A 116,650-nucleotide genomic window follows, 5' to 3' on the forward strand; every position below is an offset into this window, starting at 1 on the left:
TCTTAAAGAACAAAATCACTTGTATCCCCAGTACTGACCCAATGTATTGTTATTGTAAGGCAACTTGAATATGTACAAACAGACAATTAGTTAGGAAAATAAGCTTAAAATATGGAAATGTATGTTGACTATGGAAAACATAAATACCAATAAAATCCAAATTACTCTATTGCTTTAATGTGACAAATTGAACTGCTTTGCTGAAGTTAATTCACCGCACACCACAGGAATGCAGGGCTGATCACTGCAGCACAGTTATCACGCTGGAGAAACGTGAACACGTGGTGGTCCGACACCTTCTACCTGAAACACCACAAAGCCTCCACTGTACCAGCTACTGGCCAATCCGGCCTTCTCTTGGCTCCAACATGTCGCTTACATATTCCATCTCCCTCCATCCTTTTTCTATCAGATGATTAAAGATATTCTTACCAACCGGACACAGATGCCATTATAAGCATCATTAACAAAACCCTGACACTGAGAAGGGATGGTCATAAGTTCAGTAACAAGGCAATTAACCCCATCACCAAGGAGATGTTAGATTATCACAAATGAAAGCACGTATTTTAAAATTCTCACTGATAACTCTGTTGGATCTTCAGTTTGAGAAACTCTTATTCAGTTTATTCAGCACTACTATACAGAGAAAATAAACTCAAGTGGAGAACAAAGTTGGAGGATACTTTAAAAAGAAAGCAGCAAAAGACTATGATTGGGCGCCTCAAGAAGTTCAAAAAGAGCAGAAGGAATTGAAAGAAGTTGGGGGATGTAAATGGAGAGAAAAAACAAACAAAAGTTATCTAGTTTGATTATTGAAGATGATGATAGTTTGGGGTTTGGTTTTGGCTACGACTACCTCTGGATTTATCCTAACCATCTTATTATAAAGTAGTAGTTAAAACATGTGGTTGAATCAGACACCCCTGAGACAGCTTCCAGTTCCATAACTTCCCACGTAAACGCAGGAAGTAGGTTGGCCTCTCTAAATCTCAGCTTCTATCTCTGCAAATGGGAACAATAATTTTACCTTCCTCAAAGGATTGTTTTGAGGATTCATTTAAATAACCCATGTTAAAAAAATCACTAATACACTGCATGGCACACAGTAAGTGCTCCGTTAGTAACTGCTTTTCACGTCAGATTTATTTTAGCCACATTGACCGTAAGACTAGGCAAAGGACTTTAGAATACCTAACTAAATAGCAGATAAACATGCATTTGATCTTAGATTTTAAAGTATTTTTCTTCGGGGCGCCTGGGTGGCACAGCGGTTAAGCGCCTGCCTTCAGCTCAGGGCGTGATCCTGGCGTTATGGGATCGAGCCCCACATCAGGCTCCTCTGCTATGAGCCTGCTTCTTCCTCTCCCACTCCCCCTGCTTGTGTTCCCTCTCTCACTGGCTGTCTCTATCTCTGTTGAATAAATAAATAAAATCTTTAAAAAAATAAAATAAAAAAATAAAGTATTTTTCTTCATACATATTCATAACATTTTATAAAACATGCTGACATTATTTATTAAAGTTTATGTCAACAAACACTTACTATCAAACAGTATCCAAAAGATCTATCTAAATCTGTACCATTTGCCGATGATTGGCTTCTCACAGATCAAGTCACCAGACCAGGTCTCCTTAAAACCACGTTTCAGAATTGTGTGGAATTTTTATCTTTAAATTACTTCGCTTTGTTAAATGCATTTTAAATATTCAGCAGGGGGGAAAGATAAAACTTGTTTTACATGTTTTAAAGAATTGGGTAATTGCTGGGTTACTTAAGCACATGATTTGATACAAAACAACTCTTACAGGAAACAGATGCCAAAATTAGTAGAAACATGATTTCCAAGGAAATAATTTTTGGCTGGGAAAAAAAAAGAGTCACCGGAACCAAGTCAAGAGATAGGCTCCTGTGTGTGTGTGTGTGTGTGTGTGTGTGTGTGTGTGTCTTCTCCTCCAGAAGAGGAAATGTGAAATAGTACTACATCTAGGAAAAGAGAATGTAAGGGCTTCCTTGAGATGAGCAGGTTAGTTTTACCAAGAGCAGCATTAGGGGGTTGGGAGGAAGCGAAATCCCAAGTGCAGTTACGAAGAAGGACGACCACCACCAATTCCCAAGGAGAGCAACACAAAGGCTAAAATCCATGTGACTTGCAAGAGTTCGCAGGCAGCCAGTGGCCCAGGCCTTACAGGAAATGAGAGAAATCGCAGCTTGGAAGTAAAAGGGAACACAAAAGTAAATTAAAATTATATAAACTTTGAAATATGTATTTTAATGGATAACTTGAATTTATTATATGAGTGGCCCTATATATTAATTCTACTCCAAAGTAAAATTCTTTTTTTGAAAGTAGTTAATTACCGTGTATATTCAAGCAAAATAAGAAAAATAATTTATTTATATGGATTATCTGAAGATTGAAAACAAAGTCATTCTTGGTACATACTTATGTAGTTTGATCAGTTACTTAGTCATATCTTTCTTACTGAAATATTTTGAAGAGTGTATTTTTTATTACACTCATACGTTTTAATTAGTTTATGGAGTTCCCTCAATTTTCTGCAAAGTTATATCTTATGATTAATAAATTTTAAATGGTGTACATCTTCAATTGATTCCTCTGTGGACAACAATATTTTTAGTTAGGAAATACTCTCTACAGGTGCCAAAGTACCTGGTACACTGAGAACAAATTCTGCTAAATATAAAGAGTCATAGTTCTAATTTTTTCTACATTGAAATGTGTAAATAATTCAGACCAAATATTTTTGTGGAATTATCATTTTTCATAAGGTCAAAATACATTTCTTTAACAAATATTTTTATAAATGCTGCAAAATTATCAGCCTTCTAGTTGTCATTCTATTCCACTTCAGAATCTAAGTTCATTCAATAAAAAGTAGGGGTTTGTCAAAGACCCCACAAGTCAAAATCCTCCAAGGCACAAACACAATTATAGATTTTTTAAATTAAAACTTTTACAACACTTAAGCTCTCTGTGTTTAACTGTTCGATTGCTTCTTTGCCTTGTAAGGGTAAATTTCACTATCTTCCTGTTTGCGACTTTGTTTTCAATAGCTGCAATTTGTTAAAATTTTCCAATACTGAAGTTCTTTGGTCCTTCATTGAATACCTTGATTAAACATTTAAAACTGGTTTTAATCTAAATGCAGGACTTACTTACCAAAAAACGTTTCTTCTGCTACTAATGAAGCCACTACATTAATATCAGTGGTTTCACTTTTTGACTATATACAAGAAAACCTGAAATTAAAAGTGAGTGAAATTCATCTAGAAGAAATGGCATTTGATCTAATGAAAAGTCACGCTTCACTGAATGATACATACCTGTATCTTCGGCAGCTGTACCATCCTTCTGCCCAGTCTTATTAAAATTAAAACAAACTTTTGGGGTACCTGGGTGGCTCAGTCTGTTGAGCTTCAGACTCTTGGCTTCTGCTCCGTTCACGATCTCGGGGGTCATGGGATCAAGCTGTGGGTGGGGCTCTGTGCTCCGAGGAGTCTATTCCGCTCCCCTTCACCCTCTGCCTCTCCCCTCCACTTGCACACACTCTCTCTCTAAAATAAATAAATAAATCTTTAAAAAAGCTAAAACAGGGGCGCCTGGGTGGCACAGCGGTTAAGTGTCTGCCTTCGGCTCAGGGCATGATCCCGGCGTTATGGGATTGAGCCCCACATCAGGCTCCTCCGCTATGAGCCTGCTTCTTCCTCTCCCACTCCCCCTGCTTGTGTTCCCTCTCTCGCTGACTGTCTCTATCTCTGTCGAATAAATAAATAAAATATTTTAAAATAAAATAAAATAAAAAAATAAAAATAAATAAAAATAAAAAAGCTAAAACAAACTTTGGAGGTAGATGCTGATGTATTCTCAGCAAACGTGTATCTTCTGCTTTCCCTGTGGCCACAAATGGCCCTCCGCTGGGGACAACAAATGCCAACAAACACTTTGCTCAAGTTACATGTTCATTATCAGTTACCTTGAGACACAGAAATCTGAGTATCTAATTTTTCATTAAACATGAACTTTTCATTTTCTTAGTTGATTGTTAGCAGAAAGATTTATTGCAAAAGCAGCAGGAAAAGACAAAAAGCAGTCTAAGTGTATTAGTTTCCCAAGGCTGCTGTAACAAATTACCACAAACTGGTGGCTTAAAACAACACACATTTATTATCCTGCAGTTCTGCAGGTCAGAAGCCCAAAATCAGTCTCTGGGCAAAAGTCAAAACGTTGGTTAAACCGGTTTCTTCTATCCAGTTAAAAAATGGGCAGAAGACACGAACAGACATTTCTCCAAAGAAGACACCCAGATGGCCAACAGACACATGAATAAATGCTCAACATCACTCGTCATCAGGGAAATACAAATCAAAACCCCACTGAGGTATCGTCTCACACCTGTCAGAAGGGCTAAAATAAAAAACACAAGAAACAACAAGTGTTGGCAAAGATGTGGAGAAAAAGGAGCACTCGTGCACTGCAGGTGGGAATGCAAACTGGTGCAGCTACTGTGGAAAACAATATGGAGGTTCTTCAAAAAATTAAAAATAGAACTACCATATGATCCAATAATTCTACTGGGTATCTACCCAAAGACCATGAACTAATGCAAAAAGACATATGCACCCTTATGTTTATAGCAGCATTATCTAAAATAGCCAAATTATGGATACAGCCCAAGTATCCATCAACAGATGAATGGATAAAGACAATGTGGTTATATATACAATGGAATATTACTGAGCCACAAAAAGAATGAAAGCTTGCCATGTACGACAACACAGATGAATCTAGAGAATATAAAGCTAAGTGAAATAAGTCAGAGAAAGACAAATAGCATATGACTTCACTCATATGTGGAATTTAAGAAACAAAAGAAACGAACAAAGGAAAAAAAAGAGACAAACCAAAAAAACCCAGACTTAATTACAGAAAACAAACTGATGGTTACCAGAGGGGAGGTAGGGGGGCAATGGGTGAACAGGTGACGGGGATTAAGAGTGCAGTTATCATAATGAGCACGGAGTCATGCATAGAATTGTTGAATCACTATACCATACACCTGAAACCAATATAATACTGTATGTTAACTGTACTGGAATTAAAATTTTTTTAAAAAGTTTAAAAACTGGTTCTTCCTGGAGGCTCTGAGGGGAGAATCATTTTTTTTTTTACATTTTTCTATTTCTGGAGTCCACTTGAATTCCTTGGCTCACGATCCCTTCCTGACACCACTCCAACCTCTTGTTTTGGTGGTAACACCAGCTACTGACTCGGAGCTCCTGCCTCCCTCATCGAAGGATCGTTGAGTACATCAGGCCCACCTGGATAATCCAGAATAATCTTCCCATCTCCTGATTTAGTCACATCTGCAAAATTCCTTTTGACCTGTGAGGTAATATACTCGCAGGTTCCAGCGTTTAGGACATCTTCAGGAGAAGGAGGGCATTACTCGGCCTACCACACTAAGCGATGTAAAAGCTAAACGTAGATTTACGCAGTGCAATCCACGTCACAGCCAACGCGGCTGGGGCTTCCAGATACCCCCCATACTCTCTGAGGAGAACTTCTGAGCCCCGATTTCCTGAACGTGTCTCAAGTCCACCTGCATTAGCCTATATTTTCCCACATTTCACATTGACTATCAGCCTGGTCCTTTGAGCCTATGGCAACCCAGAGGCCAAAACGTGGGTACCCCGCGCAACTGACCGGTACCCCAAGTCAACAACAGTGATCAGCGGCTGGTACACAGCAACTACCACCACCTGCGAGGAGGGGGCGCTCGTGATCCCTAGCTGCCGCCGTCCAAGAACACTTCATTTTATCAGCAAACATCCTGCACGCTCTCCTCGCAAAGGAGCTGCTGGTCGTGCTGCATCTGGAAAACTTCAAGAAAAGCGACTGGTGTGCCTCACTGTCTTTCAGGTGGAACCATGCGCTGAAGGAAGAACTCTGGCTGCCGCGCAGTATCTCACACACTGCTGGCCAAGACCAGAAGCCAGCAGTGGAAGCTACCAGACCCATCCCTGCTTGTCTCGGTACTGGCAATATTACTACCTCCTTTTTAAAAAGGAAAATTGGGGGCAAATGCTAATCCAAACAGGATGCCGGAATAAGGTATCATAAAGACTGTTCCAAGCCAACCTGGACCTGTGGTTTTACTCTACTAAGTGAAAGAAAAGTTAACATTTCCTTTAAATTAGAAAAAAAGAAAAAGCAAGCCAAGATTGACCTAATCAGCTGCTAATAATTAATAATCGAGGTTTATGACAATGGAATTTAACCTGTATTTACTTACTCTAGATTATGTATCTCTTTCTTTATGAGAATTCATGGGGCGCCTGGGTGGCTCAGTGGGGTTAAGTGTCTGACTCTTGATGGCGGCTCAGTTCATGATCTCAGGGTCCGGAGATTGAGCCTCGAGCCAGGCTCTCAGGCTCTGTGCTGGGCGTGGATTAAGATTCTCTCTCTCCCCCTCTCTCTGCCCCCCCTTCCAGGTCCTCTCTCTCTCAAAAAAGAATATATTCGTAATACCTTATTTTACAAAGGAGATATACATTTTCAAGGAAAATGTTAAGAGTGGATTGTAGAGTCATCTATGATTTCTTGGTTATTCACGAACCAGTTAAACCTAAGCAGGGCAACACCTACTGGCAACTATCCAAATTGCAGTCACTACACCAAAAACCAGCCTGGCAATTTAAAGTGATCACAAATGCTGACTCCCCTCAGGCCAAAACTGACCCTGTTTATGTTCCACACCTGCTTCTGCTTGGAACCCTCGTGATCACACATTCCCTTTCTCCAGACTCCGCCTTCTAGGCTTCCTTGGCCAATCTCCCCTGGGTTCTCCTCATCTCCTTATGTTCTCTTCCTCAGTTTCCCGGCTGGTTTCTCCTCCTGCCCCCATGCTGTAACTGTAGGTGTCCCCCCAGACCGAGGCCTCAGCCTTTGTTCTTCCTGCTTTACAATAACCCCCATGGAGCATTACCTACAAGCCCTGTAACTGAAGGTCCATCTCCTTTCCTGATACCCACCAGCTCCAGGCCCCCCCAATTCTTACACTTTCTTCAAGTCTGGCTCCAGACCTCACCTATTTTCTTCCTATATTCTTCTCTACACATTTCATATATGTACATTTGCTCCTTCCCATCCAGAGTACAAGCTCTTCAAGCAGAGGTGAGGTCTTTCCTGCATTCATTCAACAAACATTGAGAGCCAGCTATATGCAAATACTGTTTTAGATACATAAACAGAGAAAACAAAGATCCCAGACTTCATGGAGCTAATATTTTAGTGGGATGGGGTGGGGAGATGCAGGGGACAAGGAGAGACAATGAACAATAAACTAATAACCAAGTAAACTGTATATAGCATATGAGTAGGTCGTAAATGCTCAACAGCTATATGTGGCTTGTAACTGTCGTATTGGACAGGGTAGGTCTAATGTCTAATTCCCTGGATTTCATTTAATTTCATCGGGAAAAATGTCAGAAACAAATCAAGCTGCGATATTAGTATTCATTTTCTCAAATGCAAAGCAGCCCACTGCATCTACAAATACCACGGTGCAGGTGGTGGAGATAAACTGGGGCTGTTGGCTTGTCTGCTTCTCCTGTTATAGAAAAAGCGAACAACAGAGTGACTACATCGGCAAATTCAGGTGCACAGGCGGCTCCACCAGGGACCCCAGGCTCACACCCTCAGGGTTCAGGCACCAGATGATCCCTTTTCTTGCTATAAAAAAAAATACAAGAAAACAAATTGTCCCACAGGCTCTGAAGGGCAATTACAAAGGAGATATTCCAAAAATATTTGGGAGATGACATCACCAGGATCAATGAGAGCTTGCCAAGGTTTTGTTCTTTGCCAAGAGCAGCCCTCATTAGAATGTCCAGCTTTCATATGGCCGCCATATTCCTGTGTGATCGGAGGCGGAAGCACACTGCTTGCATGCAGATTTTGTGAGGCAGCTATTTTGACAGGACAACTATTTCACAAAGCTGCATCGAAACCATCCCATCACCAAACCCAGTATGCACCCTTGACACTTGCCCTGACCCTGTCACCACCATTTATGGAGGATTTTTGCTTATTCTATTGCTTTCTGATATGTATTAGTCTTATAATTTATTTCTTCTTAATGAAAAATTATATATAACATGCAACATTTGTATAAAAAATGTATAGGCAATTACATTTAGATGTGCTTGTACTTGGACAGCGTATCTCTGGAGGGATATTTTTTAAAGGGGCAATGATCCATTACCTCTGGGGTGGGATGTAGGTCACTGAGGATCAAGCACTGGGAGAACCTCTCTCCTCACAAGATATCCTTTTGAACTCTGAGTATTTTTTTTACTATATGCATCTTTTACTTCATCTTTAAAAACCCTTTTCTGTATTTTTTTAGCACTTTTAGTTTCACAGAAAAAAAATAGGCAGAAAGTACAGAGAATTTTCACATATTCCCTCAACCCTTCACACTCTATTCTTAATACCTTGCACTGGTATGGCACATTCCTTACAATTGAGAAGCCAATATTTGTAAATTACTAAAGTCTACAGTTTACATTAGGGTTCACTCGTATTGTACATTCAGCTACAATAGGTCCAGCACCTGTTCTCACAAACGGGTACTCTCAGATAGTCCTCCCAGCAATCTCACTTTCTAAATGAGGAAGCACAGGCTCAGACAGGTTCAGTGACTTGCCCAAGGTCACACAGCCCCGAAGTGTGTTTGTGTCTGCCTCCATCCTAGACTGGCCCATTACCCCACAGCTGTATTGTATCTGAAGCACTAGACAAGCCCGCATGAAATCGCTTGTCTTTAAATTTAATAGAAGAAAAAAATCTCTTGAAAATGTTTTCAAATGATGGCTCCATGAACATGAGCAACAATAACTCCCCTTGAAAGGGGAAATAATTTGGCCACTTGTGGTTAAGAAATATTGCCCCACCCTCAGTGTCATGGCTACCAAGTCAGTGAGCTCCCTACTCACTGTGCCCTCCACTTGAGTCATATGAACGTACCAGGGACGGGAAAGAGGGGAAATTCCACTCGACACCGGAAGTCCTATTTCGGGAATGAGTGACTCAGATGCCCTGACAGACTCCCTGCCCAACCAATCAGCCTTGTTAAGGAGGCACCTGCTTTCAGGGCACGATTAATGGGACATAGGCTTCTAGAGCCCCAATTTTTAGCATATGGCTAAATTCTGGGCCCCAAATCTGCAGACAAAATCCTCAGAAAGTTTCAATGATTTAGTTTCCCTGTTGACTTCATTTCTTCAACAACCATGAGTTGAGTGCCCACTGGCTGCTGAAGATGCCAAGGAGAAGGCAGGTGGGACAGACGAAGCACTCCGTCGATAACGCAATGGGGTAAACACATGAACAGATGAGGAGCAAAGGGGGGTAGGGGTTGGAGAGGAGGACTTACTAGTATTTTCTGGGGCTTCTGTCTTCAGGAAGATTTCTTTTGATGTATACCATAGCTACAGTCAAATGCAATCTGCTACATGTGCCTTAAGAATGGCACAAAGTAATATAACAAAATAAAAATGATTTTAAAAAAAGAATGGCACAAAGAAGATATTGTGGGGATTCAAAGTGAACAAAGTGATTTGAGAAACTTAGTTACTGCGCACAATTTGAAAATTATGTGTAGATCCTCGTTTCTAGAGGCGTGGTCCACACCAACGGAGCATAGATGTCACCCAGGAGCTTTTAAGAAATGCCGAATTCTAGACTCCACCCAGGCTCGGCATTTGAGTGAAATCCTCTGGTGGTGTGTCCGCCCAGTCAGGCTTGAGAAGCACTGGTTTAGAGCCCAAGTGGCTCTAAAGCTTGCTTTAAATATGGTTTGGGGTTTTGTGTGGTTTTTTTTAAAGGTAAACAATACGCAGAACTGAACTCCCTGTATTGTGAGATTAGCCTCACCACACATAATCTTTCAGAATTCATACTTCTTTTACTTAAGTGCATCTCGTATTTCCAATTCCTCCTTTATTCAATCTGAGAGGGATGCAGGTGTGTGGGGCTTCAAACAGAAAAGAGAAGGAGAAAAAATAGATCCTCTCTGGGAGGCAGGCAGGGCTGGCAAGCTCCCAGTAGATTCAGTTCTAGAAAATAAAGCCTTTGTGCTTTGCAGTGGTCTGGGGCCATTGCTCCCGTTCGCCCGGTTTCACCTGGCCTGGCAGCTGTCCTGGGGAGTGGCTACTACAGCACCAATGCATGCACGTCTGTGTGGATCTCACTTTGTACGTGGACCCAGAAGCATTTGCAGAGCGCCTAGGAAGCGCATAACAGGGGCTAAGTGCTCTCAAGTAGTTAAAGGCATGGTCAACGATGTGTGGAAATAATTATAAGAATAGGTAGAAAGCGAGTTGTACCAAAAGAGAGATACAAACCAAAGAGGATGAATGTTTGGATAAAGGAGAGAAAATTCCTGGCTCAGGAAATCCAGGAAGGCTTCGGGAAGGAGGCCGCAGAACCAGCTGGGCCTTAAATGATGGTTAGGATTTCAAGAGGCACACACGGAATGAGAGCGTTTTAGAAAGAACATCTAGCTCAGAAAAAAGGTGGGGGTGCAAAGATGAGGGTTTTCTCCCAAGGAGATGAGAGACCCTGACTGAGGGGTGGGAGGCAGCAAGCAGGAAAGGAAGGCCTGGAGTCCGGTCATAGACGGTCCCAAATGCCAAGTGTGGTTGCAGGAAGTCGCTGAAGACTTCTGAGCCGAGCAATCACGTGACCATATCTGTGCTTTGGCGTTTTTAGACACCAGGGCATCCTTTGCAGGTGAGGGAGTGAGTGCAGAAGGGTAAGATTTTAGGGACGTTCTACTGCTTCCTATGAGTCCCAGCTGAAGACGTAGATATTATCCCCTTCCTTTACGTTCTTCCCTCTCCCCACACCCCTGCTGCCCGCCAACCGTACAGTCCACAGATGCTCAGCATCTCAATGTTAACAGGGCCTGGAGAGGAGTCCAGCCCCCACGGAGGCTTTCCTGAAGACTGGGAAGTGGCATGAGCCCTGCTGCCAGGAAGATAGCCACAGAGCACAGGTGTGCAACGATAGGAAGTATTAGAGCTGCCGATTTATCAAAGTCTGGGGTGGCGATGATTATCACTGGGCATGTTCACCATCAGAAAGGAGAAGACGATCAGATAAGAAAACCCACTTGACAACAATCTCCTTTCACCTGTACTTGTTTCTGGGTATGTGCCGTTCTAAGAAGAACATTTGGTCCCTTTTTCGGTGAACTTGATTCCCCTGAGCCAGCTGTTTCTTCTTTCTCATATCATACCACGTGGGAGCTGGATAGAACTGAAGAGCCGTTTTGCCAATTCCCTCATTTAATGGAGAAGCGGAATGACTTGTCCAACTGTAATCAGCCAAGTTAGAACACAACCTTTTAAAAACATATAAAATATAAAAGCTGGAGGAGGGTCCCTACCATTCCCTCTATACACTCGGAAGCGGGGGTGGGGAGGCTTCCCTGTCACCCATGTCCACAAGCCTGTTGGGTACCCAGGAGGGACCAGCTCCGGCCTCAGTGTGGGCTGCGGGCCAGTGGCAGAGCCCCTCTACACCAGGTGAAAAGTCGACAATACCTCTGACTGTGGCAGCAGGTGACCTTCCCACAGGGCCTGGCCTAGATGTCCCCACCCCTGGCCTGACTCCCATTTTCACTCCTCTTAAAAACAGAAACGTAACGGAATTTTAAACTGTTTAGAAGGGAATTTAACATTAAGAAAATGCAACTTATTCTGCTTGGCCTATACCAAAATACAAAGAGATTGGTGTGAAATCACTTCCTCAATGAGAACTAAGTGAGACACGCTCAGTGGCTTCCCGGCGGGGGTGAGAAGGAGTTCTTCCTCTCCCTCTCTCTCTCTCTCTCTCTCTCTCTCCCTCCCTGAGTCCTTGTGAAGAACCACCACACGTCGGGTAAAGTCCCTGCTGATGAAGTGTTCAGGGCTTATCGCTGCGCCAAGACACCTTTTCCAACTGAGGGCCGCAGGGCTCACCGTTTCAAAATATCCCCTCAGGACTTAACTGTCTTGTGCTTCGAGTTAAACTTATAAAGGAGAAAAGATAAATAAGGCAAGGAACACTGGAAGTTCTGGGCAGATTTTCCTTGGACTTGGGCTTTGTCTAATCACCTGTGGTAAAGCTCCAGACTTTGGAACCAGAACTTCTATTTCCAGAACAGTGTCCGTCAGCCCGAGGGCAGAGCCTTGCTTTGGCTCCTGGTTTATAGAAGCAAGGCAAGATTCCCAGCCTCAAAACAACCTCGTGTTAGAAAACACTGAAGCCTGAAGGACTGGGCTTCCTGAGAGTAAGATAAAGACAGAGCAGAGAACTATGTCACCCAAGCAGCCCGCTTTATGCGAGAGGATGAGGGCTGGACAGTAGGAAAGTAGTCTTCTGCCTAATACTGATGTCAGCTGTGGCTAATTGGATATAATGCATTCCTCATAAGGAATTTTAATTTTTCTAAAAGCCCCATTTTAAAAAGCAAAAAGAAACAGAGAAATTAATTTTAATATTTTCACTGTATCCAAAAAATGATCATTTCAATATGTCGCCATGATAAAAACAGGGAGAGATTTTACATTCTATTTTGTCCTAAGTCTTCAAAATCTGGTGTGTATTTTACACTTGGAGCACATCTCATTTCAAACGAGCCACATTTCAAGGGATGAACAGCCACATGTGATTAATGGCCACTGTGTGGAACCCTTATAATCCTAGGACAGCAGTGTTCTGCAGAGGCTGCCTGCCTACTGAGGTAGGGGCAAAGGTTCGGTTCTCTGGGAAGATGCCACCTCACGGTCTCCACGGGGTTTGTTTCATCTTCTCCCTGACCCTGTGAACTGGAGATTACTCTCTCCTGATTAACAATAAGGAAGCAGAATCAGTAGTCTAAAGGCTGGGCCAAAGTCACACGATGAAGGAGTGGATATGAGATTCAAGCCCAGGCCTCCTGACTCCTCATGCTGGCCATGCAGTGTTCTGGGAGAGCCCCACTTCCAGGAGACAGTTTTTTGAAGCTCCAGAGGACTCTCGGTGACATCATTCTGTCTGGTCCCACACAGATTTCACCCTCTTTTTAGAAGATCAATGACACGTCAACCCAACAGAGATGCACATCTTTGCATATTACCCAGTATGGTTTTTAGAAATGTGAGGTTAGTGGGGCACCTGGGAGGCTCAGTCAGTTAAGCATCTGCCTTCGGCGCAGGTCATGATCCCAAGGTTCTGGGATCAAGCCCCACATCGGGCTCCCTGCTCAGCAGGGAGCCTGCTTCTCCCTCTGCCTGCTGCTCCCCTTGCTTGTGTGCTCGCTCGCTCACTCACTCTCTCTCTCTCGAATAAATAAAATCTTTAAAAAAAAATAGAAATGTGGGATTAGGTGGGAAGGTGGATTCAAGCAGGCTGGTTTTGCAGTCCCTCTGGAGCGCCTTCTCACTTCACCCCTCTGCTGGGCTCTTATCCTGGACTCACTCACTACAGACCTCTCCCAGCTCCTCACGTCCCCCTGGTACCTTTGGGCTGAGGGTCATTACTGCATGCACCGCTCTCTGCTTACGTGATGAGGTGTGCTCATCTGTTAGACTCGGGGTCCCTGCAGCAGATGTAACAGCGGCCTTCTGGAGAGAACGCCTAGACCTGAAGAGGGCAAGTAAGTGGAGCAGCTGTTCAGAAGATAGAGAGGGACTTTCATATCATTTCCCTTCACGTCTACTGTCCAGGTCAGTAGTGTTCTGGAAATGCATCCTGCATTCAAATCTAAACAACAGGGCATTTACCATTTCATCTAAATAGTGCCCAAGCCTCAGGCCTGGGTAAGTCCTGTTTACCATAATCAGTTCTGCTGCAGCCTCAGAGATAGGATCCCCCAGGTGGCAGGGCCATGGGGCATGTGGCATGTGGCTGCAGATAGAGTAAGGCTCTGTCCACTTATTTCCTGTCTACCTCCCCGCTACTCCCCATCCCCTTCCCTCCCACAAACACTCTACAAATCAACACCTGGCCACATCCCCTACCTGCCAAGTCTTGCTCTGCCCTGAACACTGGGCTAAGATATCAGTTGGGGGACTCTCTCTCTGGGAGGTCCCAGTGTTCCTCCCTCTTCCCCATCACCCTCTGACTCTGCACGTGCACACAGCCTGGACCCAGCACAAACTCATCCCTTACGGAGGTCCTTTGCCTTCAAAGAGTTCTCTGAACAATGGCCAGCCTGCGCTCACCAGAGTGCAAACATCGCTTCCCTCCCTGCTCCCTGAAAGGCCATATGGAAACTCCCCCTCATTTGTTGGCCCACATCTGACGGAGCAAAGGGCTTTTATCTCAGAAGGAAAGAGCCCAGTTCTGAGCAGCAACCACGCCCCTAAGCACACACAAAGTCAAAAAGACATTTGTCCAAAAGGCCTGTCACAGAGAAGTTTTGTGTGTGCGTGTGTGTTTTTAAAAGAATTTTCTCTTCCCGCCAAAATGTCTGTACCAGCAGCAGCAGGTCCGTGGAGAGCCTGCCATCTGACCTGCTCGGCAGGTCCCTAATTGCTTCCCATCTGGTGTCTGGCACAGACAAAGGCCACCGGCGCAGCTCCGCCCCCAGCCTTTCTCCTGGCCGTTTTGTGCGTTCATGCAGCTTGCGCTGGGCCGCACCCCCCCTTCGCCCCCGCCTCAGGCCCAACGGGGCGCACTGCTAGCGGGCACCAGGCCCACGGGCCTCCCAGGCACTCAGACCTGGCGCACAGCACAGCTCGGGGGAGGAGGACAAAGGCCTCGCCTGGTGCCCACGGCCTGCACTTCCAGACGGGCACTGTGCACATTTTGTGAGCCAAATTCTGACAGGTGACGGCGGGGGGACTGGCTCTCAGCCAGAGAAAGTGGACGGACCAGCCCTAGGACCCCATCAAGCGTTGGCAGTATGCATTAAAATGCGCTTGCCTCTGACTCAGCAATTCCCAGCTCCTAGGAACATCCCAGACTGCAACTCAGAAGGGCCCAGAAACAAAGCTGCTAAAGGTTCCCAGCACCCCCTCCCCCCCGGCCTTTTGGCAAAACAGCAAAAGCTTGGAAGCAACTCTAACAATTAAGAATGGGCTGGGCTGCAGAAATTGTGGAATGTACACACTATAAAATACTGGGTAGTGATGAAAATTGATTCTGGAGGCCTGTGTGTGTTGGCATCAAAGGATAGCCACAAAAACATTCTTAAATGTAAAAAGCCAGTAACAAAATAATATATATAATATCATCCTCTTTCCTTATAAAATATTGTGTAAATTTATATATACATGCACGAATGTGTGTATCTCTGCACGTAGAAAAAAATATACGTACCTGTTAACCGCTTATTTCTGGATTTTGAGTTTATGGCTGATTTTTCTTCTTATTTTTGATTATCTGTATTTTCTGACTTTTACACATTTTCGGTAATTGTATAATAAAGAAATTTTTAAAATGAATGCCAGAGTCAGCTCTCTCATTTACTTATAAGTATTATCTAAAGCCATGGACTCGATGAAGTCACCTGAAGGAAAACAGAGAAGGCTCCAGGGCAGAGGCCCAACGACACCAATATTTGGAAGTTGGGGTTAAAAGAAGGCGGACACAGGAAAGGAAACAGGGTCAGCGAGTAAGAAAGGAGAAAACCAGAAGGATCCCAGAGGCCAAGGGAACAAAGTGGCTCAGGCAAACGAGAGAGGCACTGTCACAGGTCCCTCAGAGGTCAGATAATAAGATGAGGACAGCAAATTGCGCAATGGTTGGCAAGATGGAATTTTATCAGGGTAAGAGGGGAGGTGAGGAAGTGGAGTTTTGCTGTGAAGAAAAGGCAGAAACATGGGAAATGGGGAGTGTTATCTGCTGAGGGAGGCTTTTTTTTTTTTTTTAAGGTGGGAGCTATTTCAACACTGTCATAAGGATGACAAGAACAGTCAAGTAGCGAGGGATGCTGGGGAGAGAAGGGAGGGTGGCGAGGGCAACAAGCTTGGCGGCGAGGGGCCTCCAGCTGTCCCTCCTCAAGGAGGAAAAAGCACCAAAAAGCACCGCAACAGGTGGGCCCGATGCAGGCAGCCTGGGAGGCGTGGCCGGGAAAAGCCGAGGTGTTTCCACACCCGTTCTAGACTTTTTTTTTAAATAAATGTATAAAAAGGAGCAAGCTGTGAGTGAAGGGAAGTCCGAGGAGAGAGATGAGCGTGACCTCCTCAGACGGGAGAGAGTCACCTGTCCAGGGCCGCAGGGAGGACTGCGCGGCAGCCCTGAGCACGGCTTGAGGCCTGTGGCATCCGAGTTACGTTTTACAGAAAGTCGGCTGCGTGCTTGCCTCCAGCCCCACTGCAGTGCTCTGACAGCGAGGGGCTTCCCAGGGTGAGAGGGCCGGGGCGCGGGTGAGTGCCGCCCTGCAGGGAGTCTCTCTCCTCCAAGCATCCTTTCCGGGGCCTGGCAAGGGCTCCTCCCAGCCCTGTCCAAAGCCTATTTAGCGACTGTAAGCCTTAATTTAGGGGTCTGCAGGCTTCAAAGGGCTGAGGGGGGTGCCGTCCCTAGGCACATGAATTGTCATTAGGTACTGTCCTAAAATTAAAGTAGGAGTTCCTTGAAGGCTAGGAGTGGGCTATCTTTACTTTATTTCCTGAATTCTTGGTACCGAACTTAAAAAGTAGGAGCTCAAATCATAGGTGTTGAAGGAAAGGAAGAAAGGAGGAGGGGGGGAAGGAGAGAGGAAGGCAAGGAGGAAAAAGTTTCCCTGTTTTAGAATTGAGGAAATCAAAACTCTGACTTCAAACCCTGCTTCTAAAACCCACCAAGAGTTACATATTAATATCGGTCATATTATCAAACACACGATTTGAGCTCCAGGGACCCTGCATACGATTTGCTCCTGCTTGTTGTCCTCGTGTAATTATTCATGGAGTCATCAGTGGACGCTGAGTTCAAACTGGGGCTGGTTACTTGAGTGAAAGCTCTCAGAACAATCTGCAAACCGAAAATTCATAATTTTTCATGGTTTTCATATGGATCAGCATCAGTTTCTCATTTTTGACCATTCCACGACCCCACTACGTATTACATGTAGGTGTGAACTGAGCTGTATGTGTTTAAAAACATTTTGCTATTTTTATATTTTGTTAATATTTTACTGATTACACATACCAAACAAAACTGAATTCATTTTTACAGCTTTTTTGAGGTATGATTTACCTACCACAAACTTTGCTCATTTTACTTGTCCAATTCAATAATTTTTGGTAAATTCTCAGCTGTGAAACCAAACTATAATAATTGGATTAATTTTATTTATCGGCAGGAAATCACGTATATCTTCAGCTTTCTACTAACATGAATTATTTAATGCACACAACTCTGTCCCCAAATATACACTCTGTAACTCTCTCTCTCTCTCTTTTGTTCAATTTTGTAATAATTTATATCTCTCAGGAAATGACTTCATCTCAACTCTTAATAGATGGGAATTGCAAACCAACAATCATATTCTTGAGCATGATAATACTTTGGTATTTTTTCCCAGGACACACTCCACCTTATGTTTTCACAAAAAGGGGGGGGGGGATGTATCACAAATGAGAACATCTCTCTCTCCTCACATGGCAGGAGAAGGACCGTAGCTGACAACTGGTGATTCATTACACGGCCCAGAGACGTTCTTCCTCCGGGTTCCTCTGCTCCGGCTCTCCCAAACATTCCACCTTCTCAGCCAGCTGCTCGCACTTACGTTGTTACTAAATAGATATGCTGACTTGCCATTTAAGCCATTTTCTCTGGATTATCAAAGAAGAAAATCCATGTGGCTGCTGGGAGTGCAGTGGGCCTTGTTTTTCCACGGACCCTTTGTTCTTTCCCACAGCTCACATCCATTCTGTGTGAGGTTTTGGTGTTGGAAACCACTGACCACCTGCTCCTTCATCACAGACCCTAAAAAGACACCAGCATGGGGCCCTGAAACCTACCACTACCATGTTCCTTCACATTTAATGTTGTAGAGTCAACGACCTGCCAGCTAATACGAGGGCAGTTTCTGGTATCAATGTGCCAAGAAAACAGCAACAAGAGCTAAATCCTAACTTCTCATCAAGCCATCCAAGAACATCGACAACAAAAGCAAGTGTCTAGAAGAGAGTAAAAGTCAGAGATCTTTTTAGAACGCTCCAGCAAAAAAGCTCTAGAGATGAATTTTTTGATCCAAGAGCCCCAGGAGTGGTTCCCAAACATTTAGATGTAAGATTTCAAAAATATTGGGTGTTTGGAGAAGTGATACATTTGGAATCTGGTATATTTTGCCAAATAAAGATTTCTTCATTGTTTTAAAAAGAAAGATTATTATTTGAATACCCCCAAATAAAAAGAACATGTTCACAGAATGATTATCCTATAAATTAATTAAATTTTGTTTTACCTAAAAAAGTCTTATGCCCACCTGCTTTTCTCAAATAAGTGTGTATCCTCATCCAAGATAGAATCATCTTTCATATAGACAATGGAACTAGAAGGACATTTTATAATTCTTCACTCAGATCAAAAAATTAATCAAAGCAATCCCAAACTGAATGCTAGAATTCAGGCAATATAAATGGTCTAATGAATTCCAAAGAATCTATGTCCTCATCCTGTTCCCGCTACCCCTTAATTTGTATTATGGCCCAGGGAAATTACTCCCTCTGCCACTCTTTCTCCATCAGCAAACCTGAAAAACATGCATCTTTATAAGCACATTGTAAAAATCTCAGTGAGAGAAACCAGTTAAAGGACTCACACCACACAAATAAGCTGCCGCTAGATCTAAAGTGCTCAGTAATTACAGTAAGTTCAGATGCACCATCATACCTATTCTCCACATTCATTTATGACTCCCTGGTGACATCATATACTTGCTCCTTCAGAAAGTGACCAGTAAACCAAACATGAAAGTATAAATTAAATTCACTACTTCTAGCCAGTTAAGTGGGGGTTCTCAACCACCTACTGTCAAGTGCCTGCTCTCCCTTGGTCCTGTGAGGGGCAGAGACAAACCCCGCTGCAGTCCTCGAAGGGGATCAGACATGGACACAAAGCCCAGGCTCTCAACACCGAGGGTGCGGGATAGGCTTGGCGCAGTGTTTGGGAACAACAGGAGGAAAGTATTTGCTCCTACCTCTCCCACAATCCCAGCCTTCTTTCGCTTCCCCCAAACATTTTCTGTTTAACTTTTCCTTTTGAAATGATTTCACACTGAAAGAAAAGTAGCAAACATAGACTTTCATAAAGCTCTTCAAACCGAGCAGTTGGGTTCACCAACTGCTGCCATTTTAGCCACATTTGCTTTATCATTCTATCTCCTTCCCCCTCTTTCTGTATGCGTACACACACACACACATTTTCCTTAAATTATCTGCGAGTTGCAGACATTATACTTCTTTATCCCTAAATACTTGAGTGAATATTGAGCTAGAACAAAAATATTCATTAATACAACACAGTACAATAATCAAAATTATGAAATTTAACACCAGTACAATACTGTTATTTAATCTATGAATTTTATTCAAGTGTTGCTAATTGTTATAGACTGAATGTATCTCCCCAAAATTTATACGTTGCAGTCCTAAACCCAATATGACCATATTGGAGATGGGGCCTCCTAGGAAGTAATTAGGGTTAAATGAGATCATAAGAGTGGGGCCCTGATCCTTATAAGAGCAGACACCAGAGAGCTCTCTCCCTCTCTTTATCTGAGCACAGAGGAAAGGTTATGTGAGGACACAGGAGAAAGTGGTCCTCTACAAGCCAGGAAGAAGACCCTCAGCAGAAAAATGAATTTGCAGGTACCTTGATCTTGGATTTTGCAGCATCAAAAACTATGAGAAAATAAACATTTGTTATTTAAGCCTCCCACCATACGGTGGTTTGTTACAGCAGCTGAAGCAGACTGATACGCTAATGGTTCCGATGTCCTTCGTAGCAATGTTTTTTCTTGCCCAGCAGTCAATCTTCCCAGAACTCTTAAGGCCGTTTATCTCGACCCCTTCCTTTACACAGGAAGCACTACCATTTGTTTTTGCTAAACTTTTCACATTATGTGTTGGTCTCTCTGGGGAAGCCTTAAGCAATGTGAATCTTCGCTTTTGTCTTGCACATCTGTGACTGCTACGGCCTCCACAGGGTCCTGCACGCAGGAGGTACTCATGAATATTTGTCGGTTAATTGAATGGAAATAACTTTTAATTACTAGCTGCATTATGGCTTAGCGCCAATGGTCATTAAATAAACCACACCTCAGTGGTCTCTCTCATTCTGTTGCCAGAACAAATTTCCCAATTGTTCCATGGGAATAATACAAACTATATCTTATTCACACAGAGGCTCTAGTTTATAAAAATCATTCTTTGGTGGGGCACCTGGGTGGCTCAGTCGGTTAAGCATCTGCCTTCGGCTCAGGTCATGATTCCAGAGTCCTGGGATCGAGTCCTGCATCAGGCTCCCTGATCAGTGGGGAACCTGCTTCTCCCTCTGTCTGCCACTCCCCCTGCTTGTGCTCTCACTCTCTCCCTCTCTCTCTGACAACTAAATAAATAATCTAAAAAAATTTTTTTCGATCATGCTCAGAGATGGATAAGCTCCCAAATTCCTTCAGATGAAGTTCAGCCTCTTTCCAGGATGTTAAACCCCCTTCAGGAGCTGAGCCTAATGTGCATTTTCATTGTATGATTACTTCCTCTGCACGCCACACTTACACCAAAGTGGGCCACTTGTCATTCCCTATGAATGTCCTTCGTTTTCCATTCTCCACCCTTTACTCATTCTTATTCTCTCTGCCTAAAATGCAATTCCTCAATCATCATTGACCGAAATTACCCTCTAGCATTGAACCAACGTTGGAGTAGAGCAAAATTGAATGTTCTTCCATATACGCATATGCGCATTTATTCCACAAAAATTCATTGAGCACTTACTATATGCCAAGTACTGCACTACGTGCTCAAACTACAGTCGTGAATGAGACAGATAGGATTTCCTGCCTTCTTCATCATCCTTGCCTCTGCTAGTTGGACAAAATATTCTGAGAATTTGAGCAAGTTTGCTATTTAGAATGACTTGTCTTCCTGATGTGATAATACAACAGTTGGTCATTTGGCCAACAAGAATGCCTCGTCTTTGGAGGCAATTCAGTGGGTGATAGGCATATACCCATCATTAGCTCATTTTATGCTGTCTCAGAGGTTCCCCTTTTAGGAAAAAGGACACTGAAATTCAGAAAGGTTAAGTTAACCGACCAAGACTGATGTCAGATATAGATGAGAATCCTGGCCTTCCAACCCCCTGTCCAGTTTCACCACCTCCAGAAACCAGATGTGGAGGAGGGATAAGCAATATTAGCTCTACTTCATAAGTGAGGAAACTCATTTAAGCACAGTGGATGTCAGAATTTGCTGCAAAAGAAATGCAACCTAGTGGTATTTGGAAATCAAATTCGATATTACTTCTTCCACCAAGATAACATAAATCATATACCAACATCTTGAGAAAAAATGAACTGCTTGCTGCAATTTATTTGAATTCATAACTTCAATTGTTGGTGAATTGGCCTTGCTTTATCAATACTTAAAATTTTAACAACTAACCCTGTAATTCATTAAGCCAGTAAAAAATTCAAATGCAAGTAATTCTTCCATAGTTCCAGTCTTATACTATTAAAGTAACTTAGCATTTCAGATAATTTGGGGGAAAAAAACCTCTCATAATCCACAAATTCTAACATATCCACTGTAGTTTGAAAGCGTTTCCTTCCAGTTTTTTACCAGACACAAAAATTGTACATTACTACGGTTGTAGTTCTCATACTCTGCTTTTATTTTTTCACCTGATATTCTATTCATACTTTGCTGCGTTTCTACATAGTCTAAAAATAGAACAGGGCTTGGGGGGGGCGCCTGGGTGGCTCAGTCGTTAAGTGTCTGCCTTTGGCTCAGGGCGTGATCCCAGCGTTCTGGGATCGAGCCCCACATCGGGCTCCTCCTCTGGGAGGCTGCTTCTTCCTCTCCCACTCCCCCTGCTTGTGTTCTGCCTCTCACTGGCTGTCTCTCTGTCAAATAAATAAATAAAATCTTTAAAAAAAAAAAATAGAACAGGGCTTGGAATCAGAAGACCCAAATTCAAAATGCAGTTCTACCACATACCACTTACCTACAAGGGCACACGTAGATCTTATGGGGCTCAAAGCTTTTACAATTTGGGGGGGGGGGTTCTTAAAGAATACAAAATTCAGAGTAGAATTAACTAGTTTTGTGGGATGAAAAAGGAAATCGCAACACATTTCTGGAGATTTGGAGATTTCTATCTTTTCTTCTGAGCTCTCTTCAGACAATTTACCAGAAATGCTTGTACAGAAATGCTCTGATTATAATCTGGTTTCTCCTCCTACCCTCCACACCGTGTGACTCCTGAACTCTCAGGGGACCTGCAAGTGGGGGCCCTAAAGCTTAAGCTTCATTTGCTTTACAGTAAATCCACACCTGCCATTATGATCTTGGGCAGATTGCGTAACCTCTCTGGTCCTCAGTTTGCTCGTCTATAAAATGGATAATAGCTACCTGCAGAGATTGCTCTGAGAACCAAATGAAATAATGCAGAAATCAGTGCTGGAAGCCATGCGGCACCACACAGCCTGGTTATTACTCCCCTAAAGCCAGTGATCTGGAGGCGGAGGCTAATAATGGGACACCATACCTGCCCCCACTCTTCACAGACCCTATTTCCCTTCCCGTTAGATTATTGTCATTTTTCAGCAATCCATCCCTTTCTTACGTCAGTTGAATGGATTTTTTAGACTAACAGGTTTTGTTAGTTTTTTACAAACCCTTCCCTAGCAATTTATAGCTCAAAATAGGAATTAAGTAAAGCAACTCTTTATCCAGGTCTTCTTAATTATTTCTTGTGAAAACAATGCCTAATAAAATCTGATTTGGGGTTTTGCTTTTTAGGGGTTTGTTTCATTTGTTTTTTGTTTGTTTGTTTTTGGTTGTTTTGGGATGTACTAAAGCAATTACAGAAAGTTAGAGGACGCAAGAGATTCAACGGCTCTGGCCTGTGAGCAGACGGGCCATTCATAACTTTGTAATTTCCAGTTTGGAGCGGCCTCAGATGAATTTCCTGCCCAAGCTGGTCTACTTAGGGAACAAAAGCTTGGAGATATGTCTGTTTCACGCCCCATTGGCAGTGCACACTGCTCAGGGCTGGCTTCTCTGGTGGCCTGTATTCATCGGAGGGACTCACCGCCCTCTCCGCGATCTGGCTTTTACAAATCACTACAGGGAAATCCAGTGTAGACAACACAGACACGCTTTCCTTCAAACCACCGGGACTCTGCCACAACCTTTTTTATCTTGTAAGTAACCCGTAAAGGTTTCAATTAACTATTTTCTGTTATTGCTTCCTCACCAGGAAAGGTCCCCTTTGCTGGGGCAACTTTCCCAAAATGCTACGAAAACTCTGAAAAGTTGTCCCTAAGTCATTTATACCACAGTTTATAACATAGATCCCTCTAAGGATCATTTTCATACGACTGCTTTTTACCTGACATCCTACAGGCTCTGGCAAACAGGGACTAATTAGGTACCTGTGAAATAATACACAACCTGGGGAAAGGCGCTAATACCCCAACAGGCAAGAGATGCCAAGTGTCTCATTCCATTTTAAACAACTAACCTTGGGTTGTAGCCCTGCCTTTGTGAAAGAAATGCTTCTACAATTAGAGCTACTCCAACCTCAGTTCAGCCACCTTCTCTTACATGATAATGGAAGAAGGGACGAGCAGGAAGAAGTGCAAGGTGGGGAAGAGAAACAAACCGGAAAAGGAGGCTTGGTACCATCTCACAAGCAGATCCGGGACAAAAGAGCGGGGAAATGGGCTGCATGCCACCTCTGACTACTGGAGAGAGGAAACAAGCTCCCAATTAACTCATTTTGGTTTTTTGAAGATTTTATTTATTTATTTGAGAGAGAGCACGAGCCAGGGGAGGGGCAGAGAAGCAGACTCCCCACTGAGCAGGGAGCCCTGGGGGTAGGGGGGTGGGCGGGACACGGGATCGTGACCCGAGCCCAAGGCAGGCACCTAACCCCTTAACTGACTGAGCCACCCAGGCGCCTGCAGATAGCTAACTTTAAAGAGAGGGTTGTGAGGTACAGCTGTTACTTCTCAAGATTTCTTTAACTAAAATTCTCTTTCGTATTTAGAAAAGAGTATAGGTTTAAAATATACTTGGAGAGGGCACCTGGGTGGCTCAGTCAGTTAAGCATCTGACTCTTGATCTCAGCTCAGGTCTGGATCTTGGGATCGTGAGTTCAAGCCTCGCATTGGGCTCCATGCTGAGTGTGAAGCCTACTTTAAAAATACATATATATACATATATATATATATGCACACACACACACACACACACACACACACTTGGATATAATTGAATACTTACAAGGAAATTTCCTTAAACACTGAAAGTAAATGTCTAGTAATTGTGCATTCTTTAAAAGCTAGAATTGACCTCAATTTTTAAACTAAATTTATAAAAGTGGGAAAAAATATATCTGCTTAATCAACTTTTGATTCTGTGGTAAACTTCATGCTTCCCCTGTTCTCAAGATCTTTGGCTCACCTATTTACACTCCAGCCCAAAGGCATGAGAAATTTGTACTAATTCCTACTACTGGCTCTTCCCAAAACTTCAGCAGAGGTTTATTCTCCATATCTTGAATTTTGGCTCCTATATTCTTCAAACATTAAGCTGAGCTGATTTGGCCTTTTTCTGTTAACATCAATGTAGCTTGATGAAGGGCGATTCCTAATAAGAAGAGTGTGCCCAACCCCGTGCCTAGGCAGAGTGCTTCCCACCCACACATACATGGATGTCTATTTACTGGATGAATGAATGAATGGTAGAGAAACCCTCTTCTGTGCTAAAAAAAATTTTTTTTTGAAAAATTAGAATGAAACTAAAATAATGTAATGGGGGGGAAAGGAGTATTTAAGATGAAGTCCACCTTAAAAGGGGCTTTCTGGACAGCTTCTTTTCATCGACTACAATTTCTGAGCATGTTATGTTGAGCCCTTTAACCAAAATTTGCCCGTGGACAAACCTCTGCGAAACACTGCAATGGGAGCCTAATATGGGAGGCTGGATAATGACCTCCAAGAATATCAATGTGTGCATTCCCAAAACTCCTAAAGCATGTTGCCTTACGAGCTAAAAAGGAGTTGGCATATGTGATTAAATTGAGGCTCTTGACATGGGGAGATTAGCCTGGACTTTCCACGTGGGCCCAATGCAATCACAAAGGAGGCAGAGGGAGGTTTGATTAGAAAGAGGGACATCAGAAGGATGTGTCATGAGGAAGACACCACCAACTCTTCCTGGCTTTGAGGATGGAGGAAGGGGCCATGAGACATGGAACACAGGTAGCCTCTAGGAGCAAGATCATGCAAGGAAATGGATTCTCCCCCAAAGCCAACTTAAGAAACTACCTAATGAAAATCCAGTAAATTCTTTATTTATTATTGCATTGCTTTTTAAGAATTTTCCCAATAACTTCCTTGATATGCCTTTAAGTCATTTCAAGGTTTTTTTTTTTTTAAATACTATTTCAATAAACTCCAGAGTCCTGTAGGACTTCATAGTAAGCACAATATCTAGTAGTAAGCACAATAATTACAATAACTGATAAGTCCCTAATCGTATATGTTGGGTTTGATTTTTCTAGAGTCAATACAGTTATATTAACAGATTATACACATTTGTAAAGGAAAATTCTGCCAGAAGTAGCGACAGTTGGTAATTGAGAACAAAGAGAGCAAAGGGTTTGTCCTAAGAGCTGCATTCCTTCTTCTAACACTTCCCAAAGAGGTGCCATAGTTCTTGAGTCCTCTTGAAACTTTGAAAGACACAGAGGTCAAGTCCAGGCATGCACCCTCACCCCCTGCAGCTGTGGCCTCTGATCTTGGAATGCGTTGTTTCAGCAGATGCAGAAGCCAAGAAAGCCTGCCCCATTGAAAGGTTGTGTAAAGCCTGGATAGCCAATGCCAACCAATAAATAATGTTAGCCTCATTCTGTTTGTATTCTTATATTTTCTCTCTCTTCCTGTTGACCCCTTCTGCAGCTGAGGATTCTACTCAAGCATCATTTCCTGAGGAAAACCTTTCCTGCCCAACCGCCCAACTAGCTGGAGCTCTTTGTTACAGACCTCCATAAATCATCGTATTCCTTTCCTTCAAGAATGCCTATCGTGGTTTGTAGTGACATATTCATTTGGCTGCTTATTTATTTAGTATGTCTCTCTCCCCACTATAGGGGCCAAGGGCAGGACACCACAAAATGTGCCCCGTTGACATCTTGATTATTTTAAATAAAAATTGCTTAAGGAAAAGCTAATGCAAGAATGTTCAGCCCCTCCTCTGTCCTCCTAAAAGCAGGAAAAGAATCTTCCATATAAAAAATACCCTCCCTGTACTAAGAAGTAAAAAGACATCTTTATCATCAGAGATAGGGACTTTAAAAGCCAAGGAAGCTATGGAAACAAACCTTGTTATTTTTTTCTAATCAACCACCTCAGCATTAATTCTGCTTAGAATTCCCTACTAATTAAACCTCCTAAACACCTGTTTTCTTTATCCTGTCTTTTCCTCACAGATTTATTGTCTCTTTGTCTGAAATGTATAAAAACTGCCTGCCTTGATAATTTCTTTAGGTCTCAGAATTCATTATTGGGCCTCTGTGCACGCATAATAAAACTTCCGGTTTTTTCCTGTTAATCTGTCTCATGTAAATTTAATTCTTAGTCCAGCTGGAAGACCTTGAAAGGTAGAGGAAGAATTTTTCCTTCCCTGTACCACTAAACATTAAATCCCGTGATTAGAACCAGGTCTTACTAGCTTATGGTAGGACATGATCAATATTGGCTAAGCAAATGAATGAACGAGGAATCTAAGCAGGGATCCAGGCTCCCTTCCTCCACCACTAGCAAATTCTTGGCTAAGCTATAAATCATCAATGTAGGTGAGCCAAAAACCAGAAGACAACTCTCCAGAACATTTAGAAAATATTTGTTGAGGGCCCACTGGGAGCTGGAGCTCTTCAGAAAGCCACAAATCTAGAAGGGGAGCCAAGCCATACACAAAATGCTCTAAAGAAGGACAGAAGTAATGACAACTACAAATGGCAGACAGATAAAGTACAATGGAAATTCAGAGGAGGCAAAGTGGCCTCCCATTGAGATTATCCTGCCTTATTCCATGAACCAACTTTCTTGATGATATTCCACACACCCTTGCTCCTCAGTCCTTTCGCTGCATCCATTTGGCAAAGGGAAATGCTGTCTGCTTCTTCCGCTGAGGCTCTGGGTCAACCAGCCCCAGCAGTGGATGCCAAGGGTGAGGCAGGTGTGTACCACTATTATTGGTGCCGGGCCCCTGCCTGTGGTCATGCTCCCCAGCTGAGGGGACAAGTAGGGGCTTAAATTAACACCAAAGCATCATCATGGACCTAGCAGAGCGCCTGAACTCATGCTTACCAAAACGAGTCCTCAGTGCTGCTTGGCATTCTACTGTGTTTCCCTGATCAAATTTCTTCCCTGTTTTTCTCAACAATCATTTAGAAATTCTTTATTCTCCTCAGATCTCAGACAGTGCCTCCCACACCGTCAGCTCCTCCTGTCTTTCTCAGCAGATGTCCCTGCCTCTCACTGCACGAAAGAAACTGAAGTCAATGAATTGCTCTCTGAGGAGAGTCCTCACCCAAGGGCAGGCTCCCCTCCTAGTGCGGCCCACTTCTAATAAGAGACTCATGGTTGGAAAGACCTGGTCTCCTCACCTGACTTGGGACATCGTGAGAGGCCACCTGAGCCTCAGAGCTCCCCGTGGAGTTGGCCAAGGTCTTCACTGAGACAGCACTGTGGCCAGCTTCTCCCTCTGCCCAATCCCGCTCCCCTTCCTTCCTCAGGTGCTGATTACCCGAGCACTCCCTAACACACATCCTGCAAGCTCATCTCCGTCAGACTCTCCCAGGGGATACATGGCCTACCAGGGCTCGCGCTCTTCTTCCGGAGCCTTGTTTCCACTGTCCTCCTCCACCCAAATCTCACCACTTCACTCTGGCTTCGGGGTCTTTTTTTTTTTTTTTTAAAGAGTTTATTTATTTATTTGACAGAGTTAGAGACAGCCAGCGAGAGAGGGAACACAAGCAGGGGAGTGGGAGAGGAAGAAGCAGGCTCATAGTGGAGGAGCCTGATGTGGGGCTCGATCCCATAATGCAGGGATCACGCCCTGAGCCGAAGGCAGACGCTTAACCGCTGTGCCACCCAGGCGCCCCAGGCTTCAGGGTCTTTGAATATGGAATGCCTGCTTCTTCCACAGGGCCTTACTCTCCTTACCTAGTTACCTCATTGCCTCTCCATCTGCCAGATCTCACTTCACACATAACTTTCTCCTGAGGAAAACAGATCAGTTTCCTTTGTCATAACCTCTCATGGGACTGTATTTCTCTCCTTTGTAGTATTTGGAGTTCTCCCTCCCCTCTCAAAATTTAAGCACACTAGCAGGGCTCCTTTGAGTTTTGCATAGTTCCATAGCTACATGCTGGACACATTCCCTTAGGGAACTTACGATCCACTTAAAGAGACAGTAATATACGGGCGCCTGGGTGGCTCAGTAGGTTAGGCGTCTGCCTTCAGCTCAGATCATGATCCCAGGGTCCTGGGACCGAGCCCCACATCAAGCTCCCTGCTCAGCGGGCAGCCTTCTTCTCCCTCTCCCTCTGCCCGCTCCCCCTCCTTGTGCTCTCTCCCTCTGTCAAATAAATAAATAAATAAAATCTCAAAAAAAAAAAAAAACTGAGACAGTAATATGGAGGTTAAGAAGGTAGTAGACCTCCATCTACTAATGAAAAAACTGAAGCTTGTGACAGGCAGGCATGGTCCCAAGGTCAGCAAGGAGAAGAATTGGAATTAAATTATTGAATTCCAAAAGACCCAGGGAAAAAGGGAGGTGGAGAGGAAGGATTCCAATGACTGTAATTTACTAAGTCAGTCAGTGGCCTGAAATAGGTAGTGTTTCTTCTGAATTACAAAACATTTTCTCCGTGAATTCCTAGTGATTTAAAACTGAGTTGCCCAGTGCACTAGTCACTTGCCACATGTGGCTATTGAGCCCTTCAAATGTGGCTGGTCTGAATGGAGATGTGCTGTAAGTATAAAATGCACTTTGGATTTCAAGACTTAGAATGGGGGGGGAAGAATTTAAATTCCTTATTAAAAATGTATATTAAATGTTAAAATAATATTTTGGACATACTGAGTAAAATATATTAAACTTAAAAAAATGTAGAAGCTCTCTCATCTATCATTATTTGCACTCATTGTTGAGCAAAAAGTGTTCAGTTAACTAGAGGAGGTCTACTAGCCTACTAGCCCCCAGTGACAGGGAACATGGAAACTTGGGAAATGAGGAATATGGGTTAATCAGCCGAGTGAATTAAGTGAATGTTGGTTAAGAGAACACCAACATTGAAAAGACAATAACACATTGTGCTACAAAGAAATGCAGTTGATAAGGTGCAAAGTACCTAGTGGACCACATGAGATAGATGAATATTTGGTTACGAGTAACTTGATGAATGTGGATATTCCAATGGGGTGGGAGTGAAAGCAGGAGGCTGAGCAGAGGTTGAGAGATGTAATTGTGGAGTATTTATGGGGAACGGTGACTGTTTAGTTTGGCTTGAGTAAAGAGTTCGTGCAATGGAGTGGAGTAAGCTCTTACAAATAAAACTTTGATATGTTTGGCACATACAGCCCAAGGAAATACTTATTTCAAGTAGAAATCTTGTATAAATTTACTTTACCAGAGGAAATGGGTTCAACATACGCTAGAGAAGAACAGTGAGAAGCTCATGACTGAGAGCATAGTTCTTGTAGACTCTTGTAAGCATGCGAATGGAACCCTGCAAGGAACATTTGTTACATTTTGCTCTGGCAGAGCACATTTATTTCCCTTTACTATCCAACCTAAGCTTAATTTAAAAAACTTTGTTATTGAAGCGTAATGTACATACATACAGAAAAGTGCACTTAATAGTAGAGCTTGGATTTATACACATTTAAACACATCCATAAAACTAGCACCCGCGGCAAGAAATGGAGCATTGTAGTACCCTGGAAGCCCCCTTCCTCAAGGCTCCTTTCAACAACCCTCCCACCCAGGGTAACCACTACCTTCTAATAGCATACACTATTTTTGCCTGTCTTTATACTTTAATAGAAATGAAATCATGTACTCTGTACTCCTCTGTGCCTTATGCTTAATTTTAAAGAATCGATCCAAATCTCAGATGATTAAATGAATCCCAGCTCAGCATTGTACTGTGTGTTCCGACAAGTCTCTTAACCTAAGTCTGTTTCCAAATCCACAAAAGTGGGTTATAACAATGTTTACCTAATAGAGTTGTCAGGAGGATTAAATGACATGTTTGTGACTGGCATAGGCCCCAGCTGCTACACTGTACTCAAGCTTTTACTGCTGTGAACTTCTGGGTGGTGCAAGATCCCTGGGTGCTAGCCCAACCAATTTGCCATAGTGTACGGGGAAAAGAAATCCACACTATCTAGGCAGTGACCAAATTCTCAAATGAGCATCTACAAATACAAGGAAACCTGGTTATTTGATCCATCTCATTTTTCAGCCTACGGAAAATAGATGCCATTTCTGTTACATACTTATTCATGTTCCCTTCTAGAATATCATCCTCCTTAAGGGAAGGGTCATGTCCTGTTTACCATAGTGTCCCCAATACCTAGCACCAGGTACTGTAAGCACTTGGTTAAGTGTTAGTTGCTAGTTGGACGAATAAATAAGTGCCAACTGTATTAGGGCTTAGGAAATTGTGTCAGAATTTGAGCCAATCTTTTGGGGTATGGTTAGCAAAATTACAGTAGTAAAATCACAGCAAAGTCGATCTACCTCCCTCTTTCCCTGTGCTGGACAGAAAAATCCACTCAAACCTAGCACATTCCGTACTTGGAACTTGAATAAGCACATCAGATCTGATGTGCACACCTTCAGAAACAAGGGCAGTATAGTACCCTGCTTTTAATACTGAGTTTGGTCAAATACAACAGCTTTTAACATACTAATGCCAACACACTAAAAAATAAAAAGTTTTCAGAAACATTCTCTTGACAACACATGTCAGCCATGAGTTATTTTTTTCTGGTACACTTTATCTTGGTTTTCTGATAATATTTCACATATTCTTGACCATATCTATTCACTTAAAAAAAAAAAAAAGCCAGGGAAGGGGAAAGTATAATGTTCCGATGGAATTTCACTGGATTCATTTTGCCCTCCACTACTTAATTAAAAATAAATTTTCACTTCTCACAGAGTAGGAAGCACCTCTTCAAAAACTACCATCTGTTTTACATTATAATTAAAGGTCTGATTGGCTGGCAAGTCTATCACTCTATAGCTGCATAAACCAAGCAGGAAATTACATGGTTATAAAATGAGCTAAAAGAGTGTAACAGAGTAATAGTTGATGGACTATAAAGTAAAATTAATTTCATATAGATAACTAAGAAGCCAAAGCTATTTCTAATCAATCTGTTCTGTAAAGTATGGCTATTATTTCCTGATAGTCGTGACTAAGTTTTAAAAATTCTTTCAACACTGACTGAGATTTTCTAAGCACCATGCTAGACAAGGAGCTATAAATAGCAATCCCCACTCTTCAAAACAAAGTCTAGTGGGAAAGTTTTATGGAAGCACTAGGATAATCAGGAAATGATTCACAGATCTGTGCCATCAAGGATGAGTAAAATTTTAACAGGCTAAGGAGACAAAGCAAAACAATCATGCAGAGAAAACGTTACAAACACAGGCATGGAGACAGAAGCATGCACATCCATGTACTTAGAAGATCCAAGTCACCAGGCCTAGGTTAGGAAGTGAAGAATTATTTTTATTTAGGTAACAGACAACTATGGAAGATCTTTTAACAGAAGAGATGTGATCAGATCCGTGCGATTTTTATGTGTTGCCTTATGCTTTCACAGAAGAGAATGAACCTCGTCTCCTTAGCAGTTGTATTTCACACTGTAAATTAATAGATTGTTAGTTTCATGTATCAGTCTTGCACATTTGAGGTAAGCATTCTATTGAAGGGTAAACTCACTTCTGGTGGGTTAATCCATCAGATTTCTAAGCCTAGAAAGCTAAAGGTAAATTCTAGATGGTCACAAATTCACTGAGGCAATATACTACTGCACAGACTTGAATGGGTGACCATTTGGCCTTGCAGGTGACCCCCTGATGTCACTGGCACAATCTCTTCATATTTCTATAGAATGGAAATCAGAGTAATTAGTGCAACAACCCGAGTAAGAGATGAAGGAATAGAATTAGAGCAATGGCCTTAGGCAGGCTGAGAATTTTGTTTTTGAAGATTTTATTTACTTTTAGAGAGAGAGCAGGGAGGGGCAGACTGAGACTCTCGAGCAGACTCTGTGCTGAGCGTGGAGCCCAACACAGGGCTCCATCTCGTGACCCTGAGGTCATGACCTGAGCCAAGATCAAGAACAGGATGCTTAACCCACTGAGCCACCCAGGGACCCCTAGGCAGAGAATTTACAACGGATTTCAATGTGGGGAGGCGAGGGATGCAGGTTTCTCAGTGGGTGATGGAAGGGTAGGCAACACCACTAAGAGAGAGAAAAAAAGGAAGGGTAGGTCCAAGTTGGGGAAAAGAGAACATGTTTCATTTAAGGTGTTAACAGAAGAGTCATACAGAAATATCTAAAAGCAGTTGAAAATATGGCTCTGAAAGAGACTGTGTAAATATTTCCACTTTTTTTTTTTTAAGATTTTATTTATTTATTTGACAGAGATAGAGAAGCCAGCGAGAGAGGGAACACAAGCAGGAGGAGTGGGAGAGGAAGAAGCAGGCTCATAGCAGAGGAGTCCGATGTGGGGCTCGATCCCATAACGCCAGGATCACGCCCTGAGCCGAAGGCAGACGCTTAACCGCTGTGCCACCCAGGCGCCCCAATATTTCCACTTCTTGATAAGGGGTCAAGTTGTGTTAACAGATAAATCACCTGTATAGGTAGTACTAAAGGAGAAAAAAAAGTCTAAGAACAGAATGTTGGGTTAAGTCCTTAAGGGTTCAATCAATACCATAAAACACAAAACCAAAGTGAAATGAGGAATGCCAAGTCAGCTTGTACACAGATGCTTTATTATGGATGTTAAGAGTCAAAATTGTATGCAAGATTCTCTTACAATGGAAAGTTTTCCCATACATCAAAAAACTCAATTTAGTCAGGGTAATGGCTGTATTAATGTGAAAACCTTACAACAAAATGCAGTATTATATATGTGTAGTCAGTTTCCATGCAAGTATGGCTGCTACATGTATGTCTGGCATTTTTATAATATACTGAAAGAAATTCAACTGAACACAACAGTATAAAGGTGACTTAAGATGCCTGACATGTTTAAGATTAAAAATCTTCTTGCAAAAAGCAACAAAGCAGTTAACTAAAGGATTCAACCAATACCAACCCAAATATGTACTATGTCCAATAAGCGAAGGCTTATCTGCAATATATTACACTTGGGATAATTTAATGCTCAAGAAAAATTATGCTTTAAAAAAATATAGCTCTTCCAAGATATACTTTGGTGACTGGAAACTATGTACATCAAAACCAGCTAAGGGCTATGGGCTACATTAAAACAAACAAACAAACAAAAACCATTATGTGCTATTAGTTCAAAGTAACTGAAATTGAAATGATCCAGTATGATTTTGCTACAATCATTGGTTTTATAAAGTGATATTTCTGTGAGAAGTTCACTAATTACGAAGCAATCAACAGACTTAACAAACACTCTAAGAAGATTCAAATTGGTTCATCTATTTGTTATCAACAAGGCATAATCTTGGTACCATACATTTTCTTCACTTCTCACTACATATCATATGCAAAAATGAGCAAGTGGATTTAAATAGCTTAAAACCCTTTTAGGTCTACTGTTCAAGAGCTAGGCATTAAAATACTTAGTATTACCATTTCTAGTAACATAAAAACATCAGAAAATCTTAAGCTGTCTTTGTTTTAAGGCATAGTATTTTGGCATTTGCAAGGATTTGCCTGGTAATGGTTGATTCCATTAAGTTAACTTGAGAACTTGCCATCATTTGCTTTTTACCTTTTCACACAGTGCAAGTGGTGGTGGCTCTTTCCTTCTCTCATAGCAGCAAGCCGATTCTGCTATTTTCTATAGCAGCATACTTCAGGAGTGGAGAGGGAGAGAGTGTGTCAATTATAAATAATTACAACTACAGTGTACAATTCTATTTGCCTGTCAGTGTTTAAGTTGACAGCACACCATTATATGTCTCAAAAAAAAGTACATAAAATCTCTACACAAAAGCAAATAAAGACATTCTTTCAAAAAGAAATAAAATAAGTGCAAACACCTAAAACAGGCAACTGAAGCAACTGTTGTAACCTGTAGAGAAACACAAAACATTTATAAAAGGACAGAATATTTTTATAAATAAAAGATAATGTTCTCTACTTCTGAAACACTGAGTAAATACAATAAACTTCTAAGTGCAGACTGTTTTTAGGGACCAAAGTACCATATTATTTGTTTAAACAAAATGCAAAAATTCCAAACACATATACAAATCACCAGATTAATTTATATGACCCCCCATATAATTTAAAAAGAAAATATTAAATTATTATTTAGTACATTTTTAGAACTACTTTATAACCAACATGATTTAAAGGGCATAGTGCAATATTTAGGTAGATGTGACACACAGTATAGATACTGTATTCTTTGCAGCTATAACTTACTACTGTTTCATATTTCATACTTAAACATCGAAATTGTTCTTCATGTTAGCTGTAAATAACAGGAAACAACACTGGCTTCTAGACACCCTGTATAGGTATAAATATCTACATTTAAGCTTTAAAAATGAAAATAAATTATAAAAAGACTTCTTTCCAATTTACAAAGTCTTCCTGCTCCTCCTACATACTGTACAATACATTCAACAAAACTCTCAGCTCTTCTGAGATTTATGAAGAAAATACTGACTCTTTACTAATAAGGAAAAAAACCTTTTTCAATGCTTTTTGTTTTTAGTACTATGCTCAAATAAATACATTTAACACTGTAGTTAATTTTATTGTTTTTGAAAAATACCAAAAATTAGTAGTGCAACTTTCTCTCCTTCTTTTCAATTTCTTTCCACTGTATTTCTTTGTAAATGGTAGCCTAAGTAAATCAGCACGTAGGCAAAAGTACTTCATAAAACCATGTGTGCTTCCCATACATAGACTAATTACAGAAATAATACATACTCATAAACCTATCTGTAACAAAACTGCAGCATCAAGAGAGTAGCAACATATATCTTCTGAAGAAAATAAGTGAGAATTTACTTTTAGGATATCCATAACATTCTAATACGGTTTTCCCCTCTTGTTCTTTAAAAACAATTTTTAAAAATCTCATCTCTTAAAAAATTAACTATGAAATTACCGACCCCTTACTTAAATGGCTGGCCTTCCTGCCTGCCCAATATGAAAAAAGATGCAAACCGTCTTAGGGCTGTATTAAAACTTTAAAAACAATTAATTGACAAAAATTTCATTGCAACCTAATTTAGTATAGATTACAGTAAGAGTGGGGCATTTCATCAATTTTAATAACAATTACAGTATGAGAGCTCTTGAAGTGCTGCTGGTAGCTGTGTAAGTGCTCAAATATCTTCTTGCTTGTTCAGTCATGATAAGTTGGTCTTCCGTCTTCCCATAAACCACTGTTTCCCATTCACAATTTGACTATGAAGGAAATATTAATAGTGATGTGAAGATTACTAAAATAACTATCCATTTCACTTTACAATTAACTACACTTTTAAAAGTCAATTATTTCAACCGATTGGATATTTAATGATAATCACTGTAAACATGTCTTGATAATGGCATTGAGATTCTTTTTATTAAACAATGTTTTAAAAATACATACTGAAATATTTATGGTCAATTTTTTTAAGTCCATCTTTTTTTAATTTTTAATTTTAATTAATTAATTTACTTTTTAAGGTTCATCTTTTTTAACTATCTATATTGTGTATAGACCTGTGAAGTTTAAAAGTTTTCTACCCAGAACCCCCCCCATTCAAATCAGTCTTAACACAGAAAGAAATGTCAGTCTTTATTGCTTCAAAATTTTGCAAAAAATTTAAAGAGAGGATGTAATGTCAAAAAATGAGCCAAGAATGCTTTATGTTTTGCAAATTAGGAAATATATTCATAACACAAGGTCAAGCTTGTGTTTGCTTCATTGGTTTTCTTCCCTTATTATAAAGATTACTACATTATAGGTATGACCTGCTATGTAATATATTTTTCCTGAAAAGTTCTGTGTTAAACACTGGGAAATCAAACCATTTAAAGCGGATTAAGAGAATGTGCTACATGGCTCTTTGAAGGGCAGCAGCTAAGGACAGAGATGAGGTGGCCATATCTGACTGCCAAAGATGTTTTCAAGGACTGCTTAAATGTCAGGAATGCTAGTGCTGCAGTCGCTGTGGTATAAAGAAGAAAACTTCTTCCTCAATGAACTCTCAAACTAGCTGGGTTGAATTCTTAAGATAACATAGTAAAAAATTTTCCAGCCTTCATTTACAGGGACATAGTGGCTGCATAGCAACAGAAAAAAGAATTTTGTTTTAAAACTTCTGAGCCAAAAAGTTCACTGGAAACAATTATACCAACAAAATCAAGCTGAAACTGCTTCCAACCACTTACCCTTTCAAGACAGCAATTAGGGCTACACATATTTGTTATAGAAGAGATACCAGAAGGAGACTTAGATATCTTTCGTTTAAAAAATGAAATCGTGCTTAAGAAATTGCCAGAAGAGACTCTGGCTACAACTTCAATTGTTTAATTTATATGTGCCCTGATGAATGAGTCTCTCAAAAACCCAAATTTAGTTTGAGTGACAAAATAATGGTGAATGTTGTTTAGTTACTGTTATAGTCAGTTTTGAATCTAAAAAGAAAAGGTATAATTTGTGATCAGTAAGTCCAAAGTGATAACTGAGTAAACAACAACAAAAATCACTAAAAGAAACTTATAAATTCATACCTGAAGGTTCTTTTCCAATGTGACAACTTTAGGAGTGTTAGGGTTTGGTTTCTTTTTATTAAGTGTATATGTTTTGTTGGTTGAATTTATATCTTGTTTTTCAGGAGTCAAGTTGCACCTATTGTCATGTATTTCCAATAATGGTATCATTAATAAAGATGTTGTAAATATATTTTCTGACTAAGAGAGAAAAAAGAAAGAGGAAAATAACTAATTCAAAAATGGAGACAAATAGAGGGACTACTGAGTAAGTGGTGGTGGAAGCCCTGTTCATTTCCCTCCAAGAAAGCTTTTGGCTCCAACGAAATTTCTAGTAATGTAGTAAAATTAAATATTTCAGAAATTAACCAAAGATTAATATTGAAATTTAAAGTTTTGAGAACTACCATTTTTTGACATCATACATAAGAGAGCAAACTCCTCTCAAAACAAAACAAATATAAAAAGCAAGGAAGAAAATAAAATATTCTCTACTGTTAATAGTTTCTTTCTGAAGTAAGCAAAATAAATACTAAAGGAAACTCTCTATGAATCTCTAATGAACTAACCACACAATGAGTCAGAAACAAGAACCAGGACTTAAAGCAACCATCTTAACAACAATAATAACAAAATTCTTTACAAACCTGCATGTCTGAAATGTCTTCAGTCAATAGTTGAGTACCTGGCTCTTCTTTTTCCCAATTATCTAGGACTAGTGATTTTCTGACTTTCTTTACAGAAGCTGTATGCTAGAATGAATAATTTACAATAGAAACATCAGGGTAAAGTCACTTTTATTTTTAAAATGAAGACTTTTATTAACAATACTACTAAAAGATTACCTCCTGTTTGCAGCTTTTGTAAGCAGGTTCATCTTCCTCTTTGAGGAATATATCTGTTCCAGTTTCTTCTTTTAAAACTTCCCGAATATCTTCTTCCAAGAAGGCAAGTGGCTGTGACTAAATTGTTTTTAAAAGGGTTACTGAAGAGTCTTTTATAGCAATTCCCTTTCTCCCCCATATATAGAAACCCATCTTTTACACTTTTTTCATTATTGGCATAATTTTCTCCCAGTTCCTATAGATACCTAAGTTGAATGAATTAACTAATCAGTTTTATGGCAAAAATAATACTGCACATTGCAAGCACTGAATGAAGTGTGGCACTTTGTTCATTCTAGGCTTCCCACTAGGCTTCCTCCTTCTGGGGAACCTACTGTAGCTCCCACTTCAATCAGGAGCCTCAGAATTATACAGATAACAGATTATTTCCCAAATATTTTTATATAAAATTGGAAAAATAAGAAATACAGAACAAATTGGTACTACACTAGTTCTCCTTATTCTACTTTTATTGTAGTTATTATATAGTATGTAATTATTGGTTAACACGTTTCTCTTGCCACTAAATGTGCGAACTACTTAAGAGCAGTGAGCACATCTTTTTCATCTTTGTGTATTATCTCTGTACAACAAGCCTCAAACTTAGAGCTGAGACAGTGTTCGAGAAGTGGTGTGTGTATGTGTCTATATGTGTATTGGAAAGAAACTTGAGTGTGGGCTGAATAGTGAAATAATCTCAAAATATTATTTACCTAGCTTCCTATCAAATAGCTAAAGCCTACCATGTAAGTCAGAAAAAAATGGTCTGTTTGTTTTAGAAAGAGCATAGGGAGCATAGGGAGTGGGAGAGAGAACCTTAAGCAGGCTTCATGCCCAGTGCAGACCCCACTTGGGGTTCAATCTCATGATCCTGAAATTATGACCTGAGCTGAAATCAAGAGTTGGATGCCCAAATGACTCAGCTATCCAGGCACCCCCAGGAAAAATGTTTTTAATTATATCAAACACCACCTACCATAACCAAGATCTGCTTTAAAAAAAAAAAAAAAAGTAATCAAAGCACCACTAAATAAAGAACTAACTGACAGCACAGAATGACCACAGCTTATATTCCCAGTCAACAAAACTAGGGAGAATAACATTCATATATAAATGAGATTTCACAGCACTTAGAAAAACTTTAAGAATGGAAATAGAATTTTAAAAGTGCTCTCATCTACAGCCTGAGACATGCAGGAATTATGTCAGTATTTCTGTGTAATGCTCCAAGAGCTTTTGTTTTAAGGATTATATTTCACAAAGAACATAGATTAGGTACTCTTTTTTAAAATATCTATGATTTGTTTTTCCCTCATGAGAATACAAATGTCCTAGAGAAGTGCCTAAGACACAGATGAATTCATTCACTACCAAGAATTATTCTCTTAATTGTCCTAATGTGACAAAGAACTACTATATTTAATACTTTTCAGTTTGGTACTACCAAAATTTAGATTTATATTTAAAGGACTTCCAGAGTTTTTAGTCTTTTGAGTGATTTTCAGCAAATATTAGAAGAATCAATGTTTATTAAGAAAGCAACAGATACTTAAGGTATACCAGATTAAAATTCCAGAACTGCCTCTAAGAAGTGCATGTGACTCATAGTAGGACACATTAGAAAACTAAATGATTAGCATATAGTAGGTACTCAGTAAATAATAACTAGAGAAGGAACAGAAGGAACGAAAAGTCAGCTTGCTGCAAACAAATGTATGAGCATATGGATATTTTTGAAATTATATGAGCATATGGATATTTTAGAAATTGTAATTACTAAATCATTATGTTCTTTTCATCTTAAATTGCTGTTGAAAATTATCTGTTTTGGGGCGCCTGGGTAGCGCAGTCGTTAAGCGTCTGCCTTCGGCTCAGGACGTGATCCCAGCGTTCCGGGATCGAGTCCCACATCGGGCTCCTCCGCTGGGAGCCTGCTTCTTCCTCTCCCACTCCCCTGCTGTGTTCCCTCTCTCGCTGGCTGTCTGTCACATAAATAAATAAAATCTTTAAAAAAAAAAAAAAAAAGAAAATGATCTGTTTTGGCAATGGATAAATTCTTCCCAAATGAGAACAAACTGACAGGGACTTCAGGTCACTTAAAACCTAATTTCTCAGGGCGCCTGGGTGGCTCAGTTGTTAAGCGTCTGCCTTCGGCTCAGGGCGTGATCCCGGTGTTCTGGGACCGAGCCCCACATCAGGCTCCTCTGCTGGGAGCCTGCCTCTTCCTCTCCCACTCCCCCTGCTTGTGTTCCCTCTCTCGCTGGCTGTCTCCCTCTCTGTCAAGTTAAAAAACAAAACAACAAAAAAACCTAATTTCTCAAGCACTATTATTAAGGTAACAATTTTTATTCAATTTATATGCTGAACAAGTGACCCTGCGGCACTGTAGAATTCTCAAATGCCTTCAAATCATTGTTTATTTGTCTAACTTCCAATTAGGCTACACACTCCTATGAAGGCAGACAACATACCTGACAGGTTCATCCCCAAAGCCTAGCCCAGTGCCTGGCATCTATGAGACACTCAATCAATACTTGTTGAATTAATGATGCATTTTAAAATGAATAGTAAAACATTGAAACAGATTAATCTAATCAGTTAATTCCATTCAATGGAATATTACACAAATATTAAAAATTATGAGATACATATATACACATTAAATTTTTAAAAAGGTTACAAGATAGTACATAAAGTATGATCTCACTTTTGTTATGTGTCTATGCACAAATAAAAGTCCAGACAGCTAAATAGAATATAATTGTTCACAGCAGTCTAAGGAGCTAGAGGACAAAAAAATTTCATCAATCCTACTATGTAACCTCTAAACCAATATTTTAAAAAGAGGAAAAAGAGAAGATCTAAGGGTGTGACATTCCTTTTAGTAGAAAACTGATTAAATCAAGTAAACTAGAATTAATGGATCTACTCAAAATATGACTAAAAATGGAACATAACTAAACTCCCCTAGAAGTGACCAATATTTTAAAAATATATTATTTCTAATGAACCTAACTTGTCAGAAATCTGTATCTGCCTAGCATTAGAATGCCCATAGTTCATCTAACATATTTCAAAGTTGACTGTATATCTGAAAGCACAGGTAACACTCCCCACCTCCATTTATGAACTACTATTGCTACCACGATTAATCATAGCAGCAACTAAGAACACACTACTTGAAACTTAGCACCAACCCCTTTATTTCTACTATTGTTTTTATCTCCAGAAATAACCCTCTGGGATGTGTTTTACAATCTCCATTGAATAGAAGAGTAAACTGAACCTTAAAAAGGTATCCTGATAAGCACTTTTCTAATAATACTTATGACCGATTATGTGTATCAAAATATTAAAATTACTTTATTCTAATGCAGGTATCTGCCACAGAAACTACTAAAAGGTGGATTTTAATATTAAGAAAAGGGTTCAACTGATGCTTTATCTGCTTTCTCTACATGACATAATATAAAAAAAGTATGAATTCAAAACAACCCAAGAAAAGGTTTATTTACAAGTAAGGAAAAGGATTCACATAACAAATTCAAATTTATAAATCAAGAAATAAAATTTTATCAATTTCAGTGAACATCTTTTCAAAATATAAAAAATCAAAGATAAAAATCAAAAAACTTTTTTATTAAAATTAGGATATTTCTTAAAAATAGAGAGTATACATACCACTATTTTAAGAGGTCCGTATTTTTTCTCCTGAGCAGCAAGCGCATTCTTAAAAGGTGTAGGAGTTCTTGGTGTGGTACCCAATATAGATCTTCTAATAGTAGGTGTTCTAAACCTAACCAATCATTTAGATATTTGTATTATAGTCAAAATCTAATTCATAAGTTAAGGAAGGCAAACCCATGATAAAAGCATACATTAAATTTTTCTTGCTTACACATGTGTTAAACATTCCACGACTATTTTAAAGTATGCCTGCCTAAACTAATTCTTATCCAATTAATCATCTTAAAATAGAAAAAGACAAATGTAGAAAAAAGCACTGAAAATGTTATTTTGCTTCATATCAAAGTTTTCCATTACACTTAGCTGGTTTTTAGTCAGTAGGAATGAAACATGAGGTTATGATTTTTTTTTTTTTCAATTCTAAGTCCTCTATGAATAGGGATTAGAGTAAATGGACAAAAAGCTATTTTTTTTAAAACAAGATCATTTTTATTATTATTTTTTAAAGTAAGCTCTATGCCCAACGTGGGTCTCTTAGTGACAACCCCGAGATCAAAAGTCTCATGTTCCACTGACTGAGCCAGTCAAGCACCCCATTAATCTATTTTTAAAATTGTGCTTTCCACTTTCTCTCACACAATTATTTAATACCTACTTACCCTACATTTTCCTTTTGATCTTTGGGGGTTGTTTCCTTGTGAAGAGGAGTTGTAATGAGAACTTTCTGCCCACAAATAGGGGTTGATGTAAATGAAGGATTTTCTATATTAATTTGTTCATTTCCAGGGCATGTGTTGAAAAACTAAAAAAGAGCATTTAAAGACAATTTCTAGAATGTTAAAATCCTTACACAAATATTAAATGGATAGGATTTTCAAAGATATTTTCAAATGTAAAATATTTCTCCATTCCTTTTAGAAAAGAATTATCAATATTTCATTTACACTTCATTCCATGAAAATTAAGCTCCATGAGGGCAGGAATTTTAATGTTGTTCATCATTGCCTCCCCAGCTCTTTTAAGTGTTTAGCATGTAACAGGCATTGAAGAAATAGTTGTTTAACAAATATCTGAAAGTTACAAAACACAGTAAAACAATTTTATAACAGTATATTATCAAATAGAAATCTATGGAAACCATTAATAGCTGCTATGTTAAGTTTAACAGTTTCATACAACACTGTAACTGGAAAAAAAGTTTTATTATTTTATTAATACACAATCTTAGATACCCTTTTCTATGAGAATTCTTTGAATTCTGAAAATAATAATAATGCTTTGCTGATAATACAGCTGTCTAAAAAATTTGCCTACCTAGAATACAGCTCAGAACCTTGGAGCAGCCAGCATTGGTATCAAGAATCCATTTTCCAAACAACACAATTTACTCACTGAATCTTAACTTACATATAGTCATGAAATACTGATTGGTTTTTGTAGCCAACAGAATAGAAGTGATAGGAAGAAGTGGAAATTACTTTAAGGCTACTTATAACTGGAATGAATTCTAGCTCTATCACTCCCAACTCCTAATATCTGCCATACACTTAACCCTAAGATTAGTAGTCAAACCCTCTCAAAACCCTGCAGGGGTGCCCATCAATTATAGGATAAAATTCAAGCTCTTTACTATGGGATACAAGGTCTTTATTATCATGCCTCAACCTTCTCAGCCACTTTCCACCTTAGGATTTATATTTCGACAAAAATTGCTAGTGTTCAAAACTCCAAAAATAGAAAGTTGCTAGTGTGCCCAACCCAGTTTCACCTTCCTCAGGATGTTCTGCAACTCTGAGAGCTGGGGTGGTACTGGAAAACGCAACTACTCAAACTGTAGTGTAAATGGCACCCCCTGAAGCACAGGGGGAGTAATTTCCAGAGAACACAGTGCTTATATACTGTCAGATTCTCCTAACTTCCCAGCATCAAAATACGACTCCAATAATATCCCAGCATCTTCCAAGTTTATTTGACCATTAAATTTCTTCTTTCATGAAACTTTTTAACCTCTACCAAGACACTTTCAGCAAACATCAGCTCCATTCTCTTACTAACTGACTGTGGACAAATTGCTTAACTTCTGAATTTGTTCCACCTAATTCCTAAGGTTTTTTGGAAGACGATTAACTGAGATGCTGTAAGAACAGTGTTTAGCATACAGCCTGGAACACAGTATTCATTAAGAAAGACAGTATCATAAAATAACAGATACAGTTTGTCCTGTATCTCTTGTAAATATCTGCTGCCCCGGGATATAACTCCATAAGAAAGTGGGTATCTATTCCTGACATCCTTAGAAAACCTTCAGACACATGAAATTCTTACAGTGAGCAGTTGTCTGTGGATATAAACATAGTATCTTTTGAATGGTTAATCAGGAAACTGGATCTCAGTCTCAACTCTGCCATTAGATAACTGTGGGCAAACCATTTTACCTTTATGGGTCTATTTCCTGATGAGTCCTATAAAGATGTAGAACTACTCACCTAAACATCCCGTTTAGCTCTAAATATTTTAAGATACTATAACGCAACTACTACACATCATGAGATAGCTTCTGATCGACCAGAGCTTAGCACTCTCACGTATACATTTAAATACTTTATTCATTTTTATGTGTTATCAAAGCAACAAACAATAGTAAGGATATTAAGGATCTAATGTAATTGAGCTCACCAACATTTGGAAACAAACAAAACAATCCTCCTACCTGTGAAGGAGAAAATGGTAGTGTTTTCACCGGTGTGTGTTTTAGTGCTGTATTACCGCCATCATTGAAAGAGCCATCGCTATGTTCGCTGCTGGGAGACTGACCCACTCGCATTCTTCTCTTCTTTCTGAGTATGGTTGGTGGAGTGCTAAACTTGGCCACATTTGGGGATGTTACAGGAACAGCCTCACTGTCTGTACCATTACAACTGTTTTTTTTCCCTTCAAGTACAAGGCTGACATTAAATTGACATTCCATGGCTCCTTCATTGTGTTGAATTCTCATTAGTTTGACTGGGGTGGACTTGACAGGAGAAGCAGCAGCATCAGAAAGATCAAAACTGGTAACATCACTCCATGCTACAGGATCCTGCAATAAAATAAATCCTTAACTAAAGCTAATGCTTTAAACTAGTTAAATGTGATATCGAACACACAAAGATGACTTTCACAAATTTACTCATTTTTCTTAGGAGAAATAGGCTTTTCTTGTTCATCTTTTTCTTTTTTTCTTTCTTTCTTTTTTTTTTTAAGAAAGACCATTTGAGAGGAACAGATTACAGTTTTACTACAACTCCAATTTGGAACATTCTGAAATAATATTTTATCTAATTCAGTAGCTGAAGCTTACTGTCAAAGTATTTTAAGTAAAAAGGACAAATTATTTTAAGTTATTATCAAAGAATACAATTCTTCATAAAACTTCACGCTCTATTCCACATTAGAAAAATACTATCAAATTCTACATAATTTGATAATGTGTGTGGAACATCTTCAAAATGGTCATACACTTTGATCCAGAAACTCAATCTAACCTAAGGAAATAATCATAATTTTACACAAGGGTTTACAAAATATATTCTGTCATTTGTAATACTGAAAAACTGGATACCGCCTAAATGTTCAATAATAGTCACTGTGTAAATAAATTTTGTTACATTCATATGATACAGTATATGAAGTCATTAAAATTGAAGTTTTAAAAAACAGCTAAGAACAAAAACATACTCATGATATAATGTAGAAAAAAATCCACAAACATAATACATAAGAGTATCATTCAGTTTAAAAATATATGCACGTATATATGTATAGAACAGCCTGAAAGAAAATACTTCAAATTATTAACTCTGGCCTCTGGTGGATTTTTCCTCTTTACAGTTTCGTCTAGTTTCCAACTCTTTCTAATATACTTGTACAACTTGTATAATAAAAAACAAATTGTTAAATTTTATTTCTTAAAAATTTCAGACAAAGAACATACTGAGATAGATATAGATACAAGTTTTTTGTTTATTTTTCCCAAAAGCCACTGCAAAAAATAAGAATAAAATTAAGCATGACATACAAAGGAATGCATAAAATAAAACTGGTCAGTGTTCCTTAAACTAAGCTTCTGAACATGAAACCATGTAACTAAAATTGAGCTTTTGATAATCTCACAATTTCAAACTTACAGATTCAATAAGTTCTAGAGTCTCTGCAAATTCTGGGATGGTCTGTAGAGAGGACAGCACAGCATTTGCCTCTACGGCCAGGAACTTTGTGGGTGAATTCTGCTGAGCAGACAGAGTCTGATTTTCATCCATACTGTAAAACTCACTAGTGTGCTCCTCGAGGCTATTTAGAGTATTAGACATGCTATCATCCATGAGGAAACTACCAGACCAGCTAGAAAAGCTTCCAGGTTGCTAAAAGTACAAAAGAAACGTATTATTTGTCATTCTCAACCTAGGCATAAATCTGGATTTTAAGTAAGAGTTTTTTGTAGGATAACATACTTCACAACATTTCAGCTAAAAAATATAGTAGCAAATATATTGTCTTTCCTCAAAATGGATGTAAACATTTTTTTCATTAAACCTCTTGTCTCTATTTCTTTTTTCTAACTAAATTTTTTTTTTGGAAATTTATAAAGTCATGGTGAGATAAATCTAGCACATGTATACAACGTAAAGTTCAAGCTCCCAGAATCTGGTCTCTTTCTACCTTTTACTCTTCACCTCCCAACACTTTCGCTCGTAAGTCCTCCTTCCAGGGAATACCAAATACCCAACTATAGTTGTTGCAATTCCCACACAAGTTAGTCTTTTACCCTAGAGTGCCTTTGCACATACTACTGCTCCCTTTAGCTAGAATGCTCTCCAACACAGACCAGGGAAAACTTTTACTCTTCATTTAAGATACACTTCAAATATTGGAAAGTGCTCCATCTGATCATCCACTTTTACCTGTTCCACTTACAATAATGTCCTGGTTCATCCACTTTGAGAGAATATAATCATTGCCTTTCAAGACTGAGCTCAAACAGGATTTCTTCTAGGAACGCTTGTCTGACCACCTAAACCTCAGACACCTCTCTTATATGCCCCCATAAAACTTGGTGACTTATTTTATCACACTACTTCCTATTTCTTATCTGTGTCCTCATTGCAGAGTAAATCCTTTGAAGTTAGGGACTGTCATTTTTATCTCTCTGAAGAGGTACAGTGGGCAATTTACTTATCTTTTGAGCTTAGCTTCCTAGTATCTCATAATAAAAAGCAAGAAAGGAGACCTTGAAGAGTCATGGTTAACAAACAAAATGTAATTCAGAAGTTGTTAAGAGTGGATCCTGAGTTCTCATTACAAGAAAAAAAGTATTTTTTTCCCTTTTTCTTTTCTTTTTCTGTTTTGTACCTATATTAGATGACAGATGTTAACTAAACTTATTGTGGTAATCATTTCACAATATATGTAAGTCAATTCATTATGCTGTACACCTTAAACATACAGTGCTGTATGTCCTATCTCAATAAAACTTGGGGAAAATATGTAAAGTATATAGCTCTGTCCAACAGAACTCTCAGAGGTGATGAAAATGTTCTTACATCTGATACTGCTCACTATGAGAGCCACTAGCCATATGAGCAACCAAAATGTGATTAGCATAACTGAGGAACTGAATTTTTAAATTTCACTTAAAATTAAATGGGGCTAGTAGCTACCATATTTTAGAAAGCACATTGTACTGTTTATAGGAAGTACTCAATAAATGGTACCTATTATTTAAAAAAAATGTGCTAGAGAGTCACAATAACAAAAATGTTAAGTTTCAAGTAAGCTGAAAAAAATTTCCAACATTGTTGTAAAATAAGTTCCACCTATTTTAAAGTTCCTCCAAAATAAAAGAAATTAAAGCACTTTTATTTTATTAGCATAGCCAGCTTCTGAGGTTACAATCACTTTCTGGAGATAGGTTCCAAACCATATGCATTTCAATTAAATTTGGAGGTGGGAAAAAGATTCAAAAAGGTGACTCGGCCCAGAGGAAAAGCCGCAGGGCTGCATTCAGACTCACCTGAATATAAATTTCTAACAACAAACCACCTACTTCAGGGTTAATATAAGGATTATTAAGAATACATAAAACACATCTGTAATGGTCAAACATAATGGATACTCAGTCAAATGACAATAATTATTATGAAATAATTTTTAAGAATAAATATTTTATACGTGTATGGACTCTACTCCACTGGGTGTAGCAACTTCCCCCTAGAATCTAGAATCTCCAACCAGATCTTTACGAGAGTGGATTTTAGATTAATAAGTTCTAAAAAAAAATTAATAGCTTTCTTCATTTTCATGCAAAATGCCATTTCTTTTAGAAGCTAGTTATAGCTTCCTTTTAAATTAAAAATGATAGACACTATCAAAAAAATCAAAAATGGTTTAAACATGATATAATTATCTAGAAATGTGGACTCTCTGTGACTATTTATTTCTTAATAAAACCAAAACTAATTTTAAAATAAATGCCCTTCAGGTTTTCCTATTTGTCCATGGTTTTTGCAGTTTCAAAACAAAAACTATGCTTCCTATGGCATGCATCTTGTCTGTTACAGTTAACAAATGTTGTTTTTATTAACACTGTTTTAAATGGTATAAAGACATCACCAGTTGCCTCATAACACTATTTCAAGAACTCACATTATTCTATTAAGTAATTTTGTACATTCCCAATCGCCCTAAATGGACAGTCCCCTCATTAAGCCACAAACCAAGAATAACCCTTTCCTAAATGCAAAAAAATCTCAGGATATTAAACTTAAAATTGCCATTTAAGTATAAGCTTTTCTTCTTTTAATCCACTTAACATAGCCCATCTAACTTAGCCAGAATGAATACCATTTATCATAATTTAATACTCCTAATTGTTCCCATCGACCAAATTCCAGACAGTAGTTTTTACATGTGGCAACCAAACCCAATATTCATATAAAAATTTCTTCAAAGAACATAAAATTTAAATGTTCCCTTTCCCTATATTTTTTAAGTTATTATTTTTTTCCGATTTACCAAATTTGTATTCATAATAAATAGGAAAAAATGCTCAAGGACAGAATAAAAGTAATTTTGAAACACATAAATCACTACACATCTATTAAATTCTTTATTTTTCAAACTTTTTTCTATTAAAGCCCTCATTACAAGGAATGCCTAAAATAAAAGCAGAGCCAAAAATCATAATAAAAGCAAAGCCTAATCTAAACCACACATCATTTTCACAAATACATATATATTGAAGATCATACCTTAAGTCTGCTTGACATTTACAACTCAAGATGCATCTTAATACAGAACATTGTAAAATATATTCAAAGAGTTGTATATCAAAATCAGGCAACCTGAACATTGCAAATTAGAAAATACATTTTTAGGCCACATTAAAATCTGAAGTCATCCTGAATATATTTTCCATGTATTAGTATATGAAAGTCAATGCTAATGAAAACTATAAAAGCACATAAAGGATTCTAATAAAATCTAAACACTTAAGCTTATTTCTCACCGATGAAATTCGCTTTCTTCTAACTTCATTCTCAGCTGACATAAGAAGCAACTCAAGTTCCTTTATTTTTTTTTCCTTATCAGGATCTTCATCAATGAAGGGTGGCTAAAGTAAGTTAAATAAAAGAGAAAGACACACTACTTAAACAATTGTTTTATTATACATAGTAGTGTTCTAATTTTTATCTTCTATGCAACATAAAATCTATTTTCTCCAATAAAGCTTAATACAACTAAATTCCAAATGCTCAATATCAATCTCTCCGGTGTCTAAATATTTTCAATTTAACAGAAAAGATTTGGGAAATTTGTTTTATTATTTTATTTTTTGAAGTAAGCTCTACCCCCAACGTGGGGCTCAAACTCATGACCCAGAGATCAAGTCACATGCTCTATCGACTGAGCCAGCCAGATGCCCCTAGAATTAGGAAATTCAAATGCATTAAAAAAAACTAAAAAAAATAAACAAACAAATGCATTAAAAAACTTACACTGTATCATCTATATTAATTTAGAAATTTATGTCTGGAGTCTGTTTTACTAAATCATATGTATGCACATACTATCCAATTTAAGAAAAATATGTCCATTCACAACCTGAATTCTTTAAGTTGGAGAAATGAAAGGACCACCCTACTGGTGTTGTCAACCACCTTACATTTGTACAGATTATATTTCTCAAACCCATTTATAACCTTTCTCCTTTAGTGTTATAATACTCAGAGTAAATGAAACAGATAGTAGTGTTTTTGTCCTAGTTTTATGAATGAGGAAATACAACTATTAGACTTTCAAATATATGTTTGAAAGTGACTTTCAAATATATGTTTGAAAGTGACTTTCAAATATATGTTTGAAAGTGACTTTCAAATATATGTTTCCTTTGTTTTCCTATAAATAAAAAGTTACCTGAATAAATGCAGAAGAAGTCTGAACATGTTCTACACAATTGCCTTCAGGTGATACATACTGATAGCCCGGGATCTAAAAAGTAATTAAAATATTAGTATCATACATATAGCACTATATAAATTTTTAAAATCTGAGGCAAAGCATAAAAACTCTTGACAAAATATCAGCATTAAAAACTCATAAAGTATCTCTGTTAACTTTGAAAATTCATTTATATAATAGTTTCTAATAACTACATCTTGTTCTTAGAATCTACTAATGAAAAGTAACTCATAGGAAAGACCTATCTTCTCCTGGATGAAATACAAGAATTACTTAGCAAATACTTTTCAGCCAATCAGTCTAGTATCTACAATATCCACCAAATTATTTTTTTAATCTGCTGTTAGAAGGACTGCTCTATCTCTGGGAGAAGACAAAGTAATTGTGTTCTTATCTTTCAGACGAAGGGGTTGGTCCATATGAAGCACTCACAAAGACAGAGACTAAAGCAAGTTTTTCAAAATTCATACCTCCTGCTCCTACCACCACCCCATGCCAATCTCTGTGTAAAAAGATATGAAAACAGAGGCTTCTTCTATTATTTGTCTTAGAGAAAGTCAGAATCACTCATGTGCTTTTTAATACTCTGACAACAGAGTAAGAATTATTTTCTTTTTTAAAGCATCTGTAATAAGAATTGCAACTTTAGTGTGCAATGGTGGAAAGACACATGAGAAGATATTTTTAAAAACCTAAAAATATAATAAATATAAATAAGAAATTGTTTATTTTCCATGATGGCCTACCTAAATCACTATCTGATGCAGAATCACCATACATAACTACTAACATAGAACTTAACTTTCACAATACTTGATTTGTATGTTATCACTAAACTTTCAATGAATTAGAACCTTATCTTTCTCAAATTTTGCATTTAAATCTGTGACAGTACTTCAATTCATTTTTTTCTTTCAAGTCAAAATTAGAATGATTTTTTTAGTAGTTTAAGTGAGTTGAATTATGAATGCATAAATCTTTCAAGTATTATTAAAAGTATAATAAACAATTCTTAAAGTACAAGAAATATCCTTATTTTCCAATATATTTTGATTGAGACTATTAAATACTCCCTTGACCCCAAATAATTTTTAAAACTATGTTTCTATGAGTTAAAAAAATAAATTTAAATGATAACCTTTCTAAGACAGAAGAATGTTTCAGTTTATGCTGCTGAAATCTAGGACTCTAAAGAAAAATGTAAAGAAACAGACAATAAAAACCTTAAGGTATTTGCGTATCAGCAGAAAACTATACCGTCTTCACATGTTTTCCTATTTGTAAATTAAGAGGTCATTACTTTTTTAAAATGGTTCTTTTAAAATTATGTCCAAAAAATAATGTTTATTTAATGAGGTAAATTCAAATCAAATCTGTGCATACTTACCACAGATTTTTAACACCCAGACAAATTTTATCTTTTGGTAGACACTGTTATTAAGTCCTGACTTAATCTTTACATTTTATGTGACAGGAACCAAGAACTGCTCAACATGAAAAATGGTATGACAGACAGGCAGACAGAAAAATATAAAACAAACCTTATGAAAACTCCTAAACTAATTTCTTGCAGAGAAGAAAATGCACTGTAAGGAAAATAGAGCTTGCCCTATCATGAGCTTGGGGAATCTCTAATGAACCTGTCTAAACAAAGACTAACATCACTTAGTTGGTTACTATGGAGAAAAGCAAAGTTGAGTGCCATCAAAGAACCAAGTTGAGTGCCATCAAAGAACCAATTAATTATCTACCACACCTCCCAAAATGATGAACGGATTTTGACTATTTTCTTCTTAAAACCATTTTATACACACTTACCTCTTAGAGATAAGCACTACTACAATTACACAAAATATTTTTAAAAGGAAACTACAATGGATGTTAAAGCACAGATGACCATAAGCTTTGAATCATAAATGAAGATTCAAAGAATGATAGCATTAGGAAACGTACATACTAAGTTTCTTAACTAGATAATATAAAAATTACATATAAAAGGAAACATTTTAATGAGTTTGTTTCCAAAATATTTATCAATCAAAATAAGTAGAGATAAACTTCCACTAATGGTTTAACAGCTAGTTATGGCAATTTTTTTTTCAGTTTGGAAATTTAAATGTCTATTCCCCTTAATATATGTTGTATCTGTCGTATTAAGAAACCAAACATCCTCCCGTATAACAACTAAAGAAATCTTTTAAATAATAAAGGTATTAAAAATATGTGCCTGAACAGGTATGTAAAACTGATTCTGGGTTTGCAAATGGTCCATAGTCGCACAAGGTTTGTGTTGAAGTTTAGATGAGGATCGTTCTGATTTTATTCCATCTTGTAAGTAGCCCTCCTGTTCCACTTTTCTTCTCATGGTAGAATTCCAGTGATTTTTGATAGAATTATCAGTCCTAAGAAATGAAAGTGTATAATTTAAAAAGAAAAAGAGGATTCCACAAATTTAACACTGTATAAAGTGTATAAAGTGCTCAAAAAATTTTTTACAAATAATGATACTAGATACTTTCTCAATTCAAAGATAAACTGTCTGTCAGTCCGACACAGTTCTAAACAGTGGAGATATAGCAGTGATGAGAAAGTCCCTGCTGTCATGAGGCTTACATTCTCATTGAAAGTGTGGCAAAATGGAAGGAGGGAATAGAAAAACAAAAAATTAAATAAGAAAAAAACACATCAGCACAAACTGAATTCAACAATACATAAAAAGATCATATACCATGATCAATTGGGATTTATTCTTAGGATACAAGGATGGTTCAATATCTACAAAATCAATCAACACCATATTATCAAAATAAAGGATAAAAATTATATCATCTCAATACATGCAGAAAAAGTATTTGATAAAATTCAACATCCATTTATGATAAAAACTCTCAACAAAGTGGGTACGGAGGAAACATATCTCAACATAATAAAGGCCATACATGACAAACCCACAGCTAACATCATACTCTATGGTGAAAAGCTGAAAGCTCTTCCTCTAAGGTCAGGAACAAGACAAGGATGCCCATTCTTGCCACTTTTATTCAACATAGTTTTGGAAGTCCTGGCCACAGCAATCAGACAAGAAAAATAAATAAAAGGCATCCAAATTTGAAAAGAAGTAAAACTGTCACTATTTGCTGATGACATAACTATATATAAAAAAACCCCTAAAGAATCTACCAAAACCATTAGAATAAGTGAATTCAGTGAAGTTGCAGGATACAAAATCAGTATACAGAAATCTGTTGTGTTTCTAATACCCTAATAACAAACTATCAAAAAGAAATTAAGAAAACAATACCATTCACAATTGCATCAAATAGAATATAACACCTAGGAATAAATTTATCAAGGAGGTGAAAGACCTGTACTCTGAAAACTGTAAGACACTGATGAAAGAAACTTAAGACGGCACAAATAAATGGAAAGATATACTATGCTTATAGACTGGAAGAATTATTAAAATGTTCATACTACAAAAAGCAATCTACAGATTCAATACAATCTCTACCAAATACCAATGGTATTTTTCATAGAGCTAGAACAAATAATCCTAAAATTTGTACAGACCCACAAAAGGCCCCGATTAACCAAAGCAATCTTGGGAGAGAAGAACAAAGCTGGAAGTATCACACTCCCAGATTTCAAGCTATACAACAAAATGATAGTAATCGAAACCGTATGGTAATGACACAAAACAGAAACATAGATCAAAGGATTGGAATAGAGTCCAGAAATAAACCCATGCTTATACAGTCAATTAATCTTCAACAAATGAGGCAAGAACATGCAATGAGGAAAAGACAGTCTTATCAATAAATGGTGCTGGGAAAACAGGACAGCTACATGGAAGGATGAAACTGGACCACTTTCTTATACAATATACAAAAATAAATTCAAAATAGATTAAAGACTTAAATATAAGACTAGAAACCACAAAACTACTCAAAGAAAACACGCAGTTAGGTCTTGGACATTGGTCTAAGCAGTATTTTCCTGACTCTGTCAGATGAGGGCAACAAAAACAAAAAGCACTCTATCAAACTAAAAAGCTTTTACACAGTGAAGAAAACCATCCATAAAACAAAAAGGCAACCTACTGAATGGGAGGAGATATTTGCAAATGATATAAGTAACAGGGGGTTAACATCTATATAAAGAACTCCTACAACTCAATATAAAAAAAATTTTTTAAATGGGGAGAGAACATGAAGAGACATTTCTCCAAAGAAGGCATACAAATGGCTAATAGACTTAAAAAGATGCTCACTAATCAGGGAAATGCAAATCAAAACCACAATGCCCTATCACCTCATGCAGGTCAGAACGGCTTCTATCAAAAAAGACAAGAAAAAACAAGCGTTGGCAGGGATGTAGAGAAAAAAGAACCCTCATGAACTTTCGGTGGGAATGCAAAAAGTTACAGCCACCATGGAAAACGGTATGAAGTTTCTTCAAAAAATTAAAACTACCGGGGCGCCTGGGTGGCACAGTGGTTAAGCGTCTGCCTTCGGCTCAGGGCGTGATGCCGGCGTTATGGGATCGAGCCCCACATCAGGCTCCTCTGCTATGAGCCTGCTTCTTCCTCTCCCACTCCCCCCTGCTTGTGTTCCGTCTCTCGCTGGCTGTCTCTATCCTGTCGAATAAATAAATAAAATCTTAAAAAAAAAAAAAAAATTAAAACTACCATATGATCCAGTAATTCCATTTCTGGGAATTTATCTAAAAAGAAAACCTCAAAAACGCTAATACAAAGATATACGCACACCCATGTTCACTGCAGCATTATTTACAGCCAAATATGGAACCAACCCAAGTGGCCACTGATAGATGAATAGAAAAAGATGTGGTATATGCATACAATTGAACATTACTCAGCCATAAAAAAGAATGAAATCTTGTCATTTACAACAACATAGATGGACCTAGATGGTATCATGCTAAGTGAAAAAAGTCAGACAAAGATATATACCATAGGATTTCACTTATCTGTGGAATCTAAAAAACAAAACAGAATAGAATGACTCATGGATACCAAGAACAATGTGGTGGTTGCCAGAGGGGAGGGAGGTTGAGGGGTGGGCAAAATAGAGGAAGGAGATTAAAAGTACAAACTCCCAGCTATAAAATAAATAAGACATGGTGATACAATGTACAGCACAGGGAATATAGTTAATAATATGTAATAATTTTGTATGGTAACAGACAGTAGCGAGATTAAGCTTGGTGATCACTTAAAAATTTATATGTTAAATCGCCATGTTGTATACCTGAAAATAATATAGTATTACATATCAAAAACACTTTGATTGGAAAAAAGCAAAGAAAAGCATCAGTGCTATGCAGATCATTAAAGTAGGATAAGAAAAATAAGTAACTAGGGTAATTTGATAGGTGGTGCAGGAAGGCCTCTGTAGGTAACAGTAAGCTAAGACTGAATGGCAACAATGAACCTGCCATACAAGAAGAGAGAAAAAGAGCATTCCAGATAAAGAGAATAGAAAGGGCAAAGGCCTAAAAGCCAGGAACAAACATAGTCAAGAAAAGCAAATCACAAGTTAGAGAATCCCAATATTTTTTCACTAATTAGAATACCTATGTTGGAAAGAGTTCACTGGCTCCCTTTTTACCTAAAGTTCCCTTTATAAAAATGGAAACCTTCCACCCACAGTTAGTTGTAGTATAAATTCCATCCTTCATAAAATATACAAACATTTACTGAGAACTGACTACCTACATAAAATGTTACAGCACTTTATATTAAGGCTAGCTTCAATGGACAGTAAAAAGATATATAAAAGACCTAAAACATGAGAAGTTCCTAAACCTGGTTCAGTAACCTGCATAAAAAAACACAAAGCTTTAACTTCCTTACCTTTATAAAAAAAGATAGCATTGTTTGCTTTGCATATTTCATTAGTATATGAAAATTAAGTATATAGGTAAAAGCATTTTATAAACTATGAAATACCATACAGAGACTACAGAAATAAAAAAACATGCATACCTTCTGAGTGAGGTATGGATTTTCCCAAGGTTGCTGGTCTACTGTACTACAATCAGGAAACATTTGAACCAGTGCAAGGTATAGTATACTTATAGTATGCAGGAGCATAACACTTCCCCTGAGGGAAATTCTGTATTTTAGCCACCTGGATATATACACTACTCCCATGATTTGAATCATACCATAATTAAGAACTGAATTTTCTCTAATGAACTTCCGTAGTTTATTTCAGCCAATGTATTTGCTATTCTCTGGTCTTGTGGATAGAATCCAAGATGAAAGAAATCTCTTCAATTTTGATTCCATTCCAACCAGGTTTGTACAAAGAAGGTCTGTCTGACTGGCATTGACATGTAAACAATCTGGGGAGTATATTAACCATTCACGTAATCTAAAGGCCTATCATTTTACTGCACAAATTACTGCTATAAAATATTTCATTAAAAAGTAATTCTATCCCTTACACAAAATTTATTACAAATAGGCCCAAAGGATTGTCTGTCTAAATTTCAATTATAAATAGAAATCATGGGGATACTTGCAAACATATTTAATAGCAACTTCATAAAGATCAAGTTTAAGTACAGGAAAATGTATATATGTTTATATAGGCACCTTCCAGGAAGTAGTTTGGCAATTTCTGCCCAACGATTTCCCAACCGCTTATGTGCTTCATAGATGATCCTGTCCTCCTCTTCTGTCCAGGAAGATTTCTTTACCTCAGGATTCAGATGATTATGCCATCTTTCTCTACACTGCTTGCCTATTCTTCCTTTCAAATGTTTTGCAATTAAAGACCATCTTTTTGGCCCATATTTCTGAACTAATTCAATAACCTAAGAAACAGAAAAACAAAGTTTAAAAAAGCATTATCTTTTTAAAAATAAGTAACTCATGGGGATGTAATGTACAACATGGCGACTATAGTTGACAATACTGTAATGCACATCTGAAAGCTGCTAGAGAGATCTTAAAAATTCTCATCACAGGAAAAAAAAGTTTTTGCACCTATATATGGTGACAGATGTTAACCAGACTCATTGTGATCATTTAGCAATATATACAAATAGCAAGTCATTATGTGGTACACCTGAAACTAATAGTGTTACATGTCAATTATACCTCAATTAAAAAAAGCATTACCTTGACAGAATTTTAAAACATAACTCAAGAATACTATTTTTAATGCATTAAATCCAAACCACAACAATTTTACTAGTACTCATTCATCATTTGCCAAGTACAAAAGTACAAACTTATCTAAAATACAAGGTGCTAATTAAAGTGAATTGTAAATTAAATTGTTTTCGTTGAAAATTAATTTAAAATAACAGTAAAGATATTGAGACTTAGAGATTTTCTACTCTTGTATCCTTTAAAAAAAAAAGCTTCAGCTGAAAGCCAAATAAATCAGTTTGAAAGCAGGAAAGATCTACAAATTTATTTTCTCATTTCTTCCTTTCTCACATTAAAACCTATCACTGGTCATCAGGTAAACCAGATCAGTTCTGAGCCTAGTGAACTTTTTTTTTTTTTTTTTTTTTTTTTTTGGCATGGGAAGAAACATGCTCTAATTCCCCAGCTACATTAACGTTTCTGCCATAAAGAACATGAAATAAAGGGCAATTCCTAGTGGAGGGCAGCAATATTCCTATTCTCCTCAGACTTTAATAACACAAAGAATTACCTTAGCTTTTAAATTATCCAATCCTTTAGAAACACGATGCTCTGGTATCTATCTAATTTTAGGGCTCATTATAGGTCAAGAGGGATGGTTAAGAATGACTTTCTTACACATCATGTTATCAGATAAAATAAAAATAAAAATTAAATTGTTTTTAAAATGTTAACTCAATTTTCAACAAGAAGCTATCCCCTAAATGTTGCTAACTTAAGCTCTAAATAAGATGACTAAGCTGATGGCATTTTTCCTTCTGTAAACCAAACTCTCAGAAAGAAAAAGCTATATATATTTAGACTTGATTTGACTCAATTCAGAAAAACTACATTTCAAGACACTCAACTTTCAATTCTGCTAAAAGCAGCACCCAAAGGACAAAATCAACGTGACTTAAACATATTCTTTGTGACAAAACAATACATTAGGAAGAAAAAAAACCAGTCCACCTACATAGTCAGAATAAAGAATATGAACACGTTACCCTCTGATCTTCTTCTTTAGTCCAGGGACCCTTTATCAGTTCTGGATTTAAAACTTTCTGCCATCGATGCTGGCACTGAAAATCCGAACGATTCTGAAAGAATTAATGATTTTATTATTGAACAATTGTCTTCCAGGAAGCAAGTCAACCTAAACTCAAAAAGAAAGTCTTCAAGAATAATGTATTCAATAACATTCTTTAACCTGGGGGTGCTGGGTGACTCAGTCGGTTAAGCATCTGCCTTCGGCTCAGGTCATAATCCCAGGGTCCTGGGATCAAGCCTCACATTGGGCTCCCTGTTCATCGGGGAGTCTTCTTCTGTTTCTCCCTCTCCCTCTGCCCCTCCCCCTGCTTGTTCTCTCCCTCTCTCTTAAATAAATAAACAAAATCTTTAAAAAAAAAATAGAAATGTGGGGTTAGGTGGGAAGGTGGATTCAAACAGGCTGGCCATGGGCAAACATGTCAGAAGTGGCTTTTGGAGTCCCTCTGGAGTGCCTTCTCCCTTCACCCCTCTTTTGGGCTCTTATCCTGGACTCACTCACTAGAGATCTCTCCCAGCTCCTCACGTAGCCCTGAGGCTGAATGCCATTACCTGCGTGCACTCTCCCTCTGTGCTCTGTCTCAAAAAAATAAAATCTTAAAAAAAATTCTTTAAACTGTAATATTTATTGGGGCACCTCTGTGGCTCAGTCAAGTTAAGCATCTACCCTTGGCTCAGGTAGTGGTCTCAGAGTGCTGGGATCAGCCCCTGTCCTAGGGCTCCCTGCTCAGCAAGGAGCCTGCTTTTCCCTCTCCCTCTGGCCCTCTCTCCAACTCGTGCCTGCTCTCACTCTCAAATTAAAAAAAAAAAAACACACAAAAAAAAACCCACCTTAAACTGTAATATTTACCTTACATGCCTGTGTCTCGATTCCTTTTTAAATTAAAGCCTTTGGCAGAGCTTAGACTACATATATTATTTTAATTTATAAGTATGTATCTTTACAGTGTGCCTTATAACATTGCAAGATGCAAAGCTATTTAACACAGATACTGTCATAAAGAAATGTAGCTAAGATTGAGGAATAAAAGGGAGTAAACAGAAAACTAAACAAAGCAGACATGTGAACTCAAATAGCATAGCAATCTAAATTCATATAATACACCAGTACTTAATCTAACTTTATACAATTTAAAAACCCCTAAAGGCAGTCCTAGACCACTGCACAGTATTTATAGGATTTTTATAAATGATGACCTCCAAGTTATCAAGAAAAAACTAAATACATCTATATGAAAGATGTGCATTACATATCAGTTAAATTATTTAAGTGTTGAAGCTTAAAAGGAAAATGAATTTACCAGGATAAGAAAACCTAATGATAGAAACATCTCCAATTCCAAAAATCATTAACAAATGAAGCCTTAGTCAATTCATGACCTAGTAACTCTTACATATAATAATAATATATAATAATAACAAAACACTTAACTTCATGACTGATTCAGAGTTTACAAAAATATTAGTTCATATACAGGATTATGGATAATGCTGTATACCAATGGCTGTCTCTGTGCCTGATGGACTTCAAATTATGTTTATTTAAGCTGATTTTCTTCATTTATGGCTTCTAAACATCAACACTGATCCATTTTAAGGCTTTCATTTTCTTCAAAATAATCAGGCAGTTCCTGTATGTCCTTGTAGCATTTCTCTGTTCCCTTCATTTGCGACTAGATCATTGAAGTTAAACTGAGAAAGCTAATATAAATAACTTTTCTAATTTAGCTTCCATTTATTGAATACCTGCTAAATGTCAGGAAATGTGCCAAAATCCTGTATATGTTATTTCTAATTCTCACAATAATACTACAAAAACAGTACTATTACTTACATGTTATAGATAAGGAAGCTGAAAATCAAAGAGATTAAGTAATTTTTCTAAGACCAAACAGCTAATAGAGCTGACAGTTGAATATAATTTAGACTGAATCCAAACCTTATGCTCTTTCCATTATCTGGTCTCAATTTTCAGGTTATGTCGAAAAGCATCATAACAATATAGAAAGAGCATAGGTAACCTGGTTTCTGAAACCCATCAGAGTCAAAACAGAAATTCCAATATGAATATTTTGTCTTGCTACCTTTAATGTAGTAAGGAACAAAAGAACATACACAAAAACACTTTGTAAATTATAAAATTACATACTAATGAATAGTATGTGAATAGTATGATGAACAATTAAGTATAATTCCTTTAAAAATCAATAACACCTTAAAATGCAAACATTAGATGACAAACTTTTCAAAAGATCTTTTTCTGATTTTATTGATCAGCTGCCAAAAGATATCAATGTATTTAACTCCTTTCAAATGTTTTTAACATTTATCAACAAATATTTATAAAACCCTAACTAAACTTAGCATCATTTTCATTTTAGATTAGTAATCTTTTTAGGCCCCTGTATAAACTAATTATTAGAAAATCAGACTTTCTGACCTTTGGCCACTACAGAAAGATCAGAACAACAGAGATGTTTTTTAGAACAGAAACCTAAGTCTAAAGTAACGAAGACACATTTTTGAAAAACAACAAATTTAATCCAATGACCTTTATCATCTATGTTAGAAATATAATAGTTCACTTACTTGAAGATGACTAGCAATTAGAGTCCAATCATCAGTTCCATGTTGTTCAACCAACTTCTTTAACTTATCATCCTATTAAAACAGGAATGAAAATTAGAAAGCTTTCTTCCCCCACCTATTCCTCTATTCCTAAATATAAATAACTCTCCAATTCTTTCATGTCATATCTGACAGCCATCTGTAGAAGGACCAGCCACTATAATACAAGCTCTCCCATTTACTCTACTGTTTCTGTCAGTCTCAACATCACACCGCTATTCACACCTCTGGGTGGAAGAAAAATATGTGCACATTAGTTGATGAATAACTTTTCTCATGTTTTGCTTTTCAATATCTTTATTAAATATTCTTATTAACAAGTAAATGCAAGTATGAAGTTAGTAAACCTTATCACATAATTACCTCATCTCTTGTCCATTTTACTCTGTTCCAGAGTTTTTTCAATCCTTTTTGTTGCGGTACTTCATAATCATGATCAGCATACTGAAGGTCATCATCCTCATCCTCGCTAAAAAAAAAAAAAAAAAAACCCCACAATTGTGAAATCAAGAATTTTATGTAAATTTGTGAATTCAATCTTTGAAACTGTGTACAGGTATGACTGAAGAAGCCACTCAGACTAACAGACATACATCCAATTAGATTATTCAAAATACAAAAAATTAAGAGTCATACAATTGAGAATAGCTATCATTCTTATTGACACCAGAGAAATGATATGCCACCAGGGGTCAAGTGATAACCTCTATGTCATGCTAAAGAGTTTGACTTTTATTCTTTATTTGACCTTTATCCTAAAGAGTTAAAGGATTTTAACTAAGGGAAAGACAAATATCTCGTGTTTCAGAAAAATCACTGGCAGGAATGTGGAGAAATGTAGGAAGGAAGATCAATTACTAATCTTTTACAATAACCCAAGTAAGAAATTATTAGAGCCTGACAATGTTAACGGTAAAATACAAAACACAGTCACATCCAGTTAAAAGAAACAATGGAAGAAATGATTCATCAGCATTACCAACAACAACAAAATTAAAATATGTAAAAATAATCTGAATATAAAAGATCAAGGTAAACAATGAAACACTATTGTAAGATACATTAGACTTGAACAAATGGAAAAACATTCAGACCCCATTCATTCCTGGATAGGAAAACAATATTACAGATGTTCATTCTCCCTAAATTTATTCATAATTTTTTAATTTTTTTAAAGTAGGTTCCACACCCAATGTGGAGTCCAATGCAGAATTCAAACTCATGTCCGTGGGATCAAGACCTGAGCTGAGATCAAGAGTGGAACACTTAACTGACTGAGCCACCCACGTGCCCCTAATTCATAAATTTAATGAATAAAAATACCATTAGATTTTCAGAGGGAGGGGAGACTGGGTGGCTCAGTCAGTTAAGCATCTGCCTTCGGCTCAGGTCATGATCCAGGGTCCTGGTATCCAGCCCAGCATCGGGCTCCCTGTTCAGCAGGGAGCCTGCTTTGCCCTCTCCCTCTGCCTGCCACTACCCCTGCTTGTGTGCTCTTCCTCTCTCCCCGCCTCTCTGTCAAATAAATAAATAAAATTAAAAAAAAAAAAAAGATTTTCAGGGTGACTTAGATATGCTGATTCTATAGTTCATACGGAAAAATAAACAATTAGGACTACCCAGTATGAAAACATACTGTAGAGAAACAAAACAGAATAGTACTGGCATATGAACAGATACACAGGTCAATGGATGAGAACAGAACATTCAGAAAAAAAAAATCAGGGGCACCTGGGTGGCACAGCGGTTGAGCGTCTGCCTTTGGCTCAGGGCATGATCCCGGCGTTATGGGATCGAGCCCCACGTCGGGCTCCTCCGCTAGGAGCCTGCTTCTTCCTCTCCCCCTCCCCCTGCTTGTGTTCCCTCTCTCGCTGGCTGTCTCTATCTCTGTCGAATAAATAAATAAAATCTTTAAAAAAAAAAAAAAAAAGAAAGAAAAAAAATCAAACCCAAATGGGAATGTGGCAAATTGTAACAGTAACATACTAAATCAGTGGGGTAAAAAAGGACTTTTCAATAAATGGTAAGACACAGGGTAGCGATTTTTAAAAATAAAGCTTGAGTCCTACTTTAAAATAAAAAACTTCAGATAAAGCAACTATTTTACATTTTAAAAACTGAAACTGTAATAGTACTATTTAAAAAATAGGACAGAATTCCATCTTTCTATATCCTTAAAGTAGAAGAGATCTAAATGTAACAAAAATCAAAAAACCATAAAAGAATAAACCAACTAAGGTAATAATAGTGGCAAAGGAAAGAAGCATGTTGAAACAGAGATATTAAAAAGGTGGAGGGGCGCCTGGGTGGTGCAGTCGTTAAGCTTCTGCCTTCGGCTCAGGGCGTGATCCCGGTGCTCTGGGATGGAGCCCCACATCAGGCTCCTCCGCTAGGAGCCTGCTTCTTCCTCTCCCACTCCCCCTGCTTGTGTTCCCTCTCTCGCTGGCTGTCTCTCTGTCAAATAAATAAATAAAATCTTTAAAATAAATAAATAAATAAATAAATAAATAAATAAATAAATAAATAAATAATAAAAAGGTAGAAACAAGAGGATTTTGCAAGGAATCAAAGATGCCTCCAAAACTTCTGACTTTGGGAGCATAAACAGAGCTATCTGCTGAGATAAAGAATAGAAGGAAAAACAGACCTTTGAGAGGGAGGAGAGAATGGGGAGAGTAGGCAGTTTTGGACTAGCTTGTTTCAAGGCACTTGAGAAATATACAAGTGAATATATCTTGAACAGCACTGTCCGATAGAAATATAACACAGCCACATATGTAATTTCCTAGTAGCCACATTTAAAAAATAGAAACAGGTCAAAATAATGTTAATTATTTAACCCAATATATTAAAAAATTACCACTTCAACACATACTCAACATAATCATGTACTAGTTTACTTTCCTTTTTTACTTACTAAAGTCTTCAAAATCTAGTGTGTATTTTATAGTTAGAGTACATTGCAATTCAGACTAACCACATTTCAAGAGCTCAGTAGCAACATGTGGGGATGGGCTATTCTATTGGGCAGAGCAGATCTTGGAAGATAAGAGGGCTAGGGTAGACACACAGTTTTGGCAATCACCAGCATACAGAAAACAATTAAAGCCATGAGAACATGAAGTCTCAGAGAAGAGGGCAGGTCTTTATGATAAACTGAATTAGAGGATTTTGAGTAGTTAAAGGACTGAATACAGTCATGAGCACCTGAAAATAAAAAGAGCTAATATTTATTTAAACTTTCTAAGTACCAGACATTAGGTAGTCTCTGAAATTTCTGTCTTAAAACTCCACAACAACCCCAAGAGGGAAATATTACTATTCCCACTTTACAGAAAAGGGAGACTTTGACTTAGAAAAGTAACTTCTTGCCTACAATTATGCCAAATGTAGCATGACTGAACTCCAAAATTCACTATTTAACCAGTATACTACCACATACTAGAAAAATAGGGAAGAGGATATCAAGAAGCTGGAAGATACCAAAGACAAACCTGAAGTACATTTTGAAATCAGAACAAGGTTCTAGTTATAACTTAACTACTTGCATCCATGGACATATTAACCTCTTAGGGCTTTAGTTTCCCTGTTTGCGAAATAAGGGTAATAAGTGTAATACCACCCACTTTATAGTGTTTAAGGATAAAATTAAATGAAAAAACATATAAAACACCTCATACAGCACATGGCACAGAAGGGTAGCTCAATATTGGTATTACGTGCATAGGCTGACTGCCCAACAATATTCAAGATTATTTCTGCTTTACTAGATTCAACTCTTTTCCAAAAATCCACTCTGATTTCAAACAGCTAAAGTTTGATGATTTAACTTTAATGTAATATATTTAAGAACATGTGGGTAGTTCCCAATATCTACATATAGTTTAATTATTACAAAACTGAAACATGAAGGCCCAGATTTAATATGTACTGTCTATAGATCCTTTGCAGGAACTTCTGATTTCCCTTGATTTGTCAATCCTATAGGACCAATTATTACTTTTTTTTTAAGAAGGCTCCATGCCCAATATGGGAGTTGAACTCGTAACCCTGAGATCAAGAGTCACATGTTCTACCAACTGAGCAAGCCTGGCCCCCCCCCGCACCCGCCACAGGACCAAAGTTCTTCATATCTAACCAAGCAACACACTAAGATCCCCAACTCTCCTACCTATATCTCCTTCAGCTCAATGCATTTCAACACTCCAATGCTCTCTCCCTAAAGCCAGTATCTATTTGTAACAATAATCTGCCAGTCCTATGCTTGTTTTGTTGAACTAATCTGAAAATACACAAGTTTAAATAAAGAAATACCTGTTATTTGCTGCCATCTTCAGCTATCAGAAATATCCACCTGATTAGCCAAGATTAAATAGTTAAAATGGAGATGGTTCAGGATCCAATGACTTAATAAATTTCTAAGAAGGCTACCAAATCAGAAAAAATACCATATTGAGGCTTTCTGTTCAACTTGTATGTGCTCGTGGCATCTACCTTTCCTTTTTAATGCTTATCACATATGCCAACCTTCCCAAACAAGTAGTAAGTTCAGGAATGCAAAGACCATATCTGGTACATTCACCTATCGGCACCAAGCACAGTACCTGTAATATTTGTAAAATTAATGATCAGTGAATGATCTTCTTCCTTACTCTTTTACCTCCTCCAAGTACTCTGTATTCCAAAATTACCTCACCCTCTTCCAACCCAATGAAAACTTCCACCTCCCTCAATATAGCTGATCTCAAGTGGGTATGAGAGAGAAAACGTTTTTTTAACAGATGAAAATACCTCTAGAAGGGAGGCATTCCCATTTATTAAAAAGGACTTTCAAAATCCAAATGCACCTCCAAATGGTAGAATTTTAAGAAGCATAACCTGCTGAAACAAACAAAATATTCAGTGCAGAACGGGTTCTTTGGGGTGTCTACTAATATTGCTTAACCTTTCCTAGAACTGTCCCCAGCAACATTACCACTTCCTGCCATCCCAAACAGCCCTCAGTTGTGCTTTTCACAGGCTCCCCTCTTTCTCCCTCCCCTCAGATCCCAACAGCTTTCAAATAGCATATTTGAGACGGCTTTTAAAAATTAGGTTATTTCTAGATCAAAACAATGTTTAATTTGGGGACTTGACTATATAAATCTTGAGTGTTCAAAAAAAAATCTACATCACATCTAATCTGTACAAAATTCACTGTAGGTTCTTATCAAATTATTTTAAAAGTTAAGGACATGAATCCAAAGATGTTACTTTGGTCAAAAGACTAGTTTCCAAGGAGTAATTTTCCTGAAAACTTGTTCAACTTTAAAATTCGGCCTTATTTTTTAACCACATGCTTGATTTGTGAGAAATTTCTATTTCTACATGAGGTTTCATTCTCTGTTTTGCATCAGCATGGTCATCAGTTTCAGAGAGTTATACACCCCAGTCAATGTTCAGGAAGCTGGGTTTTTTGAGTGGGTGAGTATGAGGGAAGATTAAAGTAGAATTCTTAGAATCAGCTCTCCACCACTGGGACTTTCCTGGAGTCTATCCACCTAGCTACTTCTTAGTTTTAGCATACTTGGTTAAGTAATTGTTGAAAGAATGATGTAACTTTTAAATAAGTGTGACAGAATAAGATCCTAGAAAATTATCAATATCATTATCTACAATAGAAAGATGCCTGAGAATGTGTACAATTTGCTAAGAAGAAAGAGAAGGGATAAAACCCCACAGATAATCTCACCAATATTCCACTTTCACCACCAAAACAAATCTGTTCTATTTTTCTGCCTTTTAATATCATCTTTTAGCATTTTTATATTATAGCAATGATGATAATATATAATAACTAAATAAATCAGCTCCTTACTACATAAATAAGTCATTTTTAGCCTACGATGACTGATCTAGAAGACAGCAAAAATAGGTGAGATTATTTCTCCAGTCACAAAGCAAAAATAGAAAAGGAATTTGGTTTCTGAATCTTCATCCAGGACTTGGTAACCAGAATTACTCTGCCAGTTTTATTTTTTAAGTCAAAGAAAATATTTATTCTATAACTGCCTAATATATAAACTAAGCACTACATTCAAATGAAAAGTGTTTTTTTAGATTATGAATGAACAAAGTGATTAGGGTGATTATGAAACAGCAAAATGAAGCGCGTACACACACACACACACACACACACACACACACACTATGACTCATTAGGCCAGGAAAATGGTTAAGAGAAACTTTACACTGGGTGTAAGTTAATAGGATGGTACAGTCATAACTTACCCTGTGAAATAATACACAAACTATTCATACTTGACTATATTAAGATAAAACATTTAGGGAGAAGTTCAATTTTAAAGGATATTAATTATTCCACCTAAAAAGAGTAAAATGAGTTATTGAAAGGAAGAATCTGAGAATTTTTTAGGATTTGCTTTTATTTGAAAAGAATCACTGTTTCAAAATTAAAGAAATATCAATAGTTCTATCAAATTTGCTCTAATAAAATCACTTCAACTTGATCGTATTTTAAGGCACAAACTGCATCAAATCTGAAATTTTTATCAAAATCCAAAATTACATCTTTATTTTAAACTGTCTTGACAAGAGTAATTGTACATTTTTTTTTAAGTCCAATTGAATTCAAGGTATGAAAATTTACCAGGTTGATTTAAAAAAGTGAAATCAGGCCACCCGGTGGTTAATATTATGTACTGCATACATGAATATTTTATTTCCAAACCTGGACTGCAAACTAGCATCATCATGGTAAGACAAATTTGACTTCATTTGACCAGTATTAATAGCAATACTGAAAGAAATTCTACGTACCTACTAATAAAAATAATGACTGAACTTTTCTATTTTATTCCATTAGTGTGTATATTTTTAAATGAGCAAAGATGATTACAAAGGGGTTCAAAACAGGATATATATTAAATCTAGAAGTTACCTTGCAGATCCTAAAATCCAAATCCCTAGATTAACAGACTTAAAAACTGGGATATAGAGTTTACTGGCTTTTCTAAAACAATATTGCTAGTTAATGACAAAGCTAATTAAAAAATGAGTTCTCATTTTCAGTATTCTTTCACCCATAACACTCATTTTGCTGGAAATAACACAGTAAAATTGCTTCCCATACACACACATAACCCACTGAAAAACATTTTCCAACGCAAAAGCTGCTTTTACCTTTCTAGTTTAGTGCAGTCACCAGTCTCCAAGTGTAAATACCTGAATCTGTTACTACTTAAATAGGTCTGCTAGCTTCTAAATGACATTTTTAAATTTTTATTTTTAAGGGTAGATCTAGCTTTTAAAAACTAAAATTAATTACTCAATACATAAATATGCTTAAAAATCAAATACATGTTAATAACATATACCAATTTTGGTATTGCCTGTAAATTATATCATTAAAACCCCCAGTGAGATCTAAAACTATTTAAAGTCACAACACTAAATGAGCCTTTTCCTTTATGTAAATCTAGATCAGAGATACTACAGCTATCTTAAACAAAAATCAAAAGAGCCAACATCCTCCAGTTGTTTCAACCTGAGGTAACAGTTTTTTAACTTTTTTTTCCATATCATACAGAAAAAAGTATATTACAGGATTTATGCCCATAGTCTTATGCAAAACTTGTATGCAGCAAACTATAGTAGTTTTCACTCAAATACTTAGTTGTATAGCAGAGATCTTAAATTGACTAAATTATTTCCTTTCTCAACTATAAATTAGGTTCATATTTATTAAGACATTTAGCCAAGAGGCATGTGACCAGACTTTGTCCAATAATTTCTTCTTCAAAACATTTCACATTCTATTATCTTCTAAGATAAATAAGACATATTTCATATACAAGAAATATAATTTAGAGCATGAAGCACATTTTAAGTATAGAAATATCCTAAGAAATACACCATTTAGAGATGATAATTTCTCACCACATCCTCTACCTCTATACTCCCATAGGGAGCATAGCTTCACCCCACCACATTTAAATACTCCGGCCTTATGACTTTTTAAATTATTCTATAATATACCTTAATTCATACAGCTGACAAGGAACAAAAGTGAACAGTAAAATTAGATTTCAATGCTCATAGTATTGTGAATAAAAGAAAGTAACGTACACAGGCAAATTAGTCATTAAATCACTTCTCCTTTCTTAGTCTATTATTATGAAACATACCAAAACTATGAAATGAACAGACAAAATCAATTAGAAGACACGGTTCTGACATTCAAGCATCCATGTCTAACCATAACAAAATGATGGTAGCATTAGCTAAGACACTCTTTCAAATAAGATTAACATCAGTACTGATAGGTAGATAATGCCACACAATGAATATAAACAAACTTCTGTTTTTGAGTTGACATAGTCACCCGTCACTTTGCTTAATGAAGTTATTTTATTTTAAAAATTTTGTATATTTAAAACTCCACAAGAAAAGACCTAAACCAGTACCTCAGTAATTATAACTATAGGAGTTTCTAATATCTATCTTTTCTGAAGATTAGGAAGTTAATTAGAGCAGTGATTCTCACCTGGGTGATTCTGTCCCGCCTCAACCACATTTGGTAATGTCTGGAAACATTTGATTGTCACAACTCAGGGAAATGATGTTACTGGCATCTACTGGACAGAGGCCAGGGATGCTGTTGAACATACTACAAAGCATAGGGCAGCCCCCAACTACAAAGAATTATCTAACCCAATATATCAGTAATGACAAGGTTGAAAACCCTGTTCTAGAGAGCTGGGTTTATGTGAGTGTATGTGTATATTTGTTCCACTTGAAGAGTTTACCTACACTGTAGATGCCACAAAACAAGTCTCAAAAGGACTTATTTTATGCTGATTTCTGCAAAAATACCTTACATACAGATGATTAATAATAAAGCAACAAATATTGTGTGCAGTTATTGCCAATTTTTAACAAATCAGCAAAGAATGAATCCTAGTACTAAATTTCAACTTAGGAAATACATCTCTAGTTAAGGCTTTGAGCCTGTGAACCTAGATAAACAAAACCACTTGGAAATCCTGCCAAACAGATTTTCAGGTTTATTTAATACTACTGACAAAAGACAACCTCGTTTTTTGTCATCTAAGTGGTTACTACGTACAATTTAGGTGTAGCTACTATAGTAACGTATAAATAAAAATTAGATGAGTAAATTCTTCCTAGCAAGTTTTCCAACAAAAATTATGCCCTACCTCTCTGGGCAACACTTAGTTACAGACAGAGCCAAACACGGGCACTAAAAATATCAGTGAATCAAACAGTGTTTTAAGAACAAGCTACTGGTAGTAACAGTGTAGCAACTTCCCAGCAGAAGATACTGAAAATATATACATAAAGCTGTGAACATGGGAATGGTAATTACAGAAAACATCAAAAAGGTCCTCTCTCCTCAGCTATTCCTCAAAGGGCTTTCCATACCTGTCAAGGTAGCAAAGATGGCAGAGGGGCCCCAGAGCAGGTTTATCAGAGTTCCTACTTTAACTGATACAATAATTCAGAAAAAAAGGAATCTCTCTGAACACTATTTTCAAGTCGTCCGGGCTGCACATGAGCACTATTACGTGCGTAGGGTACTCCCTGAAAGCGCAGACTTACCTGGCAAGAAACTCCGACCAAGAAGTGGCCGTGAGAGACTGAAGTTTGGACGTGCGTTGTGGGGAGGATCAACTCCTTAGAGCAATCTGGGCATTTGTTACTCACTTTCTGCGCCTTAAACACAGTGGTCCCCCACTCTCCACACGTCACGGCTGCGATCGGGCCAGCCGGGCTGAAAAGGCTGTGGGGCAGCGGGAAGGAAAACCTCTACCCCAGCTGGGTAGGGCCTGATGGGGAAGCATTGGGAAAGCGAAAAGAATCTGAGCCGAGACACTGCCAACAGGCCTGAGTGAAAGGGATGTCACCCACCTGCGCGACCTCTTCGCCATCCTTCAAGTACCGCATAGGCGCGGGCTGGGCGGGGACGCAGTTCAGCCTCCTCCAGCCTCAAGCGAACGCTCCTTGTCCCCGACCCTCCAGCCGCTTCCCTCGCTCCCTCTCCGAGCGACCGAGAGTGGAACGCACGTCCCCGGCAGGGCAGGACGGAGGGGCGGACCGCGACCCGCCCCCGGCCCGCAGTGCCGCTCCTAGCCCCGGCCCGGCCCGGTCAGGGATGCCCCCAACATGTCAGCAGGCGCGCTCCCGCACTCCGCCGGCCCCTCCCGCCGCCTCTCAGTCTCTACGCAGTGGTCCCAGCTCAGCTCCGCGGCGGGCGTCGACCCCCGCCCTCACCCCGCAGCGAGCAGCTCTGCAGGGCTCGCAGCCTCCTGCAGGGTTTTGTCCACACCGCCGAATCTCGCGCCCAGCCTCCCTCAAGAGCCGCCGTTTGAATCTGCGCACGCGGCCCCGAACCTCATTGGCTGTAGCGGCCGCACGCGGGGGGACGGGGGCGGGGCGGGGAGAGCGCGCGCGACTGAGGGCGGGGCTGGGGAGCTGGAAGTCGGGACTGGAACTCGCGGGAGTCGGGGAAGGAGCTGGGAGTCAGGGGGTGGGGCCGCAGGGCGGGCTCGCGGGTCTTGCCTTGACAGGACCCGGAGCGCGCCGAGCGCCGCACCGCGCGGGGCTTGCTGGGAAAGCGAGTTCCGGCGCTCGCCTAGAGGCGGGTCCGGAAGCTGCGGCGCGAGTCCAAACTTCCCGGGGTTCGCGGACACGGTCCTTGGGGGTTGGGCGGCTTCGCCAAGGCACGTCGCTGCAGCCTCCTTTCGGCCACAGCTCCTCCGCGCCTAACTCCTCGTGTGTATCCCGCCTCATTAGTTAGGAGGCGCGGTCTTCCGACTTGAGACAAATCTAACCATAAAATTTGCGCGGCCGTTATTGTTTAAGCAAAAATGTAAGCTATTTTTTGCCCAGGCATCAGAGCTACTGGAGTAGCGAAGACTGTGGTAGGAAACCGAATATCAAGAATGAGCAGGAGTGACAGGTGAAAAATGTTTTTAGCTGGAGTGCTTGGCACAGAAAAAGGAAATAAGCCAAGTCTGCTTTCGGTCTTCGCCGTGCTTAATCCCTTAGTTCGCTCTACGGGAAATAATTGAACCCCGATCCAGGAGAACAATGCAGGAAGACAGGGACAGACTGGCAATTTTGCCCAGATAAATCAGTATGGTAGTATAGAAGGTGACCTTCCTTCGCAGGAGAGACGGGAGGCGGGGAGAATTTGCACGGAAGGAGCTTCCAGCAGTTGTAACTACTCTAGAAGTTTCGAGTGTAAAACTAGGAACTGCTGGGCTCAAATAACATTAAAGTAGATTACAGTAACAATTAGAAATGGTAAAGGATCCAAATTTGCAAGGGAACATGCTCCACTGCATAGAGCACTAAGCCACATTTTAATATGACAAACTTACATGTTGCTATTTTGAAATTTTACGCATCAGTTTTTGCAAATCAGAGATGCAGGTGCAAATGTGAATTGAAGAGGAGCTTGCATGCGCTACTTTGAAAACTTAAAACGCCTTTTTATAGTTCCTTTTTCTCAAGATCTGGGTTCTGGGAAGGTAAAACACCTTTTATATCATTCCTTATTGTGTTGCTCATTCACTTTTTTTTTAACCTAATTGAGAAAGTAATGTCATTTGAAAACTGATTTTTTATTTACTCCTGGGTCATACATTAGTCAACTTATTTATATTCTAACAGGAAAAAGCAGAGTTTCTCCTATATATTAGGCTTCTTATACAGAATACTTTTTTAGAGCTTGAAGGCAGGTATTTTAGATTTTGACCGTAAACTAAATACCCCTCATTTTAGAGACAGAGAAAAACGTAATTCCTCAGAAAGGCCACATTGCAAATTCATTTAAATCACTCATTTAAAAAAAAAGTGTGCAATGAAAGTGGTTCATAGTCATTTGAATACACACTCGAATGTAATTGAGAGCTGGGCTTTTTTTTTTTTAGTGAAAAATCTTTATTCAGAGTATTATAAAGAGCTTTCAAAACAACTATGAGGGGGGCGGAAAGCAATGAAAAAATGGGCAAAAGATTAGAGCAGATACTTCACCAAAAAAGATAGACAAATGGCAAATAAGCCACATGAAAAGACGCTCCACATCATTGATCATTAGAGAAATGCAAATCAAAACCGCAGTGAGATACTACCACACAGCTATTAGGATGAGGTGGGGAGGAAAGACTGACTATACAAGTGTTGGTAAAGGTGGAGATGCTGAGCAAATACAACTTTCATGCATTGCTGGTAGAAATGCAAATGGAACCGACACTTTGGAAAATAAATGTTTAGAGTGGCTTTATTTGTAATCACCCAAAACTGAAAACACTCTAAGGGATGTTCTCATTATCACACTTCTCAATCCTCAAGAGTTGGTTTGGGATAGTCTGTTAAATCTTCTCAGGTTTTTCCACTGAGGTATAGGGGATTGAATACCAAGGGAAAAATGATTGGGGACAGGTGTTGGAAATTTCTTTAAAAACTATTTTATCTTTAAAAACTCATGTAAAGTTTTCTTTCTGCTCCATGACAAATATACGTCTATTTTTAATTATAAAAATGATTTTTTAAATATTTTATTTAAAAAAAAATTTTTTAAGTAATCTCTACACCCAGCGTGGGGCACAAACTCACAACTCTGAGATCAAGAGTCGCATACTCTTCCAACTGAGCCAGCCAGGTACCCCTATAAAAATGATTTTAAAACTATGTACTAATTTACTTTCTTACTCCAAATCTGTAAATAAATTGTTTCATTATTATTAAATAAATGAGCAGTAAATTGCACCATGCTCATTGTTCCCTTGGCTATACCAACTTATTCTCCCACAAAGGCCAAATACTCCCAAGGGTTGCTTATGTTGTTTGAAAAGCTTTTGCTGGCTTTATATAGTACCTGAGAGACTATACTCTTAATAGAGCCGTATCTATCATTCCCATAGATTTTTATCTGTTCTATTTATTGCTAGAATCCCAGTCCCTAGAATAGTAATACATCAATATGCTCAAATACAATCACTATATAATGAATAAACAAAGGCAAATAACAAGCACATAAATAAATATGTTCACAAAAAGTATAAGTTAGGGGCGCCTGGGTGGCTCAATCAGTTGGGCGTCTGCCTTCGGCTCGGGTCGTGATCCCAGGGTCCTGGGATTGAGGCCCCTCACCCTCTCTCTCTCTCTGTAGGGAGCCTGCTTCTCCCTCTCCCTCTGCCTGCAGCTCCCCCTGCTTGTGCTCACTCTCTCTCTCTGTGTCAAATAAATAAATAATCTTTTTTAAAAAGTGTAAATTAAATTTGAAATACCATTTTGTGACTACTAAGGTAGCAAAAGATTTCCAAATTCTGTCAACAAAGTTTGAATAATTCCTTGATGTTAGTACTGAAACTGGTATGATCCTTTTGGAAAGCAAAACTAAGCAAAAGCCATAACGATGTTCATAGCCTATGACATACATTTTATCTTAATATACTGTAATTCAGGGCGCCTGGGTGGCACAGTCGTTTGAGTGTCCGATTCTTGGTTTGGGCTTGGGTCATGATCTCGGGGTCCTTGGATTGAGCCCGGTGTGAGGCTCCACACTTGGGGGGGGGGGGAGTCTGCTTGAGATTCTCTCTCCCTCTGCCTCTCCCACTTGTGCTGTCTCTCTCTCTCTCTAAAATAAATAAAAATCTTTTTTAAAAATACTGTAATTCAATGCAAGCAAAAAAGATGTACTCCAATGCTTATAGTAGTATATTTCATTAAAACCCCAATTTGGAAGTATTCACCTTATGAAACTGTTTAAATGGTTCTCATCAGGAACAATTATACAGCCAGTAAAAATAATGTAATATTAAGACAATGCCATTAAACAGCTGTTACACTACTGGGCCCTTCTAGGTGTTTCACAGGCATTCATCTTAGGTACTAAGCACAATTTATATAATTGTAACAATCCTATGAGGTAGGTACTATTATTTTCATCCACTTTATAAGTGAGAAAAATAGGGCACCAAAAGGTTAATTTGTTCAAGGGCATATAGTGGCAGAACCAAGATTTGAATTAGAAACCAAGTTCCCAATCACTTTACTACCCTAATATCCATGAGCATTCAACTATCAGTGTAGTATAGATTACTATAGGATGGTGTAGAGAAAAGAGCTAGTAGCAGAACTGTATGATTAGTATGTCATTTATGTATGTAAGGTCTCAGGTTGTATGTGTATGTGGGAATGTGTCTAACATTATAAAAAATGGTCTATGGACTGCACACCAAACTGTTTAGCAATGTTTTACTTTGGAGGGAAGGATGAGATGGGAGCAGGGCAGGCTTTAACTTTTTACCCTATGTGTTTTTGTATTATTTGCCTTTTTTAAAGCATAAATTGTTTATTTTATTTTTTAATTTAAAAAAATGAGCTGGAGGGGCACCTGGGTGGCTCAGTCAGTTAAGCGTCTACCTTTAGCTCAGGTCATGATCTCAGGGTCCTGGGATGGAGTCCCGTATTGTGCTCCCTGCTCAGCGGGGAGTCTGCGTCTCCCTGTCCCTTTGCCCCTCCCTTCCCATTTGTGCTCATGCTCTCTCTCAAATAAATAAATAAAATCCTTTAAAAAATAAAATAAAAATTTAAAAATGAGCTGGAAATAGAAAGAAATCGCATATATATATAACTTGCCCCAGTATTGATAATGCTAAATAAGTATGCTTTGGCAGAAATTATGAAGCCATATATTATGTGCTCAATCTGAGAACAAAAACCAGGTTTAGAATTATATCTTGGATACATAAATATCTGTTTCAACCTCTCCCCAGCACCAGTATATTTTGGTAATCTCTACATTTAGGATACTATTTTAAGTTTGTTGGAAATTACAAATAGAAATCATACTGTCATAAGCAGCTATAGAATTCTTAGTTTGGCTTTTAAACGTAAAAATGAGTGGTTGATCTGCAAGGAAAAAAAAACTGTAAGAGAAAAGAATGTTTTAAAGTGTCCCTATTTCAGGAGGTGGGTAGGGGGATGGGGATTAAGGAGTGCACTTGTGATGAGCACCAGGTGTTATATGGAGATGTTGAATCACTGTATTATACACCTGAAACTGTATTACACTGTATGTCGTCAACTAACTGGAATTTAAATAAAAACTTAAAAAAAAATAATAAAGTGTCCCTATTTCAAACCAATACTCTTTGCTCTACTGTTTTGTAGTAGATAGAATAATGGCCCACCCCAAAGATATGCATGTCCTAGTTCCCGAACCTATGAATATAATACCTTAATGGCAAAAGGGACTTTGCAGTTGTGATTAAATTAAGGATCTTGACATGGGGATATGAGTTTGGATTATCCAGGAGGACTAAATGTAATCACAAAGTTCCTTAAGAATGAGAGAGGGTAGCAGGAGAGGCTGACAGATCTGGAGATGCTGTATTGTTAGCTTTGAAATGGAGAAAGGGGTCATGATACAAGGAATGCAGGCGGCCTCTAGAAGCTTTTAAATAAATCAAGAAAATGGATTCTCCTCTCAGATTTTAGCTCAGGGAGATTCTCTTTGAACTTCTGACTTCCAGAAGTTTAGGATGTTAAGTTTGAATTGTTTTAAGTCAGAGTTTGCGGTAATTTGTTACAGCAACAATAGGAAACTACACCTTCTCTGAAATTTTCAACATTTTTGGCCTGTGATGATGAAAATAGTGCTTTCTCTTCAAAAGGAGATCTTTTATAGAGAGTTTAAATTTTAGCACTCATTTACAACAAATGAGCTTACTAGCTGAGGGTTCAAAATGAAGGATAGGAACTCCAGATTAAGAGAGAGGGTACTCAGGGCATTAAACAAGAGAAATAATTTACCAGAACACCACAAAATCCTTAAAGCAGGACTCGCTCATCTGTGGGAAACATGACGTGTGCCAAGATATGAAGGTCTGTGCTTTCTAATTCTAAGCTTTCTACCTCTACTTTCAATTTTATCACCTTCCACATTATCAGGGATAATATCTTGTCTTTTTTTTTTTTCCCCCAGCCTCCCCTTCTCTCCTGGCCTAGTACATCCAGGCACTCCCAAAGGAAACGATGAATTTGCAAGATTTTAGGGGAATTTGTGGTTATTGAAGGTCATTACTGGCATTTAGAGGGCCAGTTCTAGGAACAGAAGACTCTTGTGATGTTTGAAACAGTCCTGCACAAGGAAGAATTATCCTGATTTCATTCAACATTCAACCAGACAGTAATGTGAAAAAACTGATATTTAAGCCTAGAATCAACTTTTTTTTTTTTATAAACACAAGTGTACAAGTGTTGGGGTTCTTTTTTGCAGTTTTAAAATACACTATTTCCAGTCCGCCTGGGGGGCTCAGTCAGTTAAGCATCTGCGTTGGGCTCAGGGCATGATCCCAGAGTCCTGGGACTGAGCTCCACATTGAGCCCCCGAACTGGGCTTCCTGTTCGGTGGGAAGTCGGCTTCTCCCTCTACCCTTCCCCCATACTTGTGATCTCTCTCTCCCTCTCAAATAAGTAATAAAATCTTTTAAAAATATACACTATCTCCAGAGAGATAGTATGTAAACCAGGGGAAGATTGTATTTTATTTTGTTCAGACTTAACCAAGAGTTGTTTCCCCATTTTAGAAAATCACATCACTGAGGGTAACTCAGCTCAAGATTTTAAGACAGAAATATAACCCACTATTATTGTGTTTCTAGCTATCGAGTTCATAGTGATTCTACATATATATCAGTTGGATTTGTTTTTCTGATGGGCTTTATTATAAATCTCTCTGTTTCTCCTCCATATTATAGGGAGAGCATTAAATTGATTTTTTAAAAATTTGTAAGTTATCTATGAATATCACTTCAATAGGGTATAGGGAGTAGAATATATTGTTATAAAAAGAGGACACTGGCCCAGTAGGTTTGAAAATATTGATCTAAATATATTCATCCCTCCCCCCCCCATTACCCTGTATCTGCTATCTTCCCTTCTTTCCTTTCAGCTAAACTCCAAAGGTGTCGACTTCACGACCCCATCTGTCTTCAGTCCCTCATAATCTAACCTTTACCATCACCATCCATTGAAATTTGTAGCTGCAAAATTGTGGCTGTTAAATCCAATGGACACTTGAAAAAAGAAATTCATTTTACCTGAACTTTCTACCACATTTGACTTTATTACTTCCTTTTATTTGAAACTTTCAAAATCCCTTGTTTTCTGTGACCTCACCTCCATAATTTCCATACCTCAAAGTATTTTGGAAGTCTCTGTTCTTCTGCCAGCTGCTTAAATGTTGGCATTCTCCCAAATTGCACGTAGCTGTCTTCTCACTATACACTCTCTTCCTAGACCATCTCATCCACTTCTATGATTTCAGTCACATCCTAGGATTCACAGATCTTCACTTGCAACCCCAATCCCTCTCCTGAATTCCATCTCTCTCCCAAAATTCAATATGCCCCCAAATGGAATTCACTCCCTTTCTACCAATTTGTAATGACTCCTGTATCCTATTGCAAATTAGCAGCACCACCATCCAGCCTCTCAACTCATAACCTGAGAGTCTGGATTGGCCTTTTTACTGTCTCTCCAACATCTTCTCCTTGACATCCCCACTGCCAGTGGGCCAGTTCAGGCTCTCATCTCTCACCAATTACAGCAAGTCTTTTAACTGATCTCTCATCCTCTAGTCTTATCCAATCCACTCTATCCTCCACTTGGCCACCTGAAGGATCTTTTAAAACACGAATATGTTTAAATTATATCTGCCTTGGGAAAGTTCCAACTTCTAGTAGGAGTCTCAGAACACCCTCCTCATTTTGACATTTGGGATCACCTCACCTGTTTTCAAACTATAGATTACTTTTAAAGCAATTATGGCTACAGGCTGTTATTTTGAATGCCATAAACCTTAACAACATAACAGTAATAGTATAGCTAATAAAAGTTAGGAAGCAAAATGGGAGGATAAGGGATATTAGTGTAGAAATGGTCATTTCTTCATTTTACATACTAGAAAGTTGAGGTAATGTCTAAAACTGATGGCTCAATAAACAGACTTAAGTATGTTATATGACGTTAGAAAGATGATCTAAAGATAGCAAAGGCACTCATCTTTCATTAATGGAGGAATAAAATACTGTCTAAAGTTGATAAACTAAGAGATTAGACCTGTCAGGGAGGTAACCACCAAAATAGAAATAGTTGATTTAGCAATTGAGATGGAGGAACTAGGTGTCTTTCTATATAGGTTTGAATTTTTTTTAACCAAGTACATTCATTGCTTTGAGAATAACTTTTTAAAAAGAAAAAGAAATAAGGCCATTTCAATGAAAACTTTTATAGGTTACTTCTTTTTCAGCTATTGATTTTTTTAATCACTTCACTGTACGAAAAATAAATTTAATAACATTGTAAAGTTTATTATACTAAAGAGAAAGCCAAATCACTTGCCATAAGAAAGATCACAAAATGAAATAACCTTGAGACACAATATTTAAGCACAACTTTGTACGTTGGTTACAAGTCACTTAGGTAATACTACTGCTAAATGGAAACAGATGACAAATATCAGGATAGAGCCATGAGAAGCTAAAGATAGAAATGGAACTAATCTTCCTATAATCTTGGTAACAGTGAAATAAAGCAAATAATTGAGGGTTTCTAGCTCCTAATTTGATTCTCACTTTACTATTTTGCTAAAATTTTTGTTATACATCTATGCATCTAATTTATACTGGTCATATTCAGTAGCAGAGATGCCTTTTAGTTTCAAAGGATAAGCTCATATTCTGAAGATGGCTTTTTGCACTGAATTTAGAATCTCATTCTTTTACAGTTTGCCTTTCTTTAGCAACCCTATTTGCACAAGTTTTCTCAAACTTTGTCATCCCTATCCATTCAACTGGATCACCACCCTTTTACAGGAAAGATTTGGGGTCTAAAGTGTGGCAGACATAAGCATCGCACTTAATTTTGCTTGATGGACCTGATATTTTTTGGTAGTATGTAATCTTGCCAATTTGATTTTAAACATCATAGTAATTCTTTTGGTCTTGGCTCGTAACATCACCTCTTGGGAAGCCTTCTCTAAGCCACTAGCAAGTCAGGTTAGTTCCTCCTGTAGTGTGACTCCCACCACCCAGTATTCCCCCTATATTTGCACTTGCTTGTTAAAGTGACTCTCTTGTTCACTAAAAATATAATGGCAGGAAGTATGTCTTTCTTGCCATTTTATTATTCCTCATTTGTAGCAAAGTACCTGGCACATGATAGATTTCATAGAAATGTTTTCTAGATGAGTACAAGCAGCCCATGAACTGTCCTTTGAGAAATAACACCTTTGGAGAGCCTTCCCACTAAAGCAACAGACCTGCCTAGTAAATGACAATCATTCCAGGTTCTTGAAAGGAGGGAGTTGGACTTTTATCTAACCAATGATTCTCAAATTTACACAGATCAACCATCTAAGAAATTCTGAAATCCTTCGTTAAATCGCCTCCAAATTTGGAGGAAGAAAACAAACCCAAGGAGGGAAGAACTTGGGGTAGAGGATTGGGGTTCAGGTAGGGAACTTGTAGGAAGTGAAATTAAAGTGTAGTACACATTGAAATCATTTCAAAGCAGATTGGTGTACCTGAAAACAAGCTAGATTTAACAATAGATGTTTATTTAAAAAAAAAAACAATAGATGTTTATAAAGACTTATGTGACCACCAAATTTTACTCCTTTGCTAAATTACAAATGTAGCACTCAGGTTAAGAACGGAGGCTATGGAGTCATAAATATCTAGGTTTAAATTCAGCTCTACCACCTATCAAGTCCAGGATTTGGGTAAATTACCAACCAACCTGAGCCTGTTTCCTGAAAGATGAAAACAATGATGTTACCCAACCCCAAAGAATTGTTTTGAGGGTTAAACTCATTATTGCATGTTGTGTTTCGCCTACTGTCTGGATATAAAGAAATGGTCACTACATGATAGTTATTATGAATGTGTTTATTAGTCCTCATTATTGGGATGTAGCTCTGAAAGCTACATGGAATTTGTCTCATCTAGAACTGTTTCCCCAGTTCCTAGAACAGGGGATGTGTTGAATTTTGGGAGAGGGTTGTTTTTTTTTTTTTTTTCAGGAGAGGAGCTGGGGTTACAAGTGAAGATCTGTGAATCCTAGGATGACTAAATCAACATTATACTTGAATCATTCATTCATTTAGTCTGTTTGCTAGGCACTGATCAAAAGCCAACCTTCTGTTCTATGTGGTATGACAAATGGACCAAAGACAGGTTTAGTTCCAACAAGGAAAGAGTACAAGTTTGAAGAGCCTGTAAGTTTTTCACCTCAATGTACCATATATAGTTTAGAAAATCAATTAAAGACTTCGATTTTTCTGTATACATTTTTACTGATTAGAAACAATCAACTATGCAGTCATAATTGCAGTTACTGGGGTCTGAAAAAGCCAGTCAATAAAAATAAAATCCATACTGAACTGTCGTAAGTAGAATGTTTATCTTATTTTATTCACTGAAGTTTTTGAGAGTTCCAAACTATATGGTATGTGACCAGTGGGACACATGTACAAGACCTCAAGTCCAATTTTGGGACGAGTGTAGCTAGCCAAAGTGTAAAGCAAAGCTAATTATGTTTCGTTTACTTGGAACCCACACCAATGTCACTTGTCCCATCAGCACTATGCCAACAGTGAGTGAGCCCATGATGACATGATTAGCAGAACAAGGGGTAACAACTAAAGAACCAAAAGGTTATAGTAGAAACAGACGCCTTGAAAGGCTCTATGACTTGCCTTAGGTCACAGAACAAGTTAGTCACAGAGCACAGACGTCAGTTCTCCAGATTTTCAGTATTGCATGTGGTCATAAAAGCTCTTGCATAAATATTTGAACATAGAAACCATTGTTTTTAGCTCATTGATTACATATCACAAAGTGGGTTTTAACCTAATAAAACAAATTATTTAAATAATGTGTGCCCTATATATGAGGATTTATCTGTTTTAATGTCAACTGAACTCTATTGAATTATTTTTATATGTAAAGAATAGTAATAGTAAACATTTAAGTGTTTATTGTATATCAGGCACTGTTCTAATCACTGAATATGTTAACTCATTTAATCCTCACAACCACCCCAGGAGTAGATGTCATCATCCTACTAGAGAAGAAACTGAAGCACAGACAGATCACACAGTAAGCAGTGTGCCAAGACTCAGTTCTTGGAGTCCAGTGTCTGAGGCTCTGCTCTAAGTTAAGTCTACTCTAACAGAATGGATATTAAGCATATGTATTAAAACTTAAAAGTTAATGTAAGTCATGTTGATTGCTAAGCCACAGAAATGTTAAATTATTACTATTTTCTGTATTTCCCTTCATCCCATTATCTCTAACCAGTATTTTTGAAAAACCAGCACAAAACTAAGTTCTCTATTAGAACATGTCTGTTTTGTCTTTAAATATTCAGTAAGCATTACATAACCCAATTATGTAAAATGTCTAAAGGAATTTTACTTATTCTTTTCTAATTGAGTCCATTTCATTTACATTGAGACCACAGTAAAGGGGAGCACATTCCTGTTGCTCTATGATGTCCCACTAAAGGAAGTTTAAAAAAGACCTTTATTACATTAAGAATTCCTTTATAAAACTAAACTATATTTTCATGCATTATATTATTAAAGTATAATTCCAGAAAACTCAAGAATAAAAGTTATTTTAAAAAGCTAATGTGGAGAAGTCGAGGGGAAAATCAGTATGTATTAACTTATAGTTTTTATTAATATAAAAGAAAACTTCAAATACTGTACAGTGAGGTGTGCTGTAGAACACTATATAGTTATAATACACTATTACCAATTATTTATTACTCAAATGTAATATATACAGCAACGACAAAATCAGAAAATAATGGGTAACAGCCAGTGCCTTAGGGATGATAGAACATTTATACTATTTAATTGAGCAGTTAAAGCACTTGCTATATAATTTTTCTAAATATTTACATTACCACTTATTTTTACATTTTCTAAAGAGTATTTCCCTCCAAAAAAGTAGACTCTCCAGCTCTTGGCACTAATTCTTAAAGTCCAATAAACCTGAAAATATTGATAACCTTCTCAGTCTTTTATCGCCCCACCATAGGCATAAAGGCTCAGGAAGGGACTTGTGCATTCTAAAGAAAAGTATGCAATACCTTCAAATTTTAATACTAAGTAATTGATACTCACAAGCAGATAACATCAACTAAAACTTTTTTTTTTACTAGTTTTCCTTTTCTTTTACAAGAGAATAATCATTGTATTAATATTATACTACAAAAGCATGTAGACTCCATAATTTAAAAAATTAAATGTCAGATATACAAGTAATGGCATTTTCTCCAATAATTCACAATTTTTACAATTTCTGCTATTTTGGAACAAATGTTAAAATTCCCACGATTTAATTATCATTAAATATGAATTGAAACACTTAGCATCTCGAAGAATTATTAAGAATGGCAGAACTTACAGTTAACTATATATCTTACAGTAACTCCTCTTTGTTATTTAAGTAAACATTCTACTATGGTATGTTTTCAAGTGAATAGTTCTGGTTTGAAAATTAATTTCTTATATTAATTATGAAGAGCTTTGAGGATGTACAATTTTGTTAAATTATATAATAACCTTGAACTGTAGGATATATCTACCCAACTTACATAGAGTATGTATCTCACTACTGCTGTGATAAAAGATCATTTAAAATTCATACTGAGCGGAGTTTAATTCAATTTTGCAAAGGCTTTTATGAAAATCTTAATATGGAAACCTTGTTTTGGGAACCATGAAACTCTCAAAATCTACTCTGCAATATTTTAAGCATGAGCCAATTGAAATTCCTGTTGAAAAATAAAAACAAAACTGTATTGATATTCTAAAATAAACATAGTATGATATTGTGACTATATTGGCCAAAGCATAATTAATGACAGAAGTTATGAGTTTACCTCACACCTAAAGATTAGTTATTAGGGAGTTCTAAATTTTTAAAGAAATGTTCACTAGCAGCCAGTATTAGTAGGCAACTACATAAAATAATACTGTTATAAATTTTGCATTTAGTAGCTAACATGTGATGTCAGTACAATTCTCAAAAACCTGTCATTAGTAATAGATGAGTTGCTAGCAAGTGATCTTCCCTGAGGTAAGAGACCATATGCAAAAGTCTGCTCAATTTAAATCAAGTTAGATACTTAAAAATAATGGCAATAAGGACCTGTGGCTGGGATTCACAGATGCATTTCAGATCTGTATCTTAATTGCAAGCAGTAGGCTTGATTGTAAAAACCAAACTAAAAATCATCAGAGGATATAAAGGAAATTTCACAGTCAGTAGCATTGGCTAAATTTCTCAGGTCTTTATCCTTACATTTTCCAATAAAATACTTGAAACATAGTGAAAGGGGAAAAAATAGGCCATGGGCTTGCTCTTTAACTAGTTCCTGAGTTAACCATTCCCTTGGAGTTCATTATATTCTAGATCATAACATTTGGCAGTGTCTTGTGTTCTTCAGTTTCAACCAGTTTCTCATTACCAATATTCTAGACATACATCACCTTCAACTCTACCTGGACTTTGGGTCATCAATTCAAACTTGGTATGATTACCTATAAAATGGATTACTGAAGAAAAAAATTTAGAATTTTATTTCAAGTTTCAGTGAAACATCACAAATAGAATTATAAGACTGAGCTATAGTTATGTTACATCTAGGGCTAAAAAAATATTTTAACTGATTTATGATCGCTAGCTTGAACTCAAAGTTGTGGTAATCACAAATGGCAGTAGTACAAAATAAGAATTCTATAGTCATGTATTTGCTTATGATAACCATATGGAAGGACAAAGGATGAAAATTAAGAACTTAAACTGTTTCTAAAAATTCTTTGTGAAGATGATACCTGGCCCACTTTTCAAAAACTATTATTACCCCAACCAAATTTCAGCAAATTTAAAATAATTTCATGAAATCTGACCATTCTCAAAATCAAGCCTTTTATTCTGTATCAAGGGAGAACCCAAACTATTATTATAATATTCATACCTAACCGGCTTCTAAATAGCATTGCTGTGGCAAGAGAAATTAATAGTGTTATCAGAGATTAAAGCCCGTCTCCTAATGTTCACAAGTGCACTCTACTTTGACTAAAGGCAAGTATTTAATAGGAAGATAAAATTTATTTGGTATATTTACTATATGCTATGAGAGTATATTTGTCAGTTATTAACGAAACATGCCAAGCCACAGGTGAAGAAAATATTTGTTAAAGAAAAGGTAATTATATAATTTACCTGGAAGCAGTGCATTTGCTTGTTAAACAGTATTCCTGTATTTGAATTAGTAAGAAAAAGCCAGTTTCAGTGGCTGAAAAAGCCAAAAATAATTATAGTGGTTAGTGGTATTTGTAATTTTTAGTTAAATACACAGAAGCCACCTACACTAACTAAATGAGAAATATTATTTGGTAGCTGCAGTTCTTTATGCAAAACTAGTGCACAATACAAAAGTCCTAAGTTTTCCTGCTCTTTAGATATTAAGATAATTGAAAGTAAATTTAGAAGAATTGAGATAAAATATGGTTTAAAATGTGATAATGTGATAAAACTAACCCAAATATATATCTTGCTCAGATATCACCTGCAAAATGTCTAAATTCTCCATTCTTTCCTTATTCAAATAGAGTAGTTCATTTAGTAAGTGGATTAAGTCAGAGATACTTTCATAGAAAGAAATCCAAAACCTCCCTCCTTTGGAAACACAAGTCAAAGTACTGTCTATATTCGTTATGAATCAACAGATTAAAATTTTGAAACACTTGATAATATACTTTCTGAAGTACATTTTCTTAGACTGCAAACACAGTTCTGCATCTGTTACATGTGCAAACAGAGACAGCCAGGCTTTGAATGCTCTAGATAAGAGATTGTATTAACATACATTTTGTCTTTCATCCATTCAACTTAATTTCAGTGAACAAAGGAAAAAGATGGATTGAAATGTACATTTCAGAATACAGATTTGCAGAACAGGATAAAATAGTGCAATACCAATCTCAGGATAAACATTCTTTGTCTTTAAGATAATAAGCATGAAAGCTGCTTTTTGAGGAAACTGGCACTAAAGATTTGATGAATACACTATTTAAGCAAATGCCCAGTTGATTAGGGTCTGATGCAGTAAAATTTGCATCCAAATCCAAGTGAAGCCAACAGATAAAGAAAGTCTTATGGATGCTAAGGAAAAAGGAAACATTTTTGGTTCAAAGGGGCTCAAAGACACTTAGCATATACAAGCTTAAATACCATTGATCAAAATCGTAGAACAATGTAACTCATTCATAAAGATAAATTCTTATATATAAATTCTCTGTGAATCTGACAGACTCTGAAAATTAGAGATTAACTACTGCTACCATTATTTTTATATTTTCTACCACACTTTGCAATCAACTTTTCTGCAAGATTAAAGAAAAAAAATTCAGTGGTACTTGACCAGGCCAGGATTAAAAAAATAATGGTAACATATTATTAACAACAGAGCACACAATTGGCTGTGTTGGCTCAGACAGCAACATTACTGAATCACATTGACTTTATCATTCTAGAATAGATATTTTCCCCCAGCCTTGCTCAAATCAGCAAAATGTTATTACACTCTATTCTCAAGATATTTTCACCAAGAATACATATCTCTATGAATGTGTTTACGTTCACGGAAATGTCAGGATCCCAGTATCTAATAAATCCTTCTATGAATTTTAAGATACAATTTAGTTCTGATAACCTTCAAATTTACATAAATCTTTTGACACTCTAATAAATATGTGGAATGGTTACCTTGATGACATCAATATTAGCAAAATCTCATCCCCCCCCCCCCAGTTCTAGCCTTTTCAGAAAATCAAACATTAGCAAGAGAATTTTCATGTTTGAAACATTAAGACTTTCATGGAATTAAAATTACAAAAAACTTCCAATGAACCACATATATGGAAGAAACTCATCTCAGCAGATCTAATAACTAATTTATAGGAATTCAGAGCCAGCCTGGGCAGCAGTATATTAAAAGCTATTGCCAATCACACACTTGCTGTCATGCACTGAATAACAAGATATAATCTTTGAATTATATACGTACAAGATTTTTTATGACTAATCAAGTTATGTGGCCCAGCCAACAAATGTTACATATTCACAATAAACATTCTGCCTTTATTAGCCTCTAATTAAATCAAGAGTGATCCATTGGCTCAGTTGTGTTTGTCATCTCAGCATCTTGACTATCCATCTCTTCAGGCTCCTCCACTGAATTTCCCTTTTGTGCTTTTGACCTTGTGGCAAATGTTGCTCCCAGTGCCTCTGCCACACAGCTATCAGTTGTTTCTGTATTCAAATTTTCAGTGCCACCAGTTAAAGAAAAAGATTCAGGTAAGCCAGTCTGAAGACTCCCGGACTTCACAGAAGAACTCACAACTTCTACTTTCCTTTGAGGAAGATCAGACGGTGACTGCTCTGTACTTTGATCCCGCAAATGCTTGTCCATCGAAGCCTGGATAGAAGAAACCATTTCCTGCAATTTTTTTCGCTGGGCCTCAACCAAATCAGGATCAAGCTGCCTGCTGTCTCTCATTGTAACTACTCCAGGAGCTATTCGAATAAGCTCACTATTACTAGGAGCAGTTGTGAATACAGAAGGCTCTATTTTAATGGAACTATTACTAAAGTCTGTCCCTGTGTTATGCTTCCTTACAACTGGGGCTTCCCTAGCTCTTGAATCAAGGTGTGGGTTACTAGATGCAGTTCCTAGAGAATGCCCTTTTCCCTGAAAGGCAGTTACATTATGAAGCTGCTCAGATTTCTTTTTCACTACTCCACCACTACCTAGTTTTAATAGCCCATGTGAGGGACTTGATTCTCTGCTTCTTGTAGTAGCCTCTGCTCGAACCTGACTTACAGCCTCTTTAACTAAATCTTCAACATCAGGACCGATGGGGAAATGTCCTGCAGCATCCACACACAATTCCAGTCTATCTTCAGAAGCATTATAGACAAAGGTTTTGCCAGGCAGATGTGGAAAAGTACAATGCTTGCCATCAGCCATACCTAAGAAGGGGAAAAAAAGTATTTAATATATTAAAATCTTACTTAAAAAGTATAAAGACAATTATAGTTGAAATAGTGAATTTTCAACAATATCCAGATCACAGTTCTGAAAACAAAACTAATTAACAAAAATAATTTATGATATTTATTAATAGAATTTAATACTATTTAAAAAATATCACGACAGACCTTACTGAAGTTCCCCAGGAAATTTTTTTTTTCTTTTTACAAATATCATTAACCTTTTACAAAGTTAGGGAAAGGGCTTCAAACAAACAGCTAAGCTATGAGAAAACACTAGCAACAGTGTTAGAAAAACAACTGCTTGCAGTAAAGCAATAAGAAAATATACTTTCATTTACTAAGTCAAATTTAAAACTTTGCAAAAATACCCGTAAGGGCAAAATGTTGCACAGATATGCTGCACAGTGTGAATTAAAATTAAAAATCATAAATAATTCTACTGAATTACAGAATACAGTAAAAGTGGTTTTCTCAGTGTACCTCAGGTATATATCTTTCACAAATATAAAGGATAGTGAACTTTCAAAATAAGATATCCCATAGTTAAAGAAGTAATTATGAGGGCATATTTAGGAAAGCTAAAGATGCACTGTGTCTTTGGTATAACTGTAAGAAAGGACGCTTGGTCACAATAAATGAAAAAGATCTTGTTTAATTCAATTCCTCTGAAGAAGTTGTATTTCATGTTACACCTTTTATTCTTCTCTGGTAAATCACAACCACCAAAATAAGCCTGGCTTATTTTGATGCTCCTCAAGTGGCCCCTGCAATTTAATTTACTTCTCATAGTCAACTAATGTAGCAATGGAAGAACTTGAAAGCAGGCTTCTCTCTATTTTCTAGTTGAGGAGCTTGGTCTCACTATCTGGTATTCCAAAATTTTATACTTTTTCTAGCTTGGGTGTAAGTAAATTTTGTGTTTTAAACTATCCAATATCTTTACATTTTAAATTTGTTTCTTGAAGTATACTCCAAGTATGCAAAAATAGGGGTTTTCAAATTTTATAAAACCAAAGATTTTCTATGCTAACAACAAAAGAAAGATGAAGTAGAGAACTCTTATTTTTATTTTTTGTAAGTAGGGTCAATGCCTAGCATAGAACCTATGAAGTAGAGAACTCTTAATAATACATGGTGCAAATGGGTTTGTTTATGGCAAAATATAAAGGCAAAAGCAAACTGGTTAAAAATGTTAAAAAGTTAAAAATGAATGAAATTGTTAGTGCTATACAAATACAGAGGTGGAGGATGAGTGAACTTTGGAATGCTTAGTGGGCATTAAGGTAATGTCCAGTTTTGTAGGTTATTAACAATAGTTCTTCCGCCCTCTTCTAAAAAAAGCTACAGAGTGGTTCTAGTGTATCTCACTGTGAATATTCCAAATAATCAGAGAAAGAACTAAACTGCAAATGAATAAATAACATACGGTAATTTTAAATTAACATTCATTTCAGCGGTAAGTACCCATTAATACAAATCCACCCAGAATTTCCTCTTGGTAGAATATTTTTGGCATAGGTAACTGACAAAAAAGAGACAGACAAAACTTAAAATCAGAGATGTGGTCTCAATAGTGTCTTTAGGCCACAACCCTGGAATCGTCTTATTACCAATCCCCTACCTCGGAGATCTGTAAATAGCCCATGTAAGGGACTTGATTCTCTACTTCTTGTAGTAGCCTCTGCTTGAACCTGACTTATAGCCTCTTTAAACCTTCAACATCAGGACCGATGGAGAAATGTCCTGCAGCATCCACACACAATTCCAGTCTATCTTCAGAAGCATTATAGACAAAAGGTTTTGCCAGGCAGATGTGGAAAAATAAAACTTGGCTCAAGAAACAAAGGTAGCAAGGAAGAGAATTTTGACTGATTAAGTCCAGGGATGACTAGGCAAAACTCTCAAACATTCATTTCAATAGATAACACCTATGGAGTCTCGCTATGTGCCAGGAACTAAAATAAACCCTGAAGATTCAAATAAAATGTAATTCTTAGGAGACAGGTACAAACAGATCATTATAATACAATCAGGTAAGTATAATGATGAGTATACTACTCACTTCACTGATTATTTGAGGATTAAATGAGAAAACACACAAAGCATGCCACAGAGTGCCTAATATAAATCCGACAGTCAATAGTTTTAGTTCCCATATTAGATCAAAAAGTTTTGTAATTGTTTCCAGACTGCTACTGTGATGCTTTCCCTTGGTCATCCCTGGAAAGAATCATAGTCCCACACATCACAGTATTATTCACAATGAAACACTGGAAACAATCTAAGTAAGCTTTCAACAAGAAGAAAATGGCTAAGAAAATTATGGTCTATCCACCTGATGGAAGTAATATGCAGCTATTAAGAATTGATATAAATAAGAAATGTATGATGCTTCATATATATATAGTAAAATGTGCATGAATAGCAGGAAACATCTAAGCACTGTAATTACAATCAGGCCAAAACATGTATGTAAAGACCAATATTTAAAAAATTATAGGTGATGTTTCCCATTTCTATAGTTTCTAGACCTTTTACATTATTAAAAACATTTTAGTATTAAAAAACCAATGCAAATACTTTACGGGTGTGCTCCCTTTAAGCATAATCATTTAGGTTTTATATAACTTATATAATCTTTTGAATTTTACGAATCAAAGTGTATTAAAATTCCTGTATCACATATCAACAGTTCCATCACACATATACACCAAAAAATAAGTATACTAATATTTAGAGCTACACTCTTCCTTACATCAAAAAAACCCCAGAAATGCATCAGGAGAACAATGGATGAATAATATTAAAATGATAAAACAGAATACTATGCAGTAGTGAAAATGAATGGTAGTTGAACCCATCAACATGAATGAATCTGAAAAAGTGCTGCATAAAAGAAGCAAATCACAGAGAATATATATAGCATAATTTTCAATTCCCATTTTCATAAAGTTCAAACACAAGCAAAACTCTACATTACAAATTAAAGATAGCTATACGAGTTTTAAAACTAAATTTGTCATTCATGTCTGCATTTATCTCTGTATAAAGACCTGCAAGGAAACTTATATTTTAAGCAACAGAACTTTAAAATATCTTTCCAAATATAAAGAATAGGAATATTAATAGTCTAGTTATATTGGGAAATATTTCTGTTCTAATGTAGATATAATCATCTGTTTGTTGGGTGGATTTGAAAAAAGAGATGTTCCAAGTTTTGGAGGATATGGGTATATGTGTTTTGGGGTGATATATTTTGATTCTTTGACCACAGGATAATAATAATAATGATTTGCCTCATGAATCTGTCCTAAACAAAAGAGGTGAGGGGCACCTGGCTGGCTAAGTCAGAGGAACATGGGACTCAATCTCAGGATCAAGAGTTTGAGCCCCACATCGGGTGTAGAGATTACTTGAATAGATGAAATTTAAAAAAGATAAAACTTTGCCAGAAATATTAGAAGAAACTGTGTTTTGAAAAGTAAAATAATTTTCTGACAATGACCCATTTCAAATGGTTGTTATAGTCAAAAGAATTTCAATTATTCTGCAAATAACAGCTGAAATTCTAATAATAGTAACAAACATTAGATAATTACTTATTAGGTACCAGGCCTTTTGCTAACTGCTTTATGTGCATGGTCTTATTTGATGCTAACAACCCTGAGATTATAATACCCACTTTACAAATGAAGAAACTAAGACTTAGAAGTCACACAGGGAGTAAGTGGTAGAACGAAAATTTGATCTCAAATGTTCTTACTTCAGAGCTCTAAACTACTTCTTAATAAGGATAATTAACACAGTAACATTTAAAAAACTATAATGGTTCTACTGAGAGATAATTCACATAAAATTCATGTTAAGTGTACAGCTGAATGGTTTTCAGTATATTCACAATGTTGTGCAACCATTACCACAATCACTTTTAGAACATTTTCATCACCCCAAAAAGAAACCCAAAACCATTAGCAGTCACTCTCATTTCCTCCCCCTACCCTAACTCCCAGCCCTAGGCAATACTGATTTACTCTCTGTCTCTCTAGGTATGCCTATCTGTGACATTTCATATAAAAGTAATAATACATGGTCTACTGTGACTGGTTTGTTTCATGCAGCATAGTTTTTCAAGGTTCATGCATGATATAGTATGTACCAGTATTTCAGTCCTTTTTATTGCCAAATAATACTCCATTGTATGGATATACTAAATCTTACTTACCCAATCACCAGTTGATGAAAATTTTGGGTTGTTTCGACTTTTGACGATTATGAATAATGCTACTATGACACATTTGTGTACAAGTTTTGTGTCGACAGGTTTCATTTCTCTTGGGTATACATCTCAGAGGAGAATTGTTGGGTTGTACCTGTGTTAAATCTTTTGAGGAACTACCAGACTGTTTTCCCAAGTGCCTGCACCATTTCACATTCCTACCAGCAGTATGAGGGTTCCAATTTCTCTATATCTCCTTGCCAACAGTTCTTATTACCTGCCTTTTTGATTACAGCCATTCTAGTGAGTGTGAAGAACTATGTCATTGTGATTCTGATTTGCATTTCTCTGATGGTTAATGATGCTGAGCATCTAAACAGCAGTTTATGTACTTAACAGCTGTTTGTATATTTTCTTTGGAGAAATGTCTATTCAGATCTTTTGCCCATTTTTTTAATTGGGTTATTTGCCTTTTTATTGATGAGTTCTTTATATTTTATTTTTTTTAACATTTTATTTATTTATTTATTTGAGAGAGTGAGAGTACACAGCAGTGGAGAGGAGCAGAGGGAGAAGGAAAAGCAGACTCCCCACTGAGCAGGGAGCCTGATACAGGGTTCGATCATGCCCTGGGATCATGACCAGAGCCAGGGGGCAGACACTTAACTGACTGAGCCACCCAGGTGCCCTGAGTTCTTTATATTTTAGATACAAATCTATTATCAGATACATAATTTGCAAAAATTTTCTCTCATTCTGTGGGCAGTCTTTTCACTTTTTTTTTTTTAAGAGAAAAAGAAAGAGAGAGCATGAGAGAGAGCAGGGGAGAGACAGAGAATCTTAAGCAGGCTCCTTGTCCAGTGCAGAGCCTGATGTGGGGCTCAAACACACAACCCTGAGATCATGACCCAAGCTGAAATCAAGAGTTAGATGCTTACCCAACTGAGCCACCCACGTGCCCATCTTTTCACTTTTTTGATGGTGTACTTTACAGCACAAAAATTTGGTTTTTATCTACTTTTTTCTTTTGTTGCTTGTACTTTTGGTGTTATATCTAAGAAGGATTTGCCAAAGCCAAAGTCAAGAAGTTTTATGCCTATGTCTTTTTCTACAAGTTTTCTAATATTAACTCCTATATTTAGGTGCTGGATACATTTTGAGCTGATTTTTAATTTGGTGTGAGGCAGAAGTAAAAACCTCATTCTTTTGTATGTAAATATCCAGTTGTTCCAAAACCATTTGTTGAAAAAAATCAATTCTTTCCCCATTAAACTGTCTTAGCATTACAGCTAACATTTTAAAAATAATTTCAAATCAAAAACATGAAACTATTTAGTAAATAATCAAGTCATCTCCACAACCACCCACCAACTACCCCTCCCACACAAAAAATAAACAAGGGAAGTTCATTCAGTTGCATGAAAGACAGTGCATATTTACCCTAATTGCTGAGAATGCTATTAATCGATTAATCCTAATTAAATACTAACTTTTAAAAAATCATTAACTGATATCAAAATAATTCAGGATGTAGAATAAAGTGAAAATGGAAAGTAAAAAGAAAGGGATGCAAAAATAAGAGGGGGTAGGATGCTCAAAGAGAAATTTATAGCTTTAAATACTTTTATTAGAACATAAAAATTTATTTATTTACTTATTTATGTATTTATTTATTTAAAGATTTTATTTATTTATTTGACAGAGAGACAGCCAGCGAGAAGGGGAACACAAGCAGGGGGAATGGGAGAGGAAGAAGCAGGCTCCCAGCGGAGCAGGGAGCCCAATGCAGGGCTCGATCCCAAGATTCTGGGATCACGCTCTGGGCTGAAGGCAGACACTTAACGACTGAGCCACCCAGGCGCCCCTAGAAAACAAAAATTTATAAATAATAATCAAAGCTTCTACATAAAGAAACTAGAAAGGAAAGGGCAAATTAAACCCAAAGCAAGCATAAAGAAGGAAAAAATAAATGTAAAAGCAAAATCAATGAAACTGAAATCAGAAAACAACAGAGAAAACCTGTGAATATAAATGCTGTTTCTTTGAAAAGATCAATAAAACTGATAAACCATTAGCTGGATTGGTCAGCAAAACAAGAGAGGCACAAGTTGCCCCTATCAGAAATGAAAGAGCTACAGACTTTACAGATATTACATGGACAGGAAGGGAATATTATGAACAATTTTATGCCAATAAAATTATTAACTTGGATGAAATGGACAGATTTCTTGAAAGACAAAACTAACAAGGCTTAGTCAAGAAAAAAGACATAAACCTTAAGAAGATTCTATTAAAGAAATTAAATTCATAGCTAAAAACTGTCCAGCAAAGATAACTCCAAGCACAGATGGCTTCACTGGTGGATTCTACCAGTTAAGAAAGAAATAACTGGGGCGCCTGGGTGGCTCAGTCCTTAAGCCTCTGCCTTCGGCTCAGGGTGTAATCCCAGAGTCCTGGGATCAAGCCCCGCATCAGGCTCCTCTGCTGGGAGCCTGCTTCTTCCTCTCCCACTCCCCCTGCTTGTGTTCCCTCTCTCACTGGCTGTCTCTATCTCTGTCGAATAAATAAATAAAATCTTAAAAAAAAAGAAAGAAAGAAAGAAATAACTGTATCAAACTATTACAAAATCTACCAGAAATCAGAAGAGGAGCAAACACTTCCCAACTCTATTTTATGAAGCCAACATTACCCTGATTAAGTAGTCATTATAAGAAAACTACATACCATTATGCCCCAGGAACACAGCTGCAAAACACTCAACAAAATATTAGCGATTTGAATCCAGCATGCAAAGTTGGTTCAATATCCAAAAATCAGTCAATGTAATTCACCCTACCAATAAACTAAATAGAAAAGCCATAAGATCATTTCAATAGATGCAGAAGAGAGCACCTGATAAAATTCAACATCCATGCAAAATATAAACTCTCAGTAAACTATCAATAGAAGGGAGGCATATACTCAACCTGATAAAGGGCATTTCTGAAAAACCTACAGGCTGAATTGCTTTCGGGAACAAGGCAAGGATGTCTGCTCTCACCATACCTATTCAGCAATGAACTTAGAGCCACTGCAATAAGGCAAGAGAAAGAACTACGAGGCATACTGACTGAAAAGGAAGAAATAAAACTTTTATTTGCAAAAGACAGGATGACCTACTTAGACAATCCCACAGAATCTGCTAAAAAGCTACTGGAATATGTACATTTAGCAAGGTCACAGGATACAAAGTCAACTTATAAAAACCAATCTTGGGGCATCTGCATGACTCAGTCAGTTGAGCGTCTGCGTTCAGCTCAGGTCATGGTCTCAGGATCCTGGGATCGAGCCCTGCATTGGGCTCTCCACTCAGCTGCGAGTTTGCTTCTCCCTCTCCCTCTGTGAACTCTCTTGCTCTCAATCTCTCTCAAATGAATAAATAAAATCTTTAAAAAAAATTTTTTTTTAACATTTAAAAAACAATCTTATTTTCTAAGCACTAGCAAAGAACAAAAGAAGTTGGAATTTTTTAAAAAACATTTATTTATTTGAGAGAGAGAAGAGCTAGGGGGAGAGACAGTGTGGGGATGGGGAGGGGCAGAGAAAGAGAGAGAAAAAGTCCTAAGCAGACTTAGTGCTGAGTGCAGGGGCCGACATGGGGCTCGATCTCACTACCCTGAGCTGAGATCATGACCTGAGCCAAAGCTAAGAGTCCAGTGCTTAACCAACTACAGCACCCAGGTGCCCCAGGAAATTGGAATTTTAAAAAAGCATCTTTTACAACAGCATTCCCAAAACATGAAATATTTAGGTATGAATCTAACAAAGGATATGTAAGAATTATATGCTGAAAATTACAAAATTTTGATGAGAAATTAAAGAACACTTAAATGGAGAAATACAATATTTTCATGAATCTGAAGATTCAATGTTGTAAAAATATCATTTATCCTCAATTTGATCTACAGAGTCAATACATCACAATAAAAATCCCAGCAGACTCTTTTGTAGAAACTGACAAGCGGATTCTAAAATTTATATGGATAAGCAAAGCACCTAGAATACCCAAAAAAAATTTTTGGAAAAGAATAAAGATGTTTGCAACAACATGGACGGAGCTACAGAGAATTATGCTAAGTGAAATAAGGTAGAGAACAATGATTACCATTTGATTTTACTCATGTGGAATTTAAGAAACAAAACAAATGAGCAAAGAGGGAAAAAAAGGGGAAGGAAGGGAGAGAGACGGAGAGGGAGAGGGAGAGAGAGAGAGAGAGAGGCAAACCAAGAAACAGACCCTTAACTGTAGAGAGTAAACTAATGGTTACCAGAGGGGTGGTAGGTAGGGGAATGGGTTAAATAGATGATAGGAATTAAGGAGTACGCTTGTGATGAGCACCAAACATTGCATGAAAATTGTTGAATCACTATATTGTACACCTGAAACTAACACTGTATGTTAACTAACTGGAATTTAAATAAAAACTTTTAAAAAAATAGAAAAAAAAAGAAGATGGAAGACTCATACTAACTGATTTCAAGAATTACTATAATAATACTTTAATCAAGATGAGGCATTGGTGAAAGGAGAGACAAAGATCAACAAATCAGAAAACAGTTTCTAAAAATAGACCCACATGTATAAAGTCAATTAATTTTTTAAAAAATAATTTTACTGATGCTATATTTTGCATATAATTCACCCTTTTCAATCGTATGATTCATGGTCAATTGATTTTTGATGAAGGTACCAAAATAATTCAATGGATAAGGTATACTTTTTTCAATAAACGGTGCTGGAACAATTGGATATCCATACATAAAAAAATAAACCTCAACTCATACCTTGCAACATACAAAAATATCAACTTGAAATAGATCATAAACCTAAATATAAAACCTAAAGCTATAAAACTGCTAGAAGAAAACATAGAAGAAAATTTCTGTCACCTCTGATTAGGTAAAGATTTTTTAGATAGGGCACAAAAAGTATAAAAGAAAAAAAGTGTTAAATTGGTTATCAAAATTAGAAATCTCTTATCTTCAGAAGATACTGTTAAGAGAATGAAAAGACAAATTACAAACTGGGAGAAAATATTTGCAAAACACTTACCTGATAAATGATGTGTGGCCAGAATATATAAAGAACTCTCAAAACCCAACTAAAAAGAAGATTCAAACCAATTTAAAAATGAGCAAAAGAAGTAGGAGGCAAATAAGCACATGAGAAGATGCTCAACATCTTTAGTTATTAGGGAAATACAAATTAAAACCACTACGAGATAGTACTATAAACCTATTAAAATAGTTTTAAAAACAGAAACTGATGCTACCAAGTACTGGTAAAGAGCAGAGCAACTGGAACTCCAATACAGTACTAAGGAATACAAAATGGTCCAGCTACTTTGGAAAATGGTTTGGAAGTTTCTCATAAAGATAAGCATATACTTACCATATGACTCAGCAATCCCACTCCTAGGTATTTACAAAAGGTAAGTGAAACATATGTCCACACACAAAGACCTATACACAAATGCTTATAGTGGCCCTATCCATAGAAGCCCAAAACTGAATCACACAAATGTCCTTCAGTCGGTTATAGATGTTCAAAAATGTGCCACATCCATATAATGGAATACTACTAAGCTGTATGAGAGAATAAACTAATACATGCAACCAGATAGACGAATCTCAAAAGCATTAAGGTAAAACAGAAATTGGCAAATTTTTTTCTGTAATGGAGCAACACAGTAAATACTTTAGGTTTTCAGACATATAGTCTCTGCCACAACTATTCAATTCTGCCACTGTAGTGTGAAAGCAGCCATAGACAAGAGGTAAATATGAGTGTGGCTGTGGTTGTTTTTTTGTGGGTTTTTTTTGCTGTGTTCTGAGAAAACTTTATATACACAGGGGCAGCAGGCCTGATATGGCCCCCAGGCAGTAGTTTGCCAACCCCTGTGCTAAATCAAAGATGCCAGACACAAAAGGTTGTATTAATCCACTTATATGGTGATATGAAAAAGGCAAACGAAGAGACAACAAAATCAGTGGTTGTCAAGGCCTAGGGGTAGGAGTAAGGGATTAAAGAAAGGAGCACAAGGCACCTTTTTGGAATGATGGCAATATTCCATATCTTGATTGTGGTGATGGATACATGGCTGTATATGTTTGTCAAAATTCATATACCTTTATACTTACAAAGGGTGAATTTTACTGTATGCAAATTATGCTTCAAGAATCCTGTCTTAGGAAGGAAGGAAGGAAGGAAGGAAGGAAGGAAGGAAGGAAGGGGAGGAGGGGGAGAGGCGGAAGAGGGGGGGAGGGAAATAGGATCAAAGAAGAAAGGAAGGAAACCAGCCAGCCAGCCATTCTTTGGTCCCTGATTCAAATAAACCAAAAGAAAAAAAAATTTTTTTGAGACAATCAAAAATCAAGGAATTGTGAACACTCACTGGATGGATATTTGGTGATGTTTTAAAAATTATTTTTCAGATTTTTAATATGTGATAATTATATTGTAGTGTTTTTCAAAAAGAAGGCATTCTTACTTTTTGAGATACATACTGAAGTTCTTACAGATGAAATTATGTCTGGGATTTACTTTAAAATAGTCCAGTTCAGGGGAACGGAAATGTAGTGATAATTGTTGAAGCTGAGTGGTGGGTAAACAGGGGCTCATTATATTATTCCTGTTACGTTTATATATGTTTGAACATTTCTACAACAGCCAAGTTGGGCTGGGTTTTTTTGAAGAAGGAAAAAAGCATGTAAGAGATAAAAATCATAAATAGTGATTATGCAGTTAGTGTCTACGGAGGTCAGGAAGGTGAAAAAAATGAGAAAAGCCAGAATGATAAAGTCTGGGGCCAAAATCATTCACATCCAATCTCTGAAAACACATGTGACATCCAAACACACACACTGCTAATCATTCTCTTAAGACCTTAAAACTCAGAAGATACAGTTGTATACTTTCACATATCTTTACAAACAATGCATACACAATTGAAAAGTTAAATGTAAAATGAGCAATTTCTTAAAATCCAGAAAACACTGAGATATATAATAATAATAATAATAGCCAAAACACAACAACAACAACAAAAATACTGTATTATGTGGTTCTGGTACAATCACTAGCATTATAACCAAATCTCCTTCTAATTTCACAACCTGTCTTTAGTTATTAAGAATCATACACATAATTTAATGAGAAAATAGGCGCAAGAAAGTAATAGGAGACTTTTTAGTAATATTATAGCAGAAAACATAGCTGATCAGATCAGGACAATAATCCACTTTAACGAGGCAAACTGCTAAAGAAGAACATATACCAAAAATTAATGTTGGAAATAGCTTTAGGATATCTGAACTTTCTTAATCTTATAATAACCTAAGTGGAGATATTATCTAAGAATAAAATCAGATATTAACTATACCCATAGTTTTCTTCATAATATTGTAGAATACTCCACCCTGCTGGAACATGTGAGGAAGCCCCTTTGCATAAGACCATACATCTTCTCCTGTAAAAATAAAAACAGATATAATATTAGCAACAAACAAAAGAGTTCAACCCAAGGTTGCTTAATGATTAACCTCAAACAGAGATTGAAAGGCAGATCTCCTAAATAAGTGACACAGCTTGGTATAACACAAGGAGATGATATGGAATGATGGGACTGTGGTAAACTAGAAAATCCATGGCCCGTTTAAAGGTGGCAGTCACTGCCAAGTGCTGTCATAGAAGAGTGTAGGCCCAATGTTTTAAGACTATATGGCTTTTCAGAAGCCAGAAACCTAGGGTTTTCATGTGAATTCTCCCAATTTTTAAATGTAGGAACTAATTCAAAAAGGTCTTTAAAACTGCATGAGTCAATACTGGTTATATTAAGCAAAATATATCTGAAGACTCAATCTAACACAAAGGAAAGTAGTTCACAACCTTGAACTAGAGCAACAGAGAAGATTATGGAAAGATACTTATTTTTAACAAGTAGAATATAGAATTGTGTATTCTATATTTATGTTAAAACCAAATGAAAATAGATGGAAGGATCTAGCGAGAAAAGTAAGTAGGTAGACTGAAGATAAGTAATTAATGTATTGTGTTGTTACGAAATTGATCTTTTATTTTTTTATTTTTTATTTTTTTTAAAGACTATTTATTTATTTATTTATTTGACAGAGATAGAGACAGCCAGCAAGAGAGGGAACACAAGTAGGCGGAGTGGGAGAGGAAGAAGCAGGCTCATAGCAGAGGAGCCTGATGTGGGGCTCAATCCCACAACGCCAGGATCAGGCCCTGAGCCGAAGGCAGATGCTTAACTGCTGTGCCACCCAGGCGCCCCCAAAATTGACCTTTTAAATAGAAATTTAGGCGGAAAATGCCTGTTGAAGGGATTCAAAATAACCTTAAGAAGTCTACAAAATGCCCACAAGCAAATGACCATTTCACAAAAACATTTTAAGAACATCCTTGACAGTGACTATTTCAATAAGAAGTTTCAAATAAAAAGACTGATAATTACTGTTCAAAAAGTTAATGAAGAATAGAAGGAACATAAAAATTAGTTACTTTTGAGGGTGCCTGCGTGGCGCAGACAGTTAAACGTCTGACTCTTGGTTTTGACTCAGGTCGTGATCTCAACATTGTGGGGTCAAGCCCAGCGATGGGCTCCACACTCGCCTGCTTGGGATTCTCGCTTTCCCTCCCTCACCTCTAAAATAATTAAATAAATCTTCTTTTTTTAAAGATTTATTTAGTTATTTAGTTATTGAACAGAGAGAGAGAGAGAACACTAGCAGGGGGATCAGCAGGCAGAGGGAGAGGGAGAAGCAGGCTCCCCACCGAGCACCGAGCCCAATGCAGGGCTCAATCCCAGGACCCTGGGATCACGATCTTAGCGGAAGGCAGATGCTTAACAGACTGAGCCATCCAGGCACCCCAATTAAGTAAATCTTCTTTTAAAAAATTAGTTACTTTTGGTTTGTGGAATGATTATTTCTGTTTCTTTATACTTTCACTATTTTGTAATCTGATAATATATATATACTACATTTATAATCAGGACTTTTTTAAGTTAATCTTAACAAAGAAAGGTTAATTTTTATTTTTCCTACTAGAAGATTATGCTGGATCTCAGCTTTGAATGGAGGTTATAATGATGTGGCTTAATCATTATGTACATGCAATCTCTCAGAGCTCTAACCCCCTCCCACATTTATAAACAGGAATAGGAATTTGCATGGCAGTTGGCTAAAGCTTAGAGTACTCAGTATATCAGTTTAAAAGTATGCAAATTTTAAAAGCCTTGGCGCTTAAAGTTTCAGTTAACTAGAACATATTCTTACACACAAACACTTCATTCACTAATGATACAGTATTACCAGAATATGGCTAAATTTAAGGGTGGGCACACGAATTTAAAATTCTGAATATTAATAAAAGCCTCCAAATACAGAATGTTAACAATTTATAGAAGTTCCGATTGCTGAACTTATTAAACTTCATTTGGATGAATTATTTCTATGGCAATAACCTTTCATTTAGTTGTCAATATTACCTTAAATATACTAAGTATTTTATAAAATACTCAGAATATAATTTACTTGGAAAACATAAAAATTATATAGTAGGGGGGCGCCTGGGTGTCTCAGTCGGTGAAGCATCTGCCTTCGGCTCAGGTCATGATCCTGGGGTCCTGGGAAGAGTCCTGCATCAGGCTCCCTGCTGAGGGAGCTTCTCCCTCTCCCTTTGCCTGCTGCTCCCCTGCTTGTGCTCTCTCTGTCAAATAAATAAGTAAAATCTTTTTAAAAAATTATATGGTAGCACTTAAGTTGTTTTGGTAAAAGTCTGAATAGGTCTCAAAATAGTTAATTCTCCAGAACTGATCACCATTAAATACTAGTTTAAAAAGGACATTTCTTAGTATTTTACATAACTTACTATTCCTTCTTTAAGCAGGCAGAACTCTAAGTAAGAACTCAGAGTGTTTATCAACCTTGTTTTCATTCTGTCCCTCTAAGGATCCTTTTTAAAAATTATTCCTAAGGATCCCTTTAAAACATTTTGCTAAGCTGCCTCCTCCATGGCATTTGAATACTACAGATATACAGATATACTGCTTATCTGTTTATGTACTGCAGTATATCAGAGTTTTATTCATTAAAGATTTTGTTTACCCTCCCCCTCTCCCAAGAACCAAACTTCACCCCCCTTCAGAGCAATTTGTGGCTTCATTGAGCATGCATGCTCTGTTGCTTTAAGGGAAGGATAAATAAATCAAAACCTTTATTATCTACCCAGCTTTGAGCAGGCACTTTACATAGTTTCATTTTCTCATCACAACTAAGCCCTATTTTACAGAAAAAGAAACAAACTCAGAGAGTTTAAGCAATTCTCCCAAGATCAATCAGCTTGTAAGTAGCAAAGGCAGGGTTTGAATCCAAAGCTTAAGCCCTCCCTTTTCACTGATATTAAAACTTTACCAGAGGTCAAATTGTGTTACAAACATGACAGAACTATCCAGTCTTTTCTCATAGAAATCCAAGGCATCAACAGCTGGCTGGGAGGAAAAAATAGGCAAATTATTTCCTCTGGTATACACATACTTCCACTAAGTCATGTTTGTTGCTAACAGAATCAAGAAAAGAGATTAGAGATCAGGAAGCAGGAATTGTGACACACTGCACAAGTGCCCCAGCAGCATCATACTGCTCTCCACTGCATTCGCCTCCATCAATTCTACAACTGCCCTGGTTCACGCCTATCTCCTGCCTGCAATACTGCCACCACCTCCTAACTGGTTTGCCCTCCAATCTTGTTCTCCTTAAATCCCTCCTCCTTCCGAGTTACACCTTTAATGGTTCCCCAAAACCATACAGTAAAGTCCAAGCTCCTTTTTCATGGCAGATAAAGGCACTCGAAGAGTCATCCTTGCATTCTCTCCTATCTCACATCTCTCACCGCACCCTAACTTGACTTTCACAAAGCAACACCGCCAAACTGGTCTAGTTCCCAAAGGTCAATAACTGCTATATATTCTTTAAAACTCAATTTAGGTGTCACTTCCTCTTGGATTCTTCGAGTGGCAGGAAGGTAAGTACCTTCCTTGCTACTCCTACGCAGATGAGCACCACAGCCCTCATCACACTGCAGGTTAATTTAGTGTACTTTTCTGCTTCCCCTTCTAGACTAGGTTCTCAAAGTCAGGAAAAGGGCAGCAGTCTATCTGACTTTCTTCCCAGAGCCTGACGCAGTGCTGGGTAGACAGTCGCACTCTTAACATTCACTCAATGAACAAATATGAATGAACAGTATAAATAAGGTTTCTCCTTTTAACAATACCTGAAAGAAGTTCAGAAAAACTTAAATGAAGCAGCACAATGATAACTGTTCTTCAGTGTTAATATGGATAAAATATAACTAATGGAACCATCTATACCTCTTCATGAATCTAATAAAAAAAATCACAGCAAAAACGAAGGGGAAGACTTTCAGTTACAAACTTTCAGTTATCAAATGAATAAATCATCGGGATGAATGTACAGCATGTACATGTTAACTATAGTTAATAATACTGTACTCTATATTTGAAAGTTACTAAGATAGTAGATCTTACCCAAAAAAGTTAAGAATTATTTTTCTACCATTCCATTAGAATGCAAACTCTTAGAGAATAGGAATAGCTTGGTAAAGCATCTAGCAAATATTGTATTAACTCATATTTTTGTTAGTCTCCAATTAATTTTACTTTATAATTCATCTGTTTCTTCACAATAAAGTACTTATATTCAACACATTGTGTGTACATACAAATGTAGAAAGAAGTCTATACCACCATCATCGATAACCTCTGTCCACACTTTTTCTAAAATCTTCCTCCTAAAAGTCTTCAGTTCTCCTACGTTAAACAGTAGTTATATATGCCAGTGGTATTACAGATGGTTTTTCTTTTATCTGCCTTTTTCCTCTTTAAGAAGTAATTTTTAACTTTAAAAAGTATGTTAAAGTGAAACATTTTTTAGGGGCGCCTGGGTGGCACAGCGGTTAAGCGTCTGCCTTCGGCTCAGGGCGTGATCCCGGCGTTCTGGGATCGAGCCCCACATCAGGCTCCTCTGCTAGGAGCCTGCTTCTTCCTCTCCCACTCCCCCTTCTTGTGTTCCCTCTCTCGCTGGCTGTCTCTATCTCTGTCGAATAAATAAATAAAATCTTTAAAAAAAATAAAGTGAAACATTTTTTAAAATAACACATTTTTCTAACTTTTACTACTAATAATAAAATCATGGGGTTAAAAGTGGCCCAATTTTCTAACTGGATTTTTTTTTTTTAAGATTTATTTATTTGACAGAGAGAGAGACAGCCAGTGAGAGAGGGAACACAAGCAGGGGGAGTGGGAGAGGAAGAAGCAGGCTCCCAGCAGAGCAGGGAGCCCAATACAGGGCTCCATCCCAGGATGCTGGGATCATGCCCTGGGCCGAAGGCAGATGCTTAACGACTAAGCCACCCAGGCGCCCCTTCTAACTGGATTTTTTAAAAGGCAATTGAAGTTTCTACTTTGCAATTTATGAAGCAAGCAAATTTTAAAATCTAACATCTATATGAAATATATATAGGTTTTTAGTGAAGTATAATTGACACACAATGTTATATTAATTTCAGGTGCGCAACACAGTGATTTGACAACTCTATAGATTATGCTGTGCTCATAAGCATAGCTACCATCTGTCACCATACTGTGCTATTATAATACCACTGACTATATTCCCTATGCTGTACCTTTCATCCCCATGACTTTTTCATTCCATAAGTGGAAGCCTGTATCTCCCATTCCTCTTCACCCATTTTGCCCATTCCCCCCAACCCCACAACCATCAGTTTGTTTTCTGAATTTATGTGTCTGTTTTTGCTTCTTTGTTTTGTTTTTTTAGATTCCACATATAAATAAAATCACATGGTATTTGTCTTTCTCTGACTTATTTTACATAGCATAATATCCTCTAGGTCCATACATGTTGTCACAAATGGCAAGATCTCATTCTTTTTCTATTGCTGAGTAATGAAATATCTTTTTAGGGCATCTGGCTGGCTCAGTTGGAAGAGCATCATGACACTTGATCTTGGGGTTGTGAGTCTGAACCCAGCATTGGTTATAGAGATTACCAAATAAACTTAAAAAAAAAAAATATATATATATATATATATATATTTTTTTTTTAAGACTCTCTTCAAGATACCTAAAATTAACTCTGAACTCAAATATCTATGACCATAAAATAAACTGGCCAAAATGTAAATTTAAACTAGGAACATGGGACTATTTCTACTAGAAATAATCCTAAATCTATTCATTAGCTGAAAGAATTGTTGCCATCTCTCCACCCTTCCTGCAGATCCTCCCATCTAAAAATGTATCTACCTTATCAATAGTCAAAACCATTTCTAAGAAAGACATGCCTGTTTCTCTCCTTATACTGAGTCCCTGAAGTGTGTCCAGCCCATACAACTTTTAGCGTCATCATTAGCATTGAAAGATGTATTTATCATACATATACATGCACACAAACCTGTGTGTAAATGTTTACACACAAACACACTGCCTGAGTTTCTCTGGGAAGTAAAAATGTTAAAGACAACTATCGTATTTTACTTTATAGACACTTGAATTCTTTGAATATTTAAAAATAATATAAATTTGTAACTGAGAAAATATGAAAGAAAATAAAAGGTGTCAAAGTAGTTGAGTAGAGAAAGGAATAGAATCCATGTTTAACTTAAATCTTCAAAGTATGATAATATAAATTCATGTATAACATATACTTATCTTAAGATATATCTATATGCATCTTTCAGGAAGATAAAAGATATATAAAAATCAAACAAGTTTTGGGACGCCTGGGTGGCTCAGTCATTAGGTGTCTGCCTTCGGCTAAGGTCATGATCCCAGCATCCTGGGATTGAGCCCCACATCGGGCTCCCTGCTCTGCTGGGAGCCTGCTTCTTCCTCTCCCATTCCCCCTGCTTGTGTTCCCTTTCTCACTGGCTGGCTCTCTCTCTCTCTCTTTCAAATAAATAAATAAAATCTTAAAAAAAAAAAAAAAATCAAGCAAGTTTCTCAACTCCTGAAAGGTTGCTAACCTTTTAGAGTGAAGTGGGGTAAATATCACAAGTAGCTCAATTCTGTTAAAGCAATTCCAAACTGACAGATTCTGTTTTTCACAAATTTGTCTTTATCTCTTGAAAAAGAAAACTAACTAAGAAACTTAATGGAATACACTACTAAGAAAAAAGAAATCAGCCTAGTATTTATGATGGATGATACAGCATCTGTCATGCCTACCACAAAGCAAGTCCACCAAAAAATGGTCTATGAAAAAATTTAATAACATATTTTGTAATGCCAGGGTCAAAGTCACTCACATATAAATAATGAAGATGACAGTCTACAAAAATTGTTCAATAATCTCCAAGTAGTCTGGATAAAACAGATTAAAATGTGAAATATTACAGGTAGAACATTATTTCATTTTAAACTATCATCATACATTCAAAGTGACTAGTTTCATGAATGGTTCATACTGAGCAAAAGACTGATGCATTTGTTGATACAAATAAATAATAATTAAATGCCCTCAGTTGAGATCCTGCAGGTAAGTTTATGCAGGACTATGTCTCATCCATCTTTATCTCTAGTTCATAGCAAAACAAATGTTTTGCCAAAAAAAATCTATATTCATTCATTCAACAAGCATTTATTTGGCACCTAATAAGTGCCAGGCCTATACTAAGTGACAAAGTATTCATCACTGAAAAAAACAGGCTACTGTCTCTGCCTTTGTGGAGTTTACAATACAGTGTGGTAAGCAACTAAATAAGTAAATCAACAAATAAGGCAATGAAAATTTTTAATAGGGTATGAGAGAAATGAACAGAATACAATGATAGAGGAGGCCTACTTAGAGTGGTTAGCAAAGGTCTCTCAAACCCGAAGATAATGGTCAGGAGAAAGCCTCTCTAAGAAGGTAGTATTTAAGCCTAAACCTAAATGAGAAGTATCCAGTTATTAGAACAGCATAAGGCTTGACGCACTCTTTTCTAAACTAACATATCAGCAGCTTAGCGGATATCTGGTAATTCACAAAGTAATTTCTGCATTTTGAAATTCGCAATTTTCTAAATAAACCCTGTCATTTTCCTTTTTCCAGCCCTCTCCAAACTAAACATCAATGGTTTTCCAGCACTCTTTACGTAAGGTTGTATGTTTGTGTGTGCATGTGTATCCCCAAAAATTGACATTTTTACCAACACGTCACTTTTTATTAAGAATATCATAGAGGGGTGTCTGGGTGGCTCAGGTGGTTGGGCGTCCCATTCTTTATTTAGGTTCAGGTCACAGTCTCGGGGTCATGGGATCAAGCCTGCATCGGGTTCTATCCTGGGCATGGAGCCTGCTTGGGATTCTTTCTTCCTCTCCCTCTACCCCTCCACCCCCGCTCGCACTCTCTCTAAATAAAAACAAAACAAAAAAGCCAAAAGAGATTATCTTCTACATAGTTCAAACACAGTTAAAAGAAATAAGAGAGGTAAAAAAAGAATGTTTATAGAGGGACTAATACAGGCCAGCCACTCTTAGTATTTTTACAGCAGAAAATCTCTCAAGTGCTACAGTATGAAATGAACAAAACACCTTTTTTATGCTCAAATTTGTGTTGGGATAGATTTAAGAGATGTGTGGGTTTATTAGGGCAGCAATATAAATGTTGGAGGTAAAGAGGGAAGGTATCATAACAAAAAGACATAATCTTATTGAACTCATTTCAGTCCATAGTCTAGTACTCAGATATTCAGAGTTCCAGAAACCTCAAATGAAACTCAAAAAGTGACTAATTATAAACCAGAACTATATTTTACTAATTTTCATTATAAAATATATTATTATGCTGACCAGATTTAAAGTACTGATCATAATCTCACTCTTGCCAATTTATTTATCTGCAATGGAGAACACAGTCTTCTAAGTGAACATAATCCTCATCTGCACTCTCACCTGTACATCAATACTTATATTAATTAGGAAGTTAAATGAGTGCTCAGAAGAGATACTTGATGATTACAGAATCCCTAGAGGGATACAGTTCCTTCAGCCAGGCCATGGTGAGGACTGATGAAGTATTCCCACCCCTAGAGATTACCTTTCTAGTTACCAGAATTTTCATGAACCCCAGATGATGTATCTTTTCCCTTTGTACAGCAGTGTATAAACAGTGCCAAATTCTGCTTTTCAACTCTTTTTCAATGTTCAGTGCTGACCATCCATTCCATTTCTGCTGACACAGACTCTCTTTACACATGTTGTCATCTATTTAATCCAATCAAAAACATTTCAAAGTGCCTACAACCTGCTAGGCACTATACTAGGTACTGCGCATCCAAAGTTAGATAAGAGATGAGCCATATCCTTAAGAGTTCATCTTCTATTGAGGAAGACCTCCTCTTTCCTTCTTTTTTTTTACCCGGGGGATTGACAGTTTTTAAAGTACCTTCTGCATATACTTAATTTTATCCATTCTCTGCTGATGTTATTTAATTTTCAGAGTTCTAGGAGTACTTTATTGTTTCCCTGTGTACCAACTACAAAGGGTATTTTGTAGAGAAGACGTAACCAAAGTATTGGGGAGTTAAGCAGCTTGCCTGAATCACTAAGTTAATAACTACTGGAGCCAAGATTCAAATTCTAGGTCTTTCTGACTCCAAAGATCACACAATCTTTCCTCTATTTCATGCAGTCTCTAAGAAACCAGAAACTCTAAGAGACAGAAATACACAGTGCCTAGTACATTTCTTGACATATCCCCCAATTTGATGGCGATGTTTGCCAAAATAAAATCAGCAATATCAAGTTATAAATGTGTATAGGGCTTTTAGATCTCCTATTAACTTCTAGGCCTCCAAATTTAACTGGCCAGGAATAAATCTTCATTTTGGTAGGTCAAGGCCCAATTCACTGATTTTACTATTTTAGAAAACAGAATCAAAACCCAGATCACTTTTCCAGTTAAAAGCTCTAATCTCAGCAAAAATAAGGCTCTTCTGATATGCAATATAAATTTTAATTCTACTTTAAGCCTTAGTAAAGCATATTAAGAGTGATTTTAAAAACAAAGATTAAGCAAATAAAAATAAGGTTAAAAGTGCACCACTGGATCATATCCCAAATCACCTAAAGCTTTAGTTTACATATTTGGTTGATAATTTTAATTTATGCTGAATTATTAAAAAGAAATGCTTCTTAAGCAACCCCATTAACATCTACCTCTGTTTCTTATATTTCTCATGAGTTATAATAGTTCATTACAATTGATGGCATAGAGTCAGTAAGCAAGGAAATTACTTAAACACAAATCCTAATGTACAAATAAAAATGTGATGAACTGGGAAAGGAAGAACAGGAAATGGAGGACAGAGACTATTAGGTGGGAGTGCAGTGAGAATATAAACACCAGAAACTGCAATTCATCAAACAGGAAGTCCTGAGATCACATGACATGCAGGAAAAGAAAATTTAAAAATAAATGAAAAGGGGCAAAGTGGGCAGGCTCAATAGAGCCCAGGGGGGGAAATAAATACATTATAAGACTATTTTTAAAAATTACAATAATAAATCATATTTAAATAATCTGGTGACAGTTAAGGGACTACTTTCACTTTCTCAGTTATGCTGTCCTAAATATTTACTCAGTAGAGAATCATGCTAACATATATCCATTTACTGTGAAAAAAAAAACAATTGAAAATAATCTCCTCCTAAACTTTATATAGAATCAGAGTTTTTACGATGACCACAGATTTTTTTTTCACAAAGACAACAGAAAAACTCAATGCATTATATTCACAATTAATAAAATAACCATCTAGGTTAAAATTATCTTACCCATTAATGTTGCTAAAAGACATAAGGAGTACATTTCTTTGTCAGCTTGCTCCTGAAGTTCCTTAGATAGTTTACCAGTAACGGCAATCTCTTCTTGTTTCACAGTGTGGGCCGAGTGTGCTGCAGCCGACTGACCACCTTCCGCTTTACTTTTTAGAATCTCTATTGTAATTCTGTCACCATGCTGTAAAGGAACTGGCTCCTTTTCCATTCCTGCCTGGGGTGGCATTAACTCTTTAGGAGGAAAGCCATATCGAATACACTGTAAATATGGAGGAATGTTAAATTCTCTGGCTATGCTTTCCTGAAGTTCAAAAAAGGTCGTTGAAGACTTAAGTGTAACCATGGACTGTCGTCCATCATTAGTTGTTATTCGGATCTTTTTCTCCTTAGAAGTTGTTGGTGAATAGGGAGCCTTGGTAGGCGTAGCAGGTGCAGAGGATGGGCCATCACGAATGGTACTAGGAGAAACAGTCCTAGGCTGCCCTTTTTGTTCTTGTTTTAACTTCTCTGTTTTCCGTTTCTGCATTACAGCAGCCTGTTCCGTAATATTCTGTTGAATAGTTCTTTCAGTTTTACTCATGTTTAATTCCTCCTTGTGCAAAGTTTTTGTTTTCTGTCCAGTAAGAATAATTTTAGTTGGGAGCTGAGACTCCGACTCTTGTCCTTGTACATCTCCGACTCTTTGGGCATGAGCACCATCTATATTTACAGGAGTATAATCATCAGGATTCTTTTTGGCAGTCTGATGCAATATAGTGTGGACAACTTTCTGAACCAGGATTTCACTCCCAAATTCACCTGGAAAGTGCTTGGTAACAAGTTTCATTGCAACATCATAAACATTACTATTCAAAGATGAATCACTTTCATACTGGAACCAATATACTGTTTCTCTGACCACTCTTCCACCCCATTCCAAAGTAATAGGAAAAGCTTCTGGTAGATTGTCATACTCTTTACCATCCCAAAAATGTTTGAATCCACAACCACATTTGCCACCAGTGGACCTAGAATTAGTTCTGTCCCCATCCAAATACACAATAGACCCATCTCCTCTGACCCTTCGCACAGATGTGCCATGGCACCAATTACAAGCTGTCAGGTTACTCAATCCGTAGTCTGGTACCAGAACATCTTTCACTGAATCATATGAGCAAACTAAATTGTTCAAAGGAAAGCTATAATTTTTGTCAGGCCTCAGCTGTCCATGAGTACTTTTTGCCAGGTTATACAGTTTCCCTCCTGGAGCCAACCACTCTGGAGGAACATGAAGTTCAGAAAGGGCACCACAGAGCAAACATTTGTGAAGGCGATTATCCATTACTGCTTTTTTAGCAGCTGCTGTGACTTCTTCAGGCTGAACTCCTATCACCCCAGTCCTCCTGTAGAAATACTGATGGACGTCAGCAACCAAACTAGGATGGATACCATGTTTGTCCATAAAGACTTCTTCCATAGCAGCAACAAGCCTAAGTAAGTATTTATCCTGCAAACTTCTGTCTCCTCCAATAACACAACCACCATCCTCCTCAAGTTTAATGTACTTTTTAATAAGGTCCTGAGGCACACCCCACGCTTTCGGCAGCAAATTCATAGGCAATTTGGGCAAAGCAGCCCCTTTTATGCCTACCAAGGGGATATAATGGTTTCTACCAGAGCTACTCCACGCAATACAGATTGGTTTGTTCAAATGACCATCTCTCCCTGTGCACTTCTCTGCAGGGATGAGCCCAGGCAGAAAGGTGGCTGAATAATCACCAGAGCTTCTCATGCCACTGAGAGAATCTAGCAGAATAATAGGGCGATGTAATACATTGGCAAGGCCAAATATGTGGATGTTCCTCAAGCCCAAGGGAACACCTTCAGGTGGTACAAACAGAGGGTCACACTCATTGATAATGTCCTCCCATTCAGCGGCATCAATGAAGTCATGGAACAGGGCTTGATACTGGGCCAGGTGCTGCTGAAAATGTTGCTTAAGATTCTCTCTCAAGGCATGCCAGAAGAGCTCCCGGCCTACTAGAGCCCGGGACACAGCATGCACCAAGCAGTGTCCATCCCCGTCCACATGAACTGGAATGAGGCATTCCTGGCTTTTATTGGCCCGCTTGATGTCCTCAAGAGTGTCATGCAAATACAGGAGGCTTCCGGAGCGGTCTTTGCCATAGCCCACCGTGTTAACATGCTCTGGTTCGATGAGGAAGGCGCGGTCACCTAGTAAAGCGCAATCAAACAGTTCACCCTGGTTCATGTCCCGGAGAAGCTTAGCCCTGCCTGTCTGTTTATCCATTCCATAGCGAGCTAATATGGGCGACAACAATTTGCAGTGGTAGTTAGAAAGGCCCATCACCTTTACCAGTTCCGTGTTCTTCTTGGGTGCCCCTGTCACCCCGAGCAGCGCGTTCCGCAGCAGGTTGTGTAGCACTACGTCCGGGTCGGTCACCTCCTCCACCCCCAGCAGCTGTTGCTGCTCGTGCCGCTGTCCGCACTCGGTACACTCGATGCTGACAGAACCGGAGGCCGGGAAGAACAGACGCGCCTGGCACTTCGGATCCGGGCAGCTCCCGGAGAGGATTCTCCGGTCCCTCCGTTTCGAGAGCCCCCCCGGAGGAGCCGCCGCCGCCAGGGACGGCGGAGTCTGCGGAGCCTCAGGGGGAGGAGGTGGCGGCGGCAGCGGAGGCGGCGGCGGCGGCTGAGACATACCTCTCGGCTCTCGTGTCTCGCTCCGCGTCCCAAGCGACCCTCAAAGGCTCATAGCCCAGACCCCCACCAGCCCGACTCTGTCTAGTCCAGGCCCAGGGCGAATCACTTTCCTTTCCCCACCAGCTCCTCCTCCTCCTAAGCGAAGGCGGAAGCGCCGGACGTTGTTTCTCTTCTTACTTCTCCACTGCCGTAGCCGTTGCCCCGAACGTAACGGCCACCACCCTACCCAGCACTCACACTCACTCACTCTCGCTCTCTCTCTCCCTCAGACACACAGACATACACGCCCTCACTGAGAGTGCGCAGGCGCAGCTACCGCTCTGCCCTCTGGGAATTAGAGTCTTGCAGCCTCTCCCCTAGTCGTTGAATGCTAGGATCTTGGATCCATAAAGAACTACAAATACCGAGAGGCCAAGCAGTCCAGCGCCCACGGAGAGGAGGAAGAGGAAGGCAATAGGAAGGGGGGCAGAAAGGAAGACGGTCACTCATATTGCTTGCCGGGAGTTGTAGTTTTAACTGGATCTCCTTTGTCGTTTTCCCACTTCTGGGGCACAAGCGAAAGAGAATGAGAGACCACATTTCCTAGGATGCCCTGCGGTGCGTTCAGCCTCACTTCCCCCTTAGGCGGAGAGAAGGATACAGGGAAGCTTGGTAAAAACAGAATTAAAGGGAATGGGTGTCGGAAGCGGCGGGTCTGAAGTTCACGACTCCTAGAAGGGGAGGGGAATGAAAGGCTCTCAGTGAAGAAGGTACAGTAAATAAATGTCCAGCGATATGGCGGGCTGGGAAGTTGAATGAAATGATCTAAGGTAGACTGGAGGTCGTAAAAGAAAAAGGGAAAACAATGAACTGATTCTCAGAGTATTTCATGAGGTCTTTTTTCTGCCACATTTCTCTGTTCTCATTGCTACCTCTATTCCAAGCCACTGAGGTGCCTAAGTCACCTTTCTGCCTTTTCCCCCTCTCTACGGAGGGTCACTGAGGCGCCATTTGTTTCCTAGTTCCCTGTAAGTCTTTGCAGTTTACAGTACAAATAACAATACCTTGGAGAGGTAGAGAGTCGTATGTACATACAAAGCGCCTTTTAACTAGATACGGTTTGCTTCTTACAGCCCTCTCCTCAGAGAGTTATAACAGCTATCATTTGTTAAGTTCTTAATATAGTCCTGTCGCAGCCTTTGCATATACAATATCATTTGATCTTCATAATAACCTTGTTAGAAAACATGTCCAGGAAGGAAATGACTTCCTCAGGTTCACACAACTAGTTAGTGACTGTTAGGCATTCAGATCCAGATCTGTACCCATTTTACAGACAGGGATATAGGCAGGAAAGGTGAGACCAGTTTTATATAAAATAATAACTAACTTCCTGTTACTATTGCTTTATAGTTTGCAAAATATGTTCACATATATCATCTCATTCTCCCACCAGTCCTGTAATACGTTACCGGGTATTGTTGACTCCATTTACAGTTATGGAAACAGACTAGGAGTTAAGTGGTTTGTCCAAGGTCAAATCACCAGTGTATCTCTGATACATTAGCTTTTTATGCTATTTTCTACAAAAGAAAAGAGCTGTTAAGCTCAGACCTTTTGTTAAGCCTCTGGGTCTCAATGACTCAAGGAGTAGTAAAGATGTTTACCCTTAAGAAGGCAGCACAGCTTTATTGTGTGCTTGGAAACTGCCTCTTCATGCAAAACACATTGATACGTTAACTGAAAGCTAGTATTGTTTTAATTATTATTGTACAGTCAGCCTCTTTCACTTATTCTGGAAACTCTTGCTTTCTGAAATCTTAGATAAGTGAACTGTCTCAAAATTTCTGAAACATTTGGCGCAAAATAGACACATCAGTGCAGTCCGTGAGGTCATTTGAGTCTTCTGCAGCTGCCAAGGGGATTGTTTACCTTATTAGGTTTTTTGAATAAATAGAATTTGATGCTTTGAAATGAACCATCTGTAAGACACTCCTAAAAGGTGTTAGTACTGACTTTCACCCTAATTATTGACTATAGTTTTCTCAAAAGAAATATGTTTGAAAGAGAAATTCTTCAAATGTTTTCTCACCCAGTTCTTTCAGGCCCATACAAAAAATGCTGTTAACTTCATACAAGATAGGTAATGTTACTTAACTTGAAGGGGATAATTTTCAATAAAGTTTTTCTTAATTCATGCAGGAGAAGTTGTTTATTTCTATTCTGACAATAGTTTGGTGGTAACTACTTGGAACTGATTTTTTTATTGAGTGTTTATAAGTTGAGAAATTGAATGTGCCCATTAAATGGAAATCATTGTCTACTGTTACTGAGAAGTTACACCTGCAGTGCAATTTTATTTTCCTCATATAGAATCCAAAGAATTGAATTATGAAAGCTTCAGAGCAAATGAAAGATAACAGCAGTGTTATCTGGCATGCACTTTTATGTCTTGACATCACCAAGGCAGATTTTCCTTACTGATAATATATATGAACAGTGAAATAGATTTTTTAAATTGTATCTGAATGTGTCATTCTGAATCACACTTGACAAAATCATTCTTAACAAAACCCTACTGAAGAAATGGGTAGCCTCTCTCTGGCTTGTCAAGCACAATCCATTCAACTGATCCATTGTCCCCATGTGGAACCTTGATTAGTTAGAAACATTCTTCCCAAACTAAATCTGACATTTCAACCCGTTTGTTACTATAGTTCTAGTTTTAAGAATGATACTTTTGAGAGGAAAAAATAAAATACCCTGGTATAAAGCATAGTTGATAGGCGGAAGGAGAGGAGTTAAGTTTTCAATCAGTTCTGGAGTTGAATTAGGTCATTTAACCTACAAATCACTTATTTAACGAGTCTGTAGATGCGAAGTGCAAAAAGAAGAAAGCTCACAAATAAAGGGGCAATGATATTAACCATACCAAGTTCAATATGTGAATTAGTCTTTTACAGGCATTTAGAAGGCATGGGTACCTGTAAAGTAAGAAAATTTTGTTAGGACAAAATATAACATGCTGTTTCTTATAAGGCCGTAGGAGTGTAGAAAGCTTCTAACCTCCTTATGTGAGATACACATGCTTTCCTCCTCTTCTCCCCAAATTCCATGACCTTAATTGTCTATTAACTTTCAAAAGAACTTGATGAGATTCCTAATGGTTCTTGTTCTTGTCTCAGTATTCCAGATGCAAAAATGAGCTGAGGCCCTGATGTTAGCTGCTCTGATACATACCTCTTTTACCACCTTTATCCCAGCATGACTTCTATCTGAATTGCCAAAATATAGTTAAATCCTTTTTTCCCCCATAAATTTCTAGTATGACATTTCTAAAATTTCTGTATTGCTGTTAGCATACCTAGTAAATGAGAAAGCAAGGGGCATCCACTTAAGAGAACAACCATCATTGTTTTTTTCTCTTATATTGGAAAAGGAAGGGAATCATAACTTTGGGGATTGTTTAAATCAGCCACATACTTTTTTAAAAAAGATTATTTTATTTATTTGAGAGAGAGAAAGAG

General features: G+C 37.6%; 2 protein-coding genes across 3 annotated transcripts; both read right to left on the reverse strand.

Moving 5' to 3' along the window:
- Positions 1-33,283: 33,283 nt before the first annotated feature.
- MYBL1 (MYB proto-oncogene like 1) lies at positions 33,284-71,506 on the reverse strand. 2 transcript variants are annotated; one of them, XM_026516401.4, is made up of 16 exons: positions 71,065-71,506; positions 61,498-61,603; positions 61,096-61,167; positions 58,467-58,559; positions 56,920-57,140; positions 52,525-52,699; positions 50,253-50,327; positions 49,345-49,449; positions 45,968-46,201; positions 44,512-44,880; positions 42,461-42,603; positions 41,796-41,910; positions 38,076-38,192; positions 37,878-37,982; positions 37,252-37,431; positions 33,284-35,937 (listed from the first exon to the last, which is right to left on the reverse strand). In XM_026516401.4, the coding sequence occupies exons 1-16, from the start codon at positions 71,082-71,084 to the stop codon at positions 35,809-35,811; spliced, it is 2,259 nt and encodes a 752-aa protein (XP_026372186.1). In that variant the 5' UTR covers positions 71,085-71,506; the 3' UTR covers positions 33,284-35,808. The 2 variants fall into 2 exon arrangements, with proteins under 2 accessions (XP_026372186.1, XP_026372187.1); XM_026516402.4 differs by lacking the exon at positions 37,252-37,431.
- An 11,866-nt stretch (positions 71,507-83,372) lies between these two features.
- Positions 83,373-113,439, reverse strand: VCPIP1 (valosin containing protein interacting protein 1). Its single transcript, XM_026516400.4, has 3 exons — positions 110,439-113,439; positions 99,945-100,031; positions 83,373-88,283 (listed from the first exon to the last, which is right to left on the reverse strand). Exons 1-3 carry the CDS (start codon positions 113,140-113,142, stop codon positions 87,412-87,414), a joined length of 3,663 nt encoding a protein of 1,220 aa, XP_026372185.1. The 5' UTR covers positions 113,143-113,439; the 3' UTR covers positions 83,373-87,411.
- Positions 113,440-116,650: the final 3,211 nt, after the last annotated feature.

This window comes from Ursus arctos, unplaced genomic scaffold (genome assembly GCF_023065955.2).
Source record: "Ursus arctos isolate Adak ecotype North America unplaced genomic scaffold, UrsArc2.0 scaffold_6, whole genome shotgun sequence".
Classification (NCBI taxonomy): Eukaryota; Metazoa; Chordata; class Mammalia; order Carnivora; family Ursidae; genus Ursus; species Ursus arctos.

Bases quoted from the DNA above. Each gene is read 5' to 3' on its own strand.
- VCPIP1 (XM_026516400.4), bottom strand. From the start codon at position 113,142: ATGTCTCAGCCGCCGCCGCCGCCTCCGCTGCCGCCGCCACCTCCTCCC. The intron at 100,032-110,438 runs GTAAGATAATTT...TTATTTTTACAG, and splicing joins TCTTTTAGCAACATTAATGG to GAGAAGATGTATGGTCTTAT. The intron at 88,284-99,944 runs GTATAGTTAATA...TCCCCTTCTTAG, and splicing joins TATTATGAAGAAAACTATGG to GTATGGCTGATGGCAAGCAT.
- MYBL1 (XM_026516401.4), bottom strand. From the start codon at position 71,084: ATGGCGAAGAGGTCGCGCAG. The intron at 61,604-71,064 runs GTGGGTGACATC...TTTTTTTTTTAG, and splicing joins ATGGCGAAGAGGTCGCGCAG to CGAGGATGAGGATGATGACC. The intron at 35,938-37,251 runs GTATGAATTTAT...TTTCCTTCATAG, and splicing joins CATTGGAAAAGAACCTTCAG to TCAAATTGTGAATGGGAAAC.